The sequence below is a fragment of the Gallinula chloropus genome, assembly GCF_964237585.1.
Source record: "Gallinula chloropus genome assembly, chromosome: 2".
NCBI classification, from domain to species: Eukaryota; Metazoa; Chordata; class Aves; order Gruiformes; family Rallidae; genus Gallinula; species Gallinula chloropus.
Window position 1 is genome coordinate 128,863,796 of NC_140086.1, and position 111,784 is coordinate 128,975,579.

The 111,784-nt window shown below is 40.9% G+C and overlaps 2 protein-coding genes across 2 annotated transcripts; both read left to right on the top strand.

Annotated features, from left to right (window-relative positions):
• Positions 1-19,897: 19,897 nt before the first annotated feature.
• On the top strand, positions 19,898-61,514 carry OSBPL3 (oxysterol binding protein like 3; the record flags this gene model as incomplete). Its single annotated transcript, XM_084280034.1, has 22 exons — positions 19,898-19,990; positions 28,250-28,366; positions 28,574-28,627; positions 28,829-28,942; positions 29,716-29,886; positions 33,356-33,482; positions 34,295-34,398; positions 34,551-34,643; positions 35,440-35,596; positions 37,669-37,799; positions 40,384-40,491; positions 43,306-43,440; positions 44,108-44,201; positions 47,264-47,514; positions 49,552-49,689; positions 52,201-52,264; positions 55,182-55,260; positions 57,237-57,381; positions 58,667-58,811; positions 59,473-59,599; positions 60,174-60,296; positions 61,418-61,514. 22 exons carry the CDS (start codon positions 19,898-19,900, stop codon positions 61,512-61,514), a joined length of 2,667 nt encoding a protein of 888 aa, XP_084136160.1.
• A 17,651-nt stretch (positions 61,515-79,165) lies between these two features.
• GSDME (gasdermin E) lies at positions 79,166-103,264 on the top strand (the record flags this gene model as incomplete). Its single annotated transcript, XM_084260321.1, has 10 exons — positions 79,166-79,256; positions 81,698-81,895; positions 83,034-83,226; positions 92,195-92,366; positions 93,642-93,762; positions 98,167-98,355; positions 100,264-100,391; positions 100,508-100,685; positions 102,230-102,303; positions 103,034-103,264. The coding sequence occupies 10 exons, from the start codon at positions 79,166-79,168 to the stop codon at positions 103,262-103,264; spliced, it is 1,575 nt and encodes a 524-aa protein (XP_084116447.1).
• Positions 103,265-111,784: the final 8,520 nt, after the last annotated feature.

Here is a 111,784-nt window from a genome sequence, read left to right on the forward strand (position 1 = left end):
CTAATTAGATAAAGGAACTGTTTGAAACAACTGGATTGTAATACGATGGCAGAATAAAGTAGCTTTTAGAATTTGTGTCAGTAGAAGTCAAATGTTTCTGAAATTATGAAAAGGGTGGATCAAACGTACAGGCACAGTTTCATTAATAGACCATTGTAAACCAGACCTAATTTAAATGAATCTTTTAGGGAAAGTTGTCACTTTTAAATGCCAAATGAGTCAGGCTGATGTTGAGCTTGAAGTGGTGGGGAAAGGTTGTGATCTTCTTGGCCCTCTGGTGTCAATAGGGACACAGTGAGTCTCTGACATGAAAATCCAGATCTTTTTAATAGCTCCTGCCTTGGGAGAGCACTTGAAATAGCGTAGCCAAAGTAACTTACAGGAGAAAACCATCAATCTTGTTTCCTGTTTTTCAAAGCTTTGATTCCTTATGCCTGTATACAGAGAAAAGTAGCTACTGCTGTGTCTCTCTCCATTCCAGAGACAATCAGGTTGGTTGCCCTGCATTTTATCAACAGGAACAATTTGCTGCCTTAGTGGCACCACTAGGAGGATTTTACAAAGTGAAATTCTTACCAGATAGACCAGATTCTTACCACTGAAAGTGTTTTTGTGCTCCTACTGAGCAGAAGCACACACTTTTCATCTGGAGGTTGTGAACTCAGACAGTCTTTGATGTAAATCAGTTTTGTGCTTGGAGGAGCCATGAAAACTTGCTCCTTATTTTAAGAGTAGCTCTAAGATATCATCTCTGTCTTTCATTACATGTTTGAACATGTGTTTCCATCAGCCTTATCTTCTTTTAGAAGGGCAAAAGTTACCCAGTCCTATCTGTGCTTATGTAAACTCTGAGAAGTTTCTCATTTGTCTACCAGGTAAAGAATAAAAATAATGCTTAAGATACATCAGAAGGCAGAAGATTTGTCACACTTCAACAGTGGCCTTAGAAACTTATTTATGAAGAGCAGTTGTATAGCTTCAAGGCCCCATGTTTTCCAGTTATGCAACAGCAAATGTTTTGCATGTGAACTAGTTGCATGAGAGGGCAAGAGAAAGCTGCAGTTGTTGGTGGACTCCTTTAGTAGTATGGTAATGAAAATGTGGGATTAAATCTTCCATCCTGGCATGTGTAATATCTAATGAGGAATGCTTCTTGATTTCCAGTGATTCCTTTGCTCATTCTTTGACTCCTTGTTTAAATGCCTTATGTTCCCATTTGCTTTTGAGACAAGGTCACAGCCTTATTTTAATTTCTGTGGCAAGTTCTTGTAGCAGTAGATATTGGCAGAACAAATGAAAACTGCCTTGTGCCATTACGTTTGAAGACAAATGCTACACAGAAAAAATATGATTATTAAAGTAGGTACTTTTTCAAGGAGAAGTAAAGATTACTTCAAAGACTAAATAAAATGTTAACAGTATATATATTTAAATCAATCTGTATAAGATTCACAATCACTGTGCTTCTGTAGTAATGTATTTTAATTTTTTTTTTAATATTCTCACCTAAGTCTGAGCATGTGTAATTAAAAAAATCTGCAACAGATTACATTTTATCAGGGCAGATGTGAAGGATGAAAAAAGATCAAACCTGACCAAGGATAATTATTGGTAGTCATTAATAAACAGAAATGTATTTATGAAAAAAGTAACATTTGCACTATTTGTTTAATGAGTTTTTGTAGCACTGACTTCATACATGTACCACACGCTTATGGAAGACAGTGCATGTTGTGGAGACACATGCTTTTTAGTTAAAAAAACACAGCAAGAATTTCTTAGAAGGAAAATACAATTTCCTGTCAGCTGACATTATGTTGAAAGAACGCTTATGATTCTGGCAGAAAGGTCTTGTCTGGTAGGGAGAAAAATATGCTATGGCTGGTAACTTGCAAGTGCATCAGAGCAATACAGAATAAAATTAAGAAGCCTTCAGTGGAGCAGCATCTTTAACTTTTGCTGGCCCTCCCTTCTGGCCAGGTGACTTTTATGGTTCCATATTTACTGTAGGGGATCTGGACTCTGCTGCTGTATTTTTGTAGGACTTCTTCATCTAATGATGGCTTACCTTTAAAAAGTACCAGAAATGTTCTTTTTCCCCATATGTTTTTGTCCATGTGTATGTTTGTCTTGTGGTGTTTTTTTACTCCCAGTACTTAAATATCTGAACAAGTTGACGCCACTGTCTAAAGGTGTGTTTGAGTGTACTGCTAGTACCAGTTTATTTTAAACAGCAGGAACTTTGGCTTTCAGAAAAAAATCAAAGAAATTTGTATTATTATTCAACTTTATAAGTTTAATACTAAATGGTTAATGAAAATGTTGATACTAGAAAATTTCTCTTCTGTAGTGCAGCTTTTTGAACAGCTAGCAAGCTGTCAAGTGTTACAAAATGAAATAATTTTTAATTCTTGGGGGCTTTAATGTTAAGCAGAAAGGTAGATGTTGTCAGCTACAGTGAAGGTCCAGAGACAGCGGTGTTCACTGTCAGTGAAAAAGCTGATTGTGTTTCTGGTTGAGACCTTTCAGTAGACTTTTCCTGCTGGTACGGATAAGGACTTCAAAAGTGCCCTGTCCCTTTAGGTTTGATATCAGTCCCATGTTGTAATGGGTAGCAACTCTTTGCCTCTGAGGGTTGAAACTGCTTGTTAATGCCGTTCTTAACACTTAATGACACATCTACTGAGTTACTGTTGTCATCGCTGGACAAAATGACATAAACAAGTAGTCAAAAAGGTAAAGTACCCTAAGACAATCTGATTTATAGTTTTGCTTGTGATACCTTCCAGTATCCGGCCAGTAGTTTTTGGGGGAGAACATGTGGTTCAGTAGAAGTGGAAAAAGCATTCATCATTTTACTCAAGCTCTGGGACTCTAAACTGGCTTCTCTGCAGTAGGAGATGGGCTGCATAAGAACTGAGAAATTCAGTCAATATTGATTTGTCATGAGGGTAATAGAAACTTGAAAATAGTCGATGCCAGTAAATGATTTTCATTTCTGACTAAATTTAGTGTGTCTTAATGAAATGGAAGTATGAAAATACAGAGTGGACTGGTGGTGGTGGTGTTCTCTACACACAAAGAGGAAGCATGCTACCTTCCTCTGTGATCATGTAAATTAGGGTGATACCAGAAGACTACAAAAGTGTATCTAAACTCAGAAGATTTTTTTTTTTTTTTAAGTTTAATCTTTTTGTAAGCTTGCTTTTCATGAAGATATGGAAAGACTGATTCTCATTGAAACCTAATGAACTTCATGTGGATATTAGGTAGCAAACTTAGCTTAATAAAACAAAGAGCTTTCAGACAGCTGTATATATTTAAGTAATAAATAGCATATGCAAAATCTAGATTTTTCACTTAACACTATTTATTACTTTTGGAATAGTGATTAACATACACTTTACCACAGATGATATACAGATAACTTCCACAGAAACTGGTTAAAATAATGAAAAAGTAATTTTAAAAAAATTTAATTTAAAAGTATGCAACATACATAAAACTTACTGAACCATAAATGTACAACTGTACCACTGTACCGATTTGTTTCTGGTTGTACTTCAGAAATGTAAAACATGTTCCCTTACACAGTTTGTTGGTATTTATTTTGTTAACTTATTAGGAGAAGAATTAGGAAGTCTTTTAATTTCCATTTGTCTCCCCCATTTTGAGTGAGCAATATGCAACACTTAAGACTAGGCAGTCTTATTACCTTCCTCAGGTATATAACACTTTTTACCTGAATAAAGTGTTGCTGTCTAAAAGTTGACGTTAACTTTCTTGATTTCAAGCAGGTGATTAACACCACCTCCCATGTTAAGAGTCCCCTTAAAACCTTCCATTTAAACATATGTTGCTTTAATTTGCTTTTTTAATTTGAATAATTTTTAGTGGACTGTTGTCAGGTAGTGTAATCATACCTTCAGAAATAAAGCGTTAAAGTTAAACGTTTTGGCAAGACTCTCTTTGCTGATCTCTCAGGATGTCCATAATGACCACAATTTCAGGATTTCTAATGTTATGTCATCATCTGGGGTGACAGAATCCACCTGTCCTCTGAGAAGAAGTGGACATGGGCTCTCCTGGCTCATTCTGTTCTGTTCTTTTAATGGAAAAGACAGCGGGTCATACAATATGTAAAAGCTCTAACTGCTGCACTCTAAGTAATCAGGCAGTAAATTGCTTCTAATAATACATTTTACAAGGAATAACTACCAAAGACTTTTAAATCAACACTATTTAAACTCAGGTTTTACGATCTGTAGTGTTGTAGTTTTGGAAAGGTATTGACTGAATGCTCATCATTCTCTTTAAGTAAACATAAAGAAATGTAAATGAAAGTGTTTTTCTACAGCAGACCACTGGGGAACTTGTTGCACGTGCTGTAGTTTTGCTGGATGACCAGCTAAAGAAGTGTTCACATCTGTGTATGAAATACTGAAACTTTTTGGGTTGGTTTTCTTATGAATCAGTCCTTGACAGCATGCTTTTAAATTTTTTTTTCTTTTACTCATTGAGGAATGTAATGGAGAGAAGGAATGCCAGCAGTGGCCGAGGGAGGACTCTGGCTGTCTATTTTTTTCCAAGTTTATAGAAATTGCACATCCTATTCTAATAAGTATATGTACCTTGGTGGTGTACACAAAGCTAAATAAGTTTAAAATATAAGGATTGACCTTGGATATACTTGGCAAAAATAACTCTGTTTTCACAGGTGATGTTTATTACTTCTACTGGCAACAATTATCATGACCTAATGTGTCAGCTTGAAAAATAATGCCCATTTAATTTAAATAAAAAAGTGGAAAAAAAGACAATACCCAAAGACCATGCTAAACAAGGCAATGACTCTAACAGTGGCAGTAACAAAGCTGGTTCCTTAAATGGAAGAGGCAGGGGGAATAAACACCCTTACACTGTATCCTTAAATCTCACTTGACAGAATGGAGGTGTCTTCAAGCCACTTGCAATGAGAAATTTCATCTTCAGTTTGAGGCTGTTCCCTTCTCACCTCCAGAAATGCCTGAAAGCTCTCCCTGGTTTTGGCTGTGTTGTTCTTAGGTCTTTGTCCCTGCAGTTGTACTTCAGATGGAATTTTTTTTTTTTAAATATCACAGAAATATTTGTCAAAAGAAGCAGCACGTAACATTCCTAAATACTGAGTATCTTTCAGATTGTCAGGGTGTCAAAACAGTATCAGAGAAAAGAGCTGTGCTATAGTACAAGTGGGTGTGTTGGTAGAAGAGTGGTACCAGACATCAATAGTTACTGTCTTTGTGTGGTGGCAAGTTTGGAGATCAGTGGGGCTGAAAGATGTAGGGCACAGTGACTAGGGCTGTTAGAGAGATGTGGTAAATTCTTGTATCTCATTTCTTTCATTCCTCGTAACTTTGTATCTCTGCTCTTCTACAGAGCCCAGTATCTGACTTTAATGCATGTGTCTTTTCAGCAGAAGTAGTGTGACATTTTCAAATCATGAACAGATGTCAGGGTTCTATAAAACATACAAGGGCTAAAATCATATTTCTAAATGTATTTTATTTTATTCCTGTCAGTGTTGTCTTAGCTCTCTAGTAGTTTTGAAAACAAATTTAAAAGTTTTGAAAACCTCCATTAAGACTGAAATGCAATTGAATGTTATGTGACTGTAAGAGTTTGCTTCTGTGAATGGAACACCTGCAAAGTTCTGTTGGTCAAGCTGCAGGCCTTTTAATGTGCCTCTGTTTAGGCAGATTTGAACATTTTGGGATTTATTTTGTTAGCATCTTCAGACTTGGTGAATTCATGACCAGCAGCACAACTTCTGAAGTGGGATCTTTGGTTATAAGCTGGAGGCCCATTTAGTAGTGGTTTGCAAGAGATAAGGAACCACGAACATTGCCTTTTGCCTGGGTCTCTGGCTGTGCAGATGTTCCAGCTGTGCTGTTAGGCTTGTCACCTGTGGGAGGATAAATGAATGATTTTTTTGGTTACAGAACTATGCATTGCATTTTATTTAACTTACAGCCCAGATGTCTGATCACAACATGCTAGATATGATGCATGCATCATTCAAACCAGGTGGTAGTTACACTGTAGCTGTACATGTAGAAAGCCTGCATATATTTTTTGCATAGGTATTGGAAACAAAAGCATCTTTATGACCATCAGAAATTGCAGGGTTTAATGTGAAAGGTAGTGCAGAAGTTCTTATCCTGATAAATGGAATAGATCAGCTGAAGGTGTATTGGGTAGAGACTGTGGCCGACCTGAGTCTCCCAGGCATGCTGATGGATCGAAATAGAGCAGCCAGGTCAGAAGGCTGAAGTGATGCAAATCTTGAGTGAAATGTCCAGATCTGTTCAGACTTTGCAGTGGTGCAGAGCCAGGGGGCTTCTGCCTCAGCATCCAAATATTCACTGTCCTGTAAAATCTAATAGCTGGTGAGCTTTAATTGCCCTTTAGCTTTGCAGCATAAGGCTGCAACTGCAATGATTGTTGGTCAGTAAAATCCCTGTCAGTAAGCTGGAGTCTGAGAACAGCAGCCCTCCATTTTTATTTTATTTTTTTAGGGTAGCTTTAGATGAAGTCTAACAAAGTGACCTTAGCAAGGTCTTTGTTTTGCTGGTGTGAAATGTATAAAGATTGGGGTAAGGAAGATGTACCTTCCTTATTGTCATCACTAGAGCAGTACTCATATTTCTGCATACATTTTTAATTCAGATTACTCTGAAATAATTGCAGATGACTCTGGAATAATTGTGAAAACCAGTCTTGGGGATTTATTTCTATTTCTTTATTTATGTTATGGGAGGTGAATGAGTCCTGATTCATACTGGGAAGATCAAATGGAAGGATACTTAGTGGTTTTGGATGGACTGTGGCAACCCAGTTTGCTTTCATGTGACTTATTTGCTACCTGCAAAATATCCTGTTTCTGTGCATGTGGACATGAACGCTGATTAGTCTAAGTGGATGTTGTTGAAATAGTGTCTTGCTGCTTGCCCAGCTGAAGAAAAGTCAGGCCTGCAGCATCCCTGGAACTGGTTCTGAATATAAAAAAGCTAGTGGTTGATCTATATACAAAATGTTAATTGTCGTTCTGCTCTATTCAGATGTAACTAATGTGTGATTTAATTTAGATGCATTAGCTGAGAATCATTACATTCACATGGGAAGAAATGCATTTGTCAGATGCATTTCTCTCTCTCACGCTTAATGTGTAATGTTCAACTTGACAATTCCTGCACTTGTTGGTGAGTTTAAGCCTCTTAAATTTGCTGTGTAAGGGGGTTAATTTGCTGCTTTTAACTCCCAAATGCCTTGTGCTTTTTCCATGTCTTCACCTAGCTCTAGAAAAGTGTTCCAGGCACGGGGAGTGAGGCAGGGAAGAAGGTGGAGAGAGATGGGGGCTGTGAATGTACAAACTGGCAACAGAAGATGTGAGCACGCTGTTTAAGCAGTTTGTGGTGTCCCCAGGCAAGATTAATGCAAAGTCAGATCTCTCTGCACAAGGCAGTATACACAGTGTGTTGTGGCACTTACTGGAAGCTCTAATTATTTTAAAGCACTGTATGCTGGGATTGTGTAAACAACCCACAAGAGCAAATGGCAGACTTTTCAAAATGAATTGCTCGACACCATAGGGCGTAGAGGAAAACTTACGTCCAGTTTTTGGGAATGACACTGATATTTTGAATAGGTTGGTTCTTAGTGATAAGTTGGAATTTGTATGACTGGGAACCCTAACATGTATGTGAAACCAAAATGTGAAGTGTGAAAGTTTTTTTACACAGTTTTGAGTTAGTCTAAGTGAACAGTACTTCAGGGAACGTGTTTAGGGAAGCACGAAGATGCAGTCAGCTTCCACTGGATGCTATTCAGAGCCCGGTATGTGGTTCCCCACTTGTCCCACTTTCAAAATCATTCTTGAAAAACTTAATGGTGCTGAGAGAAGCACAAGGAGAGAGATTAGATTTTTTTTTTTCTCTAATTCAGTGACTCTCTTCTACTTGACACAAATATAAATTATTTGGATTTTCATGTGTGGACTTCCTAAATGAACTGGCATGCAGCTCTAACAACACTTTAATTCAGTTTGCCAAAATGAAAGGACAGAATCCAACATCAGGTGCTGAAGAAACGTCTTGTGCTATTCTCTGAGTTTCATCTTTTCACCTGTTCAGCCTGGTAAGCGGTCTGTTCTTAAAATTGCCTTTCTAGGAGATGCAAACAGTATTGGAGTACTACAGAAGATCTTGCTTGTTTTGTCACTGTGTTTTATTGTTTGATAACCAACTTGAAGCAATGATCACCTTCATTGTTTACCTGCCAAACTTGTGTTGTAAATTCACACTAGAGAACTTCTCAGTTGTCTCGTTCTGGGAACAATGTAGGAGTAGCTTCAACAACTATATTATTCAGATTAGTGCAGATTTTCCACTCTGGAAGATCATTATAATGAGGGATGTCAAGGGGTTGGCTGGTCCTCCAGTCACAATAGGAACTCTTTTTCCTTTTGATTCTCTGTTCCTGTGTGCAGGCTTTTGCAGTTTTTAGGCAGATACATGTAGTATTTCCTCAATGTCTTTATGTTGCTAACCACAAAATGCTGTTTATAAACTTCCTCCATAAAGAATTTGTTACGTAGAAGCTCAGCCCTTCTACTCCATGAAAACCTGTCTTCCCTAATGGGTCTTTTTGCAGCAGTCCCTCCATTACATGTGAAGTGTGAATATGCTCACGCTACCTTGCTCTCTTTTGTGGGCTCTGATGACCAGGCAGGTGACTTTAGCATGTTTGTTAAGGTCAGTCTGAAAAGGGAGCTGGGCACTGCTGGATCCTTTGGCCACCTTTTCTTGTTTGATGCTAGACTTAAGTGTAGCATCTAAGACTTATGTCTTAGACTGATGTTGACTTATTTCCTTATTTGTGAATAGAGAAGACTGGACAACTGCAAATGCTGATGATGTAAATTTTCCAAATGTAATCCTTCCAACTGCTATCCATCATTCCAAGATTTATCTTTAATATGGTCCATACAAATCCTTTTAATTTTGGAGTAACAGAAGTGAAAGGCGTGAACATTTTTGTCCTTTTTCAACTTCCTTTCAGAGACGGTATAACATAATGCTTAGGAGAAAAGACTGGGTACACTTTATATGGAAATTTCAAATCTTCTTGACCTAAATTTTCACAATTATTTTTTTTTTGGTGTTCCCTAGCTCTTTACTTTCTACATGCCTTTTGTATTTTTCTACTTTTTTTACAATTAGGTGCATAGGAGAAAACTTCATTCAGTTCAATATGTGGCACAGGTGTATTTTTTTTCTAGAAGAAATGATGGGTTATGAAAATGCTTTAATGTCTGCAAACTTCAAGTTTTGTGGTCAAGGCTTGATTGAAACTTTGTATACAGTGTTTCAATCTTGAGCTCCATTTTGATAAAACAATTTTGTGTCAGAAGTGCAATTTTATGGCATAAAATTTGTAAAAGTGTTTTCTTCCTTTATGCTTTTTATATTTTACCATGTAAAAAAACCCAAAAAGTACTTGGATCGGTTTCTCATAACTTTCATTGTAAAACTATATCACTTGCTCAAAAAATTGTGGAAAAGAGTCAATAAAAGATGAATATTAACAAAAGTTTTGGAAACGTTATTTAGGTCAGCATTGTTGAAGTTGGCATGACTGACATCTGTTAAGAAATTAGCTTTCAGTATTATGTTTCCTGCAATTTCATGTTATTAAATTAGACATACTTCTACTAAATACACACACCCCCTTTAGCTAGATCCTCTAGGAAATTGCTCGTTCCCCCCATTTTCTTTTTCTTAAATTCATCAGGTGCTTTATATGAAAAATTGTGGAAAATATCTTAAGTATGTCAGGATGCACTTAATGCTGCTGCTCATTACTAACCACAGGGTTAATTTATTTTTGTTTTGTTAAGTCCTGGTGGTTTAGAAAAGCCAATACCATGTGTCCTCATTTTAGAAACAAACACAAAAATTATGGAAGATTGGGAGGAGAGAAGAGAATTAGAAGAAGACAAAGGATGGTGGCACTCCTCTAATTTTAAGCCATTTAAGGGGAAATCTACATCACTTGTAAACACTTCTGTTTATTGCTGCTTTTATAGCCTATAATTAAAATGTAGGTTGTTAGTTACAGTTCGGGTATAGCCAACCTCAAAAATGTTATGAAGCAACCAAGATGCTAGACTGCACACATTATAAAACTCCTCACGTTGTTGTCTGCTGTCTCTGTAGCCTGTTTACAGTGACTAGAACTGAAGTAAAACAAGTGTACTCATTAGAAAGAACAAATATGGATTGTTAAGTTGTAGCACCATTTCACTGAACTCATATCAAGTTGCTTGTAAATGTCATTCTTTCATATTACTGAGACATCCTAATTAATAATTTTCCATCTTCTAAGCCTCTAAAAATGCTTGAGAACAGGAGTGTAGCTGAAGCTTTTCTAATCATACAGAATTTCTTTTGGTTTTAATCAAATGCAAATATATAGCTGATAACTTGCACTAACCTGAATCTGAATGTAGAATTAAGGACAGAATATCTTTTTGAGATCAGTTGAGTGTAATACTGCTTTTACTTCCTTGCCCACAGGTTGGTGATGATCATACCTGCTTTTTGGCCAAAGTAAAGTATGTGAGTTACCCCCTGTGTCAAAAGGCTCTCCACTGAAGTGGGTTAACAAGGGCCCTGCAATATTATTTTTGGTTTAAATTTATTTGGGTTTCTTGGCAGGGGAACTGCTAATCTCCAGAAAAGGGACAGCAACAAATTGCTTGTGAGCAAGAATTTAACTGCTTTGGTTGTTCTAAAAGTGCATATGAATTTGAGCTCTAACTTGTCAGTGGAGGCACTGGGCAGCTACTGAGACCCGCAGACATTCTCAGCAGGTTTGTATTAACTCTGGGCTCTATTGCTGCAAGCAGGCTGTTTTATCTCTACATTAGGATGTCATGCTGTAGTAGGCTTGTGTGAGCAAACAGTGCATTACAACTCTATACATCTTCTTTGTTCTGGGCTGTCTGTAGTAGTGTTAAATTATTCACAAAGTCTTAATTGAAGCTTTCCTTCTTGGCCAATCTCCTAACTTGCTTTTTAGATTTTGTTCCGTTGTAGCTAGGCAGTGGCAGGACAAGATCTGATATGGAAGCACTTGCTCTGTATATCGCCTTTCTGTTCTTCCTGAGTGTGGCTGATGTTTCTGTAGCTTTCTTACATTTTTCAAGGTCATAAGTTATCTTATCAGCTCTGTCCAAGTAGAGCCTCTAAAGTAACCCTAGCTGGATTTAAGCTCTCCTCCAGCATTTCAGAACTTGAGGAGGTGGTTGCAGGGCTCTGTCATTTGAAGTGGTGAGAGGATCCCTTTTATGGTCTCTTTCCAGCTCAACGGCTACCCTGTTAAACTAGTTAGAGGCCCTTGTCTCTAGCATGCATCTTTTTTGGCTGACCCAGCTGTTGTGAATTGATATTTCCCCATTTTGTATTACTTAGGCAAAATGTTGTGTATGATTATTTAGATTTATAATCGGTTTTCTGCACATCTTGCATTTCTCTGCTTCTAGGTCTCTCTCAGTTCTTCTTATTCTATGTCATGTGGATAAGGTTGCAGAAAACCTGATCTGTGGAACCTCTTTCCTGGTTTCTATTGTCAAGGTGTTTGTTACAATCATAAATATGAATGGATTTAAGACTAACTGTGATGTAGAATCTTCCAAGAGCGTGGTTCACTCCATCTGTTTTACTTTTGTCACCTGCATACATGTATGCAATACATGTTTCCAAGCAAAAGGACAGTTGCAGGCATCATCCTGTCTGTCTTTTGAAGAGCTCCAACCTAAGTCTTAAACATACTCAGATTTTATTTAAACATACTTATATATACACTTTTTTCTTTATATTCGCTTTTTTAAATTCAAGGCTTGAAGTTGAACTCTTACCTTTTGACATTAATAACAAAAATACTTAGCATGTGTAGTACTAATTATCATCAGGATAGTTTATATGTGTTAATTGTTTCCTACAATACATGTCTAAAGTGTGAAGGTAGTTTTTTTTTCACACATTGCATGTTCAGAAACAGTGTTGAGAAGTCAGTGGCCCATCACCTAGGATCATAGAAAGGGTTAACACTGTGCTAACAGTACGTGATGTCCCTCAGAGTACTACCCACTACTTTTGATGTTTCAAGCTATCTTAATACGAAAGGCCTTCTGTAAAGAAATAAGCTACGTAGTATTTAAAATAAAACTGTAGCTCTGCATTTATAAATACTAATATTGTAAAGTATGCTGAAAAAGGTGTACTGGAATGGACTTACTCTCTAAAGACACAGTAAGTCAAGAAGAAATGTGACATTTTCATAACTCGTGGTCATTACACTTTACAAAGTGTGTAAATGACTTTCTGTGTATCCTAGGAAGAACTGAATCTTGTTACATGGTCATTAAAGTTAACGAGATTTAAATTTTGAGCTAATAGGCCTGCTTATAAAGGAGAAGCAATAATTATTCTCAGAAGGAAGTGTTGCTTCCTTTTGTAACTCTCTTTCTTTTAGAAATTGACATACACAAGATACACATGTATCATGGCAGAACAGATACCTGAGAGGTGATCTGAGTTTTTTGGTTGGGGGTTTTTTTTGGTGGGTTTTTTTTTTTTTGCTTGTTTGTTTGGCTGTGGCTTTTTTTATAGGAAGCAGATGATGCCAAAGTGTAAAAACTCAAAAATAAAATACCACATTAAAGAGGACAAAGCAGGTTTGTTGGATCCTGTCACTCTTTAATGAACACCTCTAGCTTTCCTGCATGAGATAAAGGATCTCTGTGTTGTTTGATTTTAATACATACCCTGTATTTTTTCTTTATAACTTGGTTAGGATCATTCCTGGGTTGCCAAAATTCTTCTGGCAGTCCTATTTGCTGTTCTACCTGAAACTACAGGTGACTGGTTTGGGGTTTCTTTCTCCATGGTTAAACCAGTTACATCAACTAGTTTAATAAAATATGTGGCTCAGTGTCAGCCTTTGTAGGTTTATGCATCTGATATCATTATGCATCTTATCAGGTCATAAAGAGACACTCTGATTCAAAGTTACATGGATGCCAGGAGTGATTTGATGGGAAAGTGATGGTTTTTTTTCTTCATGTGGAGGCAGTGATGTCTTAAGATCTTGAATTACTATGTGCTGGCAGACTGGCAGATATTTCCACAAGAAGGCACCGGCTTCCAGATCTAATATTGTGCCTATCAAAACTGAATCTAGGAAAACAAACAGTGTGTATTTCAGTAACGTTTTAGCAGTAACAAGTGCAGTTTTGAAAAGGAGTGAGCCTTGGGAGTGTAGTGGAGTATCTTTGTTTTAGTGAACAAAGCAAAGCTTTAAATAGTAACAGATAGCAGAAAAATGAAAGGCAACCAAGCTCGTGCCAAAGCTCTGGTGGTGATGTTTCCAGTCCTACCAACTCTGGGACGTTATCGCTAACAGATGGGCCTTCCCGAGGTTTTTAGTACAGGCTGTAAAATGATAACATGTGTCTGTTACTTTCCATACTGAAAACGATAATAAGCCTTTCTCTCTTTTTCTATTGCCTGATCATCCTTTGCCTTTTCACTTGTAAGGTCTCTAGATGAACAGCACTTCCAAACAGACCCATTGCTGCCTCCTTATTTGAGCACAGGGAAAGCTGTCCACTGCTGAATGCAGGTTATGTGCTCCCAGCATGGGATTTGATCACAGCTCAGTAGCTGTTACTTTCTGTTCCACCCTCTTGACAGGGAGACTGTGGACCTCTCTGTTACTGGGTCACAAGCTGGTTCCTGTGGTTCCCCAGCTTCTGGTTTCTCAGTCGAGCGTGTAAATCACACTAAGAGTTGGAAGGGGATGTGTGGGGCAGCTCAAGCTGGAGAGCCCTGAGCTGCCAGGCTGTCCTGAGGCAAGGCTCCTTCTTAAAGGGGAGGGAGGGAAATGCAGAATTAGTCATTACTGAGGACCTTGCTGTGAGCGAGGTCAGTCTTATTAGTTATTCTCGACTGCAATTAAAAGTTGTGTGGAAAAGGTGATATGACAGCTGACTGATTACTGTAATAATACAGCCATTACTGCATGTATTTCCTGTATCTCTAGACACCAAGATTTTAACATATCTGTCTAGAATATATACCCAGCAATTTGGATGGGTTTTTTTATACAAGTGTAATCTATCACAGATCTCCTGGCAGAGTGGAAATGGGGTCAAGATTGCACATTTAAAATGAATCATGTTGCATGCAGTCAGTTTCTATGGTGGATGGGAGGGAAAGGTGATATTTATATACATATATATACACACACACACACACACACTTCTGGATGCTGATTGACCTATTTCTGAATTTATATATGAATTTTGTAAGATAAAGATTGAATTATTTGCCCCAAGGATTAGTGTAACAGCAGATACTTGCTTTGCTTGAGGAGGGTCTTACTAGACTTGATGTTGAAGCCTGTTCTTCTTTTGATGTCTGTCTTGGGATGCATTCTGCTTGGTTGTTTTGGGTTTTTCATTTGGGTTTCTATTCCATACCCTGGAACATAAAGGGTTTTCTTTCATCAAGTGATGAACGTTGTACAGAAGTAATCTGGTGTTAAGTATGGTTTGTTTGTCTAGCTTTTTCCCGCTTCCGCGTCTGTCTTGATTAGACAAGAGAGTTCTGTTTGAACAAAGCTTTCCTCTTTTGGGTCACTGAAATAGCATGATTTAATTACTACAATAGCCTCATTTAGGAGGTAGGCTGGGTGGAACTAGTTTTCTTCACATTATGGGCTATTTCAGAGAGTAGTATGTGTCCATGGCTAACAAGTATCTGCTCAACAGAGGTTGTGGTTTGACCAATGTCTCGAGAGAGCACCTGTCTGAAGGAGGGAAGCTCTGAAATACCTCCTGTTATTGTTAGTCTCCCTAAGCTGTTTGAACTTTTGCTTTCAAAGATTGGTTTAATAGCTTAGTTATTCTAAGCTATTTTATGTTTGTTTCTGCAAGTTTTCTGTAAAGAGACTAGAACAATATTTGTGTGCATGGCCTTCAGTAGTACAAATCTTAGGCTAATTTGGGCACAGCAAATATCTACCTTAAAAAGACATCTGCAGTAGTTGTTCATGGCATATCTAGTCTATAAATAATTCTTTCCTTTATGCCAGATGAGACACTGGGATAGATTAAAGCTGACAATTTGAAGTAGAATAGAGAAAGCATGAAAGCAATACTTGGAAGGCATTTCCTTTGTTTATCCAGGTGGATTTGAGTGATTGTAATTTCAATAATGTATTAATAGCTACAGACCAAAGGTTTCTGCACAGATTCTTTTTTAATTCTGTGAAAGTCATTCAATGTTGCTTGCAACTCTGATTGGGATTGCTCAGTCCTCTGCTTGCTGGGTCCACATGACTCTCATCAGGCTTTCTGTTCTTCCTATTCTTCTATCCACAAAACCTTAATTGACTACAGTTATAGAATGAGATGTACGCTTCCAGTTTTGCTGCTTAAAATCTCTCTTCACTGTTCTTTCACTGCTGAATCAGCTCTGAAGCAGCTGTTAAGGCTTTATATTTCTTCCAGAGCCGTAACAAAAATAATTGTGTAATGTTGACTTTTTTTTTTTACTGCAGTTTTGCATATTTTTTCCCTTTCTTTTTCTGTGAGATACAGAAAAACTTGGATTTTGCCATAAGCTTATGGCTTTGAGATTTGAGAGATGAATTTTGATACTGAGTGACTGCTTTGAACCTCCATAATTTTAAATGTTTAAGGACATCATGGGACAGTAACTTTTTAAGAAGGTCCTCTAGTTGTACATATTAGCATATGTGCATAGAATATATCCTCATAGGGATCATGGAGTCCAACTCCTGGCTCCACACAGGGCCAGCCAAGTTTACGTTATCTGTGATAGATGTAAAATGATAAGGCTCTTAAGAATGGATGATAAGTAGAGATAAATGCTGTTTATGGGCCTAAGATGTAGTAGCTATAAGTAATATCTGATACTCATGTATTCTTAATTCTTTAAAATGTGCCTGTCTGGGTCACTTGCAAAAGTACTCTTGGCCTCATTTTTTTTGCTGTTGACTTGACAGCAAAGAATTAGGCCAACGCTTCTCACTTGTGAAAATACCTGTTCTAAATTTATTTGGATTTGCCTCAGCCTCACAGCTTTGATTTGTCTTTTTGGAGTAGACCAAAGTAAGTGGTACTGTGTGCTCCAGAGGAAAGGTGGGAATATATGCAGTTCTGAGAGTATGGGGAGGAGGAAAATGTGTTGAACCTGAAGCAATTGGGTCCTAATGACCTCAGAACATATTTTTCATCTGTAATCTTGGCTTGGCTAGCATAACACTGATTTGTATGCCTGCTTTAATGTTGTAATTGCTCTTACACCTGGTAGACTTAAGTTTGACTGGTAATATATCAGTTGCCTTAGAGAGGCCTGGTCACTGCTGCTGGTAGCCAGAATATGAAAGACAGTTTGGGATGCAGGATCAGTATTTTCACACTGTCCTGGAAGATTAAGTGTGTTATTGTTGAAGGACAAGCAGAGTTTTCTCTTTTCCCAAGCTTGAAGTGAATTTTTTAAAAGGAGCAAAAAGTAGTTGCTGGAGCACACAGCAGCTTTCACAGATAAGTTGGAGCCACATTCATCATTCACATAAACTTTAATGTTCAAATCTGGAAGTGTCAAGGTCCTAAGTTAAATTACTGGGGAACACCAATACAGTAATAATACACTTTGGAGAGAAGGCACATTTTACTACCGCTTTCTTCAGGGCTTGTAACAAAACCCTCTTCTGCAACCTGCATAATAAATTAATTTGAAGAAGTAAAGGAAAATTCAAAAGCCTGGTTTTGGAAGCAGACTGACAAAATACTTGAGGTGCTCTGCATCAGATTTACCCTTCCTGTCTCCTGTCCTTGTTTAAGCACCTTTGGTTAGGTGACTGAGTCATCTTCAGCTCACCTGAATTCTGGAAAAGTGCCTGTCTGTCTCTTTTTTGGTTCCAAAAGCACAAATGACTTTGCCCTAGGAGATCTTTTAAGTACTTATGTGGCGTAAGTCTGTGTTTAGATGACGTCAGTGTTAGCAAGTAGAGCGATGCAGTGAAAGTGGATCTCTGTAGTCAGTCAAAGGTGAGGACCAATATCTATGCCAGGATGTGACTAGTTAGGACTAGCTCTAGTCTGGTGCTGTGGACTCAATACTTTAAGCACAGGATGGGTTCCTGGAAAACTTCTCATCTGAAGGAGACTTGGTTTCCATGCTGCAAGACTGCCCTGAAATGCAGACTTGAATGTGACAAGAGGGGAGGACCAGGAGATTTGCAGTGGGAGTGTACTTCTGCTCTGCCCTAAGATGCTAAAATAGCCACACCTTAATTTCATTGAGAGTCCACACTAACAAAACTTCTTCTCATTATGTGGCTTCTTTTTTGTGTTAAAGTCCCTGTGACCTCCATTTTTTTCAGCTACCTGACACATCCAGGACATCACAACAGTTGTGCTGTGTGTTCAAAAAGGCGAAGGGCATTGCATGACATAAACCTGGTGTGTCCTGGAGATACACTTCCAAAGTCCTGATGACAGCAACTTTCAGTGCATTTTGCTGCGAATCAGCACCTGTTTCTTGCCATGAACTCTTCAAGTCTTTGCCAAAATGCCAGACAGTCACCAGTGACAGACAAGCCATAAAATGCCCATTTTGAACATGGAACAGGGAAGAAGATGAGCGAACCGAGTAGGAGAGGCGAACTGAGGCACCCAGTGAACAAGTGTCCGAAAAGTAAAGCACTTGCTGCATGGCACTTCCAAGGGGCTGTGTGAACAATGAGTTTGCTGGAAATGTTTCCGTTCCTGTTGTAAATAGTTGACCTCTGTTAAGAGAGTTGTTATCATTAAACTCTTACTAAATTCAGAAAAAGCAAGAAGGTTATACTTATTCCACAGTTTAAAAACTTGCATGAAGTAAATAGAAGTCTTTTTACCAAGTGCTGATCCTTAATGAAATGCCACACAAATTTATCTTCTGGATTGAAAGCTCTGGGACAACCCTGGCTACATGTAGAGACTGTGGGGTTTGGGGGGGTCTTGATCAACAGACTGACTCAGCAGTGAAAAAGCCTCAGCATTGCTCGCTTTCTCACCTGGCTTTTGGAGGCTGGGACTGTTCCCTAACGGTTACAGAGCATAGATTTGCTCTGAGGGTGACTGAATGTTTCTAACAAGGTAAGGTAAATGCATGAAGCGAGACCTGTATAATAAATTAATTTGAAGGAGTAAAGGAAAATTCAAAAGTTTGGTTTTAGAAGCAGACCGACAAAATACTTGAGGTGCTCTGCATCAGATTTACCCCTCCTGGCTCCTGCCCTTGTTTAAACACCTTTGGTGCATGAAGAGAAAAGAGGGCATGTTGGCTGAAATGTTACAGCAAACTATATTACCAGAGAGGCACTGTAGGTTGGAAAAGGTCTTTGTTCAGAAGTTGGATACTTTAGGCTGTGGCAGTAGGGAGAGAGATTTTCTGCAGCATACTGTTGTCTTAAATTGAAACATAACACCTGGTTTTATTTGGGCTTTTGTAGGTTGTTTTTGTTTGTGTGGTTTTGGAGTTTTGTTTAGGTTTTGGAATTTGGGTTGTTTGGTTTTATTTCAAAGGAAATGAATTCTTCAGAATATACAAAGTGTTTTACTAGGGATCTGAAAGTGCCGCTTCTCTCAGAACAGATTTTTAAGCTTCTTCAGGAAAAAGAGTAGCAAACTTCAGTAACCAGCAAGCCCAGTTTGGGAGTGTGCTCACAGCGCAAGCATAGGGATTGTGAAATAGTGTCTCCCTATTTCAGCAATGAAATTTTGCTACCCTCTGTGGAAACTTCCTTACCTTCCTCAGTGGTGGTTCTTGCACTCGTACCAATGGGCAAATTCCTTCCCCAAGACAAAATCTGTAGTGATAGACAATTCATAAAGCTCTTCCACCACCCCAAGTTTTGGAAAGCATCACCCTTTTGTTATGTCCTCTGTTGTTTTTGGGGGGCAGTTTGTGTGCTTTGGGGGGTGTCCAATGTAGTTACCATAACAACTCTTGCCCATACTGGAAATCCATTATTGGGAGTTACCAGCATGGTTTTTATTTGCATATGCAAACAGCACTGTTATTAAACAAACCACTAATTATTCTTCCAGTCCCTGATGTAGACAGCTGATGTGGCAATTGTTATAACTTTCTGATGCCAGGTAAAAGTGATCTTGCACAGCTCTATGCAGCTGAGTTTGCATATTGACAGCTTTTATGTAGTCATCTTTTAGAGAGATTTTTTTTTCTCTTTATATATAACCTGAAACCATTCCTACTTGTTTAAATTGTCAAGGAACAGGGAATAAAAGATATTTTTGGGTTACTCACCATCCTTTTTGTGAGATGTTTCATTAGATGCTTTCTTATAATTTTGAGGGTGTTTTTGTTATTTATACATAGATATTTATTACATTCTGCATGTGACTTTATTAGTCTTTTTGGGGAATTCTTAATATAGATCTTTTAAAAGATGCTTGATATTATGTCGTCTGAATAAATACTTGCAATTAGTGGCAATTACTAGTGGCTTGTTTTACCAAAGGCTTTATTATTGTTTTATGATCCATGCTACAGGATGGTGATAAGAGATGGCACTTGATAAATTGGCTTTTTGTCTTTCTTTTTCCTTTCAGGAATTTCCATGGGATGTAGATCATGCCACTGGAGTGCATTTGGGTAAAGGATGAGTTCGTTTCTCTCAGGAGTCTTCCAACACATTTTCTAAATTACCTTTTAATGGTGTTCTAAGTAAGCTTATGTGAAACAGATGGTATTGGATCATGAGTGAAGAAAAAAGCTTTGGTGTATCCCAGAAAATGTTGTCTCCTTCAAGAAGTACTAGTAGCTGCTCCTCCAAGCAGGGAAGTCGACAGGTAATACAAAACTTTTTAACCAAACTAAAAGCATTACTAAGGTTGGTGGTTACTTTTGCCCTTGAGCAAGTCTCTTCAACTCTGTTTTCCTGCTGCTTATTTGTTTTATTTCACTGTATCTGTTTTCCTTACTGTTTTCTTTTGTTTTGTTGGTAGCAGCATCATGTTTTGAGTGAAATACAGTATCCACACGTTATTGAATAGCAGGCACTTGTAAAAATGGAATGCTAACAGTGAATAGGAATTTCTATCACATTGTACATATCTATAGTGGAATATTATGCTGTAGTGGATTGGTCTCAGTGGTTTGATCTGAAATCCCAAATCTTCCCTGTAAGGTACCGCTCTTCTGGTACAATATTGTGTAACTGTTCTACTTGTTTCAGGTTTCCAGGGAAAGGTGTATGTACACGTGTGAAAGAGTAAGTTTTTCTGAAACTCAATATAGGGCCAGCTTGACAATGAAAAGGTGTCCATGGATGTTTGTGTGTTCTGTTTGTTGGTGTAGAACTGTAGTTAAGAAAAGAAATATTTGTGTAACATGATGCATTTGGCTGCATAATGCAAAGGATGCTTTGTTTTTTTCAGAGATGATACTATTTTTAAAACCTTACAGTTTTAAAAGACATGTCTGTGACTGTACCTGACAAGACTGCTGAATACAGCTTTTCTTTCTGGACAAGAAATACTGACCTGCAGCTAGGCTGAGAATTAAGCTTAAACACGCAATATATACTTGCAAAACCATGAGCAATATGCTCAACATAAACTTTTATTTGTACAGATGCTGTCTTAGTGGAGCTAAGCTTTGGAGACCTCAGCTGTGTTTTGAAATAGCATGTGCTTTTCTGGGACTTCTGGCCTTGTACATACAATTGGCAAGGCAAATAAATCTCTGACCAATTTGTGCCTTTTAGGGTGCTGTGCTTGTAAGAAATGCTCTGTGTTTCTAGTAAACTAAGCAAAGAAATCCTCGCTTTCAGGATGCCTTTTTTGTTTTCCTGCAATTTTATTTTTTATATACTCAGTGTGAGATTTGCCTTTCAAAGGTGTAATTTAAAACACTTGCTATTTTGCTTCAGTGGTTCATGTCTATCAAGTGCTATCATGTAGTATTTAAATAATAAGATTTACATGAGCATGACTAAATCCACTGTGTGCTACCCAGCCAGTATAAGCAACCATACTTACACGAAGAAATTTCTGCAAGAACCTTGCTTACTGCCATTTAATATGGTCAAATCTGCTGGATAATTCAGGCTTTCGATACCATTATTAGTGAGACACATTTCTTACCTATTTTGTCCACCTGCTGTCTAGAGAAAAGGAATAATTCAGTAAGGTTTAATGTTATCTTGTCAATCCCTAATTTTTAGCTTCCATTCAAGATGTACTTGGCTGAGGTGAGAGATGCAACTCGGTGTTTTGTTTGTATTCCTGGTACATCTGTGCTCATTTGTTATGGTCAGACAGATGGTAAATTGCCTCATACACCCATGAGGTCAAGCTAAACATAGGTATGAAGTAGGTTATTTCCCAATGTGTATTGAAGGGCGATACACTTGATTTTCTTTGCAATAATATGGGGCGTGATGATAAATATCTCCACTTTGATCAACATTGCAGTATTAATCTTTTCACAGTCAGTTATTGCAATACCAAATGAGCAACAAGTACACTTTTGCATCTAGGAAGCCTACATGGGTTGACTGATTGCCCATGATTTCAGGGGGTGATAACGGTAGAGGCAGGGCCACAGAAGTTGGGGAGTTTGTGTGACTTTGTTACGTACTGGGAAACGATCCCTAAGCAGGGCTAAAAGCTTTGCTTGCTTTTTCTATATAGTCTGAAAATTTTCAAACATGTCTTTCAGAAACTACACTTGCTTTTCAAGGTTCCACTGGCCTTTCTGATACTTTTGTCTTCCTTCTTTGCTAAGTGTGGTAATTTTCTAGCTTATCCTACAACTTCAATTGTGTGTGCTGAAGTGATCTTCCTTCAAAGTAGCAAAATTTAGAAAAATAATAAAATAACTCTAAAATATAGTCTTGTTCAGCATTTGTCAGTGTTTATGTGCATGTGTGCGTGGCTGTGTATTGCTCTTCCTTCCTTAATTCCCTGATGTTTTTTGTGTGTTACACATGTTGGTCTCTTTGCACTGAGGCTGTTCTGCAGTTTGAAGAACAAACTGTTTTGCTGGGGAAACACATTTAAATATCCTGTACAGCATGCACTCTGCATATTTACTTGAAAATAACTTCTGTGGGTCATCTTCCCTTACCTTTTTTTTTAATTCTATTGGTACATCATAGTTTGTGATGATAGCATGTTTCAGTGGGTGTTTTGTTTATATAGTTTTCTGTGCTGCATGTGGGAAAAAGGGACCCTTCTGTCTAACAGAGGCAGTACTCTGCAAGACTTAGTGGACATAGCAGCACTTTGGGTAAGGAACAGATATCTTCTCCCTGTTCCTGCTCCCCAAAAGGTTCTGTTCTTGCAGGTTACAAAGCTCTTTACCTTGCTAGGTAAACACTATTTTTAGTGGCAGAAACCTTGTAGTACAGCATATATTGTAAAATCTAAATTGTTGGTCTCTGTAGTGTGGATGTTGAGATCTTTGGGGATTGTCCCTTTGCTCCTCTCTTTCCACAGAGGACTTCTTGTCATGCCTAGTCAAGTAGTTTTGCTTGCATCATTAATTGCTTATTCTTGCACTCAGCCTCTTGTATTGGTAAATTGGAGCTTTGCAGAGCCCGTCCCTACTAATACCCACCTACTCAGGACTGACAAGACTGTGGATGAGTGATGCTGCTGTCTGAGAGTATTTAATTTGCCCTTTTCATCTGTATGCTAGTATAAATGACAGCACTTTACCTGTTCTATTAAAAAACCAGCAACAATCTATAAATCCATTAAAAATTGGAAAGCTAACATGGGGGGGTGTTTGGTTGTTTGGGGTTTTTTTTTGGTGAAGCCTTCATAGAGGAGTACAGTGTAACATTGTTAGTGATACTTTTTTATTAATAGTATCACAATACTTTAAATAATTTTGCCATATGTTGTAAAGATCGAGGAGTGAAGTGCTATGATTTTACATTCTTTACTTCATCTTCCAAATCTATGGAGAGCTTCTTATTCCTCCTTCAAACGCTTGTGCCTCTCTCAGGGGACCTTGAGAGCTAGGCTCATTGCTTGTGTGTTACCAACAGATCTACCAGGTGCTTTTTCTCTCTGCTGCTGACCTGACACAGCAGTTCACTTAATCTGATTATGTAGAAAGAAATTCTGAAGCATGCAAGGGAATGGGCCTAGACAGTTTGTTTTTCTTATGAAAATAGTGGGATCGGAGGTTTAATCCTGATTTCCTAGGTACAGACTCAGTTTGCAGATACGCACTAGCACCCAATAATAAGCTACCTGAGACAGGGGTAAGGAACCCCCATAGTACCAGGCTGCTATGCCTGATAAAACTGAGTTGTTGTTCCCCACAGAGTAACGTATGTCAGTGGTGTGGAGCATAATTAGTCCTGTGATGCAGAAGATGGGCCACTGTGCTAAAAAAAGAGTTGATTTCAGCAGGGCTGTGGGTCTTGGAGGGGCTGCCTTCTTTGCTAAACTTGGTGCCCTTTTTCTACCTGAAGCAATGCATTTGCTGCATGAACTGAAGACACAGTCACTCCTGTTCTGCTAAGTTCACCTTCACTGTGAAGGGACATAGGAGGCTGGTTCCACATCCCACCTCTCTGCTTTTCTCAGCCTTCCCAGTCATGGAAAGTGATCTTTTCCACAAAGCCACAACTCAAACTGTGTTTTCCGAGGAAGGAAAACTTCTTTAAAATGACCTGTGAGCAAGAGAAACTACTGTAGGAGTTATTTTTAAGTCTAATTTGTTAACTAACTTTTAAAACAGATTCAGTGGGGAAAAGCTTTGTCAGGAGAGCTGCTTAAAAAGCCCTCTTGTTCTCAAAAAGAAAATTAAATAATTTCTGCCAATTTTATGAACCGTAACAAATGCTTTAGTTGCAGCTGATGCCAAACCTTATCCTCCACAAAGTGGGTTTCTATTTTTGGCACTTTAAAATATTCGGTACAACTGAGTGCATTTTACACTGGAAGAAAGTCTGGCACTGTCATCTGTTTCGTTCAGGGAGCTGCAAGGGCAGGCATCGGTCTGAGAGCTATTCAGACTCGTTACTTCATTCTTTCTCCTGAAATAATGCACCTTGAGCTGTATGGTACAGAATATTACAGGAAATGCAGAGGGGTTTATTTTATTAAATAAAATTACTACAGTTACTTTAAGACAGGCTTATATCTGAAGAGCAAAATGTATGTTGTTTGGTCTTCTCAGCCACATGGCAGGTATAAGCCAAGTAGGATCAATTTCCAGTGCTGATCTGAAATGAGCACTTCTGGACCTGAGGAAAGTAGAGTATGTTCCTAAAGTGAAATATGCAGCAAATGCAGCGTTGATCATTTTGTGCAGATATTGGCCCATAACGAAACAAAATCTTTCGTAGTGTATCTTAAGACACTGCTTATGCTGGAATTGTTAATGTCATTCAGCTGGGAGTTTTGGGGAATTTTTTTTGGGGGGGGGAGTGGCATTGTTCTTTTTTAATTTAGCACTGTGGTTTGGATATATCTTTCAGTTCCCTGTTATGGGATAAGAATCAGCAAAATGGAGCATGATCTGAATGCTTCCAGTAGCTTTCAGGAAATTCTGTATCTCCAATTTGCTCCTCTGCTATTTCAGACAGATGAGAACAGATGATAACCCACCAGCCTGATTCATTTGCCTTCATTTTGGAGAGTAAGCAGTTTTCTTTTGCTTCTGCAGCTGCTCCCAGCAATAGCCAACTGACGCTTTTTCCTCATCAAATGAGGTGTCAGATCTCTTGTAAAACAAAATACCCATCAAGATCATGTAGCCACTGAGTCAAGAGTGACTGAATCCAAAACCAGCCACAGCAGCAGTGTTTTGTAGGAAAGCTTGGACTTTTCTGGACAGGTGTATGTGGAAGATCAGATGATGTTACTGCAGTATTGGCACCTTATGTGTATCCAGCAGGTCCCCACACTGTTAGTTCTGAGCTATTCTTTGCCTTTCTTTGGGTAACTTAGTTGATTAGTCTTGTGCTTTTAAAAGGATCCATTTCTAATGCAGCTAAGCTACCTTTCTGTAAAGTTTGCAATTGAGGTGTGATTTTACCAGGGCAGAAGTGTGAGTAGATTTGGCTTCACCACCTAAGATTTGCAGACCATTGGAACAGCTTGATGGGAAGAAGTTCCCACTTCAGCTTCTCTTCCATTTTGACACTTTTTTATTGTGTAGGTACTTTCTTGGCTACCTCACTGACGTGAAGAACATGAGAAATATGGCTTTCCTGCAGGAACGTGGGAGACACCTTGTGTCTAAACTGCAGGAGAAGCCCAGACAAAATTGGAATTGTAATGCTGGTCAGGATATGCTCTGTATCAAACTGTCTGTATCAAACTCTGTTCAACCAAAACTTTTGATGCTTTTTATATTCCATGTGGGTATAATTGGCTCAGCTATTATCAGCTGTTTCCTTCACCTCATGCCCAACCTAGCATGCGTCACTTTCAGGAGGAGTCTGACTGCTAAGCTTATCCTTACAGAAAGGTGAACCTGGATTCTTGTTTTTCTTCATTGTGCTCAAATTTCTGCTTGTCTGCTTGCAGGAGACCACTCTAAACATTGTATATGGTTGATACGCTTAACCAAAGTCTGTGAGAACTTGATTCAAAGTTTGAGAAAATTGTTCTGTTATAACACTTGAATACTGAAAAGGATCTACTGTTCACAAGTCTTGACTGCTGGATATTCTCAGTGGAAAAGTTATGTGTTTGGGTACTGCAGTTTAATATATTTTGATGAAGGCAAGGGAAATAGTTTGCTTGGTAATCAAGCTCTTCTGGCTAATTTCAAGAAGCAGCAAACTACAACATTTTTCTTAATCTCACAGATGTTCTTATTAATTCTTAGAATTATCTTTCACCAGTTCCATCAGGTTTCTCACTTTTTAAAACATTTGCCTTTAGCCAAGTCCCCAGTTTGGAATTGGCTGATGTCAAGATTATGTTTTTATATTAGCTCATTTAGTAGATCATATTTTCTGAGGAGATGAGGTTTTATTCACATGTGGGCATTTAAGCAGCACTAAGTTCAGCTGCTACTTAATGTGAATTGTAGCATCACACTATGCTTAATGATACTTAAAGAGGCTGCTCTATCATCATAACAGACCCAATCCCTGTGACTATATAAGGGTTAATAAATAACCTTTAACAAGAAAAATAGATCCAAGATCACCACAGAAATAATTTAGTGGCCTAGTATTTACATGTATGGCAACAGAGGTCGTGTAACATCATTTCTTTTTCACTTTCCTGTTTGTAGTAGTGAAAGTCCTTAACTATGGAAGCTTGGAGCTGCCTTTACACTTAAATAACTGTCAAAAGGCAGCTAGCAAGCCCTTTCCTTGCGTGGGCACTGTCTGACTCTCTGCTTCCTTCTCTGCCAGCTTCACCCTGTGAATAACCAGAGCTATCAGTCTCTAGCAGCAGAGCCTGTGCTGCTGCTGCTGGTGTTGGGCTGATGTGCTGGAGACAGCCCTGGCAGCTGCCTGCTCTCCATTCAGCCCACTAACTTATGATATCCTTAAGTAACTCTCCATTCCCTCACCTGATAACATAATAATTTATCCCAAAGCAGCAAAGGGTTAACGATTGTTGAGAGTTTTTACTTCCAAAGTAGTAAAAACAAAAAATTAAGTGTAATTTCTTGTTTTCAATAGGAAAAATGTAAAGAAGCAAACTGACAAGGATAAAACTGAAGCCTGTAGGGACACAGAGTATGTGCCATGATAACAATTTCAATTAGGACAACTGCAGTTTTGACTTAGCTTCAGGTAGCAGAACATCCTTGGGTTGTACGGTGTTGAATGATGGGAGCCCCACATTTCTGCTGCCTGCAGCCTGTTGTGTGGTGAGTGCTGGCAGAGTGAACTCAAGCCAGGGAAGCGGAGCAGCTTTCCAGTTTGTTCCACAAAGTGCAGCACAAGGAAATTAATAACAGAGTAGTGTAGTGCCACCAGCAGCGTGGTGGAATGGGAGATCACCGTTTAATGATTGTCTCTCTTTACAATGGTTTGCTGTTACTCAAGTAATGAGCATATTATGTGATTGAACTTTTTTCTAGGTTTCTAGGGGTGAATGTAAGGATACATGAGCACAACTAGTGCTCTTGCTGAATTTTGTTTTAAAATTTTGAGTCAATTGTTTTCTTTTTGGAAATACTTCTCTGTGTATCTTACAGAGAGGACCAAAAGTACTTACGTACCAGTGTGGTTCTGATTTTCCCGAAGTATTTCATACTAGTCCTTTTCTGATTAAATTTTACAGTAGTCTTTGTCTTTTTCAAACACAATGGCACTAGCATGTGCCATTTCCTGTCAGTTATTAGTAATTCCAGATCTGTCAAATCCTATGGTAGCTGGCAATAAATGATCCATGAGATCTCTGATCAGAAACGTTGAAACTCCTGTTATGCTGTCACTAGCAGTCATTCTATAAATAAGAATATTAAAAAACACGATGAAGTTTATTCTCTTTTGTGTTATGTTGCTCTAAGGTCTTGCGCTTAAGAGTTGCAGGTAGGGGGAAAGAAATAAAAAAAGATAAACCTATAATTATAAGAGGCAATCTGATGAATGGTGGGTTTTATTCTTGTACTCTCCCTTTATGTCATGTTACTTGAGTTAGTTCCCTGTTTTTTCATTTTTGTTTTAAGGAGGCTGCAATTTACACCAAACACAAAGCATTGAGTTACTGGCTATGGGCAAAATAGTTTTCAGACAAGGTCTAAATTTGTCTTTTATTTCTGCTTCATAAACTAGAAAACACATCCTTTTGGCATAGGCTGATTCTTCCTTTGATGGCGTAGGGTTTTTTAGTGTACCTATGTACATACAGAAAAATATACATATAGAATTCTAGTCAGCACATACATTCAGTGAAAGATGGTGTCATAAAAATTAGTTTGTATATAAGAAAAATCTTGTCTCTCTGAAAGGTAAATAACAATAAGCAGGTGGATCTAAGGTTAGATTTCAACATCATTTAGAGGGGTTTTTTGTTTTGTTTTGTTTTTCTTCTTGTAGCCTTCTTTCTCTTAAATCTCTCTTACAACTCTGGAAGAAATAAGATCTACATTTGTGTTTTCTGTTTAAGCAGGACAGCTGGGAAATCGTGGAAGGACTCCGGGGAGCAATGAATTGTACCCAGGAGCCACAGAAGCAGGAGGGCTGTTTGCTGAAAAAGAGGAAATGGCCTCTGAAGGGCTGGCACAAGGTAGGAAAGGAACGTGCACCCGAAAGCCTGATGCCATCTGAATGGGATTTACTTGATGTGGTTTTATGGCAAAATGGTTACTTAAGAGCAGAAGTGGTGCTCCCTCAAAAAATACAGTGGGAAGTTGTTGGGTTTTTTTGTTTGGGATTTTGGGGTTGGGTTGTTTTTGTTTGGTTGGTTTTTAATTTTCCACATTTCTGGTTACAGAGGTACTTCTTTTTGGACCGAGGAATTTTGAAGTATTCTAAATGCCAAGCTGATGTAAGTGATCTGACACCCTTTAAGGCCTTTATAAGCTAATAATATTATCGAAAATAACAATAATTCTGTATTGTTGGCAATGGAAAATAGTTTCAGCAGTTCTAAGCAGTAGGTTGAAGCAAGGAGGTGATGGTTTCAAGAAGTAATATCTATCCTTTTCCATTATTCTGGAGTGATTTGTATCATTTTTACATTTTGCAGATAGAGAGAGGGAAGCTTCATGGCTGTATTGATGTTGGTCTTTCTGTCATGTCTGTAAAGAAATCAACAAAATGTATAGATTTGGATACAGAAGAGCAGATATACCATCTGAAGGTAGGTCTTCAAGATTGTTATAACCTTGTTCCCAAAATAACAAAATTAGCTATATAGGGTGGAGACTTTTTTTAACAGTAGGAGGGTACATTAGTTACACTAATAACTTACTTTTAAGTCTCAGCAGACTGAGGTCTTAATGCATGTTCCAGAGCTGGTAACCCTGTTGTGAATAGAAACTTTGAAGATGCCTCATGTTTAGCAGCATTCTTTTTACCCAGTGCTTTTTTCAGTAGAGGATATGCACTTGTTGTACAAGTGTCTTTATTTTCAGTAGTTGCATCTTGTTCTTCGTCTTACTATAGTAAGTGTATGCCATAGTCAAATATGTAGAATTGTCTATCCTTGTGGAATAAATTGTTTTAAAATACATCAGCAAAATAAAATTTCTATTAGTGTTAAGTTAAACCTTGACTAAAACTTAAAAATGGAAATTAAGAAACGAACAGTGGAATGTTTTGGTTGGGGGTTGGTTTTTTTTTTAATTGGGGTTTTTTTCCATCTAGAAGTTGCTACACGTTAGGTTCTGCATTGGAAGTAATAACTATACTAAATGGAGTGTCTCTCTTTATTGACTTTATCCAGTGATTAATTTTCTGTCATGCTTATGCTCATACAGTATGCACTTTAGTAGGAGCATCATTAGAAAAACTTCCCTGGTACTTTGCTGATAAATATCAGCCGGGCTACATGCCTAATGAGTACAAAATACCTTAGTTTCTTTGATAGTGTTTTTTGGTTGTGAATGTTATAGAATCTGAACTTTTGTGTAGGTGAAGTCCCAGGAGTTGTTTGACGAATGGGTGGCAAAACTTCGGCACCACAGAATGTACCGTCAGAACGAAATCTCCATGTTTCCTCATGACGTCAATAATCTCTTCTTCCCTGTGTCTACTACATCAGACTCTGTACCTGGTTTCTGTGATTCTACTCCTGGTAGAAAGGTAATAGTTATGATTTATAAGTAATGAGCTTTCCTCAAGGATTAAATTAGTTTGATTTGTGTTTATTAAGTAAAGAACATAATGGAAGTTGTTGGTGGGGTTGAAGGTATCTGAAATGTCAAGAGGAAAGTTATTTTATTTATTGATTTATTCCCAAACAGTTTTCTCTATAATGCCATTAAATTTTCTAATACTGTCTCATTGTTTTAATGCAGTAAATTATATTTTCATGATGACTTTTAAAAGGGCATATTGAGTTCCATGCCCAAACACAACCTCTATATCTTCATCAGTATGCACACTGACTGGCTGATGTTCACCCAAAGAAGCTCTCCTGTTCCAGTTTAGAACCACTGATATCTTTTGAGAGTGTCTTTTTTTAGCAATACTATGTTACTATAACTGAAATGTCTCTCTGTTTCTGTCAACTCCAGAGTGTCCCCTAAGCAGTAATCACCTCTTTGTTATCCTCCTCTCTGAGGTTTTCTTTTCCCTGGCTATGTTTGCTGTGTAATCTGAGTGGGCATGTTGCCCAATACCTGCAGCTCATCACTTTGCAGGACTGTCCTGGAATATGAGTTTTAAGAAAGCCAAGCATGTGCCTGAGCAGTTTTTTACTCACGGTTGAGAATGAGGGGATCTGTGGGAGCAGGCTGCTGAAGGAACAGTAACTCACCCAGCAGTAATTGGGCTGTTCTACAAAGGGTCGTCTGCCTGCCTTCTGTGGTGCCAGAACCTCTGTGGTTCTGACAGCCTGCTCTTCTGACGCTGTGTCTGCAAGGAAATGGCAAGCCTTTTGCAGCCATTTAAATCTTTTTTCCCTGGAAGACAGCAGGGATAGAGAATGAGAAGAATATTGAGGGCAAAAGTGGAACATTGCAGAGCCCGTGATATCTCTCTGCCTGTGCCCGAGAGAGAGAGAAAAAATAAAATTCATGTGGCCAGCATATCTAAGATCTGTGCTCACTGTCAGGAAACTAACCATTTCTTTGGCATGAAAGACTGTAATTCACTTCTAATTTATTAATCCAGATTTACACTGCAAAGAAGCCCTACTTATTTTCATGTGAAAAATAGAAGGGGATAGTTCTTAAGCTGCAGTTAATCACCTTAGCTCTGCTGAAGCTAAATGGCACCTTGCCAATTTACACCAGCCCTAGTTTAATGTGAGTTGATGTCAGTTCAGTGGTTAGGTTATTTTGGGAAAAATTTATGGAGTGAACCTTGCTTTGTATTTGATCTGCTTTTAGAAACACCTGATCAGTTTCTGCATCTGTTTTATGGGAGGTGGGTTTATGTATCTATGTGTGTTATGTAGAATGCTTCAATTCTAAAGCTGTAGCCTTGCTGATCAAAACCAAAACTATGCTAACTGAAGCTACACAAACTCTCTTGTCTGGTTCTTGGTAATGCCTATTTCATCCTTCCCTCCTGCTTGTGTTCCTCATGTATATGAATTCTAGGAAAGCTGCTGATGAGAGATTTCTGGAGAGAAAGATGTAGTATTTGTTCACAATTGCTTATCTTTAAATTCAGTTTACTTGTGCTTTTTAAAGATGCTGGGATTATTATTTGGGTATACATGCATAGATGACTAAAGCTCATATGGCTTTGTGTAAGAATAAACCAGCTAAACTACATAGATTAATATAAAAATAAGCATGCTTATTGACACTACTATTGCATACTGACTGCATAAATTTACATAGTACTGAATGAAATCACGTGCCTAGTGCATTTTAGCCTGCAACTCAAATCATATGTTGTTAATTTAAAATACCAACTAAGAAAACAAAAACTATGAATAGTTTTAAAACTGGTATTACTTGAATTTTGCTATAAAGTGAGGAAGAGGTAGGGCAGTTTAAGTGTATACTTTAGGGAAAAGTCAAACAATATAGTCAGGGTTTTTTTGCCACCAGTGAAGTGGCATTTAAGATGAAACATTTTAAAACTGATTTCAAACAAATGTTGACGAAGTATGTGCAACTTCCTGACATAGATATTGTTAAAAGATGAAAGGTTTAGTAAGCTCTAAAAATAATTAGGCATTTGAATGACTATTATTTGTGTTTACATTTGATGCCATGAAAAGCCCCAATCAAAACTCAATAGCCTTGGTGACTATGAAGCAGGTATTCTTTACTGCAGCACTGGGAACACAAGGGATCGCTCCTCCTGATGTGTGTGCTGTTTAAAGCCAAATTTCTCATATTAATACAGATCAGTTTTATATATATTCATTATATTACCAAGAAAAGACAGGGTTATAAAAATTATTTCCAACAAATCATTTACATTAACTCCTCCCAGATAGAGCATGCTTGGTGACAATCAGGGTTTTCCAGTGGTCTTCAGGGATGAAGGCTGGATGTCTTGCTCTCAGTGAACTTTTTACCTTTTCCTTCAGTGCATGCTCTTTATGGTTTTCTCCATAGTCTCAAAAACACATTCCTGCACAAACTAATAAGGAGCCCTTTTTAGCTGAAAACAATATAATCTTTCTCTTGATTGGTTGTTGATTTCTTAGTTCTCTATTCACTTTCCTTATCTTCAAGCCTGTTCCACTGTTATGGTTAAGTTTTGTAGCTACTTTTAGCTAAACAGTTCAAACAGCTATGTTCATCTAAAATCTAAAACTCCTTATGTAAACATTTTCTGTTCTCTTTATACTAAATCTATATTGATTGATTGTCTCTTAAGCTATATATATATTAATCTATCCAGTATTATTATGCATCATTCAATCACATTAGAGAAGAAAACAGCATTATAGGCCACAATCAACTGGTAGTAGTATTGGATAGAAATTTCATCCCATTGAAACTACTTAATTGTACTACATAACTCTTACACAGAATTTTCACCACCTCCTAAAGCATCTGATAGTTGTCACTGCTGAAAATGATAAATTTGAGAATGGCTACTGAAATGTAAAAGGGTTTTATTTGCCCAGATGAGGTGTATAGTTGCATGTATATTAAGGCCTGTGAAACTAAATCCATGCTAAAGTCATACAAACTTGAGTAAAATTTTTAAATAACATAGTAGATCTTGCTTTCTTCACTGAAAACCAGCTCTAACATGTTACATGTAAGTTAATTTTGGGGCTTATTTGGGGAGCATGGAGAAGGAACAGAATGTCAAACTTTTTGGTCCTGTTCAGATATGGTGCTTTAATTGTGTTGAGTGGACTTAATTGATGCAGAACTGCCCTTCCTCAAAATTTAGTTTTCAGCAAATGTTTATGGTTCCTTTAGTATTTCTACTGCTCATGGACTGCACTTCAATTAGATGTCCTGACCTTTTGCTCAATTGCTATACACAGTGTCTAGTTCATACACGTTTTTCCCGCTCTGTGTGAGGCCTTGTCCCTGATCATGGGCCTCAGTAGTTGGTTGTAAAAACTTGTATGTACAGCTTTGAAAATACAGCTTGTTTATCACTCATTTATTCTTCTTTGGAACAGGCAGGCAGCTTGACCAAACAGAATTCATTGTCAGCTGGAGGTAACTTGTCATTTTCGATTTCGAGTAATGACTCCAGGATTTCATCTTGGCTGCAGTCCTCTGAAGACATGGAAAAATGCTCAAGAGGTAATGGTACTTAAAAGAAGTTAAAAGTAGTCTAGTATTTCCTCAAGTTTTTCTTGACGAGAGTATTACACTGTAAGTAGTGATTACAGTTAAAGTTTACTCTGAAACTGGAGGGAGGAAAAGGGATGGTGGTTGATTTAACTGGCTACTCACTTGTTCACAAAAGGACTAATGATTTTGAATGAACGTTGCAGTATTAAATGTGAGCACCTTCAAGGAACTTATATATGAAAGAAAATGTACTGAAATATACGAACATCACTTTCAGTAGTAAAATCTGAACTTTCTTAAGCTAAGTATTGAAAAAAGGGAATTTATCCTAAATCTAGTAATTTTAAAAGCACTAAATCCTTGTACTTCAAAGTCACCTTCTGCTTTCATGCTTTCCTAAGACAATTAAGAGTTTTCTCATGTTGATGGTGTCTGTGATACTCATTTGGTAAAGTTCTACCCACCACTGAGCTTCAGCTCTAATGTAGAGGAGCATCATCTCTAAATGTACAATTCAGTCTTGATGCCTATGGCATTGTTACCCCTACTATGAGGAGCTCTGACTAGTCCCAAGATGTACTAATTATCACGTTATTCTCCTATTCCTGCAACTAACAAGGGTAAAATATCATGATCATTATGTGCACCTTATAGATGCTTTTCAATATTTTGAATTTGAGCTTGAAGACAGAAGGATACAAGCCTTTTATTCAGTCATCTAATAATGTGATTATAGTCAGTAATTAACCTATGAAGAAGAAAACCCTTTCAGTGTGTCTGTTACTTCAGGGCAACTGAAAATATTCCTTTGTTCAAAACAGACCTCTCCAATTGTCACGCATACTTACTGGAAATGAACCAGCTGTTACAGAGCATGGATGTTCTTCACAGGACATATTCAGCGCCTGCTATAAATGCTATGCAGGTTTGTTGTTTAAAAAAGCAAACAAAAAAAAGTTTTCCCTTAGAATTATAAAGACAACCCCCACCCCAAATCCTAAAGGATCAAGGTGTATTTCTTAGCTCTGCTAGTTTTATGTCCATCTGTATTATCTTCGTCCTGTGTGTTATTAAAAGGTTGGACCTTTTGAAAGCCCAAAGAAGGAAAAGAGAACACACAGGAGGTGGCGATCCAGAATTGTTGGGAAAGAGGCTAAAGGAATGTTACAGGTAACTGCAGTCCTTTCAGTGCCCGTTTTTCTCCAGATCTTAATTACTGACCACTTCTTGGTAAAACGAGTTTAGGAAATACGAATCCTTTCTAATTAGTGTCCTGCGCTAGCTCATTTTATGAGCTATGTCTCCATATGTGAGACAACACACAAACATCCATAGCCGCAGTAGGATCTGCACTGTTACACTCAGGAGACCAGCCATCCTTCAGTCTGCCTCCAATTTGAGGGGTTGTGGTGTTGGGTTTTTTTGTCAGTACAGATTTTTGCAAATTCTCCAGGTAGTTTTGTACACGTTTGCATCCAGAGGCCATGTGATTAGATACTTATAAATGAGGAAAAACAGTACAGCATCTGGTACAGCTCTCAATGGGCTTGTTTCGTGGAGTTTTGCCAAATCTCCAAGTATATCTTGGCCAAAGTTCTATCTGTGGTTTCATTCTTTACTATGAGGGTGGTGAGATAGGAAAAGCTTGCCCAGAGGAGCTGTGTCTGTCCCCACCCTGGCAGTGTTCAAGGCCTGGTTGGATGGGGCTTTTGGCAGCCTGGTCTAGTGGAGGGTCCCCCTGCCCATGGCAGGGGGTTGGAACTAGGTGGGTGGTCTTTGAGGTCCCTTCCAACCTAAACCAGTCTGAGATTGTATGATTTGCCATCTGTCATCCATTCCCAGCCTATTGGTAACTACAGTAATTTTTCCATTTTAGTGTCTCCAACGTGTAACCCAGGTGGGTATAATAAAACAAATGCTTCTTTACAGTTTGTAAAAACCTCACAAATGGTTCTCTTCCTTACAGGTGCCTTCAGTATTTTCTGCCCCTATGAGACTGCATGCTTCCAATCCTAACTTATCTACAATAGATTTTGTAGAGGAGAAAAACTACTCTGATGGCTCTGAAACGCCGTCAGAATTCTCTAAAATGCAAGAGGACTTATTTCACATTGCACATAAAGGTAATTGAAACTCTTTCAGATGTGGTTTCCTAGCATCATGGTTTAAATAATGATGTGACTTCTGAGGACGCTTCCTGTTTAAGGCTCAGAAAAAGCAGAAAATGCCTGCTCTTCCTTTAATTGCCTTGAGGAATTGCAAATGTTATCTTGAGTCATTTGAAAAAAGTGGCTTAATCATCACATTTTAAAATTTTTTATTTAGTAAAGGACATCCCTCTGGTTTATGTACTAAAGACCTAGATTGTAGGGGTTTTGCCAGAAGGTAAAAATCCTAAAATCAGCTGCTATAAACACAGCAGCAGATCTGTGCTCTTTCATGTTCATATGCATACGTGTATAATGAGCACATGTATGTCTTGTATATTTGTGTGCTTCACTGTATTTCAGAGCCAACATTTGTTGGTGATGCAAGGGTTGCTATGGTAGTAACCTATTTTTAGTGAATACAGAAGAGTAAAATCATGTAAAGCAGCCAGAGGGGCAGCTCAACTAGAAATGTGCCTTCTCTCCAAATCTTTCTTCGTTAGCAGCACTTTGCTCCATCAGCCTCGCACCAGAAGCATTTTTATTGTTTAAGTGATCTTGGTAAGGAAGGCAGTTAAGCATTTATAGCTGAAAGAATTCTGGAAGTTTTGGCTTTGTTCCCTTTTGTGGAAGATAATGGTTGATGTTATCAATGAGCATTCCTTGCTTGTTTTTCCCCCTCTGGTGTTGATATATCTGGATTCCATTACGTAAGGAATGTATCTAAGTAGTAAACTTCATTAAGTAAATTTACAGTCAAAACTGATGTATCTAGTGAAGAAAACTTGCTTCAGCTTTTGATACAAATTAAATAAAGTGTAATTAGCACTTGACTATAATTCTTGAAGGTTTGAGTTAGTGTACAGTTTATTTAATGACATTTAAGGTCACAGAAGATTCTGGTCATGTCATCCACATATGACTAACAAAACAGATCATTGTGAATACCTCTTCCTCCCCACCCTGTGATACTGTTAAAGATTTCTTCACGTTGGTTGAAGTGAGAATTAGCTTTGGTAGTGGTCTGAAGTGTTGAAATATACCTTAAGAATGTTTTCTTTGGAAGAGTAAATTGGGTTATGTCAAATACTTAATGAAGTGATGATGACTCGAAGAGAGAAGTATTTCTTGTTCTTTGCCCCTTGCTCAGATTTACTAACTCTCTTTCCCTGTGAATGGATACATTTTTTGCATTGGCAGTTCTCATGTCTGTATAACAAAACTTGATTAGGCCCTCAGAAATGCTCTCTAATTAAGTGAATATTGCAGTTCTAAATAAACAAATATTGCTCAACTTTTTACTCCTTGTGATTAAACAAAAAGCTAAATGACTTAAATTTTAAAAAGTGCATTTTCCCTTTAAAAATGTAGTGATTTTAAAATTGCATGATCTGCTGTCTGATTTGAATGTTTCAGGCTGGGTATATGGCTCAGGAAGGAGTAGAAGTAGCAGCGTAATGCACAACATTCAGGATCTGACCCTTTGAGTCACTAAATCATCTAACAAGCTGAAATTCCTTTATCCTATAAAGAGATAACAAAACTCAGCAGCACAGTTGACTTGCTCGTGGGGAAACTACTAATCCTATAGCTGTGGCACAGTATGTGTTATAGCAGCTGCTTTTATGATTATTTTTTTTTATTTCATTTTTTTCTTCTCTCTTCTTCTCCCCTCCCACTGGAATTCTAAAGGGAATGTGGAATAGAGTCATGATCATCTGAAGATTCAAGCTAATTGGGGAACAAAAAGTGAAGAGCAGATGTGGTTAGTTAGCTTTGTTGCCATCTGTCACAAATAATCAGTAATTTTGACTGTGGCTAATATAGTCAACGTGGTAGCACTCACCATAAACATTTCTCCTACTAAAAATTCTACCCTATGTATAACCTTGATTAATATTACTTGGTTTTAGTAACCCACCCTGGATCTCTCAACCTGAATTCTTGTTTCTGTCACCATAAATGATATTTCGCTGAAGTTTTATATGATTGATAAGTATGTAATTGATATCTGTTTTTAACTGTCACTTTTAATGAAATGGTTCTAGTTTACTTCACCTTGAGGTCAGCTTTCAGCACCATATCTACAGAGAGAGAAAAGCTGAAGCAGATGCTGGAGCATGATGCATCCTCATCTCCATCTGCACAAATAGTTGGCTTGAAGAATGCCTTAACATCCGTAAGTGCCGTGCTGAAGCTCAGCAAGCTTCACTGTCATCAGATATTATGTTTAAATTTTATAGTAGTTCATTTTTGTTTCTATAGTGTCTGTTCTGTGCTAGAATTTCCAGTATTGAACCATAGTAAATTGTTATATACGGTGCTTTTCAGACTCTTTTCTGACCGTTAAAGGTATTGTGAAATCACAGAAGTTTGATAGATTGATTCAGGATTATATTAGAATCGGTATCATTTGATATTAAGTGTCAGAGGGCTGTTCTGCGACGATGAGGCTACTTTCTCTTGAAACGTGCCCTGTTTAATCAGTCAGTTCTGGTAGCTTGTGGGTTCCCTTTCCTGAACAGCACTCAAGTATTCACTGTGTGACTTGGCATAAAATAAAGGTGTGAGTGGCTGAAAGCATGCAGCTGTCCCTTGTAATGCACTAGAGCCTTACCATGCTGCACAAAGCAAATTCAAGTACATCTTGTTTATATTGTCTTCTAAGCTTAATTATCTGTTAGTTGTCTAAAAGCAGCAAAGGGACCTGATAGGGCAGAGTTCCAAAATACACAAGATCGTGCTCTTTAAAAATGTGGGTTTTTTTGGTTGGTGTACTTTTTGTAATTGGCTGACACCAAAACTTTTCAGGTTGGTCATGTTTGAACCTGATCTGGTTTCACAGAAGTGAGGGTCATTGTTAACATTGCCTTAAAATTTTAGGGTTTGTTGCACATTCCTAATCAGAGGTAGGGGTAACTCTCAGGCATTGATAAATGTGATATCATCTTTTAATTATTTCTGTATGTTTTTAAGCATATATCATGCCCCTTTGCCTAGACCTTTTGAGGCTGCAATGTCTTCATAGTATTTGGAGAAAGCTGAAACCTGTTGCATGATAACTATAGTCACTCACTTTGGTTTTAGCTTTCAGATGATCTACTTAAGATATTTGAATAGGGGACTTTTTCCAGTGTTGTTTGCCATTTTATATTTAAAAAGAAAACACATTTTAAGATTTCCCAACTAGTGTGATTTTTTTTTTCTTTTTCCTGAGCAATGGAATTCTGTTGTGCATCTTCATCTTCTAAATATTTTTCCAAAGAAGTCATGTTCTTAGGTCTTATCTGATAGACAATAAGCCTTTTGTGGCCCATCCAGAAGTGATCAGTGAGCTGTGGCATTTTCAGCAGAGGTAAACACCTGTGAGAGCTATTCTTAGCCAGGGATCTGTAAAGCCATGATGCCAACAGAAACTTTCTCACCCTGTATGGCAGAGATCCTGCAGGAGAAAGCAATAAGCTTCCTTCAAAGACATATGGAAGCACAGATATGACAAACTTGACATCTTTCTTCCACTTCCTTGCAAGACAGTCCTGCATTGGTGACTTTGACTTAGTGTTTGTTGCTGCTGTTCATTTCAGTTTGTTTTCTGTACATGAGTAACAAAAAAGTGAACAGACTTGAAGTGGACAAAACACCACAAAATTAGCATCACAGTCCAAGAAAAGCAAATACAGAATGGGGAAAGTACAATATTTTGGCATGAGGAAGAAGACAATAGAAGGAAGAAAAGACTTTGTAGCAAATGGTGAAAACTGGAAGGTGCTGTTACAGAACTGTGTAAATTCTTTGTTGTACTTGAACACTTTACACAGGAGTGATACGTGCCTGCGAGGCAAATTCAGACCACACATGTCAAGACAAAAAATACTCTCTCCTCTCCTTCATCACTTTGACCTTACTGTCTTTCCTGCCCTCAAGACTATTTCCAACAAAAATTACTCTCTAAATCAGAAACATTTGTGGGACAAGGCAGATGCATAAGCAGCAAGCAGGATTCTCTACACCCTAGTGTTGATTCAGATCACTCAAGTGGGCAGTGAGTCTTCAGTGTTAGTCCAAAATTACTAACACAACCTTTTCTTTTTTTCTTCTTTCCAGAGGCATTTTTATTGCAGGTAGAGATATGTTCTCTTCCTAACAGTATATTCTAACTGACTTGTGTCCATTAGATGCATCCAGCATGAGTAAATAACTTGTAACCAACATGAGTTTGCAGTAGAGGCTTTATAATGGCAATGCTCCAAATAAAAGTTGATGGTACACAAATTGTACCCATACCTATCTGAATTTAAGTCATATTTCTCTGACAGTGGAAGCAGTCATTATTCCAGGCTGATGGAAAAATCAAATGGTTTTGGATATGGCAAGAGTAAGAAATGAGGTTGAGAAGTGCTAGGTTGGAGGTAGAGGTGATGGAAGGCTGCTTGAGATGAAAAAAGATGCACAAGATTCATTTATAACTTAATCATCTTGCAGAACCTGGAAACCTGAAATATCCCTGCCATCTTTGGCTTTTTTTTTTCCCTCCATTTGTGTCTTTTTCCCTCACACTGAACAAAAGTAGTATTCATTTGAGAGATGACCAAGGTTTGAAGCAATTATAATAAATGATTTACTGAAGCAGTAAAAAAATCATGTGGTGGTGGTGTGTTATACTGCACTTTATAAATACTCTTTGCCCCTTTTTACACGATAAACCCACATCCAAGTTAGTTGAGAGAACTTTATATTCCCAATATTTTTGTTAAATATTCCAGGCAATAGCACAAAACACAGATCTTAAAGACCGGTTACGCAGAATACATGCCGAATCTATGATCCTTGATTCAGCATCTAATGCAAAATCAAGTCCAGATTTGGTGAAGGTGGGTATGGATTTCCTCTTTCAGTGATGTCTGTTCCTCAAGCTCCTACATCTAGACAGTGCTGCATAGCTGCATTGTGTCCTGTTCTTCATGTCTTTCCTGTGGTGCATTGTGTTAGTAAAATCAGTCTGCTTTTATGGTTATGAGTCATTTCTGATGATGCATTGTGTAATACTTGATTTCAAAGACTTCCCTTGTGAGCAGTTTCCCTGAGTACTCTTCTATTGCTTTTTGCTACTGTCTTCTGTGTTCTCCCTCATCTTCTGCCCACTTACCACTCAGCATGAACAGAGCTGCTGCCTTGTTACCCTCGTGCTGTTGTTTCTCTCTGCCTTATTCCCTCCTTTTCAAGTTCTGTAGTTCCTTCTGTTGCCTGTCTACATATTGTTAGCTCAGAACCCTGGCTACAAGTGTGGCTTGTCTATGATTAAGACAACTACCAGACATCTCCAAGAAAATGTCAAAGAAATGAGGTGTACAAGAACCCTTTCAACCATTTAGTTTTGTTTGTGCGAAGCTGAGGACTCTTCTACTTACCCAGTTACCCAGTTTGAGATTTAGTCATGTTCAGAAGGTCCTTTTGGCTCACTGCAGAACACATGTGAATGTGGGGTATTTATGTCATAAGATTTAGGCGGTGCTAGAGAGGAGAGCAAGAACTCTGCTACTTCTGGTGGATTTTCCTAAATGTTAACTGATACAGAAACTTCTGCTGTGCTTGTAGAATAAATCCTTCATTAAAACTTGAGAGGATGTAGCAACATTGAGAGGTTTATATAACTTATTATTTCCTTTTATTTTTAAAGCCAGTTTAGTCATTCCATCTGTTCACTTCTGGTTTATTCTAGTTTTAGTAGAGCTGTGTTTTGGTCATGTTTAGCTAGGGGTGTTTTTGGTGGGGGTTTTTGTGGGGGTGTTTTCCCCTGTAAGATTGTTGATCATTCTAATGCTTTTTGATTTTAATCCCCTGACAATTTGAGCAGCACTCAAACTCCTATCCAGACAAGCATGAATGTATTGTTTTTTTTTAATTTCAGGAGTTCTTTGTTTTCTTATTTAGTGGAGGTCCTTGCAATGACAACAGATTATTTCTGAAACTTATTCTATTTGCTATATATACACACACACACACAAAGAACAAAAATAACTTTCCAAAGGTCCCCTAGGGATTTCATTCAGAAACTCCCTCCAGCATGGTTTGGGATGGATTAAATTGCTTATACTGGAGAAGTTTGATGTTAGGTTTGTGTAAGGAGTGTGATACAGTAGTGCTGCTGTGAGGAAGACAGGGCAGCTGATCGAAACTTGGCTCTAAATGATACATTAAGTGCTATGATAGACATGGGAAAATGAAGCAGTATAAAGTAGTATTTCAAGCTTTTGCGTAAGGTAAAAGTTTAGTTTGTCTGTTGGGCAGTTTATGTTATACTTTATCATGCCAGAGTAGGAACATGAAAGAAGACAATGTGAAACTCTCATATGATAAAAGAACAGCAGGCTTTTATATCTGTGAGCCTTTCCTGTATGCTTTCCTTCTCAGATTTAAAATAGTATTGGAAACAATCCCAGTAGCAGTGCTCATGTGTATGATTTTTTTTTTTCACTTGTAAGCCAGTGTAACTGCCTTCCCACAGAAGAGGCATTGTTGAGGTTTCCTCTTTTCTTACTGCTTTATCAGAAGTATATGTATTTTTTAAAACCCAGTCTCGTATGATAACATTTTGGTTTGTTACCATGTCACCGTTATCAGCACACACTGAATAGCTATCCATACTATAGTGAAATCTACAAACAGGAAAGTGTTGAAAGAACATTTGTCAGTTTGATTACAGGCTTGTCAGACTGTTCATTACATTGTTCCGAAAGTAAAATGCTAAAATTCCTGCTAAATGATAAGGCAGTCATGGTTACAAGTTAGTAAAGCATCTCGTGCAGAGAAGCCTGGAAGTAACTAGTATGCTCCTTTGGGCCAGCTAGCTCTTTTCCTTGGCATTGGTGGAGTTATCAGGGAAAGAAAATAGTGCACAATCTTCTCCAACACACTTTTTACTGCACCTACAGAATGAACCAAGTATCACTCCACCTTTGCTAGGCCACTTTTTCAAAGTCTGCTTGCAGCAGCGAGCTCTATAGCTTCCATGGGAAGAGTTACTGAGATCCCTGCAGTGGTCAAAGGTGCCTGTAGCAGCAAAAGCTATGGCACTTATGTGGCTTTGATAATGTGCTTGGTTTGGTTGATGGAGAGCTATTTCAGGTGTGGATACGAAGGAAAACTAGCCAAAACACAGCATGGAAAATTAGTGAAGCAAGAGAGCTAAGAAAGCATTGCTGTTATATGGAAAGGAACTTTGCCCTTCAGAATTTGGTGTGGCACTGCACCACAGACTTTGCATTAAGCAAGTCCTGGGAGGAAAAGATTTAATTCATTTGCTATGATCAGAAAGGAATGTGAATATAGGATATAATATAAAGAGATGGGAGTTTTCTTCTTTGGGGACTTTGTATATTTATCTAAATCACACACATCAATGCATTGTTGATTTTTTTTTTTTTTTAATTAAAAAGTACATACAACACTATAACTTATTTCCAGAACATGCATTGCTTTTTTCCTTCTCCTCTTTTCTTCTTCTGTTTTACTTTGGTTTTAAATCCCTCTTTGAAACACATGCAACCTTTCATTAAGTTGAAGAGGAGCATGTGCAATCTTCTCCTAGTGTTTTACAGCCCTTTAAGTTATGTGACTGTGGAACTGCATGCATGAATGCTGTTTTGGTGGTACTTCTCTCAAAACTTTTAATTTCTTTTAAACAGGAGAATTCGAGAGAAGAAAGCAGAGGTCTGGTTCACCAGGTCTCCAATGAAAGCAGACTGTCGATAGCTGACTCTCTCACAGAATTTTTTGATGCCCAGGAAGTCCTACTGTCTGCTAGCTCTTCAGAAAATGAGGTCTGAGCATTAAGATTGGCATAATTCTGGAGTAGTTTCTTATCTGCTACTGATGTGCAGACTTTCTGAGCAGTAACTGCACATCAGATGACTGCCAGAAAATTAAATTTTTCCAGACATGTAGAAATGAATATGCTGGATGTTTTTATTTCTTGTCATTGTATCTTCACGATAAAATACAATTATTATGCAGAAGTCTTGTATGCACATTGAGGCAAATGGCAATTAGCTAGCTAGTCTGCAGATACTGTGTATATTGTATGGTCTGCCTTGAGAGCAGGTGCTTAAGAAGCTGTATCACCTGTCTTTGTGGTACCTGTATGTACCTTGGGGTAGGTGTCATGCATATTGAAACACAATAGCTCATTTTGCCACCTCTCTCGGACTCTGTAAAACCTTGGCTTTTGCTATGAGGAGCCTTCTTAGCTGTGGGGCCAAGATGAAGCATATCTCCATTAAAGGAATAGCTAATTTTTCAATGTTGATGATCGCTCCCAAACTTGAACTGTGTCATCTTAGGACTTCCTAGTACTTTCCTGTAGTACAGAAACACAGTTTAAACAGTTCAAACCAATTAAAATAATTCCAGCTGAAAATACATTTTTGTGTGCAAATGGGGTATTTTAATGAGTGATGTATCTTGGTTATTTTCCCACCCCCCACTCAGGTATCAGATGATGACTCATATGTAAGTGATATCAGTGATAATGTTTCAGAAGATAACCTAAGTAATGACATAGAGAACGAAAGACAAACTTTAGGTAAGTTTGGTGTTTTATTATACCATGTCTTGAATTTTGTTTGGGACTTTTCTAGTAAGAGAAGAAAAAAAAATATCTGATATTGCAGGTTTTGAGATGTGACCAGCTTGTGTTTTCTTTCTCTTACAACTTCAAGTTGGTTTTGAAAAATGTATTCTGGCTAATCTGATTAGCAGGGCCTGGACACTGTTGATTAAGCAGATGGCGGTTCTTTATCAGCAGAGAAACAGCTATTTTCTTGCCCTCTTTAGTGCAACTCCCATTCCTTTTCAATTCCTTTCATGGCCATAGGATTTTTCAAAGTATCAAGGCCTGGCTGCTTCTTTTAACAAGTAATTTTCTTCTTGTCAGTCTGTGATTTAACAGCCCCATTCACAGTTCTGTTGTTTTCAGCATAACTCAGTGTTTAAAGGAACATGAGAATAATTACACGCTGGCAAGGCTGATGTATGACCATAAGGATTTCTTTTTTGCATGTTTTAATCATGATAATCTTGTTAGTACATATGCTTATTTAACTGTCTTGCTAATTAGAGATAGAATTAAAGAAAGAGGGAGAAGAATTTGTCATAACAGACTAATTGGCTTTGTGCCTTCAACTCCTTTCAGCTAACCACAACGTTCTTACCACGAGATCAATATATTTTTATCTTCAAAAATGCTGAACGGTGGTTTCTTGCTAGCAGCTGCTTCCTGATTGTTTCCAGGAACCATGGATCCCTGTGAACTCGGGTAGTTTTAAGTGCCTGGAGATCTGTTGTATTCTGTAACTATTTAAAAAATAAAGATTTTTGTTTGTGAAAGGTAGGAGAGAATGCAGATAGGTTTGGGTTTTGGGTTTTTTTCCTCATTATCTGAACCTTGGAAAACGGTACTAAAGTGGCTGTTCAACATCATGTAACAGAGACTATTACTGAAGCTCTTTGGTATTAGCAGCACCTCCACGTGCTTCTGTTACCTGCTACTTCTGTGCTTTGGGCAGCCTGCCACTCCCATTAATAGCAAACGGGATGTCTTTTTCCCACAGGGCTGAACCATAAATTGTGGGATTATGATAAAATCCTCTGGCCGCTGTAATGTAGAAGGTCAGACCAGATGATGATAATTGTCCAGTCTGGCCTCAAAAGTCACTGACTGTAGCTGGAGGTCAGATGTTACAACCTCCTTCAGCACTGCTGCTTGCCATTTGTAGTCGCTCTTGCAAATGAGACGGCATGGGCTTTGCTTTTTGTTGAGGGTGGGCAAACTTCACTGTATACAAAATTTGATATCTGAATATTTTAGTTGTTTCTCTACTCTGTTGTGTCACTAGTTTATCCAAATTAGTGGGCTGGTCCAGATACATAGTTCAGTCAATTAGTATCCCACTTTCACTCAGAACCTGTCAAAAGACATAGCCAAATCCCATTTCAAGACCTCTTTGAATGAGGATAAATTTTTAGCATTTTCATCTTACCTCAGGACTGATGGATCTCTGGAGAGGAATCTAAGGAGGCATCCTTCTTTTTGACCTCTTCTGGTAATAAACAAATTATTCCAAGAGGGAAGTATAGGAGCCAACCTCTTAACTCCTAACAGCGTAATTGTTCCAGGTAGAATTTTTGATTCATAGTGCCCATGCCATTTTATGCAAAATGAAAGAGAGAGGCTCTAGACTGCAAATAGTTCACTTATCTTTGTTACAGTAAGAAGTCATCGTGTGAGATATCAGGACCTTAAATTTGTGGGTGGTAGGAAAGATGGAAACTTTCCTGGAAAGTTTCCTCAAAACTTTGAGGCTGCTGATTACACTTGAAAACCTCTATCCAGGGCACAGGACAGCACACATGGCGCTGATGGAGAAGTTAGGCCTTGTGGTTACCTGTATTTTGTCACTGTTAGAAGCACTGCTGGTATCATGGTTATGTCAGTGAAGCAGCAGAGGAAATACTGGTTGAAATCATGCACTTAGGGGCAGTGATTCTTTGGGCATGTGCAGCCCAGGAAGGATGTGCTGCTCAGTGCTGTTTTAATTCCTCCAAGACAAAGGTGTGTGAGGAAAGTCTGGTGAGGACAGGGGCTAACAGAGTTGGGCTACACACCTGAGTGTCTCCAACTGATTCTCGGGCAAGAGCTTCCTACATGCTTTCAAGGATGTATAAAGATAAACTATGTTCTTGTAGTGGCAACTGTATTCTCTTTGAAAGAAGATTGATGTACAGTTAAGCAGTGTAATCGCTTCAGACTAGAGTCTGTTGCAGAAGCTTGTAGCTCTATTTTGGTTATGCCACCAATCATTTCATGACACACTTAGAACTATTTATCCTGTTCCAATTACTGTGTCATAGCAACACAAACCTCAGATATTCATGTCAAGGACTCTTGACATCATTTTGGGGTTTGGGTGTTTTTTTTTATCTTCGGTAAACCTATAGCTCCTCAGTTGCTTCATCTTTTCCACCTTGAAAACAGGCCCTTTTTCTGCCAGTGTATGGGAGTGTCTAAAACCTAACATCACTAATCTTTTTAAAAAACTAAGCATTATGGGGAGCACTGCGGAAAAGCCTGCATGCAAATCCACAGTGCAGTAAATTTCCCTGGTAGGAGTTTTCAAAGAAGTAGGAAAGGTAGGAGGAGTTGTTATGCTTGGATCTGTAAGTTACGCCTTGCCTTCTGAGAACTGTCAACTTAATTGAAGCTTTGTCAAGGAGGGAGGTTGTCTGTCATTTAAACAGATCGGAATCCATCTCTGGTACAAATGAAATAGCTAAAATATTTGTTCTTTTATATTCAGTTGAAAGCCTGAACATTTCTTAAAGCCTTTACAGGGAAGGAAGGTAAATTTTTTGCGCATCTCTTGTACTTGGCAGTTAACAACATACAGAAATTAAAATCTTGTTCTTAATTTTATCACTTTTATAGCAGGCTATCTTCAAACCACAAGTGAAATACTTGAATGAATTGCGAGGGTGGAAGGAAGTTTTGACAGCAAAAAGATGGTTGCATTTTAATGTATGTTTGCAAAGGGGCTGGAACTAAGCAAACAGTGAATTGACTTGTTCTGACACTTCCTTCCTTTTCAGATTGTATTTCTGAAAGTGGAATTGGATGCAATTCTAAACGGAGAACATGCTTACCAGCTCCATGTCCTAATACAAGTAACATCAGCCTATGGAATATCCTGAGAAATAACATAGGAAAGGATCTCTCCAAAGTGGCCATGCCTGTTGAATTAAACGAGCCACTCAACACCCTTCAGCGTCTCTGTGAGGAGCTGGAGTACAGTCAACTACTAGATAAAGCAGCGCATACCTCTAACCCCTTTGAACGGATGGTAAATATACTATTCCAAATACTTACTAACGTTCAGTATAATCAGAATAAATAGAAAAACAATCTACAGAAGAAATGAAGATACTCTGTTCCACTTTTCCAAGCTGAGAGGCAGATTTTCCAAATGTGTCTCTGTACATACTCACTATTTTTGACTTTTCTGCATAATTTTTGTTGCTTTGTCAGGAAGTCTCCTCAAGTACCTTGCTGTCCTGCAAGTTTAAATATCGTAGTAGCTTAGTTATGTTTTGCAGCTCTTAGTAAGATTAAGAAATTACAGCAAAAAGGAGGGGGCAGGGGGTTGAACTAATATGCTTCTCAAGTGCAAACTCTCTACAGTGTATCTTTTTTTAGGGTGTCTAATCTGGCAACACGTTTGTGCATAGAGGATGCTGGATCTTCCAGCCCTACACTACTGTATTCTACTAACTACATGAACTGCATTGATTTTATTAACTGGCTTTGTGAAAGTTTGGTCTTGATCCATAATGTTCAGGATCTCAAAACCAGGCAATATGAATGTATGTGGTACAGTGGTGTCATCTTCTGCCAGTGCAGAACCCTGAGTTCAGCATTTGGCAAAAGGACAAGAGAAAAAAGCTTTTTGATTGTTCTGCTTCCAGGTGCACAAGAGCCACTTAATATTTAAGCCCATAAATAAACGATTTAAACTCTCTAAATTCTCTTAAACGGAAGCTGTGGGTTGTCATAGAATCATAAAATCATAGAATGCTTTGTATTGGAAGGGACCTCAAAGATCATCGAGTTCTAACCCCCTGCCATGGGCAGGGACACCTCTCCCTAGACCAGGGTGCCCAAAGCCCCATCCAACCTGGCCTTAAATGCCTTCAGGAATGGGGCTTCCACAGCCTCTCTGGACAACTTGTTCCAGTGTTTTAAGTATCCCTTAAACTGAATTAAGCCTTTGCAACTCAGTATATTTTATCTTAAAATGAAGTTATTAATGTAAATAGTCATGTTGTAAGTACCGTTTTAGAAGCCTCTTGCTCCATCCTGACATTGCAAGGGTTACAATTTAGTGTCTATTCTCACCTCCTGACTGTGTGTGGCTATTAACTGGGGTTTTAGCTGTGTAGCTTCTTTTGTTCTCTTGAGAACATATGTTGAAAGGAAAAGGAAATGAGCGGTAGTTGCTCATAAGGGAGTGAAAAGAAGTCTTTTCCCTTCTTCCCACACCCAAGCATCTGGAAATTACCTCGGAATGGAGTATTCTTTGCCTGAGGGAAAATTAATACTAGCTGTTGCATAGTAATTGTACTAGTTCATAAAAGAGCCGTTCTGAAGTGGATTCAGTTTCTGAAATTGTGAAAGGAGACCATCTATGCTCTCAAAAGATGAGGGAAAGGGAGGAAAAAATAGTACAAGAGAGACGCAAATTGAAGAACCACAAATTCTAATTCCTCATGTTTAGGAGTAATTATGCTTGAGTTGGCTGCATAACTTTGGGTTTGTTACCTGTGTCTCAATCATAACCAAGAGGAATGTTATGATTGGGTAATAGCACACAGTAGATAATAGCCAGTTCGATTCAAACTGCATTAGAAATGTCAAACTTGGTGAAAACTCAGCACAGGAAGTATTGGATATGTCTAGGAACAGGATAGTTGGTAGATCCATAGAATCACAGACCATAACTATAAAAGCCAGTTAGAATCCAAACTCTTATCAGTGATCTCTAAGGTCACTGCTTTGAACTGTGTGGCAGAATGCTAAGTGGTTTCAAACAGCTTTCAGAAATGTTGTTTACAGTTGATGAAAATTGCAGTGTTTGACCTCAGTAACTCCATTCCTGGACCACTGAATGACTCTGAAAACTGAGTAATTGCCTAGTGCAAGAGCTAGTGCTTGGATTGCAGGAGGCATGCGTGCCTGTAGCCTGCAAAGGATGAAAAAACACCATCAGGGTCAGGACAAAACCTTTTATTTGTCTTTTTTTCTTCTGTTAAATCAGAATGTATAGCACAAGTGGTGTGAGGCTGTGGTAAGCTAATTAACTGAAACTCCACATTACTCCTAGGTGTATATAGCTGCATTTGCAGTCTCTGCATACGCATCCAGTTACTACAGAGCTGGAAGTAAACCATTTAATCCTGTGCTTGGAGAAACCTATGAATGTATTCGTGAAGACAAGGGCTTCCAGTTCTTTGCGGAACAGGTACTGTACACTGCAACCCTTGGACTGGCTACCTGATGCACTGCTTCATTCTAAATTCCAGCATGGCTGGCATTAAGCAACATTGAAAACTGCTTTACGTAGCCTGAGCCCAGCAAAACTCAGGAGGCTTTGCAGAATTATAAATGAGGGAAATTGGGTTTTGAGGAAAATCTGCTAACTCTGGGATGGAACATGACAACCAACAGCTGACACTCAAGAAGCAAAGGCTGGCAGGCTGCCTGCTCCAGCAACTAGATAACTTGGTTAAGTAAAGCGTGATTCCCCATGCTGAAATCTGAGCGTGGCTGCAACAGGCATTCACATTCTTGTCACTTTCTTTTGTGTGCAATCATTACAAATACTGTATCTTCAGCTGTTTAATATTTCCCCTGTGCAAGTCAGTCAGCCATTAGTATATCCTGTGGCACTGTGAATATTTCTGCTTTCTGCCCAAATACTTCATGGGCTAAGCTTTTCAAATCAGGTACCTTGTAAGTGAAAGATGTATACCATGCATCAAGGTCTGAGTGCTTATGAAGATAATTCCCCAATGGGAGGATAATTAACTATGGGTGAAAAATACTAAATTTAAACCAGCCAAATTATCAAAATTGCTAACCCTGAGACATATGTTAAAAAGAGATAAAGTTTAAAATAATCTGGTCCCTAGCATAGTAAGAATGATTGAAAGCTATCTTGTTCTGTCGAGAAATAAAAAAGTTACATCAAGTTCAGTAGGCAAGGGTATGCAGCATAGAAATTTGATGAGAGAAAGCCTTCTAAGGGGCTTCCTTTAGGAAGTAAAAAGTGGCTTTGACCATCTCTGAAGATATATTATGAAGATACATCTCTGAACTTTCTACATTATGGTTTAGAACTGACAAAGCATAGGGCTATGTTATCTTGCCTTAGTCTTGGCAAATGTCACAGGCAAGAGTAAAAATAAGGACAGGGAGGGACGAACAAAACCGTCAAAGCCAAGAATCAAGTTTATAGTTCAAGTAATGTATCTGGTTCTTCACTCTGTTACTTCAGTTCCAAGATGATGTGCACAGAGCACTGCAGAGGTAAATACAGTTTGGTACTGAGCTTAATGTTAGAATGAATTAAAGGAAGGGATTTTCAGCTGAATATCGGATAAATCAGTACAGAGGCTACTTTTTAGAAGTAGTAGTACATGATAATAATAGCCCTAATACATGATGGGGCTTGGGCTGTTAATGACTGTTGCCCTAATACATGCAATAAGTTACATAAATTTATAGAGGGGTAAAGTTATTGTAATAGTATGGGATTGAGGATTATTAGGAAGGGAGGGCAGTGTAGGAGGAAAGAAATTGCATGCAGTTTGCAAGCGTTGAATATTTATGTTTGCATCAGGAGCTGTTGCTTACTGCTTGTTTGTGCAAGCATTTTGATGCTTACTCTAGATGACTTGCTAGTGCAGATAGCATGTAAATGCACCAATGTAGAAAAGACCAGAGATTCTGCTCTATTACTAGAATGAGATTAGAATAGCTTCACTTAGCTCCATGACCTTACCCTGGAATTATAACAGTTTAAGTGAGACCTAAGTTTAACCCATGAATTATAATGACATCTGGGGTTAATCTGGGTGCAGTGTGTGAGAGTGTGTTGCTCTTGGTAGATTAGGGCATCACTGTGACTAATTAGTACTCTTCTGTTTCTGTTTTAAAACCAAGTCAAGGATGTTCGGTAAATAACTGCAGAAAAAAAGGCTGGTAAGATTTGCACAATGACTAACCAAGAAGGAAGTAAAACTGCATGTGAGCCATGTAGGTGGTTAAGAAATTAAATTCATAGTGGGAAGTAGCAATTTGACTTGAAAATAAAGTTGTCTGTGAAAAGAACAGTAGGCATTACACATCAAAGAGTTGGTCCTGGTCAGTTGTTAATCATGTTCACCCAGAGGGGAGAATTTACAGCCGGCCAGGGAGAAGTGGCTGCTTTCACTTTGTAAAGTTATTGTGTTATTTACTGTTCCCTTTTAATAATCTGCACTGTGTGTGTTTCTTTATTTACTCATAGTCCTTACTTTGCCATTTTGGTAGCTGCCCTAACTCATGTATGTGGTGTTGCCCCCAGCTGACGAACTGCGGTGTGCTTGGTTAGAGCTTCTTTAATTATTTTTGTCTCTGCACCTAAAATGCAGCTTCTTTTAATGTATTAAGGGGGCTCAAAAAGTAGATGTAATTATCACATTAGAGACAGTGTGTAAAATACCTAGTTATATCTTCACTCGATGAACACAATTCTCAGACCTTTTGAAAGAAGTGCTTCCCGTTTCTGTCAGGGCTTCTGTCTCAGCACCTTATAAATCTCACTGACTCCCCCTCCAGGGCACAACTGCAAAGAGAAAGTAAATGTACAGTTCGTAAGTGCCAGGTATGTGAAAGGAAGGTGGGGAAAATCCAAATCGAAGTTAATGTTCAAGTGTTAACATGTCCATCATTTTTTCCCCGCCCCCCTCTTTTCTTGTCTTGCTCTTAGGTCAGTCACCATCCACCTATTTCTGCATGCCATGCTGAGTCAGTGAATTTTGCGTTTTGGCAAGGTAACTCTATCATTTCCTTTACAGTGTTTATATTATTTCATTGGTTGTTTAACATGACATATCCAGAAACTGGGAAAGAGAAAGCCCCTTCTTAAATTGTATTAGAATGGCATTAAGAAATGCTAGCATATACTTACATGCATGCTTCTTACTTGGGTGTCCTGCCATTATAAAGATGTTCAAGGGGGGGGTTAATAACGATTATTATTATTATTATCATTATTATTATTATTTAAAAATATCAGCATTTTTTTATGATCAGGTTTGGTTTTGAGTGGATGTTCTTTAGTAAAGAAGAGTTGCACCTCAAGCTCTTTAAAACAAACAAGCTAAAACACAGCTTGAAAAACAAGAAGTTAAATCCTGAGCCTTGGCAGATCTTGTAAGCCTGTTCTGGTAAAAAAAAAATTCCCCAAATGAACATAACAGCAAGGATAAATATATTTACTGTGTCTTTCTCTGCTGGCATTATTACAATCTGTAAGATTTCGTGCTGTCTGGTTACTAACTTTTTTTAAAACACAATATAACTGTTTTGGAGCTTTGTTTGCTGTGTGATGCTGCTGAAGTCAGCTGGTCACAGTGCCCATGCAGTTAGATATTTCTGGAATGATCAGAGAACATAACCATGCCTTTTAACTCAGTTAAAGTCCTTCACCCAGAAGTTTGTCAATTCGCACTGTAGCCAATATTATAACCTTTAATTCTGTTATGATTGACTCTTGACTTGATTATAGTTATTACAGATGGAGCCATACTGAGCAGAAATTGGAACTCTGTCATTCGTCTGGGTGATATTCAGTATAATACATTATGCAATATAACGTTTCACTTCGTAAACAACTACAGGGACAGGAGTAATGTTGTTCTTGGCCAAAAAGCAGAGGTGGCCAAAACTGTATTTAGTAATTGAATACTTCAAGACTAGATGGCAGCCTGTCTTGATGAAAACTGATGAGACTGATTAGTTTAACAGATCTTGACAATGCTTATCATTCAAACACTTGAAATGAGAGAACATAGCTCTTCTGTGAAGATGGGAGCTAAGACTGATCAGTGAGAGAGTCTGAGATTTGGTCTTGATGAGCAAAGGAGATGCAGGGTACTGCAGCATTTGGGGGGTTTGTTTCTGGCTAGCTGAGCTTTATGGGAGGTCTAAATCATTATTTTTTTCCAATACAAAGGCAACTTTTAAATACCTTTTGTTATGGGACCCTTGTTTATGGGGTTATGTTAAGTTATGTGGGAAGATTAACATCAAATGAATCATAAAGACAGCTTGTCAATGAGGTAACTTCTGTGTGCAAAGGTCTTTTCACTTACTGTGTTATTTCTATAGTTGAAAAGGAGAGAGACTTCTCAGCAAAATTGCCACGGTAGTGCTGTTGCCCCACCAGACACAGTCCTTAGTTCATCTGTTTCAACATCAAGAAATCTCTTGATAATCTCTAGTGAGGCAGAAGACTGGGTTCTGACAGAGACAGTTATTAGGAAGCTGAGACTGATTTTTGTTAAGAGTGTGGACACATGAAGAATGGAAATGCAGAGTAGAAGGTTGCAGCTATTACAGCATCTGTGCCTGAATTACTCTGAGCGCAGCTTTGAAATTAATACTCAGCTTTTCTTAGCTGTCCTAAAATTTTTGTATGATCAGGTTACATGCTGGTTCCCAAGATGTTCCCCATGTCTCTGTGGGAGAACTGTGCCATTTGGGAGGACAGTCTGATAATAAATTTAACTGTTAGACTCAGCAGGATGTGCCTTTGCCCTTCCTTCTGCAGTAGGATGGAAGAGCTGGTACAGAATTCACCTTAGCATCATCATAGTCAAGGTAGTTTTGGATCTCTTATAGTGCAGTACAGGAATCACAACACTGTCACTAAAGACGCTGGCCTGGCATCAAGCTTCAACATTTTAAAAAAAATAAGTTGTCCTTGCAAGTGATAATAAAAAGATACTTTTTTCCTTGTGTCCCATTCCAGCCTTTGCAGCGGTAGGCAGCTTGGTGTAGCTGAGTCCTGTCACTTAAACATACGTACTGAGGAGATTATGTCATCTCCTAACTACAGTTTGAGCACCTATCTCTCAGCCAGCATAACAGCTTCCCCCTGCTATTAAATAGGGAACACTGGTTTGGATTTCCTTGCACCTTTTTCAGATGAGAAATTATTTTTCTCCTCTATCAGAATAAGCAGGAAATGGAGTTCCTAGTGTCCCATCAAGGACACTATTCCCCTGAGCTCTGAAGTTACTATGAAAGTTACAGTGTGGTTATGTAGCCTAATTTAACTCTATAACCCTTCTGCTGTGCTTCTCTGTCCATGTTTCTTTTTCTTCCAGCTGTTTTTGCTCAATAGATTTGGTTTAAACTTGCATTGAAATGTCTCCTTTTTGAGAACTGACGTGAGACTGGGACACGTCTTTCTGTGATTCATACAAGATTTTAAAAGGCCAGTTAAACTCACAGAGGAAGGTGGACTAAAGCCCTCTGCAATTTTGTGCCTTTTGAAACATTCTCTTGCTTCTTCATTGTGGATGTTCTTAGTTGCTGTATTTTTGTATTTAAAATTCTGCTTTGTTTTTGGAAATGTCTGTTCATTCACCAGCAACTGAATTGCAGAGAAATATCTTCTGTCTGTAGCGTGTTCAAATTCCTCTCTTTTGAAAAAATCTTTGGGAGGACTTTAAAACTTCTGTTACTATGCTATTTAAATAACCAATAACATAATGAAAATACAAAAACAAACCCCAAACCATGTTTGAAGATCCACAGCATTCTTGGAACACTTTTATTAAGCTGTGCTTTTTAATATTTATTTCTCAAAATTTAAGTAGAACCCAGAAATAAACTGATTCACCCCTGCCTATGACTGATAAACATTTTTCTTTTTTCTTTTTCACCCTCTTCCTGTTTCAGATGTAAGATGGAAAAACAAATTCTGGGGGAAGTCCATGGAAATTGTTCCAGTTGGTACAACACATGTAACTCTTCCAGCGTAAGTGCTGCAGCCCTACATTGCTGCTCGCGCGCACCGGAGCCACGATGATCTAGATGAGAACAAGCTGCATTGTGCCGTATTAGACCTCTGGAAGAACTGGTGATTGTGATTTAGTTTAAGGGATGGGGGAGAAAAACCCCACCAAATGAAAAACAGAAGCACAAACTCTTCCAAAGGTTATAAAATCAAAAGGGGAAATAAAAAACATCACTTCTATGTGTCTTGAAAAAAGCAGAGGTGGTATTTTCATACTTCAGTTGAATTTCAGGCTTCATGCATTTTAAACTAGGAGGGAAAAACTGCAGGCTAGAGGAAGCTATGAATTCTCTTGCTCGAATATGACTTTGGGGGAGGGGGCATTGTTACTGTCTTTTGTACCTTTTTTTGTACGGACCCAAACACCACAGGGTCCTGATCTGTAGGTGAGGCCAACAGCCACCGTCACGGCACAAACAATTATTGTAAGTGATAAACAGAATGAGTTGCATATCTGGTGTTTATTACCCAAGGAATTAAGCAGCCACTGTAGCTAAGTGTTGAGTACAGTTTAATTTCAAAAATATAATAACAAAAATCTGCAGTGTTCTTATGCTGTCTTGTCACAGTGCCCATTATAGATCAACAATTAAAATCCCATAAATTTGGCCTATATCCATCATGTTTGCAGCAGCAGAGGTCTGAAGGTTGTGTGGTGTTCAGATTAAATCTGTTTTCCAAAGAGTCTAAAAAATTAATCTTCTATCTGAAAAACAAAAATGAAAATTAACCCAAGAACCTACCACTTACCAGACTAAGCAAGTAAGCCTGCCTTTTTCTTTTAAGTGGGTAATATTGTGGTTTACTAGGATAGTATCCAAAAAGTAACGGATAAAGCAAGTTGTGTTCTTTAGTGGGTAACCTATGCTGTGGAGTGAAAGATCTTTAAGATGTGAGTGTGGGCTCAGAAGCTGTGTGCTGGTTTGTATCTGTACGTACCTGATACAGAATTTAGCACAAAAAGAGTACTGAGGCTATAGACAAAAGTGAAGCGTTTGTATTAAGGTTATTTTTGGAGCAAATACAGTATTTTTAGCCTACATGATAGAGCATGTGACCTGCAGGTAGGGGCAGGAAAGCAAGTTACTGTGGGGTAAATCGGCCTTGTATGTGCTAGTCTAAAAACTGCCCTTGTCTGTGCTCTCACAAAGCAGGTGTTTAAGGGGAGGCAAGGGAACTTTCTAATATCCTCATGGGATGTGTGCAAGGCAGTTGCTATCAGGAAGGGGGTGCTATGCAAGTTTACCTTACCAGTAGCAACTTGGCTGTCAATCACCAGAACAAGCTGTAGAATATTTTATCTCTTCATGAGGTTTTCCTTTTCGTGAGGTTTTATGAAGCTGTTTTATAAGAGCATCTGCTTTTTAATGAAAGGTATGATGTTGTGTTACGGGCATTTGTTCATCTCTCCCTGTCTGCTGTCTTCCAGTGTGCAACTGCATCTTGTATTACCTGGTCAAAACTTCTACTCTTGCCTAAAACACACACATAGGCTCAGCCTTGAGAGCTTGAGCCAAGCTTATTCCACTCAAGTCTTCTGATGGGTCCTTTGGCTCATGTCCTTATATTTTTAGTAGTGACAGTGTTAGCAGCTGCGAACTGGGTATTTCATCCAGTAGATGATGTTAGAATGATTCCTTTTGAAAACTTAGAACTGTTAAAGAGGGACAAGTAAATTGACAGAAAACTGAATCCAAGACCAAAGTTTATTTCAGAAGTGGAAAGGGTTTTCTGGGAAACAGGACTGTTGTTACAGGGTTTGGTTTTGAGAAAATGTGGGATAAGATGATGAGGAATTATAGAAAGAAAAAAAAAGTTTTATGGGGTTTTTCTGGTCAAGTTCTCTTTGCAAATTTCTGTGTGTCCCCCTCCCCCCCCAAGCTCATTTGAACACAGCATGAGATTTTTTTTCTTTTGTGTTGTTTTTTTTCTTACAGTTTTAAAGACCATTTTGCATGGAACAAGGTGACATCTTGCATCCATAACATCTTAAGTGGGCAAAGATGGATTGAACACTACGGAGAGATCATCATCAAAAACCTGAATGATGACACTTGTTACTGCAAGCTAACTTTCATAAAGGTAACCACAGTAATGTTGACAGTGCCTTTTCCAGCACACACAGCAGCGAGTGGATGGTCTGTGCTGAAGCACAAGTGCTTACAAGCTGTATTTTCCTATTGTTCTGCTCTAATTACGTGTGATCTTTGAGAAACGTAGCTCTGAAGGAACTGCTGCTCACTAGGCAGCTCCAAACAAGAAAGAGACTGAACAGATTTCTTGGGTGATTCCACCTGAGATGCAGAAAAGTGTTGGGAAAGAAGAGGAAGCAATATGATGAAAAATCTACTGTGTGTTTGAGGAGAGAGGTAGGCACAAGGTGTCTATTGACAGTGGTTTACCACGTGCCGCCTCCTAACCCATCGGCGTGTGCTGTGATCGCATTCATACAGCAGCCTTAGAAGCTTGTGTGTGGTGCTTCACCCAGTGCTCTTTCTAGCCCCTCTCACCTTAAGTGAGAGGTGGTGGTGTTACCCAAAGCTTCAGTAGAAGGCATCAGGACATGACTTCCTCAGGAAATACCCTTATAACTGAAATTAAAATTACTTTTTGGCAATGGATGATTTCTTCCTAGTGAAAGAAAATCAGTGAAAACCTAAAGTGATCCCAGAATTTCTAACCTGAGAAATACCTTTGCAAAGCATGCAACCTGCATTTTCTGTATTTGCTGAAGAAGGGCTGTGATTTACATGGGAACAGAACATATGGATATAAGCTAAGTACTTTGGCATAACTCTGCAGCATGGCATGCTCAGTAGCAGAAGGAAAGTTTCATTTTCTTGCTGCTTTTCCTGAGTACTTTGTGCATTTTAAGAAGCATTAGGCTATTTTTTTTTCTCCAAATACTTATTTGAATATATTGTAAAGTACTGGCAGAGTTGCAGAGGATGTTTAGAGCTCAAATTTTAAGCTGGAAAGCCTGCAAATCTTATGTCTTGGATACTATAAATTGTTTATAGCAGAGCTTAACTATGTTGATTCCTACTCATCCTCTTCTGTAAATTTGGGGAAAATGTTGATAATTTAAGTCAGAAGTCAGTGTAACCTGTCATTGGGTAATATTCAAGATCAGCTATCCTTCACCTAGTACTGCCCCTAAAAAAACCCACAAACTAAATAAATGCAGTTTTCAACACTAGTATTTTAATAATCTGATTGCTGGTACTAACAGAAGCTGTTTGCATATGATACTCCAATGCACACCTCAGGGAAAAGGCTGCTCTATAGCAAGGTGCTGCTGACATGGCAAAAACACTCACACCTGATCTCTGATGGACCTTTTTCTCCTTGCCACTTCTAACCCTAGGCAAAATACTGGAGTCCAAATGCACATGAGATTGAAGGCAGCGTCATGGATAAAGCTGGGAAAGTTGTGCACCGGCTCTTTGGGAAGTGGCATGACAGTTTATACTGTGGGACGACTTCATCTTCAAACTGCATATGGAGAGCAAGTTAGTGATCAGAATGGCAAATGGAACAGACCTTAAGATCTGCTTGAAAATAAGATTACTACTTTCATCTCTACTAGGCCTCACCTTGCTGTTTCTATGTGGAATATTAGATTTTTGACAAGCATTTAAAATTTAGACTATATCATTTAACTTAAATAATATGGAGAACTTAATTCCACAGTTTCCTGCATTTTGTCCATTCTCTCTCATTTTTGTATTTGGGCTGGAAGTGGGTATTGAGGACTCTAAAAGGGAAAGAAAAAAAAAAGGAACTAAGCTCCTCACTATTTTTGTTGAGAGGTGTGGTGTATTTTATTAAACATGGGAGGATAGCTCACAAAGCTCAAGTGTATAATGACAGCCCTATCTGAACTTCTCCCAAACTTGGATTTTGTCTACTGTAGTTTGAAAAAACACTATGATAATAGCATGGCCTTCATCACAGTTGTGCTATGATTCAGCTGAGGGAGCAGAAGTATGTTTTGTTACAGTGCAGTTATGAAGGGGAATGTTCTCCTTTGTCACATTATTTAAAAACCTTCTATTCTCCCAGAACTGAGACCATGGTTGAGAGATGAGCAACTGACTTAAGGGAGCTCAGAATTTTCCCTCTAAATACAAAAGCTTTTCATTGGAATGCTGACTGTACTCTCTTCTGTAGATCCAATGCCTAAAGATTACGAGCAGTGGTATGGATTTACTCAGTTTGCACTGGAGTTAAACGAACTGGATCTGCAAACGAGGTCACTACTCCCATCCACTGACACACGTTTTAGGCCGGACCAAAGGTAACAAGTTTTCCCTCTTAAATATCTTCCTCAAATATTTTTTAATCTCTGTATGCTCACTTTGCCCTAAGATCCACACTATCTTGTATAGATACCTGTAGTGTGCTTCCATCTTTATATTAATGTGCAGCTGAAATAGACCTTTTCATCACTTATCAATTGACAGTCTCTGCTCATTATGGACCAGTGTTTCCTACAATTGATTTTTGAATGCTGAAGTTTTTGAATAACTGCCTTTCCAAAGATGTTAACGCTTCAGTAGTTCAGCTACTAGATGTTGAGCACGCTGTGTTTGAACAGCCAGAAACTGAGACACTTGAAATATCTTTCTGTGATGGAATTTGTACCGTTGCTGACTTCCAAGGAAAAGAATGTAATGAGGAGACTGAGCTTGTTATGAGAGTTACTTTTCCTTAAGTGGGTTTTGATAGTGCAGTCATCTGTAGATGTAGCTCTTTACCTTTCAAATGCAGTGAACTGTCTGCTCTAAGGATTAGATTATGGAGCTCTAGAGGACCTGACAAGGATGAAGGACAGTAGCCAATTGTGTCTCTTGCCACCCCTGGTGCTACAGGTTCTTAGAAGAAGGGAATATTGAAGGAGCTGAAATGCAGAAGCAGAGGATTGAGCAGCTGCAGAGAGAACGACGGAAGGTGCTAGAAGAAAACAATCTAGAGCATCAGCCTAGATTTTTCAGGTACTAGATAATAACTAGCATATACTATCATTTATTGGAATTCTTCTTATAAATCTGTTTTTAAACTGCTATAGAGCAGGCTCCGTTTTTCCAGGTTTCTCCTATGTTCTTCATTTTTGTACTTTGGCAATGCAAAACACTGCAGACTTAAAAGTTGGGTTTATAAATTACTTTTTCATTAGTGCATCCATTAATTTCTTTCTAATTTTTCTTGCCTTGATGCCATTCAATATTTAATCTTAAGGTTTTGAATTTGCCTGAGTGTAGCATCTTTCCAGCAAGGTGAAGTAGCTGGATATAGTTTAATTACCTCTGCTGGACTTCTGCTGACTTCAGTGGGATTGCCTGGTGCAGAAGTGTGCAGGGTTGGAGCCTTCATTTCCAGGGCTGTTTTTCAACATGTTTCCCCTATTTCATGAAGAATGAATTATCATTCAGAGGGTTCTTTGTTTCTTCCTCTTGTAAATCAATTAACAGGAGGCTTCAGCCATTGAAGGACAAAACTGAATGCTAGAGAGGACATGGCTTTTGTATAGGAAGAAATGTATAGAGTAGATATGAATTATGCATCTGGCTTTTCAATAGTGGTTTCTCTCTTCAGCAAATCACAAGCCTTGATTCACTTAAAAGAATTATTTACTGTTGTGACAAAAATGTTACCTACTGGATTAAAACCAGACTGATGCCTTCAGGTTACAATACCTAGTGCAGAGTCTCACCTTACCTCACAGCTGTAGGTACCCTGTGCAGTAACCACAGGGAGCAATCTTTGGATAGGTAAATGGGAAGTTTTCATTTTCCACTCAAAGCTGCCTTTGAGACCACAAGAAACCCCCCACCCTGGGCTGGAGTTTAAGTGCTAAGCAATGGCAGGTGACAGTGAAATATGAGTGGTGATCTCAGCTGAACACTAGGCCACTGAGATGCTTCTCCAAGACCTGGTACAGATGTACCAGTTCAACTCTCTTACCTGTATTACCTTGTTTGAAGGCTGTGCCAAACTGCACTGCACCTGGTTCATGGGCTGTTTGTGCACAGTGCTTCCTTGCATTACACAGCATATGTATGGAAAAGAAAAGCTTTACATTGAAGACTTTTTTTTTTTTTTAAATCTTTAATAGGAAATCCAGTGATGACTCCTGGGTGAGCAATGGAACCTACATGGACCTTAGAAAAGAACCTGGGTTTTCCAAACTGGACAATCCTGTCCTCTGGTGAAAGAGGAGCTAAGTGAAGAAACTCCGTGCTGTATTCTCAGATCTGATTTAAAAGAAGTCTATATAAAATATATCTACATATATGCACCTATACATATATATACACATATAATATATGTGTGGGGCGTGTGTATGTGTGCAAGTGTGCATAGCTCCAGAATTGTGCTTAATTTAGAACCTGATAATTTGTTTCCTTTACTCTGACTATTGCAGTGATTGTTTGAATGTACAAATACCCTAGCTTCTTTTTATAAAGTATTTAATAAATAGTACTGAATGTTAACAGTGAGAGGGAAAAGAGGAGCTCTTACACTACTCTTCCAAAAATGTAATTATGTCAGTTCTGAGCTAACTTATGCCTTATTGAATTGCATTGGAGACAGTAGAATCAGCATCTCCTAGCTGTGCTGAGAACTCAGAGTTGCAAGCCTTAGTAACTCAAACTGTAAGTAGGTTTCCACAGTTCAAGGAGTAGTTCATCTGTCTCTGGGTTGGTGTAAATTGTTAAAACAGATTATCAGCTGGTGCTGGAATCCAAGTCTGATCTTTTTCTGCCTGTGGAAAAGATTTAAATAAGCTTTTGTTTCTATTAGCTTTCTTCTCAGCATTATGGAAGAGGTAGTTCTGAACTTACATCAGTGGTTCTACTGCCTTATACATAAACTGTACCCAACTAAATATAGTCCTAGAAATTCAGGAGTCGCCAAAATTTTCCACTGGGAATCTTCAGATTTATAGCCCCAAAAGGGGAAGAGGAGGAGACCCTTTGTATATACTGCTTGAGCACTGACTAGATGAAGCAGCTCTCTTCTTTTTTCTTTTTTTTTTTTTTTTTCCCAGTAAGTAAAATCTATACAGAGCACGAAATCCTGTGCTTCCATGGCTTCATTTGTTTTTGTTAACCTAAAAGTTGCAAGAGTAAGACTTTTTAAAAAGTAAGCAAACTGATTGTTTTAAGCTAGAAATTTTTCTTAGTATTTTGATATATTCTACCTCTTAAGAAATAAACAGCATATTTAAGATCTTATATTTAAAAAAATGACCATCTGCCTTATGGAGAAATGTATGGAGTCTTTAATCTTCCTCTGTTTGTTTATGTTCAGATAAATATCCAAGTGTCTTGCACTAAATCAATTGCGTCTCTTTCCTGTAATTTTATAAGTATGGCTGGATTTGTGAAACTACTAAACCATAGGTCAGAAATTTAGCAGGAAACTAATGTAGCAGAAGTCGCACTTTTGAATGAAGATTCTAGAGGCAGGCAGTATTTCTGGGTTTTTCCATCAATTCTCAATGCCACAATCATTAACAGAGTAATTTGCATTCCTACCTATCTGCAGCTTAAGCCTGACCCATGATTCTTCAAGTCTGTATGTGTCTGTGACTCTTTGGCAGCAACATGGTCTCCAAGTTTAGAACTGTACCCTGTCACCACTACCCTCCCTCCCCTTTTTTTTTTCTTACATGCCACTTTATCGACACAAAATAAATCCAAAGGTTGATGGCATGTTTAACTGGCTTATGACTGGAACAATTGGACAGGGCATGGGTAAGAGAGACGTGTAGGGGGACTTGGAAAAGCTTGCACTTTACTGGATGCTGCATTGTTCTAAAGACCCATTAAAAATGGATCCATGTGTTTTATGTAGCATGAAGGAAATACCAAGAATGCTTCCATTTTAAACCAAATCTGTGATGTCAGATGTGTATTTGAATTTTGCTTTATTACCTTGAAGCCCCATTGTCTTAGAGGCAGATGAATGCTTTTCCACCATTTTTGTTTTTGCCCGGGAACTCTGCCACACTATCACTTCTGTAATTTATTACCAAAGAAGTTAGCATATTTCTTCCTACTTAATACACCTAAAGACTCGACTACCGTGCTTACAACAATGCAAGGCTCACATCAATATGAAGACAAAATCTGGGCTGTGATCCCAAAGGAAATCTTAACCTTTGGGGGCTGTTCAGCTTTTCACGGAAAATGAAGATCTCTTCATGACTTGTTCCCTTCCTGCGTTTTATTCCTAACACGTATTAACTGTCAAAACTTGGCACAGAAATTAGTTGATGTTTGTAATTACCCTTGCTGCTGGCAACTGCCATTTATACTAGAAATAACAGTAAGAACAGAAGAAGGTAGGGGAATTTTTTTTTAAAAGAAAAGCTTTTGACAAAGGGAGCAAGGTTTACGGAGAATGCATTAAACTTGCTTATCATCACATTTGGCAGCTGCTGTGATTACTGTCTGATCTGATTGCTGGGTTTGTATTTTCTTTGTATGGAGGGGATTTCTCCATAATTTGTCATATGACCTAATAGTTGATAGCATCTGAAAATAAACGATTAGAGGCCAAAAGGCAACGTTAAAGCACTGCAATGCATTGAAATCAGCAGGTGTTAAACAAAACTAATCTTATACTGGGTGTTTGAGTCACGATTTTTGAGAAATCACATGGCAAGGCTGCCAGTCTATCTTCCAGTCTAAAACCTCTAAAATACATTTGATTTAATGACAGGAAGCATTGGGGTCAGTAGTGCCTTACGTAAAATTTTCTTCAGCAAAATCCCCATATCAAGAAGGCGAACTTCAGAATTTTACTATCACCTCCAGAAATGTAATGCCTGAGAAAAATAATCCAGTGTATTTCTTAAATACATGGTACAAAATCATTGCACAGTAGCTCCATGTGTAAATCTGATACACATCTGCAAACCTGGTGTAACTGCTTGCGAATGATCCTCTGACCCCGTGTTTCCAACTGCAGAACAGTTGTCCCTGCTTACTTCTGTATTAAACACTTTGAGTTGTTAAACTCAGTCAAGTGTGTGCTAAGACGTGTCTTGATGTAACATCTGTGTATTTCTGCATAAAAATACATTCATTCACAAACCTTAATATATTCTACACAGTTATTCTTGGTAAAAGAGGAAGTTTTGGTAATTTTCTTCCTGAAAACTTCAGATGTACTAAGTGGTACAAAACTTAGCTTTGCTTTCTGCAATGTAACTAAGCTAAGACAGCTGTTACATTAATAGCTGACATGGAGCGACTGACTTCACCCCCATTTCTACCCTGAACAGTAAGAAGAATGTATCAGGCCAACTTACTGCTTCCTTTTACACGCAGCAGTGATCCCCAAGTGCTGTTTAGTTCAATGGATGAGTCTTAAAACTTCGTGATGACCATTGCCTGCTGTTATGACTTCATAGAGGTTACTCAAGATGATTTTGGAGGGCAGTTTGTGAAGAGCTCAACTAGCACTGCCTTTCTTGGTGCACCCTTTCACAAAGGTAAACTCACTATAAACTTATGTCAAGATGATGGAGCAGCTCAGGCCTTTGGGTGTTAAAACACTGACTCTGTTTCTCAGTTCTCAAATTACCCAGCAAAGAAAGAAAGAATAAAAAAAATATTCAGGGAAATAGTGGTCATAGAAACAGAAACCCACAGCTCTATTTCTGCATTTGCAGACCTGACAGTTTTTGATTGTGGTGCAGGGTTAGTTTGGGATTATGCAATAACAGTATGACTGGTTCAAGAAACCACTCTTCATAGTGTAAGAAGCCCTTTAGACCGAGTGGAACTGGAGCACCTTGTTAATCATTGCATTCCTTTCTGGATCCCTGAGATATGCTTTAGGTGTTAGTTTGCCAGCACTGAGCTACTACTTTTAGATGCTTTTTGAAATACAGATGCAGTAAAGCACTTAGGGATTTCTTTATGCAGGGCTTTAGACCATGACATGCATGGAACGAAGAGTAGGAAAAGATAAGCAAATATCCTAGAGCTCTGTGCTTTCACCAACAAGTTTTGTTTGAAGGGCCTGGGGGAGGATTGCTAAGTTCTTTTAAAACCTGCCCCGAGGGATGTGGTGGCTGCAAACATGGTTACATTATTACTTGGCAGTTTAGTGTTGAAGCCAGATCACTGTACAGGATGGAACACAAATTCATGGGCCAGAGCATACAACCAGGGACAGCTTTGAGGTTGCATGAAAAACAACCCCACAAACCCAACTGAACAAAACTTTATCCCTTCCTGTGCCTTCCCTTTCCCTCAGCTGTTTACCATCCTGTTCAGGTTTGGGGGTTTTTTTGTGGCCCCTCATATCTAAGAGTCCTTATTCAGTGTCCCAGTTCCTACTCATTAAAATAAATTAATAATCTGACAAACAGGTAAACAGTCCACTCTTAAACTTTTAAGTGATAAATCACAGCTAAGAGCTGTAGCTAATAACTTTCCCCATTAACGTTGTGGCTTACTTCTGTCTCTCTTCCTTGACTGTGAAGAGGACTTTCTTCCCATGTGCACTCTGGAGGGTGTGAATTTTGTAGGGGTAGGGTGCCATGGCTGTGTACAGGTGCATCTGCTCAGCATGCTCCTAATTAACGTCCTTGCACTGGATTTTGTGTAACTACCTTCTGTCATCTCTCTAGATGACCGGCTTTGCAGAGCAGGAAACTTTCAGCATATTTTATTCTGTTATTTAAGCTTTTCTTTGTGTACAGTGTATACTGGGCAGCAACCTGGGGAGGAGTGTGAAACTTGGCCCACAGTGCATGTCTAATAGAGAAGGATGAAATCCACCTTCTCCACCTAGCTGAATGTGTCTTGCAGGGCTGGAGTCAGATGGTGCTGTTCAAAGGAGTGAAGTTAAAATGGAAGGGGTTTTGGTTGAGTCTGTTTACAGTCGTGGATTATGACTACTATAAATCAAATTCACAGTGGTCACTAACTCATCTTTTCTATTTTCTAGCTACTGGTGAGAGCAACTTATTCCAGCAGCTGTGGGTTCCTAAGAAGCTGCACATGTTATCTGGCTTACCTGTTGAAACAGTAAATGCTGTAACTTATCACCAGATGTATTCTCGTCCTGCTTGGTTCTTAGATACTGTTCTTGCTGCAGCTTTTGAAAGCAATAAGAGAAATTTTCCACATAAATAGTTGCCATATGTTGAAAAATTATTTAAAGCTGTTTGGGGTTTTATATAAATTCTGGATTTGGTGTTTTTATTGTATAAAGCAAACCGTATTAAAGCTTCATGACAATGCTTGGGAGGTTGGTTGACAAAAGGTGATGAGCTCCTTCAGCTCCATGCCTTTGAGATGGTTGGTATCCCTGAGAATCAGGCTGTCTTGTATTTATGTTAACATTATTTTACTAGTTCCAGTATTGGAAAACTGCACCACGTGTATGAGGTATTACATACACAGAGCAGCTAAATGCTGAATTTGTTGTTTGTTTTGATAGGGCATTAGTGACTTGAGAATGAAGAAAGGTATTTTATGTGTTAGAATTATCACTGGCTTTCAGATTTTTTGAGAAAACTTTCTGTAGTCAGGATCGTTCCTGTTTTCTGCTTCACTTACTCCAGGAATTTGTAATAACATTGGAGCACTCTGATGCACAATTTGATTTATTATTTTTGTCTCTGTAACCAATTTAGTTGGATGTTAATAAATCCTACTTGCAAATGTCATAGAGCACCCTGACTTTTTCCCAGGGGTGGTAAGCACCTTTCTGCAAAGGTTGTCGGTGACAGCTGAAATGAGTCTGGCTGCTGTAGTGAGCTGTGCTTTTTGAGCTTGTGAAAATGGCAAGTATGAAAGAGCTCCCAGCTGCTGGAAGCCTGATTGATCACTCTCACAATCTGTCTGGTAGTTGTCCAACGTTCCACTTGTTTACCAGTTACCTGCAAACGCCCTGTAGAGCACTGAGGCATGGCTGTTATGCCAGGCACTGGGGCAGGGAAAGGGGTGAGCTGATAGAATTCTTTTACATCTGGAAGTTGAATCTTAAAAGCAGTATTTAGCAGACAGATATGCAGCATAAATTTTACGGTTTAGCATGAATGTGGAGACCAGAGACCACATGTTCTCCATTAAAAACAATTGATAAAAACAAAGAAACATCGTATTTACTGGATAATATAAATAGCTGGAAGGAAATGGTATCGCCATGGTGTTTTTCTCCCTCAGAGATGGTGATTCAGGACAGCTCTGCCGATGAGCTCTCACCTCTGTCTCACAGTCTCGCCGTACGTGTGTGTGTGTGTGTGTGTGTGTAAGATGCAACATGGATGGATCAGGATCTTGAAAAAAGTGACGGTACAGAGAGTGTAATTCCTGACCAACCTCAAGTTCCAGACTAGTTCTGCAGCACTTCCCAAGCTCAGTTCTTACAAAGATTTGGTGGGAGGAGCATGGAGGCTCCAAGAAGAGCTGGGAAAATTAGATCAATAAATCTGTTACCACACGAAATACCCTCAGCTGTTGTACCCGGCAGCAGAGGGATGGAGGCCAAATGAAAACCATTTCTTATAGCTGGCAAGAATTAGCTCGTGCTTCTTGAAATCCACCCTCTTTTTTCTGTTCTCTATTGGGTTAATAACTCAGAACTCATTCATCGTGTCAGGGCAATCACTTCATTGCTGATTAACTTCAGAGAAAACTAATATGCTTTAATTGGTACCTGAAATAACTGGCATTTTGTTCAAGTTACTGGGAAAACAGCGGTTTACAGAAGCGTTACGATTTCTTGTTTTTCATAATTAAACAGGGAGAGCAGGAAGGCAAGGGACCCTTGATATTGGCACCCTGATCATGGACACCCAGGGTGACAGGAACTCCTCTTACAGAGAAATGGATGCAGAGTTGATTTAATAACATGCTGGGTACCCACATGTGGTCAGTGCTACCCAGGCAAAACAGGCTCGTGCTGCCCTACAGAAGCGTAAGGTAAACTTGGCTCCTATAGACCTTGCATCCAATTTGTGTTTAAGCTCAGCTGTCTGTTCATTTACAGTGATCTCTATTTTTAAATCATTTTGCTTACTGCAAAATGATTCAAACCACCATAGCGTGAGGAAAAACACTGACAGCTGAGCAAAGGCTGCTCTGCTTAGTAACTGACACTTCTTGGCTTCTTTCTCTTTTTAATGCCTCCGTTGTCTCTCTTCCATCTTGCAAACATTTCTCTCCACACTCAATTTGTTGATTTTTAACTTAAATCCTCATCCCAGCAGACGAATCAGAATTTGTAGGGTTACTCTGAGTTTTTGAATGGGGTTAAAAGCTCGACAGGTACCAAATTCTGCTGATTACTTATGAATTTGTGTCTTTGCTTACTCTGTACCAAGGGAAATATTTGAAATTGCTCTTTGTAAATCCTCATTTGAGGTAAACCAACATTACTTTACTGAGCTCAGTATATCCGAGGCTTAAATTAATTTAGAATTTGACTCTCTGGATTCATTGATGTAAGTTTTTACAGGCTCTTGGCACAATAATAAATTCTTGGAAGACAAGATATTGTGTATGAACATCAGCTGACGTTTGTCTGTAGTTTCACAGCCTTCAGGGATTACTGAGTTTCTCTAATGTGTTAGGGCACTACTTATCTTAGAGAATTTTTAGACCTGATGTTTCACTTGCAATTCCACTAAGATCAGCTGTTAGAATTTGAAAATACAAATTTTTAATTTCTTTTTTGCTTAGGTAACGTTTGTTTTCTTAAGTTTAATTTATGAAAGCAATTTTTTATTAAGATTTCTTACTTTTTGACTTGTGTTGGGGAAAGAAAAAAAGAACCAAACACAAAACCATGATAAAGGCTGAAGTAAATCTAGTTTGAATTCCTGCTCTGCATGCCTTGAAAAATCCTTTCATCCTTAAGTTTTATGAGGATATGTCTGCAATGCCTAGATTGCTGCCTAGAGCAAGGAAGATTATGTAGATTTATCAATAGATGAGAACCTGTCTAATAGCCGAGAGAGATTTACTGTTTTGTTTACTCTTCGGTTTGTTATCATTTCAGCCATGGACAGACTGAAGATGGAATGAAGTCAAGAGATCGTCCTATTCGTATTCGTTGTTCGTTACTTACACTTCAGTCAGTGAAACAAATCTTGTGAAAACCACTAGAGTTATCTAACAGCTATATAGCTTTTTTGGATGAGAAAATCAATTTTCTTATGAAGTTCAAAAACAGTGCACCAAATTCTTAAGGCCTTTCATGGGAAAAATTTCTGCCTGCAAGTTAGGTTGGTTAGAGCAAGCTTGACATTTTCTGTCTTGGTTGTCTAGGTACCAAAGGATGGTCTGCCTAGCCCATCCTTAACATATGTTCCCTTTCATCATCTTGGAGAGTATAAAAAACATCAGCCAAAGTTGACAGAAGGTAGAGAACTCAAGGGTAGATTCTCACCTCTTGTGGACATAGGAAACTGGAAAAGAGATCTGTATGTGCCAAGTCACAAGAAGGGTCATAGTAGGAGTTCCCCTGTATTTTATCTGTCTGCAAAGCTTCCCAAAACTGATGCTCATGGGAGTGTTTTGGTCACGACACCAACAGGAATTCTTTTGTTTGAAGTGATGGGGGGAAGGAATGAGAGGAAAGAGTAAGTACTCTTGAAATAAGATTCTCAGTATTAAAGTGTGCAGTCACAAAGGTCCTAGCCAGAAGACTGGCTGCAGTTCATGCTTTCCCAGTACTGGTTGCTCACTGTTTCCTTTCATATGAACACTTCCTCTCAGGACACAGCTGGCCTTCCTTCTCTCTTACATATTGCATTGCTCTCACTTTGGTGTACTGGCTTGGTGAGGCTGGACAGTAACTGTGGAAGAACCAAATAAGCCCCAGCTCAAGCTGACTATGGCCATTTCTGTAGCATGAAGTGCAGTCCCGTCTGCCAGCTGGAAAGAGGGTGCTACTGGCAATAAGAGCGCCATCCACCCAAGGTCACTTTCCTCACCCGTTGTAGATGCTACTCAAATCAATGTGTCATTCGGATGAACAAGGGCAGTGAGGACACCGGTTTCAGTCCTATGACAGAGCAAATGAGATACATTTAAATTCACTAGAGAACAGGCCAGCACTTTGTTTCATACATGAGGTTTTTTCCCAGTAGTGCAAAGACCCACTCTGTATGTTTAACTGCGGCACAGCAAACCGCGTCCACAACCTGGAGCTGTGTGGCTTCAGGCCTAGCTGCCACCACCTGCACTGCAGGACACTGCTGCTGTGGGGTGGTTCCCCCTCTGTTCACAGGTCAGCTGAAGCCTTCTACTCCTGCCCATCTGTTTTGACTTAGAGCACCAGTTTGGGCAACACTGTTACACAATATAAAAAACCTCCATGCAATCAGCAGCCCATGCGGTATTGAGCAGCTTACCAGCTCGTGCTTGTGTTTCAAAGAGAACTCTGTTCTTTTCACCCTGCTTCTCTTTGGTGGAAAAAAAACCCAGGTAAGTTCTTACCACTGTCTGTAAGGTACTGAAAAGAATCACACAGAATCCCTAGGTTGGAAAAGACCTTTAAAATGGAGTCCAACCATACCTGCCCTCTCCTAAACCATATCCCTGAGCACCTCATCTAACTGTCTTTTAAATACATCCAGGGTTGGTGACTCAACCCCCTCCCTGGGCAGCCTGTTCCAGTGCCTCATAACCCTTTTGGTGAAGAACTTTTTCCCTAATGTCTAATTTGAACCTGCCCTGGTGCAGCTTGAGTCCATTCCTCTTCATCCTATCACCTGTCGCTTGGGCAAAGAGAGCAACATCCTCTCTTCTGGTAGTTGTAGGCAGCAATAGGGTCTCCCCTCAGCCTCCTCTTCTCCAGCATAAACAACCACAGTTCCCTTAGCTGCTCCTCATAAGGAGACTCTTCATGTGCTGCAACTAGAAGACAGTAATAGCAAGGTGATAAATGAAATGGCTTTAAAAGAGAAGGTGTAGTCTTGGTACCCAGAGGAAATGAACTACCAGCCCTACAGGGAATGGGGTGGCTTTCGGGTTGGTTTTTTCCCTTTCCCTTGAAGTGTGCATTTCCACAGGAAAAGGTGCAGACAGCCCCTGGCAGCTCCTGCTGCAGAGACCCTGGGAAGCTGCAGGAGCCCTGACTCGCCCTGTGGCACCAACACAGCCTCACAGTTCCTCAGGGCCCTGTGGGGCCACTGGCTTCTTCATGATTTGTGGTCTTCTCAGTGCACCTGCTCCTTTTGTGGGCCAATGGCCTGTTTCAAAGCTCTCTAAGCAAAATTATGTATTTCTGTGTTTATGGGTACTTAAAAAGTGCATTTACCTCATTCTCCAGTAGAAACCCCTTTCGAATTGCCCTGGAACAGCACTGGAAGTTAGTCAGTTCTGGGAGAGATTGAGCTGACAGTTAACAAATAATGGGAATGGGGATTGAGGAGCTGCAAAATAATTGGGGAATATAACAAAGGAGGCACGAAAACCAGAAGGGAGGCAAAATTCATTTTAAATCTTAATAAAGCTATTGCTACAAACGTTGTAGTAGATGAAAATAGGCATCATGTTAGGCAATGAATTATTAATGTTAGCTGCTGAATGGTTTGCAAGATTTGACTGTGGCCATGCTCTGGTTCTGTGTCAGTGTAATACCAACGCCATCTGTCTGGCTGCCTTGTGAGGAACTGCAATCCCATACTGTGGATTCCTTGGACAATTCTGCCCAAATAATTTGCTCCCACAGTTGGAGAGTGAGTGGCTTTAAGGGTACTTGTGCATATCCATCCATTCAGAGGATGCAAGAAGAATAGCATGAACCAGAATAAACCTGGGGAGCTGATCAAAGAAATCTGTTCCTTACAGTCAGCTTTCCTCTCTACAGGCAGCTTCAGCCACAGGCTTTTCACTATGGATCACACAACTCCTCCAGGTTTGCCAGTTCTGTTCTGAGCTTCCTGTGTATTGTTTAGATGTGCTTTCCCCTGTTCTTCCATTCGCTGTGACTTTCAGGTTGTCTATAAATACCAAAATCAATGTGAACTGCACTAATTTTAGGATTGCCTTTTTTTTTCCCTCCTTGCTCTGAAAATGTAACAGTAGAAAAATTATGATCGGAAGGATAACTTACTAAATCAATATGTAATATGGAATCATTTACAGTCAGTTCTACCCAGCTGCCCATAGTACTAGCTGCTACACATCTATACTTTAAATAGTGCCAGGTGCTGCACAGTTACATTTTAAAGAATCCTGCCAGAGTGCTTACTGTCTGAAAGGTGTTTGTGTGCAGAGACACAAAGATAAAGGGCCTCATTTTTTTGAGGCTCGGTGGCAGGTATCCTCTGTTTGCAAGATTTTATTGGGGAAAAAAAAAATCCTAACGTTTATTAGTTCACAATTTGCTTTTGTAGGTCCTGTTTCAACTGGCTGAGAACCAAAGATGTAAAAAACAAAAATTAAGAATCACAAAGAATACCTTTAATTTCAGATTTTATTACTGTTTTTTACAGTTTTATAGTTTAATATGGAATAACGTGCTTTTAAAATAATTGTTTATACAGGACCTACATAAATGTTTGGGGGTCCTACACAATAGATTGAGAGCCATTCCTTTTGGCTAATTTATGAGGAAGTCCTACTCCTGAATTGCTCGAACAATATAGCTGCCAGATGGTTTGTGATAAAATGTTAATAAGACCAGATGGTTCATAATAAGCTATTATGGAAAAAAGACTTCTAAAACATGCAGGAAAAGTTATCTATTCCTAAGTCTTCATTTATCATTCTTGTAAAACAAAGTTCTGTGTCTGCTATCTAATCTACACTTTAAAGTTAGAAGCACTTAGTTTGTGCAGCTTCACGTAAACTGCCCTCCACATTATTGTTAAGAGACATCACTAGATGCCTCCTTAGGTAACTATGATCTCTTAGGCACAGTCCTAGTCGACTCTTTCTGACAATTTTCTGAAAATCCTGGGAAAAACATCAAACGATCACAATGTTTTCATAGGTGAATCTTTAGAAAGTTACAGCTACCCTAGAACACTCACCGTGGGGATAAGAGCTTTTACATCGGCAGAGGAGAGCCCTGTGCTACAACACATTTACTACAGAAAGGTAGATAGAACATCATTTCCCCCTCATACCAACAACAGTACTCGAGATGCCAAGATCTGAGTTGCTGCAAACAGGCTAAACTGAGTTATACTGAACAGATCTGCCTCCTCCAGTTGTCCCTCCAAAGGACTAAATGATCCACAGGTGAAGCTTTGGTTTTCTTTCCTCTTTTTCCCCCTTCCCTGTATGTCCCTAAAGGTAGCAGAGCTGAACCTCTGTAAAACAGATACCCTCTACATCATGACCAGACTGATCTCACAGGCAAAACCATCATGTAGTTAAAGGTGCCACCTTCCCATTGCTGCCTTCCCAAGCCAAACAGACAGAAGCTCATGTAAACAAGTAGGGAAACACAGCAGAATAGCCTTCTGGCTGCTTTGAACTTAAAACGGTTCCCCCTGGCTTACTACACCCTCTCAATTGTCTCCCTCAAGCAGGACACAGTAACTTGGTGTTTGCTAAACCTGTCAGTAGTTGCTGGCACCGTGGAAAGGCTGACGAGAGCTGTACCAGCAGGAGAGTGAGAAAGCTGTTGTTTGCAACTGGAAATGTTTTGGAGGGCTGAATGGTAGAGGTGAAAACTACACAGCATCCCACCAAAACAAGAGATGAATTTTAATGTGAAATACAAATAGGGTTGGTTAGTTGATTTGAAAGAAACAAAAAGCTTGCTCAGATCTTTTATTCTTGCAAAAGGAAACAGGGAAAAAAAAGTTTATTCTTTTACTGGTGACTTGGCTTACGTTGCTGGACACATTTAAAAAGATTTTCTGCCCCAAATATCCTTCTTTTCTAACTGACCCAAAACACTTTCACACTTTCTTCCCATTTCCTCTGCAGAACTGAAGCCAGCAGACTCCTCTCCAGCCAGTGTGTGGGTTTAAAAAATGCCTGTCAGGCACCAAGGGAGCTGTGAGCAGCCTCCAGACATGTCAATACACGGGCTCAATCTCAGCGTGCGCTCTTTACCCAGGCTGGATGCAACCTGAAACAGGGCGCTGGTGGCTACAAGGCATTTTATACCATTAGTAGCATTGCTAACATTGACCCAGTGAAAGCATTTGGAAGAGTTTTTAACACCAAGACCCCCCAAATCCACCCATTTAAGAAATTCCCTTTTGCTGCCAATTTTGGACTTCCATCCTAGTGTCAATGGATGACAAAAGTAAGGCCAGATATGCCACCAGAACACACACACACCCCGAAAAAAAAAGAAAAGAAAAGAAAAAAAAAAGCCAAATGCTTCTAAGATGCCAAGAGCTTTTTCCGTACCTGGTAGGAAGAACCATTCTGCAATGCTGACATCTTGTGGTGGCCCACTCAATGGTACCTTAGCATCCTGCCTGAGGAGTTGCACAGGCGTGTCCTAAGAGCACACAACTGTTGTGCTGGGGTTTATGCCTTTCAGCCTGCTATCTTTCATGTTATTGCTCACTTATTTTGTGTATTACTCTTTTTTTTTTTTTTAAAGTTGTGGCTGTGAAGTTCTCATATCAGTTATCTCATTTATTTAAATAAGGTAGCCAAATCTTGTCCTGTACCAAAAGGACTTTGTTCCAGAGGCAAAAGTTCTGGTTTTCTCCTGTTCTCTCTGCAAGAGGATCTGCTCATGCAGGAGTAATGCAGAAGGATCTTCTAATGCAGAAGTGATGCGCTTCGTGCTCCAGGAAATGGAGTACCTGGCCAACAGATCCCAGCACAGGCTGCACTCACATGGCACATTTGCAGTACACCTGAAGAGTGTTTCCAAGAAGACTGTAGTCTTAAGGTGGGTGTTCAATCCTAAACATCTCCTGTTTGCAGCCAGTTTTGATAACAGTTTTAGAAGCCTTTAAGTTAACTGCTGTGTGACACAAAACCTGTCATAACATTCAGACTTAGGTTTGCCTCTTCTAATTAATGAGAAGCATCTGAAAACTATGCTACGTTGGGTTGTGTCTTTCAAGCGGATAGAAGATTTCTGCTCCAAGTTTTTTCTTGAGAAGATGGAAACATTCTTGGTGTGGGCACCCTTTATTTGGTGTGCGTGCAGCTGCTGGTAACATCCCTAAAATAACTCGCAAGTTTCACTGGTTTTGTGTGTGTCCCCCCCCCCCCTCCCCAGTGAGTATTTCCATGGTAATGTTGTTCAGCACAACTTCCTGGCTTCCTTTCTCAAAATAAGCTTCAGCAGACACTTGCAAGTGAAATGAATCATCCATTGCCACTCCCTGGAAAAACACATGAGGGCTGATGAAACGCATGCTATTGCTGGCCACTGTGGGAGATTATTACTAGAGCTAGCGATTCTGCAGCTTGGTTCTGATCCTAAAAAGAGATCTCTGGAGGATGTGTGGGTGCTTTTTCTCAGGAGGAAGCTCTAAGACTGGAACTTTACGTATTAATCCTTAAAAAGTAAACTATGACAAATGCAGATGCTTCCGTAGTTCCATTCATTGTATTTGCTCAAATTTCTGCAAGCAGGTGCAACTCCTGCAGGAAAATCTATTTATCATTGATTCATTATCAAAGATGTCACCTGGGGGAATCAGAAAGGGATGATGGATTAAAATCTGCTGAAACTAATTGGAAGTTTTGGATAATGTACATAGCTAAACTGAATGGGATAAATGAATCCTACTTTAGCTATATGCAGTAACTGTTAGCTCTCACCCTGGACTGTTCATTTAAGCATATGCAACTTGCAACTTCCATTTGTTCCAAAGCCCAGGTGTTACTCCATTAGGGTCTGGTGATGTGACACTTGTGCCTATACCCCAGAGCCTCAAATGTTCTGTCGTCAAACCACAAAGGAAGTACCTGGCCTGTGGCACAGTTCACTTGAAAAAAAAAAACAAGTTTGATGTTTACTATTTTGGAAAAACTACTCCTTGCCTTTCTGCAGACTCATCTACTTCTCACTGGAACAGTTCTTTGGTGTCATAAACAACTAAGTTGTTCTGTTCTGGTGTTGCATTGTTTTCAAAGGGCTGAGCTATGGTGACAGAGCTCAGTATTTCACACTGCGGCTCATGAACCTGCTGACCACATTTCTCATTTTCCACAGTGCTGCTCTTCGAGGTCTCCCACCTGGGGACTGGGGACCCTGGCTTGCAAGCTCCCATTTGGACTGCTGCAACTTCCCAAGGCCAATGGCGCCAACCCTAAGGCTGCGAACCCGCAGCCTAAAGCGCGGCACAGCTGTTGCTTCCAGCAGATTTTGCACGCAGGGTGCTGATGCTCTGCATTTCTGGCCATGGGTGATCTGAGCCAGATTTGAGAGGATGTCACAAATTCTTCCTTTTTAATTGTCACAAAACGTCACTGTCAGGCAATTGCCAGTAAGGAGAAGAAGCTGCCTGTGTTATTTGACTGTTAGTAACCACGCAAAAACAGCTGTTCCACCCCGACAGGAGCAATCAAGTCCCTCATCGCAGCCCCTCTCAGGCAGCCCCACATGGGCATCTCCAGCTGGATGCCCGCGCCGGCCAGTCGCCCCCAGCAGAGCAGTGCCAGGGCTCAAAGTGCCACCCTGAGCAGAGCCTGCCATGGCTGGCAGCCCCTCTCACCCATCCCCTGTGTGTAGCTTCCTCGCAGCTGGATCATCAACCCCCGAAGGAGAATGAGGCAGCCCTGATAGGAAGGGTTTCCATGCTGGAAGGAAAGCGAGGGAGCCAAAAACTCAACAGAAACAGCCGCAGGGTTTACACGGGCCGGTTAACGGCAGCGCCCGGGACTCAGCTCAGCGCAGCTGTCCTACGCTGGGGCGGCGGCCCTGCCCGCCAAAATGGCGGCGCCCCGGGGCGCTGGTCGAGGCGGCGCAGTCACCGCGCCCTCCCCGCACGGTCTGAGCACCCGGGCGGGGCTTGCGCTCCTCCTGTCTCGCCCCTCGCCGCGCCACAGTGCCGGCAAGAAACCCCCCTTGCTGTGGAGGCCTCATTCCGGCTCCCCGCTGAGCTTCGCCCTCCGCACCTCGCCTTGGGGCGCGGCGCGGTGCGGTGCGGCACGGCACGCCTCGCGGGCGGAGCTCGCCGCATCCTCGGGGCCTGGCGTTGGGCATCGCCGGGAAAGCTGTGAGTACGGGAGCGGGCCCAGCGGGGCGGTGAGGGCCGGCCGCGCCGGGCCCTGGCTCCGCTGCTCCTCCCTTCCCGGCGGGCTGAGCCCCGGCATCCTGTCGGCTGGCTGGGGCAGGGGAGCGGGGCCTCTGCGCGCCGTGTGCCCGCTGCCGACCCGGTCACACAGCTGGAAGGGGATGCTGCGGCCCCCTCGCTGGCAGCCGGAGCTCTGCTTTGCTTCCCAGTCAGCCCGTGTGCGCCCTCCGGCTCCGCTGGAGGAAGAACAAGGCTAAATGAATGCAATTAGTGGTGGTTTTGAGAGGGGTTTAAGCGTGGTGGGGCTGGAGCAGCGTTTGAGGGCGATGCCTGCCTGAGCTAGCCTCAGCAAGGTCTTGGTGAGGTGGCCGGTGGTGTGCGCACCAAGGACCAAGGCAGCTTGTCTCCTCACACCTCGAGCCCGCTGGCCAAGTGTGTGGCCCTCATGCCTCTGCCTCGCAGGTTGGCACCCTCTTGGGTGCATCAGGCAGCCGTGGTTTTGTGTGGCATCAAGTCTTTGGTATGAGCTCTGAAGACCTTGAGGCACAAGAGAGGGCTGTGTCCAGGGCCAAAATTTGCTGTATGTGTTTTCAGGGACTATGTGCATTCAAGGCCTGAAATTCCGTGTGTGAATATCTCTGCTGGGCTTTGTGTATTAGCTTTTAGGGCTTGGTTTTAATTTAAATTTTCTAAAAAGGAGGTGAAAGTAACTGTAAGGTCTTGTAATAAAATACACATACTGCTTGTCATAACAGGCACTTGTAGTTGCCTTTTGGCATAAACTCCAACTTCATTAGGATTCAAAGGCCATTACCAGTGCTGCACTGTGAAGTTAATGCCAAACAGCTATTCTGACAGGGTGGTTCCTGCATGGCCATCTTTGGCCTTCAGGGATGGGCCTTTTAAAGCATTTCCTTGGCAATGATGTACTAATGCCAGTTGTCATCCTTTTCCCAAATTAATCTTAAGTTACATGGGGAAAAAAGGGAGGGGGGGAGGGTGTGTTGTATGTTTTTAAAGGTCAGTATATGTGTTTACAGAATGCCAGAAATACCAGGCAGCTGTTAAGAACCTCCTTTTGTGCTCACAAAAGTAAATGTTGATTGTTCATAAAATGTTTCTGTGGATCTGATGTCCCACTTGAGCTGTGTTAAAGGAAAGAAACTGGGTAAAATTTAAGTAAACACTGAAGTTGCTGTAGATTTGTCTGCTTGATCTCATTCGCCTTGTTGAATAATCCACACGTAGCCCAGGTTCAGGCTAATTTTAAATTTCTCAGTAGGCAAGGAAGGTACTCCTCCTTCCTTTCCTGTTTTCACACCTAGCTATCAATCTGCAAGTGAATTCACTCTGACAGGCTTCTCCTACCGGCTTTGATACCTTTCCTTTCAATTCTGCCAAACCAAGCACAGCTCTGGCAACATTTCCAAGTGAAGAACCTCTAAAGGCAGAGTTTTCTTAATGCTGTGTCCATTGCTGCTCAATGGCCATTCAGTCAGGATGCCATTGATCCTGGTAGCTGTATTAACTCCCTGATGTTGGCTAAGGACATATTCAACTTCTCTGTCACTGGTGTGTGAAACCAGGTATTTGGGTGCACTGTATCTAAAGATACAGATATTTGGGTGCATTGTTGAGGGCACTGTGTCTAAAGAGACTGGAATTTAGGTAGAATATTCTTGCTTTGCAGGTACAGCTGCATCAGCAAATATGCACCCTGCAAAGACGTTCCCAACACAGCAAAGTGAGGGAGATGCTGATGTCACTCTGAGGCTAAAGACAGGCCCATCTCTCCTGCCTGGTGAGTCTCAGCAGTCCTCATAAGCACTCTCTGGTTGTTCCTGGAGGTCCTTTTTGCTAATCAAAAGTGTGGTGACTGGGAGTGAAGGCAAACCATCATGAATTGTGAGTTTTATGGAATGGTGTTAATGTTCCTTCTTACGAGATTTAGTGAGTGTGTAGCAATGCCAAATCATAGGAGACGGTTTTCGTCTTATCCTCAAAAACTGGAGGGCCTCTTCTTTGCAGAGACTATGCCTGTGTGAGTTGGTTATATAGGAATGGGATCAAAATAAGTGAACAGTCACCTAAAGCACAGGAATGTTAGAAGAACCTGTGTGGGGAAAGAGCAGTTAATGCAGGCAATGAGAGTTTTTCTGATGTTCCACTCCATCCTGAAGTCCTAGCACAAAAGAATACTGTGTTTTTTTGACAGATGGTTTGTTTGATTGTGGTTCGTTTTTTGTTTGGTTGGGGTTCTTTTTTTCCTCTTCTGGTTCAGTGGAGCAGCATTGTTTATTCTGTTAAAGTGTTCTCACTGACATTAAAACTGTGGAAATTAAGGGGGAGAAATTTAAGAATGTAAAAAATCAATCTTTGTTCATAGTTTAGGAAAAGGTCAGAGAACAAGACAGTGAGTGGAAATATTCCCAGTGCATCTATCTGGGGCTGCGCCGCATGTTTGCTGCAGCCACAATTACAGTGGAAGTCCCAGAAGAGTCTTCAATGAAATGTTACGTGACTTTGACATTGTTCAAATCCTTTCCTTGCAGGTGGTGTTGGGAAACGCCCTTTACTTGCTTACACAGAGAACTAGAAGTAGGCCATAGGGGTTTGATGAGACTGTAGATACCTCAGCATGAACCTGGCCAGCGCTGTGGGAAGTGTTATCTGAAATGGCATTTTGGAAGTGCTAACGCAAAGGGAAGCTCCCATCTGCAAAAAGGGGTTTTTTCCTCTGTCCTCCAACTGCTATTAAATAATAAAGCCCATGGTCCATCCACTGGTATTTTTATTCAACTTTCCATTTTACCTCAGTAATCCTGAGTGCTCACTGCAGTATCACTTCTTGTTTGAAGTCTGTTCTAACGTATTCAGGCTGATATTTGTAAATGACAAATCAAAGATCCCTGCAGACCAAGAAACAAGATCGCGGACAGGTGGACACCCAGCTAAGACATCTCATGCTCTTAGCTTAACTTCCCAGCCAGTGTTAGTTGGGGGATTCAAAGGAAATGCTGCCAAATTTTTTTAAAAAAAAAGAAAGGTGATTTAAGTCTGGAAATATTATTAGATTGAGTAACAGAGTTGAAGAAATAAAAAAGATTAGAATTTTTTTTTTAACAAGATCAAAAATTAGTTTATTAGAATTATTTGTTAAGTGTTCGTGAATGGTCATTTTTGCCATTTCTTCTCTGGGTTTAGCTGGTTTCCAGTATTGAAAAAGGTCCTTATAAATACAGCAAAATGCATTGCCTTGGGATAGAGGAAATCTTACACCGTAAGAGATGCCAATATTTTTTAAATTTAAGATATTTAAGAGTTGGAATAAGGTAACGTATGTAGCTGTTCAGCAGAGACTAATAACAGTTGCAAATAACATATGTTCAATTGAGCCATACTTACGCTAACGGGAAATAGAAAATTGGAAAATATTGAAGGTAAAAAGGTTCAGAAAGAAAAAAAATTTAATTGGGGCGTCGTTCAGAAACAACTTAGTCATAAAGAAGCCAGCACAAATATTTGTTGCTTTTTATAGAATAATTTTTATTATCCCTGTATGTGTTTACTCACTATTGAAAAGGTCAAGATAATTTGCGTGAATAATACCCAAGCACCTTATATGGAGCAAGATAATTTTATCTTAGGTAATAAAAGGATTCTGCGTGGAGGCAGAAATCCTGTGCCGTTGCAACAGTGCTGTCATCAGCCCAGCCGGGCTCTGCGGGGTCCTCATTAGTAGATGCTTTTTCTTAGGACTTCAGGTAAGCTGTGTAAGGGGTTTTTTTTTTCTTCCCCAACAGATTAATTACCTGTGAGAGCTCTTTGAAGGAACTTTTCAGCTCTAGATTGGAATACTCATTTTCTCACACACTTATTTTCTTTCTTCCTTATCTGCATGATGGTAAATTTAACACGTTCTATTGTAGCATTTAAGCCTTGGAGAGTGTGTGTGTGGTGCGTTGTTCTTTGCTTATTCACTGTTGCTTCTTCAAAACTCTAACTAAAATTCTTTTGTCTGTTTCTGTGAGAACCTTTTTACTTTGGGGTAGATGGCCATGATTCCCAGCTCAGAGCGGTGGAGGTGGGGTGAAGATACTTACACTGGTCCTGCACTGATACCAATACCGTGAAGAACTTCTTAAAGTGACAGTGTAAATATTCATCCTTTTCAGCTGTACTTTTTGAAACCCAGATGTATTCTTTCAGGCTTTAATTGATTCCCCAAGATGTTTGCAAAAGCAACAAAGAATTTTGTGAAGGAAACGGACAGTGGGGGTGACTTGATCCCCGTCTCCCACCTGAACGCCTCAGACAAGCTGCAGCTTCTGAGCTTAGTTACAAAGAGGAAGAAATTCTGGTGCTGGCAGAAGCCCAGGTATCACTTCTTGACAGTCACCCTGAGTGATGTGCTTACTGAAGACAAACCAATAAAACCAGGTAAAGCCATGCTGGGGCAGTGCTATTACTGCAGATAAAAAGGAGGCAAAGCCTAACCTGTATGTTGTTGTTCTCAATCGTGTTACTAGAGGGCTCCTTTCAGAGGAATGCTCTGAAGTATTCTCCATCTGTGGAAATGAGATGACTGGATCTTCTCTTACTTGACTATTTATTTCACTAAAAACAGTAATAATAAATGTTTGTTTTTTAAAACACTAAAATATTTTCCCTAGATACAATGCTGAGATAGCGCTGGACGCTGTCAAGCTGCACGGTCCTACCATTTAATAACAGAACTGACTGTGGCCACAGGAGCTCCTCCTAGAGCATTTTTGGGGGATTCAGAATGGGATAATAGTGCAATACTAGACTGTGCTCCAGGTCAAACAGCACTGGATAAACAGTGTCTTGGTGATAGCAGCTCAGGGAATGCTTGCATCGGGCAAGGCCAAGCCAGTTTTACCACTCTGCTTCCTTTCTTCTTGTACAGACTGTTAAAAACATTGACTGGTGTACTTCTTTCTTCATCCAGTTGCAGCAGTCCTAAACTGGTTTTAGGATTAATGATCTGGAATCCTGTATTTCTAGGCATGTCACATTTCTGTACAGGAAAATAGATAAGTCCCTAAATTTAGATGTTAATTGCATCTGGCTTGGAAGATTAGCTGATTCTGAGTTATTTCCTTGGTTTATAGGTGTATAAAAATTGAGAGTTGTTTTAAATCAGTTAAATGGTTCCACTGGTTTTCAGTAAGCTTTGGGACAACTCTGTAATGAAATATCTAAAGGTAACATTAAAATATTAACTCTATTTTACAATCAGGCCTGCATTGTATTTTTTTCTTTCAGCTGAAATAAGTTTCAAATGTTCTTTATAAATCTTCTGTAGCATCTGAGCTCAGCATTTCAATCACATTATGTTTTCCTAAAATGGCAAAATAGAAAAGATAGCAAAGCAAAGGTGATGCAGAAGCAGAAGCAAGAGTTTGAGCTGTAAATTTCATTATTTACCTGCCCGATGCTGTTCCTTGCCTTCACTAACTTGTCATATTTTCTGCAAGTTTCTGTTTTTCCAATCACTTCAGACCGTTTCAGCACTTCTCTTCCCAGGCAGAAATTACTTTTATTGCTTTCCTAGTAATCGTGGAGTCTGACTTTGCAAAATACACGGGGAAGTTTGAAGATGTTGTTCAAGGAAGTATCGAAACTTCATTTGGGAAGATCAACCTGGGAGCTGGAGGGAAGGGCTATGTGGAAAACCAGTCCTCTTTTGGAAACCTGAGGAAGCAGGAGGTTGACTTGCAGCAGCTTATAAAAGACGTCAAGGACAGGTATGTCTTTAATGTGGGCATGGTAGTGGCCAGGGAAGATTACTGACCTGAAAAGGCTTGGGCCAGCTGTGGTCACTGAACAGTTGGTTCTGTGGTGTTGCCATAGTTTTGAGACCTATTTTTATTATCAAGTTCTCATTTTCAGGTGATAAATCGTATAAATAACAATGGAAATTTTCAGATTTTTGAAAGCTTCATGGTCAAACCTTTCCCTTTGATTTTAAAAACATCTCTGCAATTTCATCTTGTGCATTTGCATGAATTACCAAGGTGGAACAAGAAGCAGTTTCTCCCAACTTTGGGGGACTCTAACTGAGGTCCCACTCTGGTGGCGAGGGGGAGGAAGATTGCTTTCTCAGTGTAACTGGGGCAAATGCTGTGGAAACAGAAATCAGAACAGATAATGTTCTTGTAAGCAGGCTTTATAGATTTGTGTGAGTGGCTGTGCTAGGAAGTTGGATTATTTGAAGCTGAAGGAATAGCAAAGGTGAGCAAGCACAGTCAATGCGTGTGTTGAACAAAGAGACAGGTTATGGATCTGTTGCTGGCTGTTAGGCACTGTAGTAGCTGATGGTAACTAGCACCTTAATTTTACAAGGAAAGCTATGCTTCCTGTCCTACTCTGAGGTCGGACAGATTTAATCTTGCAGTGAGACAGTCATGGGCCAAAGCCTACTTGTCATCCAGCTGACGAGCCAGGGCCCTACTCTGTATTGCAGGTCCTGTCTCATGGGAGATAGGGCGGCTAGTTTGTGACAGCATTGTATCCTACCTCTGTAGCAGGTGGTGTAATGCATTTTAAAAGCCTCTGCTGATGCTCTGAAGATAAAGATGATAGCTTTTTGTTATCGGTGCAAAAATGGTCAGGAGCAGTGTACACTTTCTTTAGATACACTATTCTAGAAATAATCAGTTCTCTTGTTCTCACAGGAACAAATGGCTGCTTGTTCTTTTTATCGTGAGCATTCACAAGTCAACAAATTTATTCTAATAAGGCACCCTGCTATCTTGGTATTAAATGCCTTATTAAAGCAGAAAGTGCTGGGATAAATGCATGTACCAGGCCTGTAAAATTAGCATGCATCTAAGTATCAGAAAAAGCGTCAGCCAAGATTTAGAGTCTTGTTTCTAACACTGCAGTTCTGTAGAAAACCAACCTAGAGTAACTTCTGTTTAGATTGGTTAAGTTTTTACTTAGTGTTCTGCAAGAAGGTGCCTACTCTGTTCAAACAAATAATCTTCCCGTAGCACATCAGATTTACTTCATCACATCTTGGGTTATAATCCTGGATATGACTAAAAACCTAGAAATACAAGATCTTCTTTTGAGTGTGGAAAATCTGTAGCTCTACACTGATCAGAATATAACTGTAAATGATGTTAATGTGTGAGCCAGTTTATATAAAGGAGCTGCCGCTTAGTTCACAGAAAAGATGCTCATAGCTTATTAAGGCTCATGATGCAAAGTGTATAATTGATACCCAGTCAGTCTGGCTTCTGACAGGTCACTGAAAATGATGAGGATAGTGTAATTTATTTTTTCCTTCAGCATAGCACTGAGGCTTACTGGAAATTGTGGCTGTACCTTACAAATGAAATTCCAGTTACTCATTCATATTCTGTGATTTATGATGGATTGTGTCCAAGCTTCTGTCTTGGACATGGAGCATTGTATGGCATTCAGGAATTCAGCCTTCAGGAATGCTGGTGCCTACAAGCTAGTGTGTTTTTGGATGCAAACCATTATGGTACTGAAAGGGATGTTTACCTGTCAGTCCTGGTGAGATGAGTCAGCTAAGTGTTCTTGATTTCATCTAATGACATACGCTGTTTGTGCTTGTTAATAAACAAGACAACAGTTAATCTATTTCTACATACCTAGCCTAATTAGGTTCCATTTTAAAATGCAGTTCTCGTGTTAGGCTGTTAAAGTCAAAGTTGCAGCTGAATAGCAGAAAAATCTAAAAAAATAAAAAGAAATACTCAAAGCTGATACGGCTTCTAAACTAAGTCTTCAAGGCTCAGCAGTCTGGAAGTGCTGAATGGCAGCAAATCGGTTTCCTGTCACTTCTTATGTGAACCTTCTGAAGGAGAATCCTGCTGATCTTTTAATTAGATTCCAGATGCAGCATTGGCTCTCCTGCTCTGGAAAGGGATGACAGTGGAAGGGTGTGGGCTGAGATCCTTCCTGATATGCAGAAGCAATGACATTTTAAGTGCAGAACGCACTTATTAACATAATGCTCAATACAGAAAGGAGGTTAAATGGTAGTTTTAGGTATACAGACTTGGCATATTTTAACATTATTCTCACTTTTCATAGTACGTTGTGCTTGCTAATTCACGGAGTACTGTAACTTACTGCTTTTAGGGCAGAGTCCTCTGCCTTTAACTCCGGTGAATGGCTATGGATTTAAGAGTGCATTCCATCTTCTGTTTTAAGGCTTTCGGTACTGTCTGCCATAAGATCCTCAGAAAGCTGATGAAGTATGGGCTGGATGAGCAGACAGTGAGCTGAATTGAAAACAGGCTGAATGGCTGGGCCGGGAGGGTATTGATCAGTGGTACAGAGTCTAGTTGGAGGCCAGTGACTAATGATGCATTTCAGGGACACCACCGAATCTAGTCTGGTTTAGCATCTTCATTAGTCTTCGGGATGGTGGGGTCAATGAGCGAACCCTCAGCGAGTTTGATGATGACACAAAGCGAAGGGGAGTAGCTGATATGCCCAGGCATTTGTGTTGCTGTCCAGAGAGACCTCAACGTGCTAGGCTGGTGAGAACATTGTGTAGTTCAACAAAAGGAAGTGTAAAGTCACGCATGTGGGACAACCTCGGGCCCCAGTACATGGTGGGGGCTGACCACCTGGAAAACAGCTTTGTGGAAAAAGCCTGGGAGTCCTGGTGGACACAGAGTTGGAAATGAGTCAGTGTGCTTTCACCACAGATAAGGCCAGTGGTAGCCCAGCAGGTTGGGGAAGGTGATCCTTCCCTTCTTCTCAGCATTGGTGAGGCCACACCTGGAGCTCTGTGTCTAGCACTGGGCTCCCTAGTGCAAGGGAGACATGTTCCTTGGAGACATGAGCCTAGGCAGCCTGCTTGGGCAGTGTGGCTGGACAGTGACCTTATAACCTCAACCATTCTGTACTTTTTCCCCCCAGTGAAATGGATCATGAGAAGGCTATAATGTCTGTAGTAGAAATCTGTTGGTTTTAGCATTTCCCTAAGTTGTGTTAGGTGTTTGAAATAGAAGTTCTGAGAGGACAGTGACAGCGGCGAGAAAGACATATGAGCAAATGGCAGCAGTCAGTCCTCATCAACTGCAGAAAGGTTTGCCTGTCACACTTCTGTGATGTCATGTGAATGCTTCCTAACTCTATGATTAGCATGTTAGAAAAACAAGATAAGTGTTGTTAGTAGTATATTCTGAGATGATTGAAAGATGTTTTTTGCACTGTTGCATATTGCACTTCAACATGCACTTTCATTGATAAAATTATTGTCCACGCTGAGACAAAACCAGATGCCTGTTTCTAATCTGAATGCAGGGGAAATTCAGCCCATTTTGTTATTTATCCTTTAAAACTCCTGGAGCTTTTATGTGCATGATGGGAAAAGTGCTCAGTTTTCTACTGAAGTTGCTGCATCGGTAATCTGAAGTCACAGAATGTTACAAGACAGGATTGAATAAAATCGATTGTGTGTGTGTGATTTAAAAAATAAGGAGGATGCTGAATAGAAAATAGAGGAGCTATATGTCACTTGCATTCTCAGAAGTCTCTGATGTTCTTGGGGAAAATGTTCTATATGTCAGGGTGCTCTGTAGGGAAAATTGTGAAATGCTATCAGTGAGTTGGCTGTAGCAGGTACTGCCTTCTGGTGTGGCTGTAAGATGCAGGTCAGAGGGGTTACATTTGAAATGGATTAACAAAAGAGACATTATGCATCTGTGCATGGGGGAAAGTGGCAGAGGGAGATGTGGTTGATTTTTATTCCATGGCATTCATGTAGAGGTCTCTGTCAGAGAAGGAGCAAAGCCAGGTGAAGGCTCTCACTGTGCAGCACATGTCATGTCTGTGGAAGACATCAGGCTGTTGCGCATTGTAAATGACACGTAGAAGACTGAACAAGCTGAGGAACTGTGGCTGAGCAGTGAGAGGTGTTCTGAAGTCAGTCATGTGGATGTTAGGGAAGAAGTTGCATTTGGGTGAGGCAGTGAGAGCAGGGCATCCATGCCTCTGCAGCTGGGAGAGGAGGTGTGTTGAGGTGATGTTGCCCAGTGCAGGACTGAAAAGGTTTTTCACTCATGTGGGTAGCTAGGAAGAGCAGAAATGTGTGCAGGCAGGCAGCAGTGCTGACTTCAGTGTGAGGATGGGGAGAGTACTCAGAGCAGTAGCTATTCTTTTTGGTATTCGTAGTAAATTGGCAAGCACCTTGCCTGTGGGGTTACTGAGAAGAGAAGACCAGACGGGATTTGATGGGGGAAATAGTCCTAGCCCGCCTCCTTTGTGGATGGTTGGGTCAGAGATTCTGTGCCTAAAGGAAAGACCCTCAGTCCTAGTTGTGGGGATTAGAGCGGGCTCTTGCTCTCTCCTTTAACTGTGAGAGCCTGTTCTCTTGCCAGGTGGTGCCTGTTTTCTCTTACTTTCCATTGGTTTCTGCCTTTTTTCCTTTTCTGCTTCCACTCTGGAGGAAATTGCCTTTGTGCCTCCCTATTCTCCACTGCTTTCCTCATGCAAGGAGAAAAAGGCTGAATAAAAGTGAAGGAAACCTTTGTGTTACAGGACAGTGGAAATGTTTCATCTAATTACATGTGGAGTGAGACCAAAACTCTGTTCTTTTGACCCGTGGAGCTTCCAGCATAGTAAATCATTGACCTCAGGAAGGTCATTTAAAGCAGAACAAACCATCAGACAAAATCCTGTAATCCTTACATTTTACATTATTTATACAGGCTCATACTCTCTGTGTTGATAATGGGAGATAGCAAGCTAACATCTCATTGTATTTAATATTACTGTTGGGTATTTCAGCTCAGCTTCTCAAGGTGGGAATCAGTACAGTGATGATGAGTACAGGTCAGACAAGATTGTTGAGGGCTCCTGTACGATAGATGGTGAGAGTGATGGTTGTAGAACAGAAGTAAAAGCTCTGAAACATGACCTGTAAAACAAACAAAAAAAAAAAACCACAATGCAGTTTGTGTGCCTGCATGTGTGTATTCTCAAGGGTTTAACTCAACCATCTCTTGTTATTCAAGGTATCTTTCTGGTATTCAGTGTTACTAGCAGATTAGTTCAGCTCTTGCAAAAATCCACGTGTGGGCTGAGCAGCCATTGCCCTGCAACACTTTAAGCCTTGCTCTGATTGTCAAACTTTAACCCTCTTGTGTTTTGCTCTTGATGACTGTTTTCAATGGTAATTTAGATAAGCTGGGTATTTGCTTACCTCATTTTGTTGTCTCCTGTTTGAGTTGCTGAGATGAGCAGAATGTTGTGCCTTCCATGGGCTGCATGTGCTCCAGTGATATCTTAACAGCGTGCTGGCACGCAGCCCTGGAGTCTAAGGGGTGTCATTCTAGAAAGTTCAATGCCAGAGGTCTAGAGGTCACTTAACTGTGCTGTCCTGAAAGAAAAGGTTATGAGCAGGTCTTGGTAAGGGCATGTCTTTTAAAACTCTACATCCAGTGGGCTTGACTCACTGAAGTTTTTGGGAAAAGGAGAGCTTTTCTGCCAGCTTTACAGTTCAGTGCATCCCACTGAAGTCACTTGGAGCTGAGGCAGTGGCCGTGGCTCTGCCACACAATGCAGCTCTGTGCAGAGGACCCCCACTTACCTCTGAGACAACGTGCCTGCAGTGGTGCTCATCAGGGACCAAAGCAGGTAGATCCCTGCCCCTGTCCTCTTAGTGTCACTGTAGCTTCCCCTGTTGCGGCTGCTCATCCAGCACGGCCTCAGAAATTCCTTTGCTGCACCTACTGCAAGTTCACTGATGTCTTCTGACTCTGCCACTCTGCTCTTAGTTCTGCATCTGAACCTCAATGTCAGGAGCATGAGGGCATCTGAGGAAGCCTCACCTTGGGCAGAATACTCTAGAAGTAAATAAGAAAGTCTGATGAATTATTTTGGTCATTAGTTCATATAGAGTTAAATCATAGTCTGTGTGCTTCTCATGTTAAAACAACAAATACCTATTTAATCTGTATTTTTCTGCCTTTGATTGTTTTGTTTCTTTTGCTCTAACTTTTGGGAATATCCAGTGAGTTTGTCATCCTTGAAAACAGGCAAAAAATACCTCATATGAAAGCAAATGACAAATTGCTTTTGTGCTGCTTCATTGTATTTCTTTCCCCGTGGCTTCTTAGGTCAAATGTTAAAATTACAAGTTCTTAGTGCCTTAATTTGTATTTTCAAGATGCTTAGCACACCTCTTCAGAATGATAAATAATTACTGTGAAGTACACCATAGGCTTGATGGTCTGTTATTGTGATAACTAATAGCTCTGGTTTGGCAGACACTTCTGAGAGCAGCTGTGTCTGTGATTTGCTTGACATTTCTTCAATTTTTGCTTAACCCAAAGATTCATGGCATTCCAAGCAGAAAGCATGGCTTTGCACCAAAACAAAAAAAGTTGTATTAATAATCTCAGGAATGTTTGGGGGTGCTTTTCTAGTGGCTGCTACATTGCTTCAGAGGTATTTTCTTTCCTTTGTTTAAACAATCAACTTTAAGGTTTTCAGACAGTTCATTCCAACTGACTGAACTTCTGCATAGGCATGTAACTCTCCAAAGATCAAAAATTGCCTCAGGATATTTTTAATTTAATAAAGAACCTAGCTGACTACAGACTTATACAGACTGCATAAATCCCAGCCTCCAGAATCTAATAAATCTAAAACTTTTTAATTAAAAGTAGAGAGATCTTGATTTAAATAAAGCAGAGATGTCTTTCTGTCATATTTTGGGGGAAATGCCATTTAGCCCCCTGAATAGCCCTTTACAGTAAAAGACAGAAAAGACTGAATAAAGTTGAGCCAGGGATAGCAATCTTTTAATCTTCCAGCTGTCTTGCTAGAGTTGTCTGTTCATAGAAAATACGACATCTCATCTGAGGACCACCAGTGGGTATTTTGCAAAAGTGTGATATATTTGACATGTTTTAATCAATCAAATACAGGCAAGAAGTTGCTTTAACTGTTACCAGAAAGCCCAGAAGACATGGTAGTGAATTTTGTCATCTCTTCTTAGAAAATAATCCTCTCGTATTGTTTCTGGGAGTTCACTTCTTCTGCTCATTGTAAGATGCCAGTAACTTCAGGAATATCCCCAGCAGCATTTAAAGGCACATTGAGTTATGTTCTGGAGTAGGGATGGCTTGCAAATTTGGAGGCACAGGGAGGCTGGAGACTTAAGGTCCCTCCTGCAGTTAATTTTTCTTTTGACTGTGAGAGTCCTAGTCAATAATTGTAAAATCTGAGGCTATATTGATAAATAACACAGGAGTTTATAGTGGGTGGGATTTTTCTGTGATCTCCAATCTCAAAACCCATGAAATCTTTTCTGTGTTTTCTCATGCAGTCCTTTGAACGCTCAGTGCTGATCCCACTCTGCCAGTGCAGAGTTTAAGCAGACAGTGGAACAGATCCCTAGCCAGCTGTGAGGGTTGGCATTGAGGCATGACTCAGTGTGCTGTTCATCCCTCAAGAGAAATTTTGATGACTCAGAAATTGGCAGCAGTATGTCAGGGCACTCCTTTGCCTGCACATGGGCCTTCAGAGGCCAAAGCAGCTTCCTAATGGTCACCTCAAGCTGTTCTAGACCATGATGAGTCTGGACATCGGCACTTGGGTGTGAAGTAGCCCAAGTTACCTCCCCTGTTGAGAAGCACCTGGATGTACAAAGACAGGGGTGACAGGACTGAATGGTGATGGGGAGATAAACGAGACAGAGCTTGGCCAGATGGCTGGAAAGTGCTACCAGTGAACTGTGAGGAGGGGAGAGTGAGGCTGGAAGCCACAAAAAGCTGGTGTCATTTGAGTGTAGAAGAGAGCAGAGAAGTCACATGAAGTGGGACTGTTGAGCTGGCTTGGATGTGGGACAAAGCTGAGGTGAATGAGATGGAGGGGGAAAATGGGACTTGATCTGGTCAAGTAAAAGAGAGAAACCCAAGAACTATCATTAGAAAAAGTGGGGCTTGATTACAAAGAGAGAAGCTAAGCAGACTGAAGGATTGCTTGCTGTGTGTTTCTGTATGTTCCAGGAGCTTGACTGCAGCTTCACTCTTTCTAAGCAGAGCTCTGTGACGTGTGGTTAATGCTTTTATGTTACCTGGCTATTATGTATTACACCATTACAGGTACACTCTGTGTGTGTGCATGCATAATGTATGTAGTAGTAGTGCTAGGCTGCAGTGAGTTTGTAATGTGGACTGTGAGAACAAATCTTTTGTTTGTACTCCCTGGTAAGGTTTTGGTTGAAACAATTCTTTTGAGTAAGGACTACAGAATGTGACCTGTTGACTTACTGACACTTGTGCTAACACGAGACTCTGAATTGAATGGCAAGCTGGCATCCTGTGCCATGGCTGCAGTAAGGTCAGTGTGAGCTCACCAGAGCAGAGGATGAAGCCCCGTGTCTGCAAGCCTGGCTGGTTGTTTTCCTGTTAACACTGGAAGCCTGAAACTGTCTTCAGTTCTCCTGTGCTTTTTTTTTTGGCTTACAGTGTAGCCAGACAACTGCCATTTTCACTCAGAGTGAGGAATTAAGAATTCAATACATGTGTTGGGACTCCCTGTGGAATACAGATATTTACTGCTAGCAAATAACAAAAGAAGACATAATAATTTTGAGGAGACTGCTCATACAGAAACCATTGTTATTTTTACAATAAAAGCTTCTTCAAGCAATTAAGAAAATGTTTTTCCTCAGTTCTAGTATTTATGTTGTTAACGGTGTCTTTTCTTTTTCAGAACAATAAATCTAAATAGTAGTTTACTGCAACAAGTAATAGAAAGAAAACGTGAAGTGCTGTGCATCTTGAGAGAAAAGATAATAACTACTCAGAAGTGCACGATATCTGAGCATATCCAGACTGAGGAAAAAGTCAGTGGTGTGATGGGATGCAGTACAAAAACAATAAAGGTAAAAAGTTATTTAAAAGTCTACAAGGAATAGAACATTTGTGGATTACCTGAGAAGAAATTATGATTTCAGGGTAGTTTTTGTGCTTATTTAGTATGTTGAAATTCCCCAATTGCAAGAACTCCCTGCACTGCATAGGTGTGACACTTCAGAGAGGTAAAATACCTTTTTCCATTCCTTCACTGGTGAGAGATGCCATTTTTAGTGTGAGCATGGGACGTGGTTTCCATCAATACTGTCAGATTGTGTTTCAGTTCTGTGTAGATTCCTGTCTACAGCAGAATATAAAACAAATGTATTAACAGGTCAGTGAAAGTTGACGAGCAGAGAGCGTTGCTGAAGTGTAGCTATCTGAAAGCCCAAGTAATCGCTCATTAAAAACGTTTGCAATGCCCAGTGCATTTTAACATCTGTTGAGGAGCTATTTGGTTTCAGTCATGGGAGTTGAGATTAACTGCACTGTGAGGAAGGGAACATACAAGCAGGAGGGGAATCAACTTTTTAAAAGGGTAGATGCTGGCAGGACAAGAGGGAATGGATTAAAACTAAAGGAAGGAAGGTTTAGATTAGATATTAGGGGGACGTTTTTTACAGAGAGAGCGGTGAGGTGCTGGAACAGGCTGCCCAGAGAGGTGGTGGATGCCCCGTCCCTGGAGGTGTTCAGGTCCAGGTTGGATGGGGCCCTGGGCAACCTTGTGTAGATCCAGGCTGGAGGTTGGTGGCCCTGCCTGTGGCAGGGGGGTTGGAGCTCTCTGATCCTTGGGGTCCCTTCCAACCCAGACCATTCTGTGATTCTGTGATACCTGAAAAATGACAGAATCACAAGGTTGGAAAAGAAAAATGGTCTATGAATTGAGAGGAAATTGCTAAAGTCAAAATGCATGCTCATTCCTTGTCAGCTGTCTCTAGTAACAGAGATCTGGGACTTGCAGTTCAACAACTCTCTGAAAATTCCCTTTTCGTGGAAACAGCCGCCACCTGGACAGAAGGGGTGTCAGGATAGAAGAGGGTGTGATGCCAGAGTGGGTGCCTGTTTCTTAGTGACACAGCCAAAAGTTACACCTGGAGCTCAATGTTGTACTAGGGTGGGCTAGCTGAGAGTTTGAGAGCTGCTTTTCATGCTTCTACCTCACTGCTCATCTACTTCCTTTCACAGATGTCAACTGTAACTTGTGCTTTAGACATCACAGAGAATAAAACACATTGTTAATTAATTCTGTGTTCAAACCACACAATAACTGAATCTGATAAACTGTGAATGGATTTGTCCTCTAGGTTTCAGTGAGTGAAAATGGAAGCATGCTGAAGGATTCTAGTGTGATCCTTGAAATTCCTGCTGCGACCACTATTGCCTATGGTGTGATTGAACTGTTTGTGAAGCAGAGTGGCCAGTTTGGTAAGTACAAAACTCTTTCTGTGGGACGTATTTCAGCTGTGGACAGACCTGTCTTGGGCAATGACATCTACATATCCCTGTGTGTGAAGGTGACGATGCGGTATGGTCTTCATTGCCTTGATAGTCATTTGTGCTGTGAAATGCTGCTGTTCTGATTTAGTAATGCCTTTCCCCTTGTTTGAATAAATCCTAAACTCACAATAACTTTGCTTCTATGGTCCCTTGAAACCTATCTAGCTCAAGCCCCAGCTCAAGGCAGGGCCAACTTCTGAAGCTCGACCTAACTCTGACAGAGATGGCTCGCATCTTTGTCTATTCAAGTTTTAATTATCTCCAGAGACACATAATCCATCACCCCTCTGGGCAGCCTGTTCTTGTTTCACCACCATCATGGTGAACTTTCTTTTTCCTTAAGAGCTAATGAGAATTTTCCTTTCTTTAATTTCATTAAGGTTGGAAAACACCTCCCAGATCATCTAATCCAACTGTTCCCAAATGTGTGTCTTTTTCCCTTTTGTCCTCTTGTCATACAGGAGAGTCTGTCCCTGTCTTCTTTTCGTGCTGCCCTTGGGTAGCTGTAGATAGCAACTGTGATCTCCCTTAGCAGTATTTCCTCTGGGCTGGACCAACCCAGCCTCTCAGCCTCTTCTCATACAGGGTGTTCTCCAGCCCACAGCAGTCTTGCAGTTTGCTAGATTGTTCCGCTCTGTCTTGTACTGGGGAGTCCAAAACTGGGCACGTGGCTCTGAATGCAGTCTCCCAAATTGAAAAATCATTTTCATGGATCCACTGGTTGCACCCCTGTCAGCGCAGCCCCGTGTGTGGCAGCCATCAGTAGCTGCAGGGGCACGCGGCTGAACTGCTCCGGTTTGGAGCCTGGGTTTTGTCTTCAGTTTTGCTTCTAGCTAGCTGGCCCTCAGCCTGTGCTGGTGCCTGCACCTGTTGGCAGGGAGAGTGAACCAAATACAAACCCACGGGCAACAAGGGATGTTTAGACAGCAGTCGTGCTCAGAATATAGCTGTGTGTAAAGTGTAGGACTGGAGTTTAAACTCTTCTGTCTGTTTTGCACTTTCCTACATAGATTTTTCTCCGAATGGTTGCAGGAATGTCCCTGTCGTGTTTGCTGGTTGTGCTTTTTTCAGTTCAGGTTGAGTATTTTTCCAGTGTCAAAACCAAAAGTTGCAATTGGCTTTGAGAGGAGTAGTAGCTCTGCTCTACGGAGTCACCAGGGTTTGTCTTTCTTGTCTGTCCTCAGTTAAACTCCCTGACCTAAAGGAGGTTTCAGGGGATGTTATGCAAGAGGGAAAGAAATTGGATAGACTGCGTAGAGCTGGGAGTTGGAAAGGATTTCTGTGGAGAAACAGGAAATATGTTGAAGAAATAATTGAAGTGCAGCTTTGAGACTGGGGTGCGCTGTATTTGGATAAGAAATGCAGAACACACTCTCCATTATTCTCCTTCAACTGGCTCCTGGTATTAAGGAAGACTGTAGGTTAAGGAATACAAGTAAATATTATGTAACCTATAAAAAAAAAATTAACTGCAGTGTGGAATTGCTCTGACGTAGCCTGAACACAGAGATACACCAGAGGGCATTGCCTTTATGGTCATAATAGAACTGTAATTCGGAGTAATCAGGTGCAATTAAGGCTATCAGACTACATAGGTGTATAGCTTGATAGCCTACTTAAGTGTTTTCTGGATGGAAACTCCTATGTTATGCTAGCTAATAATATATGGGTCTTCTAAATGACCTGCTTTTCTCTGCTCTTTTCCCACTTCTTTTTCACTTTTTTCCATATTTAATGTTACATCTTTTAAGCTTCAAAACCACCACAGCTCGTTTCATTCTTATCTCAAATGGCTTAGTGCCTTTTTTTTTTTCTTTTTTAAAATTTGTGTTATCTTCTCTTACTTGAGTGTTACTGAGAAGGTAAAGTGGAGGAACTAGCAAAAAAAATTACAAATTTGCCAGCAAGAATTAAATATGGTGGAGCCAAACCTTCAACTTCTTCATTTCTGAGCAGTGATCAGAGTCTGTTTATGGAAATAAAAATAGCCTTTGAAGGTAAATCCAGAGACTAAAGTAGTTCTTTCACCTGAAACTGAAAGAGATCAGTAATGGGATTCTCTTTGCAGATAGTTACAGGGTAAGGTGTATGTGTTGGTTGCTTTTGTTTCTTGGCCACTAACAGTGCTTGACTTAGTTAGGAAAAAATTACATATAAACTTTCTTTAAAATATTCTGACTAATGTGACTGGACATTCTTGAACATTTTTATAAATAAAAAAAAGAGAAAAAGGTGTAATCCTTTTCTAATTCCTTTACAACAGTGGTTCCATGTAATCATTGTTTGATTTCAGCAGGCTGAACTCCTGCATGTAAAAGCTGTTCCTGTTAAAGCCTGTGCAGTTTTGTGTGGGTCTAAAGTTTCCCTGCAAGTCCTCTTGTTCTTGCTTTACACAACAGGAGGTACAGTAGCACCCAGTTGATTTGCTTTGTTCTGTTCATTTCTGTGTATCTGTCTTGCTTCCTTTTAAAGGTCTGTAATTAAACAGCCCTAATCTTTTCAGCTTCAGCCTGCAAAGGAGTCTCTTTGTGTTTGATTGTTTTCATTGATCCTCTGTAGTTTTCTTCCATTTTTGTTAATGTTTATGGATAACTAACAAGACCTAGCTGCACTAGTGGAGGTTAGTCATTGATGGATGTATAGAAGTCAGTAGAGAAAATACCACAGTGTTAGGTATGTTCTTTCATTTGCTTCTTTTCCCTTCTCTTTTTTTTTTTTCTTCCTAAAGAGTATCACAGAATTAATGAGATGCAAAATTAGTTAGCAGTGCTGCTAATACAAAACTTCTGAGAGCCCTGTATTTTTCCTCTGAATCGAGTCCTGTCACAAGATTTAACAGCAGGCTCTCTCTCTCCTAAAGCTCTTCCCATGACGCTGTGTATGGGTTTCCTTTCTTAGCATCACGCTGCCTTAGGAGGGCAGGTAGTTCATTGTCCCCCTCTTCCTCCTTCAGGGTTGCTCCTCTCGATGGAGGTAACACCAGTGTGTTGGCCTGGTGGTGCCTTGGCTGCCATCCGGAGTCTTGTTGCTTTGGGAAGCTCTTTAATTTGTATTAATCACTTTCTGCTCCTCTATAGCTCACCCTTCTCTGTGAAGGGTTAGGCAGGCATAAAGGTCTCTGTCGTCTTTCTTCCTCTGTGGCAGAGATTTCTTTGTCTGTTCTCCCTTTGAAAAAGCTTTTTGCTGATGGAGTGCTCTCCGCGCTTTCTCATCTGCTTTGAATGTCCTTAATTTGGTGAGACAGACTCTTAAAACTGCAGGAAGGTTATATTTAGGTTTTGTGCCTGGTACATGTGAGCACTGTGCTTGATTACTTTTTTATTTCCCCCCTTTTCTGTCAGGTATTACTTTAAAATTGAGTCTCTCTTACTAGCCTGCCTGTGTTCTCCTCAGACCTGCTACCGAGTGCCATGGGTATGGTTTCAAATTTTGCATTTGAGCCAATAAAAGACAATCCAAATGTGCATCGGGCTTGAGTGCATCCTTGGGGCACAAAATTGAACACGTGAGCACTGAACTTGATACTCTGGGTTTCTCAGTGTAACTCTTACAAGAGCTGCCTGTGTACCTTCCAGCTTCATCCCCTTGGGGCCGTTGGGGTGGCAGGAAGTCAGCAGCCCTGCCTGGGTGAGATTGGCCAGGGCTCATCATGAGAGCAAGGCACAGAGGCTAATCCAGCCAGGATGCGTTCCTCTCTCCATGAAGTTACTGCAAGGAGACTGTATGTTGCAGAGTGATTCTGTTAGTGAACATGCCTGGGTGAAGTCCTTCAGAGACTTTGAAATGCCCTCTGCTTCCCACTCATCTGGAGAACAGAAGGATGAACTTGTGGCTTGGCTGAGAAGGATGGGTGTACCAGTGCCGTGACCAGAAGCTGCTCTGTCAGGCACTCTTCAGTTCTGCTGGTTCTCACAGTGCTTTCATGTGTCTCCATCATGAGTGGACCTTGTAGCCCTCATTACACTGCATCTCTGAACTGGTAGAAAATGTGATGTATTCATACCTGCATCTCTTGTGTGCATTGTTTGGGTTCACAGCGCCGGTGAGAAGTTTCCATGGTGTTTGCTGTCTGGATGAACTCACAGGAGCTGGTGCCACGTTTTACAGTCAGCAGCTGCACCACAGGCCAGGAGCTTTGTGCACTGCACAGAGCATGGGGGCTGTAGTAACGCTCAGTGATGCACAGGCACAACAACCATGGGCATTCTGCCTGTCTAAGAGAGGAGAGGCGGGGAAATGGTGTGCAAGATCACTGGATAATACAGGATAGCATCTCAGTTAATTGCTTGTGTATTTTATTAACTTTTTTTATAATTTAATTTTTAATTACAGAATTCTGCCTGCTGGATGAACAGCAAGGAGGTTTTGAAAAGGAAAGCACAGAAGGCTCAGCTTACCCTCATTCAGTGCTGTTCAGAGATACTTTGTTTCTCTATCAGCCAGATGCTGTTGATAATGAGACCTACTCTGGGACTAAAAACCTCATTCCCAGTGATGCTTCTTTAAGTGTGCTGAAACAAGGTATTACCAGAAGTGCTTTACACTATTGCATTACAGTGAGTTAAGCAATGTGATCAGAGGAAATAATCTGGTACAGTAGTACATGAGAAATTGTGTTAGTTCATTTTAATAGCCCTTATCAGCAACTCTTGGGGGAATGAATACAAAAATTTACTTCTGTGAGAGGTGTGTGCAGCGGGCTGTTCCCTAGGCACATCCTCAATCCTGCTGTCATAAATATGATCTTACAAAATCAGGGGGGTTTTATGCCAGTTCTGTTACGTTCCAGATAAGCTTCATAAGGTTAGTGATGATTTATGCTTTCATTCAGAAAAGGGTCACTGAAAATATTTTTTCGTTATTCGGAAAATATTTTCAGTGAAGTTTCTCCCACAAAGGTTATTAAGTCCCAAAAGTTACTAAGACACCTCCCCTGCCTTCTATTTTTCTGAGAAGCTTTGTAGAAATCTTTGGTATCAACTAAGGCTGGCAAAAGTAAGATGTGAGGTTTGCAAATTGGTATAATGAGCCAGGCACAACTTACTTATTGCAGGATTGTCAGCAGAAGAATAAAAAAGGGGAAAACAAATTAGGGCCTCAGAACACGTGTCACTTCTCCTCAGTTCTTGGTAAAGTTCTTACAGCTGGTTCTGATGACAAACACCACTGCTGTTGTCTCTGAATTTCACCTTTTGTTTGTGGCTGTTCAGGGCCTGTGGCCAGCATGGATACTTATTGCCCTGAAACACATTCTGTCATTCTCCAAGGTAGCCTTGTTTGAAAGGGGTAATGGTGCCTCTGTGTATGGAAACCCCACTTATTTCTGGAAGACTGGTGTGCCACTGGTTTGGCTTTTGGTTTAGCTTGACATACCTTTGTGCCTTCCTTGCTTAAAAGGCTTGGGGGGTTCTTTTAATTACTTAACGTGGACGTCTCTTGGGAAAAACTAAAATGTTTCATCTTAAGCAATCTAAAGGAGGTTTCCTCTTCTCTTGTTTGTGTAGGCAGCCATCCAGTTGCATCAGGTGCAAAAAGTGCCTGCCTGTGGCTGGCCTTCCCCCCTTCCCCAGTGAAGTAATCTTTAGATATAAAAGTCATCCTTAAAGAAAGTGTGTTTCTTGACTGGAGTGGCCGGAAGGGGAATTTCATTTCAACAAGGTTAAGAACATTCACCTGCCCCTATTTTTGGAGTGTGGAAAAACATCGCAACCTTCCAGTTGGCATTACTGATGTGAAAACTTCTTACTTGCTTTTAGCAAAGTGGTAATTGAGTGTCACAAAACATTTTGGTTTAGTCTCATAGTTGAATTCTGGGGAAAGAAGTAAGAGCAGTGAACTCTTGTGCTTCAGCTCTACGTGGTCTTACGGAGTCAGTATTTCAGTCCAGATGACTTTTGTCCTGATTTTTGTAAGAAGTCTTTTTAGATTGGGGTGAAGGGCTATAATTCTGTGATGCACCAGATGAAATACAATGACGGTAACAATTTATTATCCCAGTAGGAACTTTTAGTTCTGTGTGTGGATTTACACCATTGCCCTTGTAATTCCTGTTAATCTACAGATTAAGAAGTAAAGTTAGGAGCTGCATTATAAATTAACATTCTGTGGAGGTGAACTTCCAAGTGAGAAACTTAATGTATGGTTGGTTCAGTTAACATCAAAATACAGTTTTCTGACATACTAAAAATGCTGATCACTGAAGGTGGGTCCTTGGTAGCTGTTCTTCCTCAGAATTTTCAGCGGCGCTTCCTCGGCTCATTAGGGAAACACAATGGGAGGTGTTCCAGCCTCCCCTTCTACTTGTGCTGGTGGGAGTCGGGATGTCAAGAAGTGGTGATAAATGAGCACGTGAAATACATAGCAAAAATGTTTTGACTGGTATTTGTGTAGAAATACTTAGTTTCACTTTTCACTGCTTTCTTGGGGAAGATCTGTCACGGTTGAAGACTCAATTCCAGCCCTTTGTGAAGCTGCCTGAAGACAAGCAACGAGCTTTATATAAAACCCTCTGTGAACTCCTGCTGCACCAAGAAATGGTTGCTGCCCTGGAGGACGTGGTAAGATGAAGAAACTTTGGCTTGCTCCCGAAAAGTACTTTTGGGATACAGCTAGCATTCTTTTTTGCCTGAACTTTTCTCTTTTCAAGAAGTTTCACTTGCCCTTTTGCTTCCAGTTAGAGGATATCTGCACAGGAGACAAGCCAGATCTGAAGGAGTTAAAACCTGCACAACAAGGAGACCTCACTGACTTCTTGCAGCTCCTGGGGTACAGTTTACAGAGTGAGCAGAAATACCAGCCTCAGGATGAAGAACTCTTCTCAGCAGCTCACCTGCTCATCGGTGCTCTCTCTGGTATGTTGTGAATGAAGAGAGACTTTTTTTTTTCCCCCTTCATTATTTTATTTTATTTTCCTTTTAGAAGCTCCCTCTGTGTTGAAGTGTTAATGGCCCTTTTGGCGCCTTTGGTGAGCTGAGAGAACATAATTTGTTCTGTTCCTTTTCACGGGTTTCACATACCCCGCTTAGCGGTCTTAGCAGGGAACTAAATTCAGCCCTCTATCACTGACAGACTTTTTGCTTGTAAAACATAAATTTCCCCCCAGATTGCTCAGCTCTGCTCTCTGCTGAGTGTGGGCATTCCCAGTTTGCCAAGCTCATTTCTGTCCTTAACACGGACTGGAGTTCTTCACGCCTAAATGCTGAGAATCACAAGTAAGGTGTTGTCTTCAGCATACCAGCGTTTATTGTGGAGGTGCAAACTATATTCAGCAAAAAGTGAATTTAACATAGAGATGCTGCAATTAGAGGGTTGTTTGGCAGCTGCTGAAAAGGGAGATTAAACATAAATGTCAAACAAATGCCATGCTCACAATCTCGTTGGCACCACAGTGTTAATTAAAAGCGACCTGCGAAGCCCAGGACAGACTCCTTCCTGGCTGCCTCTTCTCTCTCATGGATAAAGAATTTCCTGCCATTAGGGTAACGAAGGGAAGTGCAGTGTGGTGTCTGTTAGATGTGGCACTGTGCAGCAGAATGTCAGTCTGCATCCATATGCACGTGGTGCCCAGGGAGGGAAGCTGAACTCCTTTGTGGAGATAGAAAAGAAACGGAAACCAGAAACACGCTGATGTGCCAACACTTGTCAGATGCCATTAACAGCAGGGAGCAGCTAATTAAGTGCGTTGCATTATCACCTGCCTTTGGACATAATGCCTGCTGCTGATGTCCAAGTGTAGCTGGATCAAGAATCAAAAGCTGGTTTATGCCTGTTGCTTCTATTAGGATTTAACAGCCTTGAGTCACAGAGTTGAAGGGCACCACAGGGATAATTCAGTCCATCTCCCTGCCCCATGGCAGTCTCAGCTCTGTGACTCTTCTCAAATTGTGTTTTTGCTGAAGTCAGCATCTCATACAGATTTTTGAGGGCATTCTTGTTTTATTTGGGGCTGAAATCATCCATCCAACCTGCAGACTCAGAGCGAAATGCTGCAGAGGTACTTGGGGAGGAGATGAGAATGGTGGGAAGGAAGGTCCCCTTTCCTATGAGCTGACTCTTTTCAGGGGCAGGGAGAGTCAGCATGGGTTTGTAGCCATTGCCTGTTCCATTTTATTCTTTGCTCTGGGAAACGGGCAGGAAGGGGCTGGATCTGCCTCTTGCAGATGTCCAGCAGAGTGCTTGTGGCCAGTGTCCTCAGCATTGAATCGCTTTGGTCTCCAGTGTCAGCTTCACAAGGTGCTGTACCTGCACATGGGCCTCAAAAACACAGCTCCTCTGCTGTGGCTTAGCAGGAGAACCCCGTAACAGCACTTGCTGTTCAGGAAGTCTCCTTTCCAGCAGCCAGCCTGGCACAGCCTTCCCTGGAAACAATCTTTCCCTTTTAATGCTTCCTTCACAGAGCTGTCTGATTACACTCTTGTCCTGCTGCGTGCCTGCTGTGATCTTCAGGTTGTTCCGGCACTGTGTTGCTTGGTGAGTAATCACAGTGCGGCCCCGGCAGCGGCAACCACTCTGCTCTCTGCCCTGTTCCTCACCCAGTGAAGGAGATGTCGGGCTCCAGCTGGAGGCATCGCTCAGGCAGGGGCAGACAATGCAGATGATTCACAGCAGGTGGATGCTGGACTGCCACGGTGGTTTGGGTGTTTGGGAGAGCTCGTGGGCTGTGAGCAAGAGAAAATTGTAACTTAGGCTCAAATTTTAGTTTACTAATAGTCTCATCATTGTTAAGTGCCACTGACACCTGCCCTTGGAAATCAGAAGTTTCCCTTTGATGGCAGCAGTGCTTGGGTCTTGGCAAACTCTCAGGGTCCAGCACCTTGAGATCATCCATGAAACCACTGCAGCAATGCAGGGAGAGGCTTTTTTAAGCTTTTCAAGCTCACTGACAAATTGCTAGAAGAACCTTTACATATGCAGGGGCAAGGGGCATGCTACTGTTTGCTCAGTGTGGGTGTGAGAGGTAAGAGTGAGCTGCAGTGAGAGGCTGGATTAGTGAGCAGGAGGCGGGAGGAGAGGCTTCTACTGAAAGGGTGCCATGGAGCTTTGGTTCTGGATGAGTATGTCATACTTGCCAAGGCTCATAGTAAGGGGAACCTTGTCCTTTTGCTGCAACCTTGTAAGCTCTCCCGAGCTGTGCCGTGGCAGGAACAACTACTGCTTGGAAAACCTTTTTAACGTGTGTTCTTGCTCTCTCATGATACAGCCTCACGTCGCTTCAGCCGATGGCACTGTGGCGCTGAGCAGCCCCTTGGTGGCTGCTCTCACCGACAGAGGAAGATTCGACGCCACACAGAGGCTGTTCGCATCATCAGACATCAGTATGGAAATGGCAGAGTCTTCTGTGAAAGCTGTGACTGCGAAAGGGCCGGGATTCCTCCCGCTTGTTCTTTACGTTGCGTTGTATGGACTCCATGCTTTAGCAGGGAATGTGTAGGAACTTTGCTCCCTTTCCACGTACTGCTCCATCCTGTGCTTTCTCCTGCAGCTCCGCAGCGTTGGTGTGTTTGAGTTGGCAGCGCAGCCACATGCTTCCCGCAGTCCAGCCAGGTGGTGCTGGCGCCGGGCTGGACCTGGTACGCCTGGCGTGAGCGCCGTACGGCACCGCTGTCAGGTGTGCGTGCTGCTGCTCTGCAGCCTCACTGAGGCACAGCTGCAGTGCACAGACCAGAAATAAGGGTGGGAATTAAAAAGCAAGCCTGGGACAGAAAGGGAAGGTAGCTGTTCTGGTAGCTGTTCTGGTAGCTGTTCTGGTAGCTGTTCTGGTAGCTGTTCTGGTAGCTGTTCTGGTAGCTGTTCTGGTAGCTGTCAGGGCTGCAGAAGCCTGATTGCTCACGTTAATGTGCGTGGGAAGAGAGAAAACTGCAGAGCACAAACTGCTGTTTGTAAGAAGCAGACGAGCAGCCTGTGGAATGCAGGGCCCTGCACGGCGCTGCACGCTTGGCTTGTTTCAGTCGCGGTGTGCGGAATGCCTGCACTCTGGAGCAGGTGGAACTGGGAGCTCTCAAATTGGTACTTGATTAGCTTTTAACTTAGGCAGCGTAGTCTGGCTGTACAGATGGAAGCTGCACATCGCAGGAAATGAAACCCACCCCTCTTTTTTGAAATCTTAAGACCCCATTAGGGACTTACTTAGCCTCTCTATAGATTGCTGTTTACTAGTAAGGTTTTACTCACCTCAGCAAGTCCCAGCTGTTAAAGTTGCCTTCTGAACTTTCTCTTTGAGGTATGGTGACGCCTGTTGGGGTGTGTGTGTGAAATGTCCCTGCTGCACTCCACAAAAATGATCGTTTCACCCATGATAACATTTTAAGTGCAGATGTTTTGCTTGGTTCCTTGACCAACAGCCAGGTGTTAGTCAGGCGCTTTGTGCTTTGAACCATTTTGCCTTTTTTTACCGTAATGTTTTGTAATCACATGAGGGGACAGAAATGCAGCAGAGTGTGAATAAGGGCCCGGGAAGGTGATGTTGAAGGTGATGTTCCAGGTGAGTGACAGGTCACTGCTATCAGATAAGGTGACGTGATGGCAGACTGAGAACTGAGCTGGCAGCTGTGGGGGGATCAGTAGTCAGGCCCTGCAGCTCAGCCAGGGTGAGAGTCCTGGGTTGGGTTCTCTGCTCTGTTCCCATGTGCTCTTGAGCAGATTGTCTAGAGAGGCCCTTAGAAACTCTCCCTGAGGCAGTGGACTGTGCAAAGCCCTGTACCTGTCCTCACCTCAAGGATAGCCTTGCACACTGAGCTGTTGGGGTTTGTCTCATCTGTTAAATGGTGACAACAATGCCTGAACCTTGCACTGGGGTATGGGGGAATGTCCTTGGGAAGGACGGGAGCACGTTACTCTCCTGGGAGGGAGATGTGCCTGCAAACGGGAAAGTCTTTTGCCAATCACTACTCAGAAGCTGCCTCTGTAACCCACTGATTTATCAAAACAAAACATGTTAAATGCTGTGTCAAAACAATAGAATAACTTATAACCTCGTGTGTGGTGTTTCCATTTTTCTGTTTTGGGGGGCAGGAGGGAGGGCAGTCCAGTTGTTCCCTTGGCCCTAAAAGCTGGTGCACACAGATGGAAATGCCATCCAGAGTGTCACTGTCTCTGTGCTCTGAACTTCCTTGCAGAGTTGTGGCTCAGCCCTGGGTGCTCTGTTGTGTGCAGTGTGTACAGGTGGCAGGGTGTGTGTGGGTGTGTTGAAGCCAGGGGTGTAGGTGCTTATGGAAACTTCATTAATGCCAAAGAAGGTTTTGTTGCTTTAGTTTTGTTTTGCCTTCAGCTGTGGAGCAGGCTCTTGTTCTAGCTAAACTCACCCAACAGCCTCAGCTTGAGGAGTCTAAAGGCTGCTGAAAGGAGCGGCCACTGGGACAGCACAGCAGTGGGGGCAGCCCCACGCTTGCCTGACCTGTGGCAGTTGTCATCCACTGGTGTTGCCCAGGGACCCCAGCTTCCTCCCACCTCCTGCCAGTCATGAGGATAGGTTGTGTCTGGGTTCCCTGCCTCAGCTGCTGCCAGGATCAATCAGAAGTCACTGGTTGCACCTCAGTCTTGGCTTTGTCCTTTCGTGTGCACTTTCTGCAGGGGCTTCCTGGCTTCCCCCCACTGGCAGCAGGCAGCCTTGGCTGGCCCTTCTGGAAAGCAGGATCCGTTGTGCACAGGAGTGTTAAAGATGGCTCAGACTGGGGAAGTGAAGATCAGGGGAGCAGCAGAAGTGGTGCACAGGTCTCTCCCCTCCTGCCTTTCCCTAGGCTAAATGAGGGTCGATGCTTCAGGGACCCAGCCTCAGCTGCACTCATCCAAATTAATGCAGAATCGGCTTCAGAAGAGCTGGGGGTGTGTCCACTGTATCTTGGCCTAAACCAGGATTCCCTGTGACAGGTTGGCCTGATACAGAAAATGCTTTTTCAAGCTTAGATGGGGTCTGGCCTAGAAAAAGGAGGCAGTAGAAGGGCCAATGGGTCCTTCAGAGAAGGCTGGCGCTTGTCTCAAAAGGTTTGATTGTGCTTCCCTTTGCTGTGGTTCTGCGTTCCCCAGGAGGAAGAGGGAACAAACTGCACCTGTGCAGCTCGGGCCCCAGTGAAGCTGAGTTTGAAGAGGCTCCAAGAGCTCTGTACACCAGCAGGGATTTGGCATGTTCAGGAGCACCAACCTGAACAAGACTGACTGAAATGCAGCTTTCCTGGCCTCTGTGCAGTAAAGGAGGCCGGAAGGTGCGATTCCCATGGCACCTGTTCCCCCCTCCAACTAAAGAAGCGGTGCAGGGGCCTGGCCCCTGCACATGGGTTGGTCAGCACAGTAGTTGGTGCTAGCACAGTAACACGCTGCTCTACTGGGAGCCAGTAAGTACTGAAGTGTGCTCATTTAGCTGTAAAGGATTAGGCAAAGATAGGAGGCGGGTGTGTGCAGATTGCTCAACAGCTTCCTCAGCTGCTGAAACTTAAAAGCATGACCAAAAAAACCAGGGGAAAAGCTAATTCCATTTTTTCAATATTAAATCTTTATTATATACAAAAATAGTTTGTTGGGAATTAACAGAATTTCACAATTTGTACATTAACATTTTTAAGTTTGGCTGTGTTTGTTGTGAAAAGATTAGCTGTGAAAAAGACAACGGGGGCTTTAGAAAACAAGTCACAACTTAAACGTGTCGGCTGACTTGACCGGTAAGAAGTCAGCACACTAACAACTCCTGTATCTCCTAGGCCTGCTCTACACTACTGTACTCAAACAATGATGTACTAAATCCTCCTCAGTTGCTGTTAGAAATTTGATCTAATAGGTGAGATTTTTTGGTAGGATGTTTTCAGCTAAAGAAAGTATTTTTACAGGAGAGCAGTTCCTAAAGTGTTACAAATACCAAATCCAGTTTAATTCATTAACCTGTAAAAGACACAAAAACCCCACGAGAGTTGTAAGGAGCAGCAAGGTGGGGAGACACACAGCAACAGGCTCCTAACACACACTGACATCCAGCCACGGAGCTACAAGGCCACAGTTCTTCACCCAGCCTGGGGTGGGACAGTGGCAAATTTTCTTGTACCTTAATACCTACAGAAGTGTTGCTCCTTCCTACACCGTGGTGCACGGATGTTACACACAGGTAATGTATGATAGGGAGCAGGAGAGGGGATGGAACGCTCAACATGCATTGTTCCAAGGGAAGAACAACCCTTCCACCAGTTACCTCTGTACATAACTATGTACAAGACCTAAAACAACAAGAAGCAGTCCAAAAAAATGTTGTGGGCAACACTTACTGTCCCCCAGGGCACAGAGCAGCTGGTGACACAGAAAGGATAAACGGAAGGAAGTGTTTAACTACTGATCACTTTTGAACTACTTCAGCCTTGCTGGTTGGTGAGGTGTTCTGCACCCCACTGCTGTCCTGGCAGCAGAAAGAACTCCATCCCCAACTTGGGAAAGAAGGGGTTAGGAATACTGAGAACAAAATTCACCTTTACTTTAAACATGCTTTATCCTATAAAGCACAACTATTGCTGAGACTCCTGCTTTAAAGGTGAAACTGTGCAGCAGCCTTCCCCAGGCTGGATATTGTTTCTAAGCCCGTACCAGTAAATTCCAGCTGTCCAATGCATGTCAGCCTGGAGCAGGAGCCCAGCGTGGAGACAACAGGTAGATGGGCAGACACTGTCTGAGTTACTTGTGGTACCCAGGGGTTAAATCTTAGTTACGTATCTGTGTGTGCACCAGCGCTGCCTCAAACGTGGTCATTTAACAAGTGGTTCCACTCTTACCTTTTCTGGGGGTGGGGCTGAAAACAGTAAGACTCAGCTGAGAGTTGTTAGAAGTACATGAAAACCAGGAAGGGTAGGCCAAAAAAGAAACCTGGGGAGGAAAAGTTGGGCCAGGACTTGACGTCTCCACTGCCAGTAATGAGAGCCCACCCAAGGAAGCAAAGGCTGTGCCTGTAGCCACAGTGAGGTTCTTTCCAGAGGGGTATTTAAGGCGAGAGGCCCTGCTGCCCACACGTCTTTCTACCCAACCACCTCTCCCTCAGTGTCAATACACCAGTCTGTGGAAGAGGGATCAGGAGGTCTGGCAGTACCCCTGCAGAGCTTTAATGCTTTGCAATTCAGGTGGGAATGGATGAAGCAAAGAGTCACACATGTTTGTGTGACACATCTAATGGCTCTCCACCTGTAGTTTGTCTTACGACCATACCTACAGGTACAGTGAGTGACAGGAAGCAGGCAGCTGCAGGAGGCAGTACAGCCCTGCTGGAAGATGATACCTGCCTTCTGGGCAACCAAGGGATAGGCAAAGGAAGTTGGAATGTGCCATGGTCACAATAGCAGCTCCTGTGTCAAGACAGGCACTAACCCCTTGTCCCCTCTAAGGCTCATGCCCTGACCAGGGCCCTGCTGTGACTGAGAGAGAACAAAGGTGAGACAGCCTCAACACAGACCTGCACGCGGTTTGCAGGGGTATGATTTCAGAAGACCTGAGGAGTTAGAATTGTACAGAACTGGGGAGAAAAGTGTCCTGTCCTGAGCCTCTCCGAGGTGTGAGAGTTGACACACACACTCAGAAGCACAGAGCTGACCTGCCCTCCTGCTCCCCATGCTCTGTGCGATGAAGCACGCAGCGCTGCGCTGAGCCAAGAGCACAGCCCAAGGTAAGGAGAGTGTGGTGCTCAGAGATTCCCTTGCCCGGGGCAGTTTGTGATTCCTACTTGCAGAACACTTTGATATACCTTTTATGCAAGATAAGCCATTATTATTACTATTATCCCACTGAGCTTTAATTGGTCACGTGATGAAGACCCTAAAGCAGACCTGCTCGTGGAACGCTCAGACACAGCAAAGCCATCACTGGGTACGTGTACACTGAAGTATTTACACTGAAGTTGGGACTGGTGCACACTATGGGGAATTTTTGGTGCATTTACAGGAATAACTTTGGGGTGGCGACATACTGGCTGTACTGGTAAGTGAACCTTGTCATTCACTTGGCAGCTACAGTGTTTGTTTCTTCTATAAGCCTCTATATGTACAGAATTTTTACAGTACCTCATGCACTGTCCAAAACAGATAGAAATTACAGATAAATATAGAATTTTTAGATTGAAATATCTGTATATTTAGAAAAATATACGTTAGTAAACACAAGAAACCAAGTAGAGAAGTGTACTGGTTCTGAAGTCTCACATGCAGGTACAGGTCTGGGTTAAGTCATGGTAGCTCAGTAACGTGAAAGCAGACATGAGCGATTCTGTTTTACCATCCACATACACACATATACACAGACAACTATTTGATAATTTACTTCTCTAAACTACTTAAATATTTATCTTGTGATACATACCACACCTTATCCTAAACATTTAGCAGCATCTTCACTTCGCTCAGACACGCCTAGTGTTGTCATTAACAGTCAGCGTGAGGAGTTTCCCTGTCTGTATCTGGAAAATCAATGTTTGGTAGGAATGAGACACGTGACATCCTGGTGACTGTACACCTCCCCCAAGACTGTGGACAGCCGCTACAGGAAATGCTTTCACTTGCTCACAGCTAGCCACCTGTAGCGTCTTCCTCCCCGCGTTGCAGGCTGTACAGGGGGAACCTCTGAGAAGGTGCTTTTGGGGAAAAAAGAAAAGGAGCCATCGTTCTCACTCTGGTTCCTACCAGGTACTGAGAAACTGAGCGGGGTATCTGATGGAAATCAGATTCTGCTAAAAACCAAAGCAGAACGAAGCCCATCACCACAGAAACAAACCAACCCTTCTTCCCCCCACCCTAACGTTATATACCTGCCACCCTAACTCTCAGTTTCCAAGGTTTAATTCACAGATGCAAGGAGAGTACCGTTGGGTTTGGTGTTCCTTGTCCTTACCCCCTGCACGTGGAAACCCCATTAGAACCTGCGTGCAACCTGATCTTCTCCTCCTGCTTCACAGTTCCGACTCTCATGCACACGCCCACCACGCGCTGGTCACCACCCGGCCGTGCCAGCCGCTGGGTCTAAGAACGCTGCGTGAAGCTGCGGGGAAAGCTTCCGGCTTCAGCGCACGCACGGCTGGTCCGGGATCGCTGCCTCGGGAGGCTCTCTGACAGTATCCTCTCTGGAAGGGAACAGGCAGCCAAGGTTTTCCTGACTAAAACTCTGCTAAGTTTACTGGGAAAAGAAAAGCTGTAGTGAGTGGTGTGTGCAGTATGAAGTACTGCGGTGTGGGGACTGAAGAATCTTCTCTTTCCATCCGTTAGGGAAGAGTGAGCTCGGCCCACTTTTGGCATCACAGCGTGTTTTCTAACTAACTCATAACGAAAAGGCATCACAGCTGTCTGGGGAGCACATCTTATTTACAGCATATGTAGGTCTCCTGTTACACAGCACACAGAGTTTAGTCGCGTTCAGCATATTAATGCTGGTGAGAGCAAATCATTAGAATAGCCAAGCAATGGTTCTACTGTCACTGCTGCTACGTACAACACTGGATCCAGCTCTCAAGGCAGCCCCTGAGTGACAGGATCACAGAACGTGCCTCCTGGGAAAGGAAAACGCAAGTCTCACGCTGAGGCCACATTTAAAAACTTTGCCAAACTTACAACTAAACCAGAGAAAACACCCTGAAAAATACAGCAATGAAACAAAGTAGTGGTACGAGTTTTCCTCAGAGAATTTCAAATTCCCTCTGAAAAACCAAAATCTCCACGTTAAGAGCCACACAGATTACCCGTGCTATGCACAGGTTCCAAACCCACGGGGTTCCCATGCCCCTCTAGTCCCTTTTTCCCCACAACCACCAACCTCACAGGCTTCATTAAAAGTCATCTGTAGCATACGGGTGTTCTGAGGGGTTTCCGAGACTTACTTTTCCTACGCTGCACCAACTCCATTTTTCCTTCCCTTGTGCACGAGTGCCTTGTGAGAACCCCAGGAAGCAACACTGGTTCAGAGCACTCAGGCCTCTTTTCCTTCAGAAATACTTCTGAGGAAGCTGCCTTTTGAAAGCATTCTGTGTCACACAGCAGTGGCAGAAAAGAGCTCGGGACCTCCGGTGCCTGTCACCAATGGAAGAGAAATGAAGCAAATAGATGGCTTTGGTCGAGACACCAAACCTGCTAAGGGATGATGAACGTTACTGTGTGTGACAGCTGACACTGAATACAAAGCATGGTCACAAGCAGAGCCAGTCTCAGCACAAGCTGTATTTTCATTTTGCTCTTGTTAAGCAGAAGCGAACATGGGCACAAGGCCTGAGCGATGACCTTGAGCCTACGGTGAACCGTACCCATGAGCCTGCGCAGCGGAACGCTGTCACCAAACCAAAGGCAACGCTCTGAAACAGAAAGGTGCACCCACCCAACGTGGCTTTGCAGCAGCAAGCTCCCGAGTCACAAGCTAGCTAATGGAAAATGCAATTAAACCCAACGTAACAGTAAGCACAGAAAAATCCGTCACATCACACTCATAAAAATACAGCAGTTGATTACACACAACTATTCAAAAAGATAATATAGAACCCAGCTAGATCTCACAGGAAATTAAGTCACAGATCACTATACAAATACCCAACAATGTCCTAAGGAAAGAAAATGCTGGTTTGTTTTGTTCTGTTTTTCAAAGCAATGTGTTTTCACACCTGTGAGTAAGTCATCCTAAACATTAAGCAGCATTCCACAAGGCTCCACGTTCTCAGGTTCTCTCTCAGGTTACCTCACCACTACCGAAATTGCACTGAATTAATTACCTTGCTAACGTCAGTACTTCAACCGTAATGGGCTGACAGGTTGGCTCCCAAAGCAGCCTAATAAGCAGCTTGTAGGGAGACAAGTATGAGGGAACCTACACAGCGGTTGGCTAAATCAAGAGACATCAAGAATTTGTGAGACATCAAGAATGCACCAACAATAAGCCGAAACAAGCTGGAGCGATGGAGCTGGGTGTTGGTTGCTGCTTTTTAATATTTAAAAATCTGCTCCCATTAATTTTTTAATTTTTT